This window comes from Procambarus clarkii, chromosome 46, assembly GCF_040958095.1.
Source record: "Procambarus clarkii isolate CNS0578487 chromosome 46, FALCON_Pclarkii_2.0, whole genome shotgun sequence".
Lineage (NCBI taxonomy): Eukaryota > Metazoa > Arthropoda > Malacostraca > Decapoda > Cambaridae > Procambarus > Procambarus clarkii.
In genome coordinates, this window is record NC_091195.1 from 16,839,078 (window position 1) to 16,983,256 (window position 144,179).

At 46.7% G+C, this 144,179-nt stretch overlaps 6 protein-coding genes across 15 annotated transcripts in view; 4 read left to right on the top strand and 2 right to left on the bottom strand.

The window, feature by feature from the left end:
- Positions 1–2,796: 2,796 nt before the first annotated feature.
- Positions 2,797–80,861, bottom strand: LOC123770524 (selenoprotein N). Of its 9 annotated transcripts, none has more exons than XM_069301746.1 (11): positions 80,623–80,861; positions 35,082–35,231; positions 19,455–20,070; positions 17,908–18,068; positions 16,430–16,602; positions 15,758–15,853; positions 11,663–11,731; positions 11,361–11,512; positions 8,126–8,307; positions 7,380–7,589; positions 2,797–6,858 (listed from the first exon to the last, which is right to left on the bottom strand). In XM_069301746.1, exons 3-10 carry the CDS (start codon positions 20,038–20,040, stop codon positions 7,485–7,487), a joined length of 1,524 nt encoding a protein of 507 aa, XP_069157847.1. In that variant the 5' UTR covers positions 20,041–20,070; positions 35,082–35,231; positions 80,623–80,861; the 3' UTR covers positions 2,797–6,858; positions 7,380–7,484. The 9 variants fall into 9 exon arrangements, with proteins under 9 accessions (XP_069157847.1, XP_069157848.1, XP_045618443.1 ...); XM_069301747.1 differs by lacking the exon at positions 80,623–80,861 and adding an exon at positions 73,889–74,001; XM_045762487.2 differs by lacking the exons at positions 35,082–35,231; positions 80,623–80,861 and adding an exon at positions 22,039–22,135.
- Positions 25,378–95,443, top strand: LOC123770523 (uncharacterized). Its single transcript, XM_045762484.2, has 9 exons — positions 25,378–25,655; positions 59,396–59,590; positions 64,580–65,311; positions 65,658–65,870; positions 85,618–85,724; positions 88,222–88,402; positions 89,823–90,047; positions 90,408–90,571; positions 92,758–95,443. The coding sequence occupies exons 1-9, from the start codon at positions 25,427–25,429 to the stop codon at positions 93,133–93,135; spliced, it is 2,424 nt and encodes an 807-aa protein (XP_045618440.1). The 5' UTR covers positions 25,378–25,426; the 3' UTR covers positions 93,136–95,443.
- Positions 95,444–102,297: 6,854 nt separating this feature from the next.
- Ccdc56 (Coiled-coil domain containing 56) lies at positions 102,298–107,991 on the bottom strand. Of its 2 annotated transcripts, none has more exons than XM_045762482.2 (3): positions 107,854–107,991; positions 104,333–104,435; positions 102,298–102,702 (listed from the first exon to the last, which is right to left on the bottom strand). In XM_045762482.2, the coding sequence occupies exons 1-3, from the start codon at positions 107,922–107,924 to the stop codon at positions 102,559–102,561; spliced, it is 318 nt and encodes a 105-aa protein (XP_045618438.1). In that variant the 5' UTR covers positions 107,925–107,991; the 3' UTR covers positions 102,298–102,558. The 2 variants fall into 2 exon arrangements, with proteins under 2 accessions (XP_045618438.1, XP_045618439.1); XM_045762483.2 differs by lacking the exon at positions 107,854–107,991 and adding an exon at positions 106,783–107,104.
- Positions 107,992–112,319: 4,328 nt separating this feature from the next.
- Positions 112,320–119,156, top strand: LOC123770520 (heat shock protein HSP 90-alpha). The gene is made up of 7 exons (XM_069301739.1): positions 112,320–112,478; positions 113,335–113,591; positions 113,794–114,041; positions 115,947–116,105; positions 116,305–117,350; positions 117,677–118,026; positions 118,246–119,156. The coding sequence occupies exons 2-7, from the start codon at positions 113,335–113,337 to the stop codon at positions 118,376–118,378; spliced, it is 2,193 nt and encodes a 730-aa protein (XP_069157840.1). The 5' UTR covers positions 112,320–112,478; the 3' UTR covers positions 118,379–119,156.
- A 5,581-nt stretch (positions 119,157–124,737) lies between these two features.
- LOC123770521 (heat shock protein HSP 90-alpha) lies at positions 124,738–132,315 on the top strand. The gene is made up of 5 exons (XM_045762480.2): positions 124,738–124,897; positions 127,000–127,504; positions 128,257–128,411; positions 130,196–131,209; positions 131,478–132,315. The coding sequence occupies exons 2-5, from the start codon at positions 127,000–127,002 to the stop codon at positions 131,958–131,960; spliced, it is 2,157 nt and encodes a 718-aa protein (XP_045618436.1). The 5' UTR covers positions 124,738–124,897; the 3' UTR covers positions 131,961–132,315.
- A 1,943-nt stretch (positions 132,316–134,258) lies between these two features.
- The window catches only part of LOC123770633 (uncharacterized), a 15,428-nt gene continuing 5,507 nt past the window's right edge, over positions 134,259–144,179 (top strand). Inside the window, exons 1-5 of the mRNA XM_045762673.2 lie at positions 134,259–135,256; positions 136,006–136,147; positions 137,330–137,493; positions 138,960–139,118; positions 143,921–143,989. Of these exons, the coding sequence (XP_045618629.1) occupies positions 134,537–135,256; positions 136,006–136,147; positions 137,330–137,493; positions 138,960–139,118; positions 143,921–143,989 (1,254 nt within the window). The 5' untranslated portion in view covers positions 134,259–134,536. The remainder of the gene's footprint in view (positions 135,257–136,005; positions 136,148–137,329; positions 137,494–138,959; positions 139,119–143,920; positions 143,990–144,179) is intronic.

Consider the following 144,179-nt stretch of genomic DNA (forward strand, 5'->3'; position numbering starts at 1 on the left):
CATGTCAAACGCCTCGTCAGCTTGGTCGACGTCATACCTATGTACTTACATTGAAGGTTACATCCTTCGTGGGGGCAAGTGTACATGTATACAACGCTTGACTGCTGTAGAGGGTTCTCCGTCGGCTTCGGGCTATTTTTGATAAGGAGTTCGGAAGTCTTCTTGGTTTTGTAGAATATTATCAGGTTTATGTTTTGGTTAGGAGTAGTGCTTTTTACTCCTTTACGGATTATTTCTTTCATTATTCTTTCCTCTTTTTATATGTTGTACACTCTATAGTAAATCACTTCTTTTCTTCACCTTAAAAGTACGAAAATGAGTTTTGGAGAACTCCTATTTCAATTAAGCCCTGATGCTAAGAAAATAGTTAGAGGGATAGAAGCCCTAAACCAGAAAATAATAAATACAGAATATGCGGTCATATTCAATGAAACATGTTTGAAAGAAAACCTGCTGCCAGTATACACCAATATTATTTTTATATATATATATATATATATATATATATATATATATATATATATATATATATATATATATATATATATATGTCGTACCTAGTAGCCAGAACCCACTTATCAGCCTACTATATATGCATATTATATATATATATATATATATATATATATATATATATATATATATATATATATATATATATATATATATATATATATATATATATATATATATAATATGCATATATATATGCATACTCCAGATGTGCAGGCCTATCAATTACAGTACACTACTGTCTATAATTAGTCTGTTCATTGTGTGATACCAGAAGATGGTGTTGTGAATTGTGTGCACACATAGAACAATATAAGCAGCACAAATAGCAATCAAAAGTATGTAGCTAGAAATGTAGTTAACTGTCTACGTGCAGTCATCTACAGTACATGAGCTCCACAAGTGGTCAAAAGACAATATTACAGTACCTGAATTTACCTAAGGGCCACATCTCACCTTTGGCCTCTAGCAGGACAGGAAGCCAGTCAAAGCCTTGTCAAAGGTCTCCCATTTGTCCTGCTTTTCGTTACTGAAAACTACAGGACCTTGTACACATAGGGCATGAAAATATACATCATAACTAGTATTAGTCTCCGTGGTGTAGTGGCAAGACACTCGCCTGGCGTTCCGCGAGTGCTTAGTCATGGGTTCGTATCCTGGCCGGGGAGGATTTACTGGGCGCAAATCCTTGATTGTAGCCTCTGTTTAACTCAACAGTAAAAATGGGTACTTGGTTGTAACAACGATTCTTCGTGGCGGGGATCGTATTCCAGGGACCTGCCCGAAACGCTACGCGTACTAGTGGCTGTACAAGAATGTAACAACTCTTATATATATCTAAAAAAAAAAAAAGTATATCAACAACCATGCAGCAGATTGATAAAGAAAAGATTGATAAAAAGACCCACCAGTCATCGACAGTTGCTCAACAAGTATATGACCTGAAGTATAAGTCATCCCAGAATCATATCAACTCTTATACCGGGACTAACTACAATACAAACCACACATGATATGGCAAGTCTCACTGAGGCATTTAAAATGCTGAATAAATTGGAAGACATTAATCAAGACCACATTTTTAATAGGTCCAATGTAACACACACACAACGGGCAACAACTTCAGGCTCAACAAGCTACAATGTAACTCACACACAAGGGGCAACAACTTCAGGCTCAACAAGCTACAATGTAACTCACACACAAGGGGCAACAACTTCAGGCTCAACAAGCTACAATGTAACTCACATACAAGGGGCAACAACTTCAGGCTCAACAAGCTACAATGTAACTCACACACAAGGGGCAACAACTTCAGGCTCAACAAGCTACAATGTAACTCACACACAAGGGGCAACAACTTCAGGCTCAACAAGCTACAATGTAACTCACACACAAGGGGCAACAACTTCAGGCTCAACAAGCTACAATGTAACTCACATACAAGGGGCAACAACTTCAGGCTCAACAAGCTACAATGTAACTCACATACAAGGGGCAACAACTTCAGGCTCAACAAGCTACAATGTAACTCACATACAAGGGGCAACAACTTCAGGCTCAACAAGCTACAATGTAACTCACATACAAGGGGCAACAACTTCAGGCTCAACAAGCTACAATGTAACTCACATACAAGGGGCAACAACTTCAGGCTCAACAAGCTACAATGTAACTCACATACAAGGGGCAACAACTTCAGGCTCAACAAGCCACAACGTTGGACAAATGCTTTTCCACCCATAGGGTAATGAACTCATGTACAATATAAAGTAGTCACCTACGTGTCAAAGCTACAAATGCCAAGACAGTATTCCAGTTCAGATTCAGTTAGAAAAAATTCTGAGGGATAACGAAGAATAGTAGTAGCGTAGTCGAGTCACAGCCGAAAGATTCCAGGTTCAACTCCTGTGTCAGGACAGAAGCGTTTGGGCAACATTTCCTTTTGACCAATGCCTCTGTTCACCTAGCAGTATATAAGTACTGGACCCCGGAATTAAGCAACTGTTGTGGGTTGTATCCTGAAAAGATCAGTAGTTGGCCTAGGGAATTCTGGACAAGCCTCTCAGGCTTCTTGTATCTGACTATAACAAACCAAAACAAGGTCACTGGCCTTCTGTTCCTGTAAAGGTCACTGGCCTCGGTGGCTTTCAGGTAAATATGTATTTGAATTGTGTCTATAATTAATTCTTATATGTTATTGGAACAAGAGTGAGCCTAAGTAATTTAATCCACTCATTAGAATAACCAGACAGATGGACAATAGAAGACTAAACAATCAACAATACTGCATATACTTTTTAATAAACTACAGTTGTAACAATAATTCCAGAATCAGGATACTGTGAACACAAGCTGTGGAGATAGGCTACCTAAGTGGCAGCATTATTGCTTATTTTTACTAGCTTAGGTGCAGAGCACTCTGATGCCACCCTAGTCAACATGTGGCGTTGCATAGTATATGTTAAAGCTAGCTACAGGCACTTAATACAATCAATGTTTGTAAATATACAGGGTATAAGTTCAGTGTACTAGCCTCCACTAAGAAACTCTGTGTATACTTGATGGTTATCTTGAGGTTATAATGAGATGATTTTGGGGCTTTTAGTGTCCCCGTGGCCCGGTCCTCGACCAGGCCTCCACCCCCAGGAAGCAGCCTGTGACAGCTGACTAACACCCAGGTACCTATTTTACTGCTAGGTAACAGGGGCATAGGGTGAAAGAAACTTTGCCCATTGTTTCTCGCCGGCGCCCGGGATCAACCCCGGGACCACAGGATCACAAGTCCAGCGTGCTGTCTGCTCGGCCGACCGGCTCCCTATACTGTGAGCATATTTATTTTTGTATTTATTTACAAGAAGGCGCAATGGGTTATATTAAGTAAACATTTTAATTATTAAGAGGCACATTTATACAAAAGCCACTAATTAACATGCATAGCAAGGCTGCAGAGACATTGCTGAGGTAGACAGCTGCACACCTCATAAGGCCACAGCCCGAGGTAACTATAGAGTTGTGCAGGACCACGATTGGCTGCTGGAGGGCCAGCACTGCTTATGAGTAAGCCAATCTGCTTCTGCCAGTTGGTTGCTGGCAATGTGGTGGGTGGAAGTGTCAGCTCTGCCATCATATGGCTTCAGTATTTTCTCAAATACAGTACTGAATGATAATGCTCTTGTGATTTCATTGCTTAGGGGGTAGTTATTATTACTTTTGTCTGGGACACAACACAAGCAGGGGATGTAATTATTACCTTGGTCTGAGACATGACAAGTAACAGCAGGGGATGTAATTATTACCTTGGTCTGAGACATGACAAGTAACAGCAGGGGATGTAATTATTACCTTGGTCTGAGACATGACAAGTAACAGCAGGGGATGTAATTATTACCGTGGTCTGAGACATGACAAGTAACAGCAGGGGATGTAATTATTACCGTGGTCTGAGACATGACAAGTAACAGCAGGGGATGTAATTATTACCGTGGTCTGAGACATGACAAGTAACAGCAGGGGATGTAATTATTACCGTGGTCTGAGACATGACAAGTAACAGCAGGGGATGTAATTATTACCTTGGTCTGAGACATGACAAGTAACAGCAGGGGATGTAATTATTACCTTGGTCTGAAACATGACAAGTAACAGCAGGGGCTGTAATTATTACCGTGGTCTGAGACATGACAAGTAACAGCAGGGGATGTAATTATTAACGTGGTCTGAGACATGACAAGTAACAGCAGGGGATGTAATTATTACCGTGGTCTGAGACATGACAAGTAACAGCAGGGGATGTAATTATTACCGTGGTCTGAGACATGACAAGTAACAGCAGGGGATGTAATTATTACCTTGGTCTGAGACATGACAAGTAACAGCAGGGGATGTAATTATTACCTTGGTCTGAGACATGACAAGTAACAGCAGTGGTTGTGAGGTTTACCTTCCACTGTAACACAGCGTAAGCTTTCCAGTCACAGCTTCATAAGCCACAACCCAACACTGTTATCAGTCAAATCATTCTGTCAAATCATCATCCAAGCATATCACATGATGCACATTTCATGCAGTTTAATTGTCTTAGGTGCACAGTATTATGAACAGTTTGCATGGTCTAACAATTATGTTTATAAACATTGTACTTTACAATATACAGTATAACAAAAAAGAAATTTCTAATATATAAACATTTAATATTTAAGTAGAGCATCTTGAGAAGCACCTGCTCAACCCTATCCAAGTATCAGGATGGCCAGGCACACAAAACTGCCATCATCACAATCTCTCGATAATAATAGAACATTTTGTAAAAAGCTTTTGATCTATATAATGTAAAGCATTGTATCCCTGCATGTAGTGTGCTTGTATCCCAGCATGCGGTGTGCTTGTATCCTAGCATCTCATGGATGTCTTAACCCCTGCACTGCGCACCTTTTTTAAAATGACATTCCTGTGATGCGCCGAAAATAATTTCTTCTAAAACAGTATTTTTTTTCTTTTGGTATTGTTAATTAGCACCCAGGAAGCATGAAAATCTAAATAAAAAGTTTCTACCTCTTGTAGTTTAGCTGTAGTGGTCTGGAGAAGTTGCATTTTATTTTTTTTTAAATTAGGAGAGTTGCCTAAAGGGAATGTTGATTTATTGACAATGTTTCTCACTTTATTTATTTAGTTTTTCACTCTAACAAGTTGTATCTATGTGTCAAAGATGGTGTTCATTATGTATAACTTTGAAAATATACATATAAATATACATACTGTACTGTATATACAAATATATTTATTCATACTAATAATGGCTGCCCTACATGTTCCTAAAGTCATGGCCTAAGGAACATTTCGGCCTCAGTAACCCAGGCCATGGAAGAAAAGTGAGGGACTCGGGATGTTTTTTCAAGATGAGGGATGGTTACTGGAGGCCCGAGGAAGCAAATATGTGCCCCCTTGTATGCATAGGAGTTTCGAATCTCATGATATACTCACATAATCACATGTCGGCTGGCACACCAGCACACCCCCACCTTAATATGTTGGCTGGTGCAGTGCAAGGGTTAAAGACATGACTATCAGTTTACAAGTGGATGGTTCTGAGCTTTTGTCAAACCTTTTTGGTCTCCTTTTGGTATAATGTTGCTAAATGTAATCAATGAATGCATATGAAAGACAAATCTTGTTTATGTAAATATTATAGAAATAAACAGAAATAATCATGCTTCAGTGTATCACATAATCACTGAACTCTGGTCCCTCGATCGTCGATCATTGTCGCCTCTCAGTCAACAGCAATACTAAAGTCTGCTTTAAAGTGCTTATTACAAACATAAAGTGCTCAGATAACCTGACTATTACTGATCCTCATTGTTGCTGCAGCAATTCTGCAATACGAGAACCAGTGAGCTTCAACTCTTAAGTATTTACACGACGCATTCCTTGAAATCCTGTCACACTGGGCCACATTATTTTTATTAAAGATCTTTTGTGGAAAAATATGGTACACTACCAGCCTAAGAATTTTATTACAGTAATTGTATATATTTTTTAAATAATGTAAAGGTAGTCATATGTTATAGTCTCAGAATGTTTGGTAATATGTTTATTGTTTGTGATGTGTTTATATGTATGCATTAACACGATGTACTGAACGGGGTGAGAATAGCTTGAGCTACCTCATCCCTTTGTGTGTATTTTATCTCAATAAACTTATTTCAATTTCAATTAAATTTCAATATGTTATAGTTTATGAATATAGTACACTAGAATCTGACTGGAATGGAATGCAATGCACTCATTCTAAAGAATGTTGCAATGATAGCTTTAACTTTTGGCTGATAATCATGTTAAATGTAATTAAACTCCCTTATCCGGTGAGAGCCTCAGGAGTGTCCTGAGCCAAGTGCCTTAGGGAGATGCACCAGGGCTGTGAAACCCACCCTGGTCTACTACAAGCCATGACCAGAATCTGGCTCTCTCCGTGAAGCAATGTAAGCTTGGGGAGCTTGGGGATCAGAGATCAACCAAAAATCAATAAATATTAATTCTGCTGTAATTCAAGTCCCTTAAAGTGAGCACTTTTAGTACATAAAGACATTATTCATTAAATATGTCTTGGTATTTCTTCAAACCCTGCTCCAGAAAATTATAATAGACAAACTCTGCAGGGTCATGGAAGCCTTGTAAGAGCATAGTGTCATTAAGTTCTGCATCTAGAACTTGGTTGGCATTGACAGAGGACACGACATAACCCGATGCATCTTGTATTATAACTTGCACAGGGAAAGTGTACACATCCAGGCTCAGACTTGCAGCCAGGGACACACCAACCATTGATGAACTCTCAGCATAATTCTGTAAGTAACACCCACATTAACATATTCTATATTCAAATAATTATAATCATCACAATTCCAAATGAATTCAAAACTTTAAAAATGTCCACACTAAGGCTGGAATGAGCAAATACTGTACCCCAATACCCTAATACCCAGTGCCTTTCCTGTTATCCTTGATTGTCTCTCCATCTTATGTATTATTACTTGGTGAGCAACTGTAACAACAGCCATTTGGTAGTCTAGTTGGCCTAAGGGAAACCTTATACTGTACCTGAATCCCCTATTCACCTAGTAATAAGAAGGTAACTTGGAGGTAGGCAACTGTTCTGGGTTGTAGCCTGGGAATAATAAGTCATTGTTCTAGAGGGTCTTCAATAAGCCTAACAGGCTTCCTGTCCCTTACAAATGAAATCAATATTATCTGCAAGTTCTAGATCTGAAAATGTTGCTTAGAAGATACCAGTAAATAAACAATGGCTTAAATACACTAAAAGTTGTAAGTGCTTCAAACAATGAAAGTATATGAGGAAGGCTAACCTTCAGCTCAGACACAAGTGCCCAAGACGAGACAAAATGTTCACCGAGTAAAGCTCGCACTTTGGGAGCAGCAAGTGGTCCTTCCCGCAGTGCTCTTCCCGATCCTCAACAAGACTGGTCGTCGAGTACACCCCACAATACCACCGAGTGCACTGGCCGGCTCTCACTGCTGGCTCTCACATATGCTTCAGTGAAGTTGTGGTAATCTACCTATAAAATAATTTAACAACTCATTAACAAGACCACTTCTAAGAGCATAGAAATGTTTTATACGAAAGTTAAAGATCAATAAAAACAATCTTGTTTCATCAGCCTAAGCTCCTTACACTCCTTACATGGGAACCGGTTGGCCGAGCGGACAGCACACTGGACTTGTGATCCTGTGGTCCCGGGTTCGATCCCGGGCGCCGGCAAGAAACAATGGGCAGAGTTTCTTTCACCCTATGCCCCTGTTACCTAGCAGTAAAATAGGTACCTGGGTGTTAACCAGCTGTCACAGGCTGCTTCCTGGGGGTGGAGGCCTGGTCGAGGACCGGGCCGCGGGGACACTAAAAAGCCCCGAAATCATCTCAAGATAACCTCAAGATAACACAGAGTCCACCTCTGTCATTGATGCAACACACAGTATTACTAAGTCACTCATAACACGTCCATTATGGGTAGCATAGACAGCACAAGTAACACATGACCAAGAGCCAGCCATGTCCTCACTTGACAGTTACTCATAATCTACACAATCAAATTACCTTCATAAATTTGTAGAGTTCTTTTTCCAGCATTGTGAGAGCTTCTTGTGCATTTATCTCCTGCATCCAGGTGATTGAGTCTGGAACTACAGCATCACCTGAAGTAATACTCATCTCTTCCATGTGGGTGATCGTCACCTCCATGTCTTCCTCTTCACGAGGACCAATCAGCCACTCCAAGTCTGTAAGTAAACTTTAGTAATGTATTCATTAACCTGGCTTGCTTTGACTAGTGTTATTTGAAACAATGTACAGTGCAACCTCTATGAAATGAATTGTATGGGGCATAACCAAATATTTCAATGGGTATTTTGCTTTATCAGATATTTTGTTCAATACAGTACCCTCTCAGACTATTTTATAGATTTTAATTTTGGGAAACATTTTTTGGATACAAATCTTGTATTTTTATTATGCATTATAATAATGCAGCCACTTTATATTTTTTTTATATACAAAATATTTTATTCAAAACTAGCTTCTTAGTTAAGTGGCTGCTTGTTTAGCTTGGGGCAGATACAGTGGTCCAGCAGGGGCAGATACAGTGGTCCAGCAGGGGCAGATACAGTGGTCCAGCAGGGGCAGATACAGTGGTCCAGCAGGGGCAGATACAGTGGTCCAGCAGAGGCAGATACAGTGGTCCAGCAGGGGCAGATACAGTGGTCCAGCAGAGGCAGATACAGTGGTCCAGCAGGGGCAGATACAGTGGTCCAGCAGGGGCAGATACAGAGGTCCGGCAGGGGCAGATACAGTGGTCTAGCAGGGACAGATACAGTGGTCCAGCAGGGACAGATACAGTGGTCCAGCAGGGGCAGATACAGTGGTCCAGCAGAGGCAGACACAGTGGTCCAGCAGAGGCAGATACAGAGGTCCGGCAGGGGCAGATACAGTGGTCCAGCAGGGACAGATACAGTGGTCCAGCAGGGACAGATACAGTGGTCCAGCAGGGGCAGATACAGTGGTCCAGCAGAGGCAGACACAGTGGTCCAGCAGGGGCAGATACAGAGGTCCGGCAAGGGCATATACAGTGGTCTAGCAGGGACAGATACAGTGGTCCAGCAGGGACAGATACAGTGGTCCAGCAGGGGCAGATACAGTGGTCCAGCAGGGGCAGATACAGTGGTCCAGCAGAGGCAGACACAGTGGTCCAGCAGGGGCAGATACAGTGGTCCAGCAGGGGCAGATACAGTGGTCCAGCAGGGGCAGATACAGAGGTCCGGCAGGGGCAGATACAGTGGTCCAGCAGGGGCAGATACAGTGGTCCAGCAGGGACAGATACAGTGGTCCAGCAGGGACAGATACAGTGGTCCAGCAGGGACAGATACAGTGGTCCAGCAGGGGCAGATACAGTGGTCCAGCAGGGGCAGATACAGTGGTCCAGCAGGGGCAGATACAGTGGTCCAGCAGGGACAGATACAGTGGTCCAGCAGGGACAGACACAGTGGTCCAGCAGGGGCAGATACAGTGGTCCAGCAGGGGCAGATACAGTGGTCCAGCAGGGACAGACACAGTGGTCCAGCAGGGGCAGATACAGTGGTCCGGCAGGGACAGATACAGAGGTCCGGCATGGACAGATACAGAGGTCCGGCAGGGGCAGATACAGTGGTCCAGCAGGGGCAGACACAGTGGTCCAGCAGGGGCAGACACAGTGGTCCAGCAGGGGCAGACACAGTGGTCCAGCAGGGGCAGATACAGTGGTCCAGCAGGGGCAGACACAGTGGTCCAGCAGGGGCAGATACAGTGGTCCAGCAGGGGCAGATACAGTGGTCCAGCAGGGGCAGACACAGTAGTCCAGCAGGGGCAGACACAGTGGTCCAGCAGGGGCAGACACAGTGGTCCAGCAGGGGCAGACACAGTGGTCCAGCAGGGGCAGACACAGTGGTCCAGCAGGGGCAGATACAGTGGTCCAGCAGGGGCAGACACAGTGGTCCAGCAGGGGCAGATACAGTGGTCCAGCAGGGGCAGATACAGTGGTCCAGCAGGGGCAGACACAGTGGTCCAGCAGGGGCAGATACAGTGGTCCAGCAGGGGCAGATACAGTGGTCCAGCAGGGACAGATACAGTGGTCCAGCAGAGGCAGACACAGTGGTCCAGCAGGGGCAGATACAGTGGTCCAGCAGGGGCAGACACAGTGGTCCAGCAGGGGCAGATACAGTGGTCCAGCAGGGGCAGATACAGTGGTCCAGCAGGGGCAGACACAGTAGCTGTGCACCACAATGCAAGTTCTGAGGAGCTACTGAAGAGCCTCACAACAAACATCGTAAGTTTTTATTCCCATTTAGATGCAATGAAGAATACGGCAGAAAAAGAAGTGCTACAACTGAGGGATTGGTGGTCCAGTTGGCACAGCTTGAAACCTTAGCATTGAATGGTTATCTTGAGGTTATCTTGAGATGATTTCGGGGCTTTTTAGTGTCCCCGTGGCCTGGTCCTCGACCAGGTCTCCACCCCTAGGAAGCAGCCCGTGACAGCTGACTAACACCCAGGTACCTATTTTACTGCTAGGTAACAGGGGCATAGGGTGAAAGAAACTCTGCCCATTGTTTCTCGCCGGTGCCTGGGATCGACCCCGGGACCACAGGATCACAAGTCCAGCGTGCTGTCCGCTCGGCCGACCGGCTCCGACAATGCAACAAAACCATTTTCTGGGAGAGCTCCTTGTGACTCCCTGAAACTACAATGCTGTTATAGTACCGAACTATTAGGTGCCATCAATTGCTATGATGCTCTGACGGCACCTAATAGTTTGGCACTATATCAGCATTGTAATTTCAAGGAGCCACAAGAGGTTTCCCCAGAAACACTTGTGTTTCACTGGAGAGTGAAAGTTGCACTCATCTGGCTGGTGTAATATCATGGCTTTATGGGAGCAGTCCATTGCCTGAAGATGTAAGAAATTGAATGCTAAACCCTTTCATTATTTTGTAAAAACAGACACAAGGGAATAAAGTTGAAGACTTTAAAAAGTTTGTCTGTTATGACAATTATGTGCTTTATGCAGTCCTCCAAGATGGAGAAGTTCTTTTACAAACAAATGATCACACTGGATAAAAAGAGCCAAGCCAGTAAGAGGGACTCCTTAGGATAAAGCAATTCAATTGATTAAAAGTTAAATAAGTTAATTGAATTATGGTGTTTTTTCATTTCCTTGAGGGTGAAATGAGATACAATAAATCAATATTAAAAAAAGTATCAAGTGGCAGAATATAAGCAAAAAACCACCACCAGTACTCACCAACATTGAGGGGTCTGTGTTTTGGTACGTGCATGGAGAACAGCTTGACATTCAGGTCTGTGGTATTGATGATAAGTCTTCCAATAAAGGCTGCTGGAGTGAACCAGAGTGGTAGTCGTGGGGGAGTGTTGAGCTGGTATTCAGCATGGAGTCTAGAAACACACCAAGAATTCATTATAATTAAATTTTGTCAGATGATATGACAAAATATTTCCTTGTAATGAGATAACCCACAAACTCTATTATAAAGTTGGCAAAACCGGAGAGAGCAATAAAGAGACTTGTAATGACTTCTCACTCACCTGAACCATATATCTAAACAGTCAATGTTTCTGGCTCTGACGACGGCAGCTGCTCCTCGAGGTCCATACCTAAACAAAGGGTTTACAAGTTATGTCAGTGAAATGCTGGCATGTTGTGGCCAAAGCAATATAATAAATGCAGGCGATGAGTCACAATAACGTGGCTAAAGTATGATGACCAGACCACACACTAGAATGTGAAGGGACGACGACGTTTCGGTCCGTCCTGGACCATTCTCAAGTCGATTGTGATGAGGAAGTAGAGACAGGCAATAAATAGGCACGAGAGATGAGGAGCAAAGTATAATATATATATATATTATACTTATACAATATAATAAATATACTCCAGATAAAGATATTCTTCTTACAGCTAACACACCGCACGTCGGTGTGTGTGTCGCCATCATGATGTCTTAGTGAACAATCTGCTCGGATAAGTTTCAACACATTCTTTTATATTGAATTTGTTTTGTGCAGTTCCCATCTAATTGTTATTATGTTTCTGTACACTTCCCATCTGTTATAATTGTTTCATGCACCTCCCTTCTATATTATTATGATTGTTTTGTGCAGTTCCCATCTAATTGTTATTATGTCAGTCCCAAGCACATTTGGGATATATGCCAGACACATCTTGTAAATATCCACCAGCCTGCCTGTGTGTCAACACAACTATCCACCAGCCTGCCTGTGTGTTAACACAACTATCCACCAGCCTGCCTGTGTGTCAACACAGATATCCACCAGCCTGCCTGTGTGTCAACACAACTATCCACCAGCCTGCCTGTGTGTCAACACAACTATCCACCAGCCTGCCTGTGTGTCAACACATATATCCACCAGCCTGCCTGTGTGTCAACACAACTATCCACCAGCCTGCCTGTGTGTCAACACATATATCCACCAGCCTGCCTGTGTGTCAACACAACTATCCACCAGCCTGCCTGTGTGTCAACACAACTATCCACCAGCCTGCCTGTGTGTCAACACAGATATCCACCAGCCTGCCTGTGTGTCAACACAGATATCCACCAGCCTGCCTGTGTGTCAACACAGATATCCACCAGCCTGCCTGTGTGTCAACACAACTATCCACCAGCCTGCCTGTGTGTCAACACAACTATCCACCAGCCTGCCTGTGTGTCAACACAACTATCCACCAGCCTGCCTGTGTGTCAACACAACTATCCACCAGCCTGCCTGTGTGTCAACACAACTATCCACCAGCCTGCCTGTGTTAACACAACTATCCACCAGCCTGCCTGTGTGTTAACACAACTATCCACCAGCCTGCCTGTGTGTTAACACAACTATCCACCAGCCTGCCTGTGTGTCAACACAACTATCCACCAGCCTGCCTGTGTGTCAACACAGATATCCACCAGCCTGCCTGTGTGTCAACACAGATATCCACCAGCCTGCCTGTGTGTCAACACAGATATCCACCAGCCTGCCTGTGTGTCAACACAGATATCCACCAGCCTGCCTGTGTGTCAACACAGATATCCACCAGCCTGCCTGTGTGTCAACACAGATATCCACCAGCCTGCCTGTGTGTTAACACAACTATCCACCAGCCTGCCTGTGTGTTAACACAACTATCCACCAGCCTGCCTGTGTGTTAACACAACTATCCACCAGCCTGCCTGTGTGTTAACACAACTATCCACCAGCCTGCCTGTGTGTTAACACAACTATCCACCAGCCTGCCTGTGTGTTAACACAACTATCCACCAGCCTGCCTGTGTGTCAACACAACTATCCACCAGCCTGCCTGTGTATTAACACAACTATCCACCAGCCTGCCTGTGTGTCAACACAATTATCCACCAGCCTGCCTGTGTGTTAACACAACTATCCACCAGCCTGCCTGTGTGTCAACACATATATCCACCAGCCTGCCTGTGTGTCAACACATATATCCACCAGCCTGCCTATGTGTCAACACAGATATCCAAATATCTTTATATTAAGTAAACTTAACTTTACCAAAGTTAATAACCCTTACATGTAAATATGTGCACACTCGTCTCTCATTAGACAAGTTGGACCTTAGTTCTGCTTCCAGTCCTTTTTGTAAAGATATAGTAAAGAAAAACAGTGATACTGTATTCAGATAGGAAGCAAATCTCATACAAATGTATCGGCTTCACCATATTTTACAGATCATCACATTTTATAGAAATGTGTCCTCTACAAAGGTGTCAGAACTCATCCTAATCTTTTGGATCCCTAAATTCTCTACAAAGGCTTTAGCATACAGTTTGTCACTTAAGCTCTCTTCAAAGATGGCAGCACCATCCAATCTTCTAGATCAGCAGTCGCCACCTTTCAGAACTCATGGATCACCAAATTCATAATTTTAAATCCAACAGACCACTAATGTAAATCTCGCAGCCTCCAAACAAGACATTATAGTTATTAAAGTCAAACTATTTGATGCCAATAAATATAACAGTTAAAGACAATAAAACAGTTACGTAAAATACACAAATAAAATTGTGTTGCGGACCACCGGTTAGCGACCACTGGTCTAGATCTTCAAATCCTTTACAACTAGGGCAGCTCTGCTGAGGCCTCCTGATCCTTGAATAAAGAAGCTTGAAAGCGAACTTATTGTCACTGGACTTGCAATTTTGATAATAAAATCCTCAGGTCAGTTTTGAGGCTCTTCCTACCTGTACAGCTTGATCTGTGACCACAATACCCAGGTGATTCAAACAGCATGTTGCTGAACCCCTTACTGCTCAGAACCCACAAAACGAACATATCAGATATACTAAATAAATCGGGTATATGCATTGCAACCTGATTTATTAAGTATTTCTGAAGATGGTGCTCTAGTTTGTTATTGCGGTTACTTTTTAGCATTACTATAATGTTTCTTGCAGTTAATAGCAGTTCACTGAAAATGTTTGGATCTTGGAGGTTGGGACATGGGTGCGGGCAGCAGGGTTTTCTTCACTTACGGTTTATAAGAGTAACTTTATGCAAAGACAAAAAATTCCATCTCAAAACATACAATCATGAGAAAAAATAAATCCATTGGAGGTCAAGATAAAGCTTCACAGAGAAGTCTTTAATCTACTTTTAAGACAAAATTATTTTTTTATTTTTTTTTTATTTTGCCTTGCGCCTGGGTGTGTTGCAAGCTATAATCACAAGAGCAGCCTAGGGGTTAAACAACTAAACTAATCATTAAATATGCAAGAAATGTTGTAATTTTTCTCATTAGTGTGATACTTATAAGAGATGCCTACACAAGTTATGACAGATGCCTACACAAGTTATGACAGATGCCTACACAAGTTATGACATGCCTACATAACTTATGACAGATGCCTACACAAGTTATGACATGCCTACATAACTTATGACAGATGCCTACACAAGTTATGACATGCCTACATAACTTATGACAGATGCCTACACAAGTTATGACATGCCTACATAACTTATGACAGATGCCTACACAAGTTATGACATGCCTACATAACTTATGACAGATGCCTACACAAGTTATGACATGCCTACATAACTTATGACAGATGCCTACACAAGTTATGACATGCCTACATAACTTATGACAGATGCCTACACAAGTTATGACATGCCTACATAACTTATGACAGATGCCTACACAAGTTATGACATGCCTACATAACTTATGACAGATGCCTACACAAGTTATGACATGCCTACATAACTTATGACAGATGCCTACACAAGTTATGACATGCCTACACAAGTTATGACAGATGCCTACACAAGTTATGACAGATGCCTACACAAGTTATGACATGCCTACACAAGTTATGACAGATGCCTACACAAGTTATGACATGCCTACATAACTTATGACAGATGCCTACACAAGTTATGACAGATGCCTACACAAGTTATGACAGATGCCTACACAAGTTATGACAGATGCCTACACAAGTTATGACATGCCTACATAACTTATGACAGATGCCTACACAAGTTATGACATGCCTACATAACTTATGACAGATGCCTACACAAGTTATGACATGCCTACACAAGGTACACCAGCTGCCAACACAGGAACAATACCCACATAAAGTGTACCTGGAGAGCAGGAAGGGTTGTGGATGGAAGAGGGAGAGCAGCTGAAAAAGAAATTCTTCCACATGCCCTGATGGTGGGGGAGGAACATATCTGTAACTGAAACAAAATTACATTAATCAGGTAATCATTTTAACATATATTTCTATCAATATAACACAAAATATATACAGTACAAACTCACTTGGGCAAACTAAGTGGGTGAAACTGATACTTGCACAAGGAACAAATCCACAAGGGCCGTGACGAGGATTCGAACCTGCGTCCGAGAGTATCCCAGACACTGCCTTAATCGACTGAGCTACGACAGGGTTAAGTGTCCTACGACAGTGTCTGGGATGCTCCCAGACGCAGGTTCGAATCCTCGTCACGGCCCTTGTGGATTTGTTCATTTGATGCATCACGTTAGTGTGATCTCTGTGTGTGTTGCACAAGGAATTTTGTTCAACCCATCAAACCTCTCGCAACCCCCCTTGCCCCGAGATAAAAACAAAAACCCAGCATTGAATATAATGAAACGCCTCTTTCTGGCGGGTCCTTCGGGGCTCCGTGTTGCTAGCAACCGTCGAGGTTGTCCCGGGCCAAGCCTGAAACATAATAATGACAAAATTAAATGTGGACATAATAGGGTGAGTTAAAGGGAATAAACCATAATGGTGCGATCCTTTAACAAACCTGAACATAAACTTGTTTGGTGTGATATCTGGCAGGAGTCTCCAAACATGGCCTGGCACCTTTGCGCTAGCCTTCTCTGGCAGCAGGACAGCAAAGGCCTTACACGGTATCCATGACCATGACACTGATGCCACTTTCCACGACAGCACACCATGCAAACTCCTCCTTGACTCCTGACAAAGTACATCATCGAACTTAATGCCTGAAGGAATAATTTAGAGGTATAATGATACAAAAGAAATGCTGTGTTTGTAATGATCAGTGCAACATACCAGACAGTTTAGCATATACGTGCAACATACTACACTGTGTAGCCATATGTGCACAACATACCACACTGTGTAGCCATATATGTGCAACATACCACAGTGTGTAGTCACACCAGTGCAACATACCACACTGTGTAGCCACACCAGTGCAACATACCACACTGTGTAGCCACACCAGTGCAACATACCACACTGTGTAGCCACATCAGTGCAACATACCACACTGTGTAGCCACACCAGTGCAACATACCACACTGTGTAGCCACACCAGTGCAACATACCACACTGTGTAGCCACATCAGTGCAACATACCACAGTGTATAGCCACACCAGTGCAACATACCACACTGTGTAGCCACACCAGTGCAACATACCACACTGTGTAGCCACATCAGTGCAACATACCACAGTGTATAGCCACACCAGTGCAACATACCACACTGTGTAGCCACACCAGTGCAACATACCACACTGTGTAGCCACACCAGTGCAACATACCACACTGTGTAGCCACACCAGTGCAACATACCACACTGTGTAGCCACATCAGTGCAACATACCACACTGTGTAGCCACACCAGTGCAACATACCACACTGTGTAGCCACACCAGTGCAACATACCACACTGTGTAGCCACACCAGTGCAACATACCACACTGTGTAGCCACATCAGTGCAACATACCACACTGTGTAGCCACATCAGTGCAACATACCACACTGTGTAGCCACACCAGTGCAACATACCACACTGTGTAGCCACACCAGTGCAACATACCACACTGTGTAGCCACACCAGTGCAACATACCGCAGTGTATAGCCATATATGTGCAACATACTACACTGTGTAGCCATATATGTGCAACATACCACAGTGTGTAGCCACATCAGTGCAACATACCACAGTGTGTAGCCACACCAGTGCAACATACCACACTGTGTAGCCACACCAGTGCAACATACCGCAGTGTATAGCCATATATGTGCAACATACTACACTGTGTAGCCATATATGTGCAACATACCACACTGTGTAGCCACATCAGTGTGACATATGAGATAATACAATTTACAAAAGAGAGTTGGGTGTGAGCCTGATTACATTTTGTCAAAATTATTGTTCTCTTAAATGTAATTAAAACTACTGAACATTATTTACATTCAGTTTTCAGTTTTTGTATTTTATGCATAGAAAATAAAGTTTCTTACTTCTGAGTCAAGAAAGGTTATAAATGCTGAAGGGTTTAGGGGAGTGAAGTTCGTGTGAACCGTTACCAGATCAGCTCCTCTGGTGGTGTCTGGCATCCAGATGGGACGACTAGCATCTTCCACACTCGACCAAATGCACAGTAAACTGGTGATCGAGATACCTAAAAGAAATCATTTGTGTTAGCAATAATGTACAAAAATAAAATGTTGAATGTAATGAAAACCTTTCTCTGGTAGGCCCTCAGTAGCTCTTCAGTGCTTACACATTGGTACCGCTAAGCTAAAGGATCATGCCAGGTCTCTGGACACACACATACTTATGAAGAGCCAGGACCAGAATCTAGCTCTCTCTACAAGGTGATGGGAGCTTTGGCAATCAGAGATTTGCTCAGAACTGAGGAAAACCTACCAGAAAGTCACATAAAAAGAAAGCAATCCACTTGTTTAAAGAAAGAAATATAAAATATGGAAACAATGTTAACAATAGTTTGTCACAGGTAAACATTTCTATCCCTAACTCACCCCCATCACCGAGGCGCCGGGACCCAGACCCTTCAATAACTTCACTCAAGAGCCTTCACTACTGAACCCCAAGGCCGCAGGATCCAGGCCCACCTGGATCCTGCTGCCTTGTCTCATTACCTTATTGGTCCTAATTTCTTCAAGCATTTGCTTGTTTTGTTGCACTTATATTTACTGTTTTTCCTTTTCTTGTGTTTGGGTTGATCTCTGATCTCTACTTGCCTCAGAGAAAGTGCCAGACTCTGGTCCTAGTTCCAGATAAGCAAGGGTGAGTCTCAGAAGCCTGTGGCATCTCCTTAAGGCTGGACCAACACTTAGCTCCCAGACTACTGAAGGTCATACAAAAAATGCAGCTCAAAATTAAGGAACACTATAATTAAGACAAACTGAAAATAAATTAGCCAGATACGTTGGAAAGAAATTCTTTAATATAAGTTGTAAATACTGTACAATTCTTTAATTGAAATGGATTAGATAAAGTGAAAAAAAAAAATCAAACTAAATACAATTTTAAATCTATATATGATAAGAAAAACAAGAGAATAGAAACATTGCAAGAAACTACTAACGCTTAAAGAACCCACTTTGAATGTAACGAAACCCCATTTTCTGGGTGAGCTCTGGAGGTTCCCTGGAGCTATCGGGCTAATGTGTGCGATATATTGGGTTTTTTTCCCTTATATGCCATCAACCAGGGGTTAGGCACCCAGAAAGGTAGGCATCATAAAACAAACCCCACATGGTACAAAAATTACAAAGAAAAACTGAACAGAGAGGCAGAACTCCCTCCAATTCCAAGGAAACAAGCAAACATCACACTCCACTGTCGATTATAGCCCTTGTGGATTTGTTCATTTGATGCATCACGCTATTGTGATTTCTGTGTGTCCATATATTAGACCAGGGCATTACTATATCACACATTAGCCCAATAGCTCCAGGAAGCCGAAAAGGCTCCCCACAGAACCGCTGAATTTTGACACTACAAAGGCATCTTTTTGCATTCACAACAAAAGATTACATACCTAAAATAATAACCCACAATATTTTTCCTTTATGATGCTGTCCATTTTGGTTTACTTTCCTGGGATCTTTCTCTCTATGGTGATAATCAACATTGTCCTGGGATATAGCAGTTCTTCCACCGTCACTGTCTTGGGGTACTGCAGCTCTCCAGTCAACATTGTCCTGGGATATAGCAGTTCTTCCACCGTCACTGTCTTGGGGTACTGCAGCTCTCCGGTCAACATTGTCCTGGGATATAGCAGTTCTTCCACCGTCACTGTCTTGGGGTACTGCAGCTCTCCGGTCAACATTGTCCTGGGATATAGCAGTTCTTCCACCGTCACTGTCTTGGGGTACTGCAGCTCTCCAGTCAACATTGTCCTGGGATATAGCAGTTCTTCCACCGTCACTGTCTTGGGGTACTGCAGCTCTCCAGTCAACATTGTCCTGGGATATAGCAGTTATTCCACCGTCACTGTCTTGGGGTACTGCAGCTCTCCAATTAACATTGTCCTGGGGTATAGCAGTTCTTCCACCATCAGGCGTCACCCTGCTCCCACACTTTATAAAATCTGCACCCGATATTCGCTTCCGTAGTTTGGTCATTTTTTTATACTGATAATTCCTGCTGTATATCTGAAATTTTTAAACCACATACATTATTTTATATAATGCAAATGCTTTCATAGCTAAGCTATCTTATAATGACATAATCCGATTAAAATAACACATTAAAATAAATAGATTCTAAAATAAAACATATTGTTAATTACTGTAATGGTTGACCTTACTGTTTTTTAAATGCTCAACATTTTTTCCTATATTATTCTGATATACTTGACTTGGTGGATATGATCCCTGAGAGCATATTATGTAAGCCTCCTCAAAAAAGTTCCTACAAAACTTTGTATCCCATTACCCACAGCATCTCAAAAAGTTACCATTTTGTTGTAAAGTGCCTCATGTGATGGTACACAGGTGTGGGTGAATATAACAAATGTAAAGAAGAGATCAGAGTAAGGCATACTAGAAGATTAGTGCCAAGAGTTTATGAGCTACTGTAGGGCTAGCATTAATTCCCAACCCATTGCCTTTCATGAAAGAAATCCTGCATATATTACTTCAAGATGATGGCTCTCTCTGAGGAAGATCACCAGAGCGTCATTTAACAGGTATTCAAAGTTGAATGGCATACAGAGACCTGCTAGGTGCTGCCAAAGAGAACGGCTGCAGGTGTTGCAGTGTCGGCAGGTGAGAAGGTGCTTGGCCAAGAATCCTCCACTTAGTGAAATGCACTGAAATACCTCACTCTCTCGGAGACACTCTTATGTAAGTACCGTACTGATGTACTGTACATCAGTAAGTACTGATGACTGCTGATCATCATTATTTAAGGGCAACGACGCTCATGGGATCGAATGCACCCCAGTGTACCCGTGAAAGGTTAATAGCAAAACCTAATAGCGAAATGAATGTCGCTTATCAGCGGAAACTAACATGACTCAAATAGATGATAGAACACTAAAATAGAAGTCATCCAGCACCCTCCGGCAGAGCAGAAGCCAGCCACCCACCATGTCTGAGGGCACACCAGGACCCCACCAAGACCCACCAATTCCTAGCACCTCTCAGCCAAGCCGGCTCCGGACATCGGCAACCCACCAGGAGAACCAGACACAAAACGTTCAAAATGTATCAACTATCCTGTGACCCAAGGTGATATGTATTCACCTACCTAGTTATGCTTGCGGGGGATGAGCTATGGCTCTTTCGGCCTGTCTCTCAACTGTTAATCCATCAACTGATTTTTGTTTTGTTTTTACACATCCTCCCCCTCCCCCCCAGGAAGCAGCCCATAGCAGCTATCTAACTCCCAGGTACCTATTTACTGCTAGGTAACAGGGGAATCAGGGTGAAATAAATTCTGCTCGTTTGTTTCCACCAGCGCCGTAGATCGAACCCGGACCCGTTGGACCATGAACCGCGAGCGCTGTCCAATGAAGGGACAGGCATTAGAGGTTAGAGGCATTAAATATGCCAAAACTAGAAGACAGAAGAAAGAGAGGTGATATGATCACTACAAACAAAATAGTAACAGGCATTGATAAAATCAATAGGGAAGATTTCCTGAGACCCGGAACTTTAAGAACAAGAGGTCATAGATTTAAACTAGCAAAACACAGATGCCGAAGAAATATAAGAAAATTCCCTTTCGCAAACAGAGTGGTAAACGGTTGGAACAAGTTAGGAACAAGTAGTCTCATCCTGTAACTACACTTAGGTAATTACACTTAGGTAATTACTAAGCCACCAGCCCCCTTGTAGCCGTGAGCAAGGCGTCGTAAGCACCAACATTATAATGAGTAAATATATCATACTTATTCATTACTAACGTATTGCCAGGAAGCTTTCTGAAGCTTGTGTAGCTTGTGTTAGCTTGTGGTAATTAGACGGACCGCGTCGTAACAATCCGGACCGTTAAATAGGGGTGCCAAACGGCAGCATCAAATCCAAAATCGTGAAACAGGAGGTGATCCGTGGGCTCCCAGGTGAGGGAAGTGTGGAGACGTCCGGTCATCATCAAGGGTGAAGCAGGAGTCTCACCACAATGTGTGCTGCCACATTGCTGGTCTGGGCTGGGCTGCACCTGGCCGGATGTTGGTATTGTTATCATCTGGACCAATCCGCTCGGTTGTGGTCCTGTAGTCGTGTTCATTTTCTATCTTAGTCGGTAATGTTGGACTTTGCTATATTTATTTTATTTATTTATATATATACAAGAAAGTACATTGGGAATGGTATATGCTGAAATGTATTTAATTTATATAACATCCCACCTTACCACCAATGAGAAATCAACATAAAGATTGATTTCTCATTGCAGAGGACTTATAAAGCCTGTCTAAATCTTTTATATATCTGTTCATTATTTTATGCATAGAATGCCTCAATCTTTTCCGCTGTCAATTGACCTCAACCACTTCTTAGAGAGATGTAGCAGAACCCATGGACACCACACACGAAACATATATGTATTTGATATACCAAAAGTGTCACTCAACCAAAGCAGAAATGCCATGCAAACAAAAGTTCTTAAATTGTGTATTGAACTCTCAAATTAAATTAAATGCTGTACTTCTCTCAACCAGTTTAAAAAATGAACTTAAGAAAAAATACATAAATCATCATGTAAAAAAATATATACTCCCATTTCATCATCTTAAATAAGTCAATTTGTGAATTACTGCTGCAGAGAATAATAAATACAGTATCTGTACTGTTGTTAAACCTACAGTACTGTATCTGTAGTGTTGCTAAACCTACACTACTGTATCTGTACTGTTGCTAAACCTACAGTACTGTATCTGTAGTGTTGCTAAACCTACACTACTGTATCTGTACTGTTGCTAAACCTACAGTACTGTATCTGTAGTGTTGCTAAACCTACACTACTGTATCTGTACTGTTGCTAAACCTACAGTACTGTATCTGTAGTGTTGCTAAACCTACACTACTGTATCTGTACTGTTGCTAAACCTACAGTACTGTATCTGTAGTGTTGCTAAACCTACACTACTGTATCTGTACTGTTGCTAAACCTACAGTACTGTATCTGTAGTGTTGCTAAACCTACACTACTGTATCTGTACTGTTGCTAAACCTACAGTACTGTATCTGTAGTGTTGCTAAACCTACACTACTGTATCTGTACTGTTGCTAAACCTACAGTACTGTATCTGTAGTGTTGCTAAACCTACAGTACTGTATCTGTAGTGTTGCTAAACCTACAGTACTGTATCTGTAGTGTTGCTAAACCTACACTACTGTATCTGTAGTGTTGCTAAACCTACACTACTGTATCTATATTGCTGCTAAGCCTACAGCATTGTATCTGTAGTGCTGCTAAAGCTACACTACAGTAACGGTGATAGAGGGGTGCTAGTAACGGTGATAGAGGGGAGCTAGTAACGGTGATAGAGGGGAGCTAGTAACGGTGATAGAGGGGAGCTAGTAACGGTGATAGAGGGGAGCTAGTAACGGTGATAGAGGGGAGCTAGTAACGGTGATAGAGGGGTGCTAGTAACGGTGATAGAGGGGAGCTAGTAACGGTGATAGAGGGGTGCTAGTAACGGTGATAGAGGGGAGCTAGTAACGGTGATAGAGGGGTGCTAGTAACGGTGATAGAGGGGTGCTAGTAACGGTGTTAGAGGGGAGCTAGTAACGGTGATAGAGGGGTGCTAGTAACTGTGATAGAGGGGTGCTAGTAACGGTGATAGAGGGGTGTTAGTAATGGTGATAGAGGGGTGTTAGTAACGGTGATAGAGGGGTGTTAGTAATGGTGATAGAGGGGTGTTAGTAACGGTGATAGAGGGGTGCTAGTAACGGTGATAGAGGGGTGCTAGTAACGGTGATAGAGGGGAGCTAGTAACGGTGATAGAGGGGTGCTAGCAACGGTGATAGAGGGGAGCTAGTAACGGTGATAGAGGGGAGCTAGTAACGGAGGTAGAGGGGTGCTAGTAACGGTGGTAGAGGGGTGTTAGTAATGGTGATAGAGGGGTGTTAGTAACGGTGATAGAGGGGTGTTAGTAATGGTGGTAGAGGGGTGCTAGTAACGGTGATAGAGGGGTGCTAGTAACGGTGATAGAGGGGAGCTAGTAACGGTGATAGAGGGGTGCTAGTAACGGTGATAGAGGGGTGCTAGTAACGGTGGTAGAGGGGAGCTAGTAACGGTGATAGAGGGGAGCTAGTAACGGTGGTAGAGGGGAGCTAGTAACGGTGATAGAGGGGAGCTAGTAACTGTGATAGAGGGGTGCTAGTAACGGTGATAGAGGGGAGCTAGTAACGGTGATAGAGGGGTGCTAGTAACGGTGGTAGAGGGGAGCTAGTAACGGTGATAGAGGGGAGCTAGTAACAGTGGTAGAGGGGAGCTAGTAACGGTGATAGAGGGGAGCTAGTAACGGTGATAGAGGGGAGCTAGTAACGGTGATAGAGGGGAGCTAGTAACGGTGATAGAGGGGTGTTAGTAACGGTGATAGAGGGGTGCTAGTAACGGTGATAGAGGGGTGCTAGTAACGGTGATAGAGGGGAGCTAGTAACGGTGGTAGAGGGGTGCTAGTAACGGTGGTAGAGGGGAGCTAGTAACGGTGGTAGAGGGGAGCTAGTAACGGTGGTAGAGGGGTGCTAGTAACGGTGGTAGAGGGGAGCTAGTAACGGTGATAGAGGGGAGCTAGTAACGGTGGTAGAGGGGAGCTAGTAACGGAGGTAGAGGGGAGCTAGTAACGGAGGTAGAGGGGAGCTAGTAACGGTGGTAGAGGGGAGCTAGTAACGGTGGTAGAGGGGAGCTAGTAACGGTGGTAGAGGGGAGCTAGTAACGGTGGTAGAGGGGAGCTAGTAACGGAGGTAGAGGGGAGCTAGTAACGGTGATAGAGGAGAGCTAGTAACGGTGGTAGAGGGGAGCTAGTAACGGAGGTAGAGGGGAGCTAGTAACGGTGGTAGAGGGGAGCTAGTAACGGTGGTAGAGGGGAGCTAGTAACGGAGGAAGAGGGGAGCTAGTAACGGAGGTAGAGGGGAGCTAGTAACGGAGGTAGAGGGGAGCTAGTAACGGAGGTAGAGGGGAGCTAGTAACGGTGGTAGAGGGGAGCTAGTAACGGTGGTAGAGGGGAGCTAGTAACGGAGGTAGAGGGGAGCTAGTAACGGAGGTAGAGGGGAGCTAGTAACGGAGGTAGAGGGGAGCTAGTAACGGAGGTAGAGGGGAGCTAGTAACGGTGGTAGAGGGGAGCTAGTAACGGAGGTAGAGGGGAGCTAGTAACGGAGGTAGAGGGGAGCTAGTAACGGAGGTAGAGGGGAGCTAGTAACGGAGGTAGAGGGGAGCTAGTAACGGAGGTAAGGGTGTCCTTGTGGGAGAATTGCCGTCGTCGGGTCAGGCTATATAAGAGAGCGGAGCCCGGACTATAGCTTCAGTCTGGCGCGGGTCCGCGAGGAGAAAATCACAATGATTGTGTCGCGTGTCCGTTTGACCGCGATTGTGTTGGTTCTAGTGTTGACAGGTGCCGTCAACACTTGCCAGGGTGCTGCCAGCTTCACCCCTGCGACGGTGGAGGGCCGCCTGCTAGTGCCCGACACCGCCAGGGTGGATAATGCCCTTCTCAAGACGGTCCAAGCTGACAAATTCCTCTCTCTCTGGTTCATTTATATTCTCTCGGACGCCGTCCACACCTCCAGTGAGTACATTATACTGCCTCTCCTTCTCCAGCCTTGAGGAGAGGCTTGGCATGTGACCTGACCCCACGTCAGCTGGGGGTCAGGGCAGCTGTGGCTGGGGTTAGGGGTCAGGGCAGCTGTGGCTGGAGTCAGGGTTCAGGGCAGCTGTCGCTGGGGTCAGGGGTCAGGGTAGCTGTGGCTGGGTCAGAGCAGCTGTGGCTGGGGTTAGGGGTCAGGGCAGCTGTGGCTGGGGTCAGGGGTCAGGGCAGCTGTGGCTGGGGTCAGGGGTCAGGGCAGCTGTGGCTGGGGTCAGGGGTCAGAGCAGCTGTAGCTAGGGTCGGCAGCTGTGGCTGGGGGCTGGGGTCAGGACAGCCCTGACCCCTGACCCCATCTGTGGCTGGGGGGTCAGGGCAGCTGTGGCTGGGGGGTCAGGGCAGCTGTGGCTGGGGGTCGGGGGTCAGGGGTCAGGGCAGCTGTGGCTGGGGGTCGGGGGTCAGGGGTCAGGGCAGCTGTGGCTGGGGTCAGAGCAGCTGTGGCTGGGGTCAGGGCAGCTGTGGCTGGGGTCAGGGCAGCTGTGGCTGGGGTCAGGGCAGCTGTGGCTGGGGTCAGGGCAGCTGTGGCTGGGGTCAGGGCAGCTGTGGCTGGGGTCAGGGCAGCTGTGGCTGGGGTCAGGGCAGCTGTGGCTGGGGTCAGGGCAGCTGTGGCTGGGGTCAGGGCAGCTGTGGCTGGGGTCAGAGCAGCTGTGTCTGAGAGTCAGGTAAAGCAAGAGTGAGAGTGCGGTGAGCCAAGAGTGAGAGTGCGGTGAGCCAAGAGTGAGAGTGAACAATGTTGTCACAACACACAAGCCTCAGGCCTCTACACCCATGCAACATGGCTGCAGAGGCCTGTAGAGCCATGAAACATGACTGTAGAGGCCTGTAGACCCATAGACATGGCTGTAGAGGCATGTAGAGCCATGAAACATGGCTGTGGAGGCCTATAGAGCCATGCAACATGACTGTAGAGGCCTGTAGAGCCATGAAACATGGCTGTAGAGGCCTGTAGAGCCATGAAACATGACTGTAGAGGCCTGTAGACCCATAGACATGGCTGTAGAGGCATGTAGAGCCATGAAACATGGCTGTGGAGGCCTATAGAGCCATGCAACATGACTGTAGAGGCCTGTAGAGCCATGAAACATGGCTGTAGAGGCCTGTAGAGCCATGAAACATGACTGTAGAGGCCTGTAGACCCATAGACATGGCTGTAGAGGCATGTAGAGCCATGAAACATGGTTGTGGAGGCCTATAGAGCCATGCAACATGACTGTAGAGGCCTGTAGAGCCATGAAACATGGCTGTAGAGGCCTGTAGAGCCATGAAACATGACTGTAGAGGCCTGTAGACCCATAGACATGGCTGTAGAGGCATGTAGAGCCATGAAACATGGCTGTGGAGGCCTATAGAGCCATGCAACATGACTGTAGAGGCCTGTAGAGCCATGAAACATGGCTGTGGAGGCCTGTATAGCCATGAAACATGACTGTAGAGGCCTGTAGACCCATAGACATGGCTGTAGAGGCATGTAGAGCCATGAAACATGGCTGTGGAGGCCTATAGAGCCATGCAACATGACTGTAGAGGCCTGTAGAGTCATGAAACATGGCTGTAGAGGCCTGTAGAGCCATGAAACATGACTGTAGAGGCCTGTAGAGCCATGAAACATGGCTGTAGAGGCCTGTAGAGCCATGAAACATGGCTGTAGAGGCCTGTAGAGCCATGAAACATGGCTGTACAGGCCTGTAGAGCCATGCAACATGACTGTAGAGGCCTGTAGAGTAAAGTAGGTCATAAATGGAATGCATTAGGCTGTGATGTGGTAGAGGCAAATTCCATACACATTTTCAAATGTAGATTTGATAGAACCCAATAGGCTCAGGAATCTATACACCAGTTGAGAGCCAAGAGCCAGAGCTCAACCCCCAGCAAGCACAAGTAGGTGAGTGGACCAGGGTATAGAACCACGGCCACATTCACCAAAGACAATGATGAGGCTTCGAGCCTTTGTGTGATGTAATATTTGCAGCCCGTCCTCCAAACAAAGATCCAAAAGTGATTCCATGCACCCGCCAAACCCCCTGTTTATGAATGAAAAGCGGTTTACACACGACTCACAACTGCTGACGTTCGAACATATCCGGAACAAGTGCTTCACTGACGAATTTTGTTCGAATCACAACGCTATAAATGCTTCACCCACGTACTACAAATACAAATAATCGCCAACAGAACCTAAACACCTAACCTAACCTATGCCTATATATACTCAATATGTTAATATATTATAATATTAATTTATACTTGAGAAAATTCCCGTTTTGAATGAACAGCATGTTAAAATTTATGAATGCGTCTGTGGGGTCGACCGCTGGATGTAATGGACTTGAGTCGAGGACGGGTTGAATATTTGTGATATAAAGCTCACATCTGGCACCTCTGCTCTCACAACTCAGTGTCAGTCATATATGTCGTACCTAGTAGCCAGAACGCACTTCCCGGCCTACTATGCAAGGTCCGATTTGCCTAATAAGCCAAGTTTTCCTGTATTTTTATCAATTGTTTTTCTTGTGATATGATAAAGTATCCATTTCATTATGTATGAGTTCATTATTGTTTAATTATTGAACACCCAGGGTACGGAGCACTGAACACCCAGGGTTCGGAGGACTGAACACCCAGGGTACGGAGCACTGAACACCCAGGGTACGGAGCACTGAACACCCAGGGTACGGAGCACTGAACACCCAGGGTACGGAGCACTGAACACCCAGGGTTCGGAGGACTGAACACCCAGGGTACGGAGCACTGAACACCCAGGGTACGGAGCACTGAACACCCAGGGTACGGAGCACTGAACACCCAGGGTACGGAGCACTGAACACCCAGGGTACGGAGGACTGAACACCCAGGGTACGGAGGACTGAACACCCAGGGTACGGAGCACTGAACACCCAGGGTAAAGAGGACTGAACACCCAGGGTACGGAGGACTGAACACCCAGGGTACGGAGCACTGAACACCCAGGGTACGGAGCACTGAACACCCAGGGTACAGAGCACTGAACACCCAGGGTACAGAGGACTGAACACCCAGGGTACGGAGGACTGAACACCCAGGGTACAGAGCACTGAACACCCAGGGTACGGAGCACTGAACACCCAGGGTACGGAGCACTGAACACCCAGGGTACGGAGGACTGAACACCCAGGGTACGGAGCACTGAACACCCAGGGTACGGAGCACTGAACACCCAGGGTACGGAGCACTGAACACCCAGGGTACGGAGCACTGAACACCCAGGGTACGGAGCACTGAACACCCAGGGTACGGAGCACTGAACACCCAGGGTACGGAGCACTGAACACCCAGGGTACGGAGCACTGAACACCCAGGGTACGGAGCACTGAACACCCAGGGTACGGAGCACTGAACACCCAGGGTACGGAGGACTGAACACCCAGGGTACGGAGCACTGAACACCCAGGGTACGGAGGACTGAACACCCAGGGTACGGAGCACTGAACACCCAGGGTACGGAGGACTGAACACCCAGGGTACGGAGCACTGAACACCCAGGGTACGGAGCACTGAACACCCAGGGTACGGAGCACTGAACACCCAGGGTACGGAGCACTGAACACCCAGGGTACGGAGCACTGAACACCCAGGGTACGGAGCACTGAACACCCAGGGTACGGAGCACTGAACACCCAGGGTACGGAGCACTGAACACCCAGGGTACGGAGCACTGAACACCCAGGGTACGGAGCACTGAACACCCAGGGTACGGAGCACTGAACACCCAGGGTACGGAGCACTGAACACCCAGGGTACGGAGCACTGAACACCCAGGGTACGGAGCACTGAACACCCAGGGTACGGAGCACTGAACACCCAGGGTACGGAGCACTGAACACCCAGGGTACGGAGCACTGAACACCCAGGGTACGGAGCACTGAACACCCAGGGTACGGAGCACTGAACACCCAGGGTACGGAGCACTGAACACCCAGGGTACGGAGCACTGAACACCCAGGGTACGGAGGACTGAACACCCAGGGTACGGAGCACTGAACACCCAGGGTACGGAGCACTGAACACCCAGGGTACGGAGCACTGAACACCCAGGGTACGGAGCACTGAACACCCAGGGTACGGAGCACTGAACACCCAGGGTACGGAGCACTGAACACCCAGGGTACAGAGCACTGAACACCCAGGGTACGGAGCACTGAACACCCAGGGTACGGAGCACTGAACACCCAGGGTACGGAGCACTGAACACCCAGGGTACGGAGCACTGAACACCCAGGGTACGGAGCACTGAACACCCAGGGTACGGAGCACTGAACACCCAGGGTACGGAGCACTGAACACCCAGGGTACGGAGCACTGAACACCCAGGGTACGGAGCACTGAACACCCAGGGTACGGAGCACTGAACACCCAGGGTACGGAGCACTGAACACCCAGGGTACGGAGCACTGAACACCCAGGGATAAAAAAACATTGAACATTCCAGGTACAGAAAATTTAACACCGTGCGACCGAGAGTGGGGGAGAGTGCTGGGAACTCAGGGGGAGAGTGCTGGGGACTCAGGGGGAGAGTGGGGGAGTGCTGGGGACTCAGGGAGAGAGTGGGGGAGTGCTGGGGACTCAGGGGGAGAGTGCTGGGACTCGGGGAGAGAGTGGGGGAGTGCTGTGGACTCAGGGGGAGAGTGCTGGGACTCAGGGAGAGAGTGGGGGAGTGCTGGGGACTTAGGGGGAGAGTGGTGGGGACTCAGGGAGAGAGTGGGGGAGTGCTGGGACTCAGGGAGAGAGTGGGGGAGTGCTGGGGACTCAGGGAGAGAGTGGAGGAGTGCTGGGGACTCAGGGAGAGAGTGGAGGAGTGCTGGGGACTCAGGGAGAGAGTGGGGGAGTGCTGGGGACTCAGGGAGAGAGTGGAGGAGTGCTGGGACTCAGGGAGAGAGTGGGGGAGTGCTGGGGACTCAGGGAGAGAGTGGGGGAGTGCTGGGACTCAGGGAGAGAGTGGGGGAGTGCTGGGGACTCAGGGAGAGAGTGGAGGAGTGCTGGGGACTCAGGGAGAGAGTGGAGGAGTGCTGGGGACTCAGGGAGAGAGTGGGGGAGTGCTGGGGACTCAGGGAGAGAGTGGAGGAGTGCTGGGACTCAGGGAGAGAGTGGGGGAGTGCTGGGGACTCAGGGAGAGAGTGGAGGAGTGCTGGGACTCAGGGAGAGAGTGGGAGAGTGCTGGGGACTCAGGGAGAGAGTGGGGGAGTGCTGGGGACTCAGGGAGAGAGTGGAGGAGTGCTGGGGACTCAGGGAGAGAGTGGGGGAGTGCTGGGGACTCAGGGAGAGAGTGGGGGAGTGCTGGGGACTCAGGGAGAGAGTGGGGGAGTGCTGGGGACTCAGGGAGAGAGTGGGGGAGTGCTGGGGACTCAGGGAGAGAGTGGGGGAGTGCTGGGGACTCAGGGAGAGAGTGGGGGAGTGCTGGGGACTCAGGGAGAGAGTGGGGGAGTGCTGGGACTCAGGGAGAGAGTGGAGGAGTGCTGAGACTCAGGGAGAGAGTGGGGGAGTGCTGGGGACTCAGGGAGAGAGTGGGGGAGTGCTGGGGACTCAGGGAGAGAGTGGGGGAGTGCTGGGACTCAGGGAGAGAGTGGAGGAGTGCTGGGACTCAGGGAGAGAGTGGGGGAGTGCTGGGGACTCAGGGGGAGAGTGGGGGAGTGCTGGGGACTCAGGGAGAGAGTGGGGGAGTGCTGGGGACTCGGAGAGAGTGGAGGAGTGCTGGGGACTCAGGGAGAGAGTGGGGGAGTGCTGGGGACTCAGGGAGAGAGTGGGGGAGTGCTGGGGACTCAGGGGGAGAGTGGGGGAGTGCTGGGGACTCAGGGGGAGAGTGGGGGAGTGCTGGGGACTCAGGGAGAGAGTGCTGGGGACTCAGGGAGAGAGTGGAGGAGTGCTGGGGACTCAGGGGAGAGTGCTGGGACTCAGGGAGAGAGTGGGGGAGTGCTGGGGACTCAGGGAGAGAGTGGGGGAGTGCTGGGACTCAGGGAGAGAGTGGGGGAGTGCTGGGACTCGGGGAGAGAGTGGGGGAGAGTGCTGGGGACTCAGGGGGAGAGTGCTGGGACTCAGGGAGAGAGTGGGGGAGTGCTGGGGACTCAGGGGGAGAGTGCTGGGACTCAGGGAGAGAGTGGGGGAGTGCTGGGGACTCAGGGGGAGAGTGGTGGGGACTCAGGGAGAGAGTGCTGGAGACTCAGGGGGAGAGTGGGGGAGAGTGCTGCCATTGTCGGTAAAGTTAAGCAACCTGGTCTTCATGAAACTGTCAATTAAGGTAATTTCGGATAAATTTCTCCGGTGAATGTGAAAAGTTGTTCTTGTCTGAGAACGTTCATGTTGGCGGCACAGTGTGTGGTGGAGGGCCTGGCACACTGTATGGTGGAGGGCCTGGCACACTGTGTGGTGGAGGGCCTGGTACACTGTGTGGTGGAGGGCCTGGTACACTGTGTGGTGGAGGGCCTGGTACACTGTGTGGTGGAGGGCCTGGTACACTGTGTGGTGGAGGGCCTGGTACACTGTGTGGTGGAGGGCCTGGTACACTGTGTGGTGGAGGGCCTGGCACAGTGTGTGGTGGAGGGCCTGGCACACTGTGTGGTGGAGGGCCTGGCACACTGTGTGGTGGAGGGCCTGGTACACTGTGTGGTGGAGGGCCTGGTACACTGTGTGGTGGAGGGCCTGGTACACTGTGTGGTGGAGGGCCTGGTACACTGTGTGGTGGAGGGCCTGGCACACTGTGTGGTGGAACATTGTGAGTGATGAGGCATCCTCGGGTATTGTAAGAGTGGGTGGAACATTGTGAGTGGTGAGGGTGAGTGGTGAGGCATCCTGCATGTATTGAGGACCATTGTGAGGTTGATCACTCACGTCCTGCACCGCCGCCGCCGCCTCCTCTTCCTTCCTGCTTACTGCTCACCTCCCCTTTCTTCACACACCATCACCCCGTCACCCACCACAACCGTCACCCCGTCACCCACCACAACCATCACTCCGTCACCCACCACAACCGTCACCCCGTCACCCACCACAACCATCACTCCGTTACCCACCACAACCATCACTCCGTCACCCACCACAACCGTCACCCCGTCACCCACCACAACCGTCACCCCGTCACCCACCACAACCGTCACCCCGTCACCCACCACAACCATCACTCCGTTACCCACCACAACCATCACTCCGTCACCCACCACAACCGTCACCCCGTCACCCACCACAACCATCACTCCGTCACCCACCACAACCATCACTCCGTCACCCACCACAACCGTCACCCCGTCACCCACCACAACCGTCACCCCGTCACCCACCACAACCGTCACCCCGTCACCCACCACAACCGTCACTCCGTCACCCACCACAACCATCACTCCGTCACCCACCACAACCGTCACCCCGTCACCCACCACAACCGTCACCCCGTCACCCACCACAACCGTCACCCCGTCACCCACCACAACCATCACTCCGTCACCCACCACAACCGTCACCCCGTCACCCACCACAACCGTCACCCCGTCACCCACCACAACCGTCACCCCGTCACCCACCACAACCATCACTCCGTCACCCACCACAACCATCACTCCGTCACCCACCACAACCGTCACCCCGTCACCCACCACAACCGTCACCCCGTCACCCACCACAACCGTCACCCCGTCACCCACCACAACCGTCACTCCGTCACCCACCACAACCATCACTCCGTCACCCACCACAACCGTCACCCCGTCACCCACCACAACCGTCACTCCGTCACCCACCACAACCATCACTCCGTCACCCACCACAACCGTCACCCCGTCACCCACCACAACCGTCACCCCGTCACCCACCACAACCGTCACCCACCACAACCGTCACCCCGTCACCCACCACAACCATCACCCCGTCACCCACCACAACCATCACCCCGTCACCCACCACAACCATCACTCCGTCACCCACCACAACCGTCACCCCGTCACCCACCACAACCGTCACTCCGTCACCCACCACAACCATCACTCCGTCACCCACCACAACCGTCACCCCGTCACCCACCACAACCGTCACCCCGTCACCCACCACAACCGTCACCCACCACAACCGTCACCCCGTCACCCACCACAACCATCACCCCGTCACCCACCACAACCATCACCCCGTCACCCACCACAACCATCACTCCGTCACCCACCACAACCGTCACCCCGTCACCCACCACAACCGTCACTCCGTCACCCACCACAACCATCACTCCGTCACCCACCACAACCGTCACCCCGTCACCCACCACAACCGTCACCCCGTCACCCACCACAACCGTCACCCCGTCACCCACCACAACCATCACCCCGTCACCCACCACAACCATCACCCACCACAACCATCACCCCGTCACCCACCACAACCGTCACCCACCACAACCACCACCACTGTTGTGATACGTTGTGGTAGAAGAGAAAGTTGTGTTGTTGTGGTGTGGTAGAGATGAAGTGTTACGGCCACTTGGAGCCAGTAACCGGGTTCTTGCTGTTATAACTTCTATATCCAACCCCAAGTCGGTGGTAGGCTGTGGCAAGTGGTAGTGTAAATAATAATGGGGAGGGATAAACAATACACAATTACAACTTTACTAATATATTAACACCTTCACTACCACTTTATTATGATAAAATATTACTACACATATGTACAATAGTGTCTCTTTCACTCAAGACACAAACATCAACAGTGTTCATCAAATCCAGATGAATCCACTTTCCAGGTACACTGCTAATGGCAAACCAGCAAGTTCACCTTCCTCAACATGGGCCCGTCCACACACACAGTCTGGCCACGACGTGTCAACACCCCACCTTCACTCTCCTCATACACACTGGCAGAGTGTTTCAGCCACACACTAACAGTGGTCTCAAATAGTCACATACAGGAGGAGCTAACATCCTGGCAGAAGTCTCTAGCAGCTCGCTAGCTGCACTTCTCAACAGCAACCCGTCCTCTTAAAAATAACGTCACTTTTGGCTGGTATGCGCGGCACTATGGCCAAATTTGGACGTAATTTGAAATAAAATCGACTCACAAAAGTGACGTACTGTTCCGTTTTCTCTTTGAGTCGTCCGGCTTACTCGGCAAGCTTAGAAGAGGCAACTTTCAATTAACGTTTTGAAACTTTATGAGAATTTCCTGCCCACCTAACCATATCAGAGGACCCTTAACTTACTGTTGTTGAAAAAAAATCCCAAATTTATTTTCATTTATTTTTCATTTTCAAATTACGTCCATATTCGGCCATACGCACAAACGGCCTAAAGCGACGCTATTTTTAAGAGGACAGGTTGGAGAACAGATGCAACACTGTCGTCTCGTAACTCATACTGGCCAATCCCGGGTCCGTCGGTTCATACAACACTGCTGTAACCGACGACGGCCACTTAGTCTTCTCACAGGACCAAATCAAGAGTTCTTGGACTGCCCACGGTGAACTGCCTTCCTCGACGCCATCGCATCCTTATGTCATCTCTGTGAACATAAAAACATCATTAGCTAGACAGACAGTACACTGGGTGACCCTAGGATAACGCCCATCCACTGGAGAATTGAAATTGTATCTTGTAGCCACAACCTAGATGGCGTTAATATCATTATGCCGCCCACCCACCAGAGATGACCAACCTGTCCTCTTAAAAAGAACGTCGCTTTTGGCCGTTTGTCCGTATGGCCGAATTTGGACATAATTTGAAAATGAAAATAAATTTGGGATTTTTTTTTCAACAACAGTAAGTTAAGGGTCCTCTGATAGGTTAGGTGGGCAGGAAATTATCATAAAGTTTCAAAATGTTATGAAAAACGTGAATTGAAAGTAATCTATTCTAACCTTAGAGTAAGCCGGACGACTCAAACAGAAAACGGAACAGTACGTCACTTTTGTGAGTCAATTTAATTTCAAATTACGTTCAAATTTGGCCATAGCGCCGCCCATACGAGCCAAAAGTGACGTTATTTTTAAGAGGACGGGTTGCTCATCGACCTCACATTGTGAGTGAGGCGGGAACCCGGAGCCATTCACCAACACAAGAAGTTTTCTGCGTAGCACTCAGTACCGTTGTGTGTGGGGGAGGGAGGGAAAGTGCAGGTTCATACCGGGCACTGAAATCCCCGCTCCTCACTCTGGCCATGATGTTGGTACCGTACCAGGAAGGTTGTGGTGTGGTGTGTGGTAGACTGTTGTGGTGGTGTGGTAGATTGTTGTGGTGGTGTGGTAGATTGTTGTGGTGGTGTGGTAGATTGTTGTGGTGGTGTGGTAGATTGTTGTGGTAGTGTGGTAGATTGTTGTGGTGGTGTGGTAGATTGTTGTGGTGGTGTGGTAGATTGTTGTGGTGGTGTGGTAGATTGTTGTGGTGGTGTGGTAGACTGTTGTGGTGGTGTGGTAGATTGTTGTGGTGGTGTGGTAGATTGTTGTGGTGGTGTGGTAGATTGTTGTGGTGGTGTGGTAGATTGTTGTGGTAGTGTGGTAGATTGTTGTGGTGGTGTGGTAGATTGTTGTGGTGGTGTGGTAGATTGTTGTGGTGGTGTGGTAGATTGTTGTGGTAGTGTGGTAGATTGTTGTGGTGGTGTGGTAGATTGTTGTGGTGGTGTGGTAGATTGTTGTGGTGGTGTGGTAGATTGTTGTGGTGGTGTGGTAGATTGTTGTGGTGGTGTGGTAGATTGTTGTGGTGGTGTGGTAGATTGTTGTGGTGGTGTGGTAGATTGTTGTGGTGGTGTGGTAGATTGTTGTGGTGGTGTGGTACAAAGTTGTGATGTACTGTTGTGGTGTGGTACAAAGTTGTGGTGTACTGTGGTGGTGTGGTACAAAGTTGTGATGTACTGTGGTGGTGTGGTACAAAGTTGTGATGTACTGTGGTGGTGTGGTACAAAGTTGTGATGTACTGTGGTGGTGTGGTACAAAGTTGTGATGTACTGTTGTGGTGTGGTACAAAGTTGTGATGTACTGTTGTGGTGTGGTACAAAGTTGTGATGTACTGTGGTGGTGTGGTACAAAGTTGTGATGTACTGTTGTGGTGTGGTACAAAGTTGTGATGTACTGTTGTGGTGTGGTACAAAGTTGTGATGTACTGTTGTGGTGTGGTACAAAGTTGTGATGTACTGTTGTGGTGTGGTACAAAGTTGTGATGTACTGTTGTGGTGTGGTACAAAGTTGTGATGTACTGTGGTGGTGTGGTACAAAGTTGTGATGTACTGTTGTGGTGTGGTACAAAGTTGTGATGTACTGTTGTGGTGTGGTACAAAGTTGTGATGTACTGTGGTGGTGTGGTACAAAGTTGTAATGTACTGTGGTGGTGTGGTACAAAGTTGTGATGTACTGTTGTGGTGTGGTACAAAGTTGTGATGTACTGTTGTGGTGTGGAAGAACAAGGACAGATGATACAAGAAAGCTGTGCATGAAGACAGTGTGAAGGAGCAATGCTCCACCAGCACAGAAAGTTGCCCAACCAGTGGAAGCTGCGGTAAAAAAAGCCACCCAAACCTTGCTAATAATCGGACGAACCTTTGACTTGAAAGAAAAGAAAGTGAATATCTGTACACACCTCCGCTGCGCTCTCATCTGGACTGCTGTACTCCAGCCTGGACACCACTTCTTCACAATACACTTTGAAATACATTGATCCAAACCTTTAAATGGTTAGATGTAACACAATGGAGGAACAACCTATAGCTCAACAAGCCACAATGTAGCATGGGAAACAGTAGATGTTTGTAATTCACACATGGTACCGCCTACCCGCTGAAGTCATACATGTATAAACATTGCTACAGTAGACACTACAAGTGGAGGTGGTGGTCCTGAGGTACTGTGATGGCCACACACACACGGCACCTCACAGTAGCTTACTGTAAGTTAGTTACACCGTAATACAACCGACAGATGTCACAGTAACTAGGCTATAAAGCCTCGCCTAGGAATACCTTGCCCTGTTCTTCAATAGAGGTGAGAGCTCTAAGAATACAACCCATTCTCCTGTTTAGATAACCACACATTCTCCTGTATTTGTAACTAAGTGCGCCATAGTACAAATATTGATATTCTAAGCAATTAGATAATACAATTTTGTACTATTCACTCTATAGTCGGGACAAAATGAAGCTAAAAAACAAATTTAAATATTCCTAGGCCTTAGTATAGCATATATGTGTATTATATTAGGCTTCAGATATTATGTATTAAGCCTAGGAAGGTTAGGTTAGGTCAGGTCAGGTCAGGTTAGGTTAGGTCAGGTCAGGTCAGGTTAGGTTAGGTCAGGCTAGGCTAGGTTAGGCTAGGTTAGGTCAGGTTAGGTTAGGTTAGGTCAGGTCAGGTCAGGTCAGGTCAGGTCAGGTTAGGTCAGGTTAGGCTAGGTTAGGTTAGGTTAGGCTAGGTTAGGTTAGGCTAGGTTAGGTCAGGTCAGGTCAGGTCAGGTCAGGTTAGGTCAGGTTAGGTTAGGTTAGGCTAGGTTAGGCTAGGTTAGACTAGGTTAGGTTAGACTAGGTTAGGTTAGACTAGGTTAGGTTAGGCTAGGTTAGGCTAGGTTAGGTTAGGCTAGGTTAGGTTAGGCTAGGTTAGGCTAGGTTAGGCTAGGCTAGGTTAGGTTAGACTAGGTTAGGTTAGACTAGGTTAGGTTAGACTAGGTTAGGTTAGGTTAGGTTAGGCTGTCTTTGCAACACAGTAGTATGGAGCGGCCAGTACTCAAGACGGGACAGTACCAGCTACAGTAGTATGAGCATTGTGAAGAGATCCCCGGAGTTGATTGTTCTAATCCATCCTATATTATCCTAGCTTACGCTATATTAGCTTAGTTCAGCTCCCTGAACGTTAGGTCGTCAGACAGCATTATTCCCAGAGTCTTCACGTGTAACTTTCCTGTTATGTGTAGATTTGATTCTGTTTTGAATTCTGTATTTTGTTTGAGATCCTCATTTTTGACCTAATTAAGTACCTGGAATTTATCACTGTTAAATATTCAGTTTTTTCTGCTGCTCTGTCGAAAACTTTTATTAATGTATTCTACAGAAGTAATTTGAATGCTTATTTGCGTTATCTGTAGAGGATAATGATACAAAGTTGTGACTTATATCTTTGTCTTTCTTGTGTGTGGGAAAAACCGGGAGCCGAATTCTTGAAGCAGTTACGCAAGTACTTACCAACCTCTATAGCTTTTCTTAATCTGTGACGGCTTTGTTTATATTAAGCAGTTTGTGAGGTGGGAAGCGCTAGGAAGCTGTTTATAAGCTCAGTAGCATTTGTTCAGAAAGCTTAGATGGTTATAAACTGTTCCAGAAACGTAAACAAAGCCGCCACACATTGAGAAAAGATGTATATGTTTGTAAGTATATTGTTGGCCCTTGGCACCGGATGGGCCCGCCGGATGGGCCCACCAGCTGCCGGATGCACCGTCTAAATGCTATATCATATAATCTTCACTATAACAACTGCAAGAATGTATTGAAAGACTTTACAAATTGCTAGGAATACTTTCTTCATATATATATATATATATATATATATATATATATATATATATATATATATATATATATATATATATATATATATATATATATATATATATTACATATATATATATATATATATATATATATATATATATATATATATATATATATATATATATAACATATATATATATATATAAATATATATGTATATATATATTATATATATATGTATATATATATATATTATATATATATGTATATATATATATTATATATATATATATATATATATATATATATTATATATAATTATATATATTATATATATTATATATATATATAATGTCGTACATATATATATATATATATATATATATATATATATATATATATATATATATATATATATATATATATGATAAAATAGGGGTGGTAGGAGAAGAAAATATTAAGGTGTTCAGTAAGAATCCACAAGGTCTTGTCAGAATACACTTTACTTTCTTCTCCGAGGCTGTGGGTCCCTACGCTTGGAGCAGAAGTGGGACCAACAAATGGTGGTACATTATATACATATAATGTGAGTTAGGGCGAGCACCCAGACTGTATTATAGAGGTCGGCCACCCAGGTGATCGCTGTCGGTGTAGTGGAATAACTTGAATAAAAGTCGAGGTGTTTTTTGTTAGTCTTACGTGGCAACGATTGGGGTCGAGGTAAGAGGTCAGTAGGACAGGTCAAAGGTCAGGCTGGTAGGACGCCCCCCTGTGGTTGTGGAGGGCGGTGGTTGTGGTGTAGGAGGCCCCCTGTGGTTGTGGGGGGCGGTGGTGTGGTGTAGGACGCCCCCTGTGGTTGCTGGGGGCGGTGGTGTGGTGTAGGACGCCCCCCTGTGGTTGTGGGGGGCGGTGGTGTGGTGTAGGACGCCCCCCTGTGGTTGTGGGGGGCGGTGGTGTGGTGTAGGACGCCCCCTGTGGTTGTGGAGGGCGGTGGTTGTGGTGTAGGACGCCCTCTGTGGTTGTGAGGGGCGGTGGTGTGGTGTAGGACGCCCCCTGTGGTTGTGGAGGGCGGTGGTGTGGTGTAGGACGCCCCCTGTGGTTGTGGGGGGCGGTGGTGTGGTGTAGGACGCCCCCTGTGGTTGTGGGGGGCGGTGGTGTGGTGTAGGACGCCCCCCTGTGGTTGTGGGGGGCGGTGGTGTGGTGTAGGACGCCCCCCTGTGGTTGTGGGGGGGCGGTGGTGTGGTGTAGGACGCCCCCCTGTGGTTGTGGGGGGCGGTGGTTGTGGTGTAGGACGCCCCCCTGTGGTTGTGGGGGGCGGTGGTGTGGTGTAGGACGCCCCCTGTGGTTGTGGGGGGCGGTGGTTGTGGTGTAGGACGCCCCCTGTGGTTGTGGAGGGCGGTGGTTGTGGTGTAGGACGCCCTCTGTGGTTGTGAGGGGCGGTGGTGTGGTGTAGGACGCCCCCTGTGGTTGTGGAGGGCGGTGGTTGTGGTGTAGGACGCCCCCCTGTGGTTGTGGGGGGCGGTGGTTGTGGTGTAGGACGCCCCCTGTGGTTGTGGGGGGCGGGGGTTGTGGTGTAGGACGCCCCCTGTGGTTGTGGGGGGCGGTGGTGTGGTGTAGGACGCCCCCTGTGGTTGTGGGGGGCGGTGGTTGTGGTGTAGGACGCCCCCTGTGGTTGTGGGGGGCGGGGGTTGATTAATTAAAACAATTAAAACAATTCTTAAAAATATTAAAACAACTCTAAGACCAGACGACCAAACATTACACAAGGAGGTGGGTAGACTGCATATTTTTGGATTACCAGAACGCCTTTGACACAGTGCCCCCAGAGAGCAATGCACAAGCAGTACCTTACCTGAATAAACGTTTATTTATTTATTTATTTATTTAGTGAGGAGAGAGAGTAAGAAATTAGGGAGCGGCGGGGAGGAGTTTGGATAGAAAACGGGATGTTCGAGGGGGAGACTAGTAGGAATTGAACAGAAAATGGAGGCCCGAGTATGCCGGACGACTCAAACAGAAAACGGAACAGTAAGTCACTTTTGTGAGACGATTTCATTTCAAATTACGTCCAAATTTGGCCATAGCGCCGCGCATACGAGCCAAAAGTGACGTTATTTTTAAGAGGACGGGTTGATATTAGGACGGGTTGATATTTAAGAGGACGGGTTGATATTTAAGAGGACGGGTTGGGACCAGAGCCTACCAGAGAGCGAGAGAGAGAGAGACTAGTGGAAGATATAGAATCTATATAGAATCTAGAAGGTAGAAGTGGTGGAAGAAGGTGGTGGTTCACTGACTTTGTTGACACACACGGCAGATAACACACACGCGAGATGACACATACGGGATATGACACATACGGCAGATAACACAACCAATTGACACATAAGGATGTCAATTTAACCAGAGTTTATAAGTCAAAATTATGATATTCATCACAATTCCTAAGTTCCTACTCACTGACAATCCCTAAGTCGATACACTGGCAAATAATAAGTCAGTTTTGGTCGGGGAGCCGGTCGGCCGAGCGGACAGCACGCTGGACACGTGATCCTGTGGTCCCGGGTTCCATCCCAGGCGTCGGCGAGAAACAATGGGTAAGAGTTTCTTTCACCCTATGCCCCTGTTACCTAGCAGTAAAATAGGTAACTGGGTGTTAGTCAGCTGTCACGGGCTGCTTCCTGGGGGTGGAGGCCTGGTCGAGGACCGGGCCGCGGGGACACTAAAGCCCCGAATCTCTGACACCCAGCACTGTCTCATAACCATAATGAGGTGCCTCATAATCTCATAATCTGTACACACCTCTACAGCTGCCACCTGCATCACCTGGGGTGGGGGGTGGGGGGGGGGGAGCTGTTACCAAGTGAGAGGGTTGCAAGGTGCTCTCTCAACACGTGCATAGTATTGTGAAGTATGAGAGGGGTTGTATAGTGTCACACAAGTATTGTGAAGTATGAGAGAGGGTGTATAGTGTCATACAAGTATTGTGAAGTATGAGAGAGCTTGTATAGTGTCACACAAGTATTGTGAAGTATGAGAGAGGGTGTATAGTGTCATACAAGTATTGTGAAGTATGAGAGAGCTTGTATAGTGTCACACAAGTATTGTGAAGTATAAGAGAGGGTGTATAGTGTCACACAAGTATTGTGAAGTATGAGAGAGCTTGTATAGTGTCACACAAGTATTGTGAAGTATGAGAGAGCTTGTATAGTGTCATACAAGTATTGTGAAGTATGAGAGAGGGTGTATAGTGTCATACAAGTATTGTGAAGTATGAGAGAGGGTGTATAGTGTCACACAAGTATTGTGAAGTATGAGAGAGGGTGTATAGTGTCATACAAGTATTGTGAAGTATGAGAGAGGGTGTATAGTGTCATACAAGTATTGGGAAGTATGAGAGAGGGTGTATAGTGTCATACAAGTATTGGGAAGGTTGTATAGTGTCATACAAGTATTGTGAAGTATGAGAGAGGGTGTATAGTGTCACACAAGTATTGTGAAGTATGAGAGAGGGTGTATAGTGTCACACAAGTATTGTGAAGTATGAGAGAGATTGTATAGTGTCATACAAGTATTGTGAAGTATGAGAGAGATTGTGTGTTGACAGAAGGGGGAAGGCTGGCAAGGTTGTGTGGGGGCAAAAGAGTGCTCTCCGTCAAGTGACATAAAGGTCAAGCACCATAGTGTGAAGGCTGGTGAAATGTGCCGTATGTGGTGTTGGTGCTGCGTCAGGCTGGCGAGGACGAGACCCGCTACACAGTTCCCAGGACACATGAACACCTCACGACCAGGACACCTGTATCCCTCTTGCTGGGGGGCGCGCAAGCTCATACACACGCGCGCACGCACACAAGGAAGCAGGCACACACAAAGGGGAGACATGATCACAACCTACAAAATCCTCAGGGGAATCGACAGGGTAAACAAGGATAAACTATTCAACACTGGTGGGACACGAACAAGGGGACACAGGTGGAAACTGAGTACCCACGCGAGCCACAGAGACGTTAGAAGGAACTTTTTCAGTGTGGGAGTAGTTAACAGGTGGAATGCATTAGGTAGTGATGTGGTGGAGGCTGACTCCATACACAGTTTATAATGTAGATATGATAGAGCCCAATAGGCTCAGGAACCTGTACACCAGTTGATTGACGGTTGAGAGGCAGGACCAAAGAGCCAGAGCTCAACCCCCGCAAACACAAATAGGTGAGTACAACTAGGTGAGTACACAAGGAAGCAGGCACACACACACACACGCCCACGCACACAAGGAAGCAGGCACACACACACACACACACACACACACGCACGCGCACACACACACACACACACACACACACACACACACACACACACACACACCATTCACAACTTATCATGGTCCATCTCTTTTTCCACTTGATAAATAAAAACTGGAAACAAGAAACATTTTGATATATTAAACGCAGATGATTTGGTCCAATGGTGGTGTACAATGACAAGGACCCGCCGTAACTACTGACTCCTCTTGTAACAAGGGAACACGGAGGAACACTGTTTACTTTCATGACATTACGCCATGACGGAGAAAAACGCTACACACACACACACACACACAATACTCCATGGTGCAGACAGTGAGCAAATACTACCTCACCTGTAACTGGCGACGGCTGGTCCTGTGGGACTAGCGGTAAGGCTTACCATGGGAAGGGAAAGCTCTCAGCCAGCTAACAGGAGTCAGCAGTCGTCTGCTCCTGTACCCTCCTGTGTGTAAAACTAGTAGGGTAAGACTTACCATGAGCTATGGGAAGGGAAAGCTCTCAGCCAGCTAACAGGAGTCAGCAGTCGTCTGCTCCTGCACCCTCCTGTGTGTAAAACTAGTAGGGTAAGACTTACCATGAGCTATAGGAAGGGAAAGCTCTCAGCCAGCTAACAGGAGTCAGCAGTCGTCTGCTCCTGTACCCACCTGTGTGTAAAACTAGTAGGGTAAGACTTACCATGAGCTATGGGAAGGGAAAGCTCTCAGCCAGCTAACAGGAGTCAGCAGTCGTCTGCTCCTGTACCCACCTGTGTGTAAAACTAGTAGGGTAAGGCTTACCATGAGCTATGGGAAGGGAAAGCTCTCAGCCAGCTAACAGGAGTCAGCAGTCGTCTGCTCCTGTACCCTCCTGTGTGTAAAACTAGTAGGGTAAGGCTTACCATGAGCTATGGGAAGGGAAAGCTCTCAGCCAGCTAACAGGAGTCAGCAGTCGTCTGCTCCTGTACCCACCTGTGTGTAAAACTAGTAGGGTAAGGCTTACCATGAGCTATGGGAAGGGAAAGCTCTCAGCCAGCTAACAGGAGTCAGCAGTCGTCTGCTCCTGCACCCTCCTGTGTGTAAAACTAGTAGGGTATGACTTACCATGAGCTATGGGAAGGGAAAGCTCTCAGCCAGCTAACAGGAGTCAGCAGTCGTCTGCTCCTGCACCCTCCTGTGTGTAAAACTAGTAGGGTAAGACTTACCATGAGCTATGGGAAGGGAAAGCTCTCAGCCAGCTAACAGGAGTCAGCAGTCGTCTGCTCCTGTACCCACCTGTGTGTAAAACTAGTAGGGTAAGACTTACCATGAGCTATGGGAAGGGAAAGCTCTCAGCCAGCTAACAGGAGTCAGCAGTCGTCTGCTCCTGTACCCACCTGTGTGTAAAACTAGTAGGGTAAGGCTTACCATGAGCTATGGGAAGGGAAAGCTCTCAGCCAGCTAACAGGAGTCAGCAGTCGTCTGCTCCTGTACCCTCCTGTGTGTAAAACTAGTAGGGTAAGGCTTACCATGAGCTATGGGAAGGGAAAGCTCTCAGCCAGCTAACAGGAGTCAGCAGTCGTCTGCTCCTGTACCCTCCTGTGTGTAAAACTAGTAGGGTAAGGCTTACCAAGAGCTATGGGAAGGGAAAGCTCTCAGCCAGCTAACAGGAGTCAGCAGTCGTCTGCTCCTGTACCCTCCTGTGTGTAAAACTAGTAGGGTAAGGCTTACCATGAGCTATGGGAAGGGAAAGCTCTCAGCCAGCTAACAGGAGTCAGCAGTCGTCTGCTCCTGTACCCACCTGTGTGTAAAACTAGTAGGGTAAGGCTTACCATGAGCTATGGGAAGGGAAAGCTCTCAGCCAGCTAACAGGAGTCAGCAGTCGTCTGCTCCTGTACCCTCCTGTGTGTAAAACTAGTAGGGTAAGGCTTACCATGAGCTATGGGAAGGGAAAGCTCTCAGCCAGCTAACAGGAGTTACAGATCTTACCAATTATAAAGTTATCTAATTTATCTAATCCTCTACTTACATTAATATTATCTAATTCACTACTTTATATAAATGAAGAATCAATAATATTTCTTTCAGTAAGTGATTTACTCTCCACAATTTTGCATGAATTAGTCAACTGAATGATTACAATCTCTGAAGAGAGGAAAGAATGTATTAGATTCCTATTTGTTCTTATACTATATATATGCTGCTATATTCTCTGGTCAGGAAGTTTACCAGTTTGGCCAACACAGAACTTATAACAATTTTTACATAGAATCTTATACACACACACACACACACACACACACACACACACACACACACACACACACACACACACACACACACACACACACACACACACTCACCACAACTACCTGGAGAATTTTTAATGAGAGTTTTTTTACGATATGAAGATTCCTAAATGGCAAACTGATATTAAATTGTCTTAGGAATTTATTAGAAATGATCATGAAATGACTTTCACTACTTTCATCCTCTTATGAACTCAAGACAACATATTGTTAGAACCTTCAGAAACATGGAAGAAAAAACCTTTTGTTTGACACCTTGAGTAAAAGTGAAGACAAGACCCAACATTTGTTTGTTTTATATATACAGGAAACTTGACATTATTTACACATTAATAAATTAGCACATGTATTAACCTAGTTGTGTTGGCGGGGGTTGAGCTTGGCTCTTTCGGCCCGCCTCTCAACTGTCAATCAACTGTTTATTAACTACTATCCCCACACACACCAGGAAGCAGCCCGTGACAGCTGACTAACTCCCAGGTACCTATTTACTGCTAGGTAACAGGGCCATTCAGGGTGAAAGAAACTTTATGCCCATTTGTTTCTGCCTAGTGCGGGAATCAAACCCGCGCCACAGAATTACGAGTCCTACGCGCTATCCACCAGAGGCCAGATTCACGAAATTACTTACGGAAGCACTTACGAACGTGTACATCTTTCCTCAATCTTTTGACGGCTTTGGTTACATTTATTAAACAGTTTGCAAGCATGAAAACTTACCAATCAACTGTTGTTATTGTTATAAACAGCCTCCTGGTGCTTCGGAGCTCATTAACTGTCTAATAATTGTAAACAAAGCCGCCAAAGATTGAGAAAAGATGTACAGGTTCGTAAGTGCTTGCGTAACTGCTTTCGTGAATCTGACCCCAGGCTACGAGGCCCTAGTGAGAGTGTAAAGTGTTTGTAGTAATCGTGTGGACTCCTTGGGTCACCAATGACAGGTGTGTGCCTGCAGGTGTGTGCCTGCAGGTGTGTATCACCTGCTGGCAGATAGCACAGCGGGACAAGATGGCCATCACTTCCCTTCACTACCGGAGCTCGGGGGGTAGAAGACAGTCTTGGGGCATGCCCCCCCCCTTCCCCCCCTTAAAGTAAAGGGTGTGTTGGGGCGCTTGAAGGTCGACAGGTGGGGGGAGTGGACTTTCCCCCCCCTCTTTCACCGTCTGTGGCGCCCCCCCCCCCCCTGGCTGAAGGGGGTCTTTGAAGAGCGGGTGAAGGGGGGGGGGTGTGGACGTGGGTGTCCTTGTATGGGGGGACCCACGAGGACGACCCACGGGTCATGGGTCACTCCTGTAGGGAAGGGTTGTATCAGTTATCTTATAATATAACTATTCTCAGTCATTGTTGTGTCTGGCCTTACAGTTATGGGGGGTTATCTTGAGGTTATCTTGAGATGATTTCGGGGCTTTAGTGTCCCCGCGGCCCGGTCCTCGACCAGGCCTCCACCCCCTGAAAGCAGCCCGTGACAGCTGACTAACACCCAGGTACCTATTTTACTGCTAGGTAACAGGGGCATAGGGTGAATGAAACTCTGCCCATTGTTTCTCGCCGGCGCCTGGGATCGAACCCGGGACCACAGGATCACAAGTCCAGTGTGCTGTCCGCTCGGCCGACCGGCTCCTGGATGGAAAGGCTTCCATAATTTCTTTCAGTGTTGACCAGACCACACACTAGAAGGTGAAGGGACGACGACGTTTCGGTCCGTCCTGGACCACAATCGACTTGAGAATGGTCTATATAGCACTGGGAAGGGGTCAGGATAAGGATTAAGGATGGGACGGAGGGAAAGGAATGGTGCCCAACCACTTGGATGGTCGGGGATTGAACGCCGACCTGCATGAAGGGAATTCGTCGCTCTACCGTCCAATCCAAGTGGTTGAGTCCCATCTAGCAGAGATTGATGACCTATGGATAGTAACTTCAAATGGGACGGAATTTACAGACAACTCTGTCTTATAAAACATTATTTACACACACCTGTGCCTTATAAAACATTATTTACACACACCTGTGTCTTATAAAACATTATTTACACACACCTGTGTCTTATAAAACATTATTTACACACACCTGTGTCTTATAAGACTTTTTTACAAACACTTGTGGTCCGGCTTGTCAAATTCGACATGGAATGTTTGAAACAGTCGGGGTTCAGATCCCAGAAGAGGAGTAGTGATGCCATTATTAGCTTGCTTGACTTAGTCTACACAACCCTTCACAGAAACCGGTTCTCAACTGGTGCTTCCATTGACGCGAAGAAAGCTGTTGACACCATAAGTCACCCATGACCCCCTTACACTTGACCGCCATGGATATGCAGGCCTCTCTCTGAGCCTCCGTGATAACAGATATCAATATGGAGCCAATCAAGAGGGTTACCTGGTTGATACCTGGTTGATGGGGTTCTGGGAGTTCTTCTACTCCCCAAGCCCGGCCCTAAGGGTACCTGGTTGATACCTGGTTGATGGGGTTCTGGGAGTTCTTCTACTCCCCAAGCCCGGCCCTAAGGGTACCTGGTTGATACCTGGTTGATGGGGTTCTAGGAGTTCTTCTACTCCCCAAGCCCGGCCCCAAGGGTACCTGGTTGATACCTGGTTGATGGGGTTCTGGGAGTTCTTCTACTCCCCAAGCCCGGCCCCAAGGGTACCTGGTTGATACCTGGTTGATGGGGTTCTTGGAGTTCTTCTACTCCCCAAGCCCGGCCCCAAGGGTACCTGGTTGATACCTGGTTGATGGGGTTCTGGGAGTTCTTCTACTCCCCAAGCCCGGCCCCAAGGGTACCTGGTTGATACCTGGTTGATGGGGTTCTGGGAGTTCTTCTACTCCCCAAGCCCGGCCCTAAGGGTACCTGGTTGATACCTGGTTGATGGGGTTCTGGGAGTTCTTCTACTCCCCAAGCCCGGCCCCAAGGGTACCTGGTTGATACCTGGTTGATGGGGTTCTGGGAGTTTTTCTACTCCCCAAGCCCGGCCCCAAGGGTACCTGGTTGATACCTGGTTGATGGGGTTCTGGGAGTTCTTCTACTCCCCAAGCCCGGCCCGGCCCGGCCCGAGCCCCAAGGGTATATAGAGACCTTCCATATCCTCCCCTAGACCTCCATCAACACTGTTGCCACATCAAGCCTTCTCCAACTTTGTCATGGTTGCCACATTGGTGCGCTTATTACTATTCTTTTGTCATTGTTGCCACACCTTGATCACTGAGGCACATTGTAAGTCCCTGTCATGGTTGCCACACAATGTTAACACACCTAATATCTCTCTCAGTTACTCACAGCAAGTCTGTGACACACTAGGCTTCTTATTGAACCAGTAACACACTAGGCTTCTTATTGAACCAGTAACACACTAGGCTTCTTATTGAACCAGTAACACGCTAGGCTTCTTATTGAACCAGTAACACGCTAGGCTTCTTATTGAACCAGTAACACGCTAGGCTTCTTATTGAACCAGTAACACGCTAGGCTTCTTATTGAACCAGTAACACGCTAGGCTTCTTATTGAACCAGTAACACGCTAGGCTTCTTATTGAACCAGTAACACGCTAGGTTTCTTATTGAACCAGTAACACGCTAGGCTTCTTATTGAACCAGTAACACGCTAGGCTTCTTATTGAACCAGTAACACACTAGGCTTATTATTAAACCAGTCACACATTATTCCTTTTTTTAGGGATATGGGGAAACTACCCCCACAGTAATCAGGGAACTACCCCCACAGTAATCAGGGAACTACCCCCACAGTAATCAGGAAACTACCCCCACGGTAATCAGGAAACTACCCCCACAGTAATCAGGAAACTACCCCCACAGTAATCAGGGAACTACCCCCACAGTAATCAGGAAACTACCCCATAGTAATCAGGAAACTACCCCCCCAGTAATCAGGGAACTACCCCCACAGTAATCAGGAAACTACCCCCCAACAGTAATCAGGAAACTACCCCCCACAGTAATCAGGAAACTACCCCCCACAGTAATCAGGGAACTATCCCCACAGTAATCAGGAAACTACCCCCCCACAGTAATCAGGAAACTACCCCCCACAGTAATCAGGAAACTACCCCCCACAGTAATCAGGGAACTATCCCCCACAGTAATCAGGTAACTACCCCCCACAGTAATCAGGAAACTACCCCCCAGTAATCAGGTAACTACCCCCCACAGTAATCAGGAAACTACCCCCCAGTAATCAGGTAACTACCCCCACTGTAATCAGGAAACTACCCCCCACAGTAATCAGGGAACTACCCCCCACAGTAATCAGGAAACTACCCCACAGTAATCAGGAAACTACCTCCCACAGTAATCAGGGAACTACCCCCCACAGTAATCAGGAAACTACCCCACAGTAATCAGGAAACTACCCCCAAAGTAATCAGGAAATTCTTCCAACGTCCCAAAGATGCGAATTCCTCTGCTTGATGACGTCAGAGAGCAGCCTAGCCGCCACCTCTCACTATAAAATGTCAAGGTGGCGACCCCCCAGTGTGGCAACACTGTACCTGAGGTGACCCCAGTGTGGCAACACTGTACCTCTGGTGACCCCAGGGTGGCAACTGTGCCTGGTGGCGACCCCAGTGTGGCAACACTGTACCTGGGGTGACCCCAGTGTGGCAACACTGTACCTCTGGTGACCCCAGTGTGGCAACACTGTACCTCTGGTGACCCCAGGGTGGCAACTGTGCCTGGTGGCGACCCCAGTGTGGCAACACTGTACCTGGGGTGACCCCAGTGTGGCAAATTTGTACCTCTGGTGACCCCAGTGTGGCAACACTGTACCTCTGGTGACCCCAGGGTGGCAACTGTGCCTGGTGGCGACCCCAGTGTGGCAACACTGTACCTGGGGTGACCCCCAGTGTGGCAACACTGTACCTGGGGTGACCCCAGTGTGGCAACACTGTACCTGAGGTGACCCCCAGTGTGGCAACACTGTACCTGGGGTGACCCCCAGTGTGGCAACACTGTACCTGGGGTGACCCCCAGTGTGGCAACACTGTACCTGGGGTGACCCCCAGTGTGGCAACACTGTACCTGGGGTGACCCCCAGTGTGGCAACTGTGCCTGGGGTGACCCCCAGTGTGGCAACTGTGCCTGGGGTGACCCCCAGTGTGGCAACTGTGCCTGGGGTGACCCCCAGTGTGGCAACACTGTACCTGGGGTGACCCCCAGTGTGGCAACTGTGCCTGGGGTGACCCCCAGTGTGGCAACTGTGCCTGGGGTGACCCCCAGTGTGGCAACACTGTACCTGGGGTGACCCCCAGTGTGGCAACACTGTACCTGAGGTGACCCCAGTGTGGCAACACTGTACCTGGGGTGACCCGTGTGGCAACTGTGTACCTGTGGTGACCCCAGTGTGGCAACACGGTACCTGTGGTGACCCCAGGGTGGCAACTGTGCCTGGGGTGACCCCAGTGTGGCAACTGTGTACCTGTGGTGACCCCAGTGTGGCAACTGTGTACCTGTGGTGACCCCAGTGTGGCAACACTGTACCTGTGGTGACCCCAGTGTGGCAACACTGTACCTGGGGTGACCCCCAGTGTGGCAACTGTACCTGTGGTGACCCCAGTGTGGCAACTGTGTACCTGTGGTGACCCCAGTGTGGCAACACTGTACCTGGGGTGACCCCCAGTGTGGCAACACTGTACCTGTGGTGACCCCAGTGTGGCAACACTGTACCTGTGGTGACCCCAGTGTGGCAACACTGTACCTAGGGTGACCCCAGGGGGGTCAGAGACCAACTTGACTCTCTTTTTAACCCTGTCGTAGCTCAGTCGATTAAGGCAGCGTCTGGGATGCTCCCGGACGCAGGTTCGAATCCTCGTCACGGCCCTTGTGGATTTGTTCAGTTGACTCAGATTACTGGCCCATGTCACATCACTTCATAAGAGCACACACACACACACACACACACACACACACACACACACACACACACACACACACACACACACACACACACACACACACACACACACTACTCAAGATATCAACTCAAGCATTCCACCCTCGGTGCGGCGCCCTGCTACAATGAATTAGAATCCACTCTAATTCCAGTGCTACAAGCCACTGGAATTAGAGTGGATTCCAGCAGGTCCCCCTAGCGATGTGACCAAGGCTCATCATCATCCATAGCCTGCTGATCACAAGTGATCTTGATCAGATATGATATCAAGATCAGTCATCATCATATAGGCTCAAGCAAGTGATCAACACACTTGCTTGTCATCTTGTGACACTGCCTCTGGCCCTCATCAACAATTGCTCATTGTGACTTAGCTTTCATGGCCATTTCCGGTTTGGGTTTCTGGGGCCAGATTCACGAAAGCAGTTACGCAAGCACTTACGAACGTGTACACCTTTCCTCAATCTTTGACGGCTTTGGTTACATTTATTAAACAGTTTACAAGCATGAAAACTTGCCAATCAACTGTTGTTATTGTTATAAACAGCCTCCTGGTGCTTCGGGGCTCATTAACTGTCTAATAATTGGATACAAAGCCGCCAAAGATTGAGAAAAGATAACAGGTTCGTAAGTGCTTGCGTAAGTGCTGTCGTGAATCTGGTCGCGCTGAGTTTTAGAAGCTAGGGTCAGCTTCCCATAACGTGCGTCAGGTCTGAGAGGCTGAGACGTACACTGGCGCCCCAGTATTGTGTCATGTGTTACCGTACCAGCCTTGGTCCTCCCCGCCATCCTCACACACCAACTTGTCCTCTTAAAAAGAACGTCGCTTTTGGCCGTTTGTCCGTATGGCCGAATTTGGAAGTAATTTGAAAATGAAAAAAAAGTGAAAATAAATTTGAGGTATTTTTTTTCAACAACAGTAAGTTAAGGGTCCTCTGATAGGTTAAGTGGGCAGGAAATTCTCATAAAGTTTTAAAACGTTATGAAAAACGTGAATTGAAAGTCATCTGTTCTAACCTTACAGAGTCGGCCGGACGACTCAAACAGAAAACGGAACAGTACGTCACTTTTGTGAGTCGATTTCATTTCAAATTACGTCCAAATTTGGCCATAGTGCCGCCCATACCAGCCAAAAGTGACGTTATTTTTAAGAGGACGGGTTGTTCGAACGACCTTACCGTTCTTCGCCGCGCCTCGCTGCACCTTACGGAGCCGGATGTCCACCGGATGTGTTGTGTAACCTCCAACACGTGACTGTCACTCATCTTACTCCTAGTGTATGTCTCACTGAGCCTGGCATACCTGGTTGATACCTGGTTGATGGGGTTCTGGGAGTTGTTCTACTGCCCAAGCCCGGCCCGAGGCCAGGCTTGACTTGTGAGAGTTTGGTCCACCAGGCTATTGCTTGGAGAATACATGTGTGTACTATACATGCACTAGCTATGTGGTATACACCTGACTCCCTCCCTCCTACACCTGACAGTGACAGAGGTCAGGTGTGGACTACCAGGACACCTGGGTACACACCTGCTCAGAGAGCTGTGAGAGAAGCCTTGCTTCTCGCTGGTGACCCTGGGGGCACAATGCCCTCCTCGGGGCTCGACCCCGGAACAACATGCACACAAGGCCAGCTCTCAAACCCCTCAGCCATGATCACCAGAACATTTCCAAGACTCCGGTATATAGTGAACTCGTGCACCCAACGTCATTATTGAATTACATTATCAACACCATAATTATCGGCGCGGCACGGAGTCGCAAGACCCAAGACTGGTCCCTTGAACATCATGGGGGACCATTGTGGGCAACACTGCATCATGGGGGACCATTGTGGGCAACACTGCATCATGGGGGACCATTGTGGGCAACACTGCATCATGGGGGACCATTGTGGGCAACACAGCATCATGGGGGACCATTGTGGGCAACACAGCATCATGGGGGACCATTGTGGGCAACACTGCATCATGGGGGACCATTGTGGGCAACACTGCATCATGGGGGACCATTGTGGGCAACACTGCATCATGGGAGACCATTGTGGGCAACACTGCATCATGGGGGACCATTGTGGGCAACACTGCATCATGGGGGACCATTGTGGGCAACACTGCATCATGGGGGACCATTGTGGGCAACACAGCATCATGGGGGACCATTGTGGGCAACACAGCATCATGGGGGACCATTGTGGGCAACACTGCATCATGGGGGACCATTGTGGGCAACACAGCATCATGGGGGACCATTGTGGGCAACACTGCATCATGGGGGACCATTGTGGGCATCATGGGGGACCATTGTGGGCAACACAGCATCATGGGAGACCATTGTGGGCAACACAGCATCATGGGGGACCATTGTGGGCAACACAGCATCATGGGGGACCATTGTGGGGCAACACAGCATCATGGGGGACCATTGTGGGCATCATGGGGGACCATTGTGGGCAACACAGCATCATGGGGGACCATTGTGGGCATCATGGGGGACCATTGTGGGCATCATGGGGGACCATTGTGGGCAACACAGCATCATGGGGGACCATTGTGGGCATCATGGGGGACCATTGTGGGCAACACAGCATCATGGGGGACCATTGTGGGCATCATGGGGGACCATTGTGGGCAACACAGCATCATGGGGGACCATTGTGGGCATCATGGGGGACCATTGTGGGCAACACAGCATCATGGGGGACCATTGTGAGCAACACAACATCATGGGGGACCATTGTGGGCAACACAGCATCATGGGGGACCATTGTGGGCAACACAGCATCATGGGGGACCATTGTGGGCAACACAGTATCATGGGGGACCATTGTGGGCAACATGGGGGACCATTGTGGGCAACATGGGGGACCATTGTGGGCAACATGGGGGACCATTGTGGGCAACATGGGGGACCATTGTGGGCAACACAGCATCATGGGGGACCATTGTGGGCAACATGGGGGACCATTGTGGGCAACACAGCATCATGGGGGACCATTGTGGGCAACACAGCATCATGGGGGACCATTGTGGGCAACACAGCATCATGGGGGACCATTGTGGGCAACACAGCATCATGGGGGACCATTGTGGGCAACACAGCATCATGGGGGACCATTGTGAGCAACACTGCATCATGGGGGACCATTGTGGGCAACACAGCATCATGGGGGACCATTGTGGGCAACACAGCATCATGGGGGACCATTGTGGGCAACACAGCATCATGGGGGACCATTGTGGGCAACACAGCATCATGGGGGACCATTGTGGGCAACACAGCATCATGGGGGACCATTGTGGGCAACACAGCATCATGGGGGACCATTGTGGGCAACACAGCATCATGGGGGACCATTGTGGGCAACACAGCATCATGGGGGACCATTGTGGGCAACACAGCATCATGGGGGACCATTGTGGGCATCATGGGGGACCATTGTGGGCAACACAGCATCATGGGGGACCATTGTGGGCATCATGGGGGACCATTGTGGGCAACACAGCATCATGGGGGACCATTGTGGGCATCATGGGGGACCATTGTGGGCAACACAGCATCATGGGGGACCATTGTGAGCAACACAACATCATGGGGGACCATTGTGGGCAACACAGCATCATGGGGGACCATTGTGGGCAACACAGCATCATGGGGGACCATTGTGGGCAACACAGTATCATGGGGGACCATTGTGGGCAACATGGGGGACCATTGTGGGCAACATGGGGGACCATTGTGGGCAACATGGGGGACCATTGTGGGCAACATGGGGGACCATTGTGGGCAACACAGCATCATGGGGGACCATTGTGGGCAACATGGGGGACCATTGTGGGCAACACAGCATCATGGGGGACCATTGTGGGCAACACAGCATCATGGGGGACCATTGTGGGCAACACAGCATCATGGGGGACCATTGTGGGCAACACAGCATCATGGGGGACCATTGTGGGCAACACAGCATCATGGGGGACCATTGTGAGCAACACTGCATCATGGGGGACCATTGTGGGCAACACAGCATCATGGGGGACCATTGTGGGCAACACAGCATCATGGGGGACCATTGTGGGCAACACAGCATCATGGGGGACCATTGTGGGCAACACAGCATCATGGGGGACCATTGTGGGCAACACAGCATCATGGGGGACCATTGTGGGCAACACAGCATCATGGGGGACCATTGTGGGCAACACAGCATCATGGGGGACCATTGTGGGCAACACAGCATCATGGGGGACCATTGTGGGCAGCACAGCATCATGGGGGACCATTGTGGGCAACACAGCATCATGGGGGACCATTGTGGGCAACACAGCATCATGGGGGACCATTGTGGGCAACACAGCATCATGGGGGACCATTGTGGGCAACACAGCATCATGGGGGACCATTGTGGGCAACACAGCATCATGGGGGACCATTGTGGGCAACACAGCATCATGGGGGACCATTGTGGGCAACACAGCATCATGGGGGACCATTGTGAGCAACACTGCATCATGGGGGACCATTGTGGGCAACATGGGGGGCCATTGTGGGCAACACAGCATCATGGGGGACCATTGTGGGCAACACAGCATCATGGGGGACCATTGTGGGCAACACAACATCATGGGGGACCATTGTGGGCAACACAGCATCATGGGGGACCATTGTGGGCAACACAGCATCATGGGGGACCATTGTGGGCAACACAGCATCATGGGGGACCATTGTGGGCAACACAGCATCATGGGGGACCATTGTGGGCAACACAGCATCATGGGGGACCATTGTGGGCAACACAGCATCATGGGGGACCATTGTGGGCAACACAGCATCATGGGGGACCATTGTGGGCAACATGGGGGACCATTGTGGGCAACACAGCATCATGGGGGACCATTGTGGGCAACACAGCATCATGGGGGACCATTGTGGGCAACACAGCATCATGGGGGACCATTGTGGGCAACATGTGGGACCATTGTGGGCAACATGGGGGACCATTGTGGGCAACACAGCATCATGGGGGACCATTGTGGGCAACACAGCATCATGTGGGACCATTGTGGGCATCATGGGGGACCATTGTGGGCATCATGGGGGACCATTGTGGGCAACACAGCATCATGTGGGACCATTGTGGGCAACATGGGGGACCATTGTGGGCAACACAGCATCATGGGGGACCATTGTGGGCAACATGGGGGACCATTGTGGGCAACATGGGGGGCCATTGTGGGCAACATGGGGGGCCATTGTGTGCAACACAGCATCATGGGGGACCATTGTGGGCAACATGGGGGACCATTGTGGGCAACATGGGGGGCCATTGTGGGCAACACAGCATCATGGGGGACCATTGTGGGCAACACAGCATCATGGGGGACCATTGTGGGCAACACAGCATCATGGGGGACCATTGTGGGCAACACAACATCATGGGGGACCATTGTGGGCAACACAGCATCATGGGGGACCATTGTGGGCAACACAGCATCATGGGGGACCATTGTGGGCAACACAGCATCATGGGGGACCATTGTGGGCAACACAGCATCATGGGGGACCATTGTGGGCAACACAGCATCATGGGGGACCATTGTGGGCAACATGGGGGACCATTGTGGGCAACATGGGGGACCATTGTGGGCAACACAGCATCATGGGGGACCATTGTGGGCAACACAGCATCATGGGGGACCATTGTGGGCAACACAGCATCATGGGGGACCATTGTGGGCAACACAGCATCATGGTGGACCATTGTGGGCAACATGGGGGACCATTGTGGGCAACATGGGGGACCATTGTGGGCAACACAGCATCACTGTGTAATGTTATTGGTTTAATACAACTGTCTTAATTACATCTGGAATTAAAATATAAACACTTTAACCAGGTTGTGTGGTGGAAAAGTTAACAACCCGCTATAACCAGGTTGTGTGGTGGAAAAGTTAACAACCCGCTATAACCAGGTTGTGTGGTGGAAAAGTTAACAACCCGCTATAACCAGGTTGTGTGGTGGAAATGTTAACCACCCGCTATAACCAGGTTGTGTGGTGGAAAAGTTAACAACCCGCTATAACCAGGTTGTGTGGTGGAAATGTTAACCACCCGCTATAACCAGGTTGTGTGGTGGAAATGTTAACAACCCGCTATAACCAGGTTGTGTGGTGGAAATGTTAACAACCCGCTATAACCAGGTTGTGTGGTGGAAATGTTAACAACCCGCTATAACCAGGTTGTGTGGTGGAAATGTTAACAACCCGCTATAACCAGGTTGTGTGGTTATCGCCAACAGAACCTAACACCTAACCTACGCCTATATATATAATTTTAATGTATCATAATATTAATTCATATTTGAGAACGAACCAATGTTTAATACACAATATGTTAAAATTGATGACTGCGTCTTAGGAGGACAGCCGCTGCTTTAACCAGCCTAGTGAGGGGGCCGGATTGAAACAGCCCGTCCTCTAAAGACAAAAAGTCCATTCCATACACCCGCCAACCCCAATTTATGAATGAAAAGCGATGTACACACGACTCAACTAATGACGTTCGAACACTTCCGGATCAAGTGCTTCACTTACTAATTGTGTTCGAACCACAACGCTGTAAATGCTTCACCCACGTACTACAAATACAAATAATCGCCAACAGAACCTAAACACCTAACCTAACCTATGCCTAAATATGTACAGTATGTTAATATAAAATTATATTAATTTATATTTGATAAAATTCATATAATTTTATTTAATTTGGGATCGACCTCTGTCTGGAATGGTCGTGGTCTGAGGACGGATTGCTGTAAATGCTTCACCCACATACTACATATACCAGTAATGACCACCAGAGCCTAACTACATATACCAGTAATGACCACCTGAGGCTAACTACATATACCAGTAATGACCACCTGAGGCTAACTACATATACCAGTAATGACCACCTGAGGCTAACTACATATACCAGTAATGACCACCAGAGCCTAACTACATATACCAGTAATGACCACCTGAGGCTAACTACATATACCAGTAATGACCACCAGAGGCTAACTACATATACCAGTAATGACCACCAGAGGCTAACTACATATACCAGTAATGACCACCAGAGGCTAACTACATATACCAGTAATGACCACCAGAGCCTAACTACCTAACCTAAGTCAGCCCCAACCATTCACAACATTACTTCATATTTGAGAACATATAAATGTTGAATACGCAGTTCGTAAAAATGTACAACTGCGTCTATGGGGTCGTCCGCCGCCTGGACGAGCCTAGCCTCAGGACAGGTCGCTCTACTGCAGGACTTCCATCTTCCCTCTTGTGGCCGGCTCCAGGTGAGCCACAGGTGATGCTAATCATAGGTGATCACGTACTGATGTGATGTTTCTGGCCTCAGGTGAGCCACAGGTTCACTATACACTACTGATGTGATGTTTCTGGCCTCAGGTGAGCCACAGGTTCACTATACACTACTAATGTGATGTTTCTGGCCTCAGGTGAGCCACAGTACACTACTAATGTGATGTTTCTGGCCCCAGGTGAGCCACACTACACTACTAATGTGATGTTTCTGGCCCCAGGTGAGCCACAGTACACTACTAATGTGATGTTTCTGGCCCCAGGTGAGCCACTGTACACTACTAATGTGATATTTCTGGCCCCAGGTGAGCCACAGGTTCACTATACACTACTAATGTGATGTTTCTGGCCCCAGGTGAGCCGTGGACGTTGCTGGTGCCCGTCAACTCGGGTCTGCCTAAGGGCGGGGGCTTCCTGGTGGAGCGACAGGCGACGGCCAAGATGCTACTGAATCACGTCGTCTTGGGTCAGGTGGTCGACCCCAACAACCCGCCCAGAGAGCCCGTCACCACCCTGGCCGGTACTCGCCTAGTCTTCACCTCTGATGACCGTGAGTATTTACTAGCTATGTGTTGACCAGACCACACACTTACGGGCTCACCATAGCCCGTGCTACATGGACACTCCGTCCTGAATAGCTAAATCTTTAACAACAACAACAACAGACCACACGCTAGAAGCTGAAGGGACGACGACGTTTCGGTCCGTCCTGGACCATTCTCAAGTCGATTGTCGACTCGAGAATGGTCCAGGACAGACCGAAACGTCGTCGTCGTCCCTTCAACTTCTAGTGTGTGGTCTGGTCAACATACTTCAGCCACGTTATTGTGACTCATCGCCTGCACATTTACTATGTGTATCGGCAGAATCGAGCTATTAGCTCTTGGACCCCGCCTTTCCGACCAATTTTTCCCCTCTATTATGTCTATTATATATATTTTTCTTACACACTACATCCCCAGGAAACGCCTGTAGCAGCTGTCTAACCCCCCCCCCCCCAGGTACTTATTTACTGCTAGGTGAACAGGTGCACCAGGGTGAAAGAAATTTTGATAATTTGTTTCCTTCCTTCGCCGGGAATCGAATTCGGACCCCTTAAGACTACGACCCCAGAGCTCTGTCCACTCAGCCACTAGGCCCTAAGTATCATGAGACCTTAAGTACTGACCATCTTGGGGCCAGATTCACAAAGCAGTTACGCAAGCACTTATGAACGTGTACATCTTTCCTCAATCTTTGACGGCTTTGTTTACATCTATTAAACAGTAAACAAGCTTGAAAGCTTCCCAATCAACTGTTGTTATTGTTATAAACAGCCTCCTGGTGCTTCCGAGCTCATTAACTATTTAATAATTGTAAACAAAGCCGCCAAAGACTGAGGAAAGATGTACACGTTCGTAAGTGCTTGCGTAACTGCTTCGTGAATCTGGCTCCTGGACTAATCCGTAAATAACGTAGTTAGGGAGTAACAGACCACGACGAGGGCCGCACCTTACTGTGTCACTGTTAAACATTTCTTAAGTCTTTAATAACTATAAATGGTGACAATAGTTTCACCTTTCACTCCTTATCGATGCACATTAATGACACTATGTAAAAGACACATCGAACACTTTATGTAGGGCGTACGTAAATCTGTGTATCTATGTATTTACGTATGTAGGTTAGCTTAGCATTTTAAAAGCACTGAATCACCTTCTGTGGTTGATTGTTCAATAAACCCTTGAACTATATGTTTAACACATCTCTAACCCTGCCCATGGAGGACAGAAGAAAATGTATATATGTTGGTTAGCATTGTAAATGTCCGGCCACGTCTGTGGTAGAAAATAATAATAATAAAAAAAGCTCCTTATCGGCTACTTGTTCATGTGTCTTGTAAGGCAACAAGTCTTGAGTGTGACTATAAGAGTTACTAGTGTTGCTGTAGACGATGGAGGTCTGGTCGAGGACCGGGCCGCGGGGACACTAAAGCCCCGAAATCATCTCATGATAACCTGGTCGTGGACCGGGCCGCGGGGACACTAAAGCCCCGAAATCATCTCAAGATCTCCAGAAGATACTGCTCAATAATAATGTTCTTCCACACCAGGCTCACAACCACTCACACTCTAAGTGTGTTTCTAAGTGTGTCTCCATCTCTCTTCTTAATTAGCAACAGTCAAAAAGTGGCCCAGCCAGTTAGCAGCGGAGGTGTGCGAATGTTACTTGTCAATAAACAACTTATGAAGTGGCAGACTTGATTAGTGTCAATCACGGGTGGTGATTGAGGAGAAGGAAGTGGGTTTTTATTATTATTATTATTATCATTATTTTCTACCACAGACGTGGCCAGACATTTACAATGCTAACCAGCATATATACATTTTCTTCTGTCCTCCATGGACAGGGTTAGAGATGTGTTAAACATATAGTTCAAGGGTTTATTGAACAATCAACCACAGAAGGTGATTCAGTGCTTTTAAAATGCTAAGCTAACCTACATACGTAAATACATAGATACACAGATTTACGTCTGCCCTACATAAAGTGTTCGATGTGTCTTTTACATAGTGGTGGACGTCGCTTGCGGCCTCAACCACTAACTCTTGCCACAGATGATTAATAGCGTGGTGTTGACACCCTCAGTAAAACCCGCACTACCACGCCCCTCCTACAACATCAACTATCACCTACATCAACCTGCCTCACCTACATCAACCTGCCTCACCTACATCTATTATATTCTAGACTTTGGTCATCATTTATACTTTCTTCATAGCCATCTCGACTTTAATCAGTACATTACATAGATCACCTATTTTGTTCAGTTATTCTGAGACTAGTTAAACAACAGCTGTCTACAGTTGCACACACAAACATGCGCTATAAACGTGCAACCCGTTCTCACACTTGCTTATAGTCAATATTGGCTTATTTAATAAGTGCATATGTGACATACTAATTGATTGTGAATAATTTAGTTTACCTTGAAAAGATTCATAGAAAACACCGACCTTACCTAACCTTCTTAGTATGTTAAGATAAGCATCTTATTGCTTCTTAATTACAATTATTACTTAACCTATCAACGGTATAGGTTAAGTAAGAATTGTAATTAAAAAGCAATAAGATGCTTATCTTAACATACTAAGAAGGTTAGGTGAGGTCGGTGTTTTCTATGAAGCTTTTCAAGGTAAACTAAAATATTCACAATCAATTAGTATGTCACATATGCACTTATTAAATAAGCCAATATTGACTATAAGCAAGTGCGAGAACGGGTTGCAAGAGGATAGTGTGGCCCGGGTGTGGAGCAAGACGTGGCCCGGGTGTGGAGCAAGACGTGGCCCGGGTGTGGAGCAAGACGTGGCCCGGGTGTGGAGCAAGACGTGGCCCGGGTGTGGAGCAAGACGTGGCCCGGGTGTGGAGCAAGACGTGGCCCGGGTGTGGAGCAAGACGTGGCCCGGGTGTGGAGCAAGACGTGGCCCGGGTGTGGAGCAAGACGTGGCCCGGGTGTGGAGCAAGACGTGGCCCGGGTGTGGAGCAAGACGTGGCCCGGGTGTGGAGCAAGACGTGGCCCGGGTGTGGAGCAAGACGTGGCCCGGGTGTGGAGCAAGACGTGGCCCGGGTGTGGAGCAAGACGTGGCCCGGGTGTGGAGCAAGACGTGGCCCGGGTGTGGAGCAAGACGTGGCCCGGGTGTGGAGCAAGACGTGGCCCGGGTGTGGAGCAAGACGTGGCCCGGGTGTGGAGCAAGACGTGGCCCGGGTGTGGAGCAAGACGTGGCCCGGGTGTGGAGCAAGACGTGGCCCGGGTGTGGAGCAAGACGTGGCCCGGGTGTGGAGCAAGACGTGGCCCGGGTGTGGAGCAAGACGTGGCCCGGGTGTGGAGCAAGACGTGGCCCGGGTGTGGAGCAAGACGTGGCCCGGGTGTGGAGCAAGACGTGGCCCGGGTGTGGAGCAAGACGTGGCCCGGGTGTGGAGCAAGACGTGGCCCAGGAGGTGTGGAAGAAGACGATATCATTTAAGACGCCTCTAGCAGTACACTTATGGCCCTGAAGACATGTACACCCTATACATCCTGTCCGGGGGCCGGATTAAGACCTTCAAGGCCCAAGCACGCTGGACTTGTCGTCCTGGGTTCGATCCCAGGCGCCGGCGAGAAACAATGGGCAGAGTTTCTTTCACCCTATGCCCCTGTTACCTAGGGGGTAAAATAGGTACCTGGGTGTTAGTCAGCTGTCACGGGCTGCTTCCTGGGGGTGGAGGCCTGGTCGAGGACCGGGCCGTGGGGACACTAAAGCCCCGAAATCATCTCAAGATAACCCTCCTCCTCCTCCCCCATATATCAAATATATAATAAAAATCAAAACAATAGTAAGCAGTAGGAAATGTATATGTTTATCTCTCAGAATGTTTGGTAATATGTTTATTGTTTGTGATGTGTTTATATGTATGAATTAACACGATGTACTGAACGGGGTGAGAATAGCTTGAGCTACCTCATCCCTTTGTGTGTATTTTACCTCAATAAACTTATTTCAATTTCAATAGTAAGCAGTAAAATAAATATATTCTAACAAATACATATATATTGTCTTATGGAAAAAGCGCAAATTATTCCATAGCTTTTTCCCTTGAAGATAACTACTATTTGAACTTTCACGAATCAAAGATGCAAAATAATGTTTATTGTTACTTATAACTTTATGCTACAAAATGTTTTCTGCTACATTTTTTAATTGTAAAGTGTGAGATCATATGGTCAAAGTTACTGTGAAGGCGGCTTTACTCACAAGTGGGTCGTGACGGGTACTGTGGCACTGTACACGCTCAGGTCACTCCACAAGTGGGTCGTGACGGGTACTGTGGCACTGTACACGCTCAGGTCACTCCACAAGTGGGTCGTGATGGGTACTGTGGCACTGTACACGCTCAGGTCACTCCACAAGTGGGTCGTGACGGGTACTGTGGCACTGTACACGCTCAGGTCACTCCACAAGTGGGTCGTGATGGGTACTGTGGCACTGTACACGCTCAGGTCACTCCACAAGTGGGTCGTGACGGGTACTGTGGCACTGTACACGCTCAGGCCACTCCCAGTCATAGTTACTTACCTGGCACAGGAGCTGCAAGTAGCACGGGCTACGGTGAGCCCGTAGTGAACTTACCTGGCACAGGAGCTGCAAGTAGCATGGGCTATGGTGAGCCCGTAGTGGACTTACCTGGCACAGGAGCGGGGCAAGTAGCACGGGCTATGGTGAGCCCGTAGTGAACTTACCTGGCACAGGAGCTGCAAGTAGCACGGGCTACGGTGAGCCCGTAGTGGACTTACCTGGCACAGGAGCGGGCCAAGTAGCACGGGCTATGGTGAGCCCGTACACCCGCTTCCTGTGCGGGGCTGTAACTTGCGTCCCCAGTGACATTTGGCGCCTTTTCAATACCCGGCGCCACTGCTGGTGCCACAGTCTCCCCGGCTTGGTGCCGTCGTCTGATAAATACTTAGCGCCAAGCGTTCCGCCTTCAACCTTACATAACCACATACTGTCTTCCCCTACAGAAGGACCCATGGTGAACGGTGTGCGGCTCACCAGTCACGTCTACAAGTTTAGCGACGGTGTAGTCTACGTCCTGGAGAACTTCCTGCCGGTGGTGTCGGGTGGAGCACCGCCGGTGGTGCCGCGCGGAACACCGCCGGTGGTGCCGCGCGGAGCACCGCCGGTGGTGTCGCGCGGAGCACCGCCCGTGGTTGCGCGGGCGGTCACCACCCGCCTGCCACCTCTCACACACAGGTTCGCAACCTTCAAGCCCAACAGAGTCCGACCATCGGGCATCAACACCTTCCGACGCACGAAACCCGAAGCAGCCACAGACTACACACCTGGGGTCCAGCCCGACCTCGCAGACGAGTTCCTCCTCGCCGGCCTTCAGGCTGGACCCGAGAGCCCAGAGTCGGGCTCTGGAGCCGAAGGCCCGGAGCCTGGCTCTGGAGCCGAGGGCCCGGAGCCAGGTTCTGAATCCGAGGGCCCGGAACCAGGCTCTGGAGCCGAGGGCCCGGAACCAGGCTCTGGAGCCGAGGGCCCGGAGTTTGGGAGTGAGCCGACAGACGACTCTGCGGCGTCGCCCGGGTCAGAGTTCTCAGAGTTCGATGGCCCGACGGTGCAGCCCCCGAGCGAAGAGGGCCCCTTCCTGGAGTCCTTCCTGCTGGCCCTGGAGGCCGACGCCGCCTACACCGGCTCAGAGTTCCTGCACCACTTTCTCGACGCCAACATTACCAGCAGGTTCAGAGACAGTGAGTACCTCGCCTCCTGCTGCCTCTCCCTCGACACCTGCTGCCTCTTCCTCGACACCTGCACGTCTGGTCGGCAGCAGGTGTTGAGGGGGACCAGCTGCACTGTTGTGGGAACAAGGGGCAGGTGTTGTGGGAACTGGTAACTTACATTTATAAAGTATTCTCAAAATATGTCACAGTATAGTACGTGATATTTGTATTTGAAACACCTGCCCTCACCAACATTTACAACTACCACCACCAACACCACCACAATACCCACCAACACCACCACAATACCCACCAATACCACCACAATACCCACCAACACCACCACAATACCCACCAACATCTGGTCTCCTTCCAGCCGGCAGGTACACGGCTCTGGTGCCCTACGACAGCGCCTTCTACGGCTACTACCCCATTGACTGGGGCTTCAACCCCTTCCTGGTGGAGAACTTCACCAGAGAGCTGATGACCAACCACTTCATCCGTGGCAACATTGTCCTCGAGGACCTGCCCTCGCTGGCTGAGCTTCCCACCCTCGGAGGCCGGGTCATCAAGTTCACCAAGAGTGCTGGTGAGTACTGGCTTGTGTGAGTGCTGGTGAGTACTGGCTTACTGTGTTGTGTAGATGAGTACTGGCTGTGTTGTGTGGGTGCTGGTGAGTACTGGCTGTGTTGTGTGAGTACTAGTGAGTACTGGCTTGGTTATCTGACCAGTATTTAGAGCTGTGTGCTCCCAGTTTGATGTGTCACATACCTTAGTCTGATAATCATTATATATGTTTCTCTGGCTCTATACCCGACATGTTTCCCAGTGTTCCATTGTGTATATGGACCCAGAGACGAGCGCGATGTTCTCCATCTGGTTACAAGATCTTGGCTGATGGTACAACCCGTCCTATTAAAAATAACGTCACTTTTGGCTGGTATGCGCGGCGCTATGGCCAAATTTGGACGTAATTTGAAATGAAATCGACTCACAAAAGTGACGTACTGTTCCGTTTTCTGTTTGAGTCGTCCGGCTTACTCGGACAGCTTAGAAGAGGAAACTTTTCTTTAACGTTTTTCATACCGTTTTGAAACTTTATGAGAATTTCCTGCCCACCTAACCTATCAGAGGACTCTTAACTTACTGTTGTTGAAAAAAAAAATCCAAAATTTATTTCCTTTTTTTTCATTTTCAAATTACGTCCATATTCGGCCATACGGACAAAAGCGACGTTCTTTTTAGGAGGACAAGTTGCAAACGCTTAAAAGCTCCTTTACCTACAACATGAGGAATTGGATGACGGGTCATTTAAGGTTTATCGTGCATCGCTTTAGCCCAGCTGGTCTACAAGTTCATTATGAAGTATATTACAATGCGCCCATTGGATAGAGATGTCATAACTTTTCAACTGAAGTTCGTGGAGAAGTTGAAGTCATGGCTGGACAAATTCTTTGCACGTTGTGAAGAAGTACGTCCCAGCTGTGTCTGGGTACAAGTGACAGGATAAACAACCAAGCGGGTTTTCTTCCTATTGGGGAGTGTTGTACATGCTGCTATGGCGGTGTGTCCACTCACAAGATGAGTGGCGCTGCCCAATACTGTCACTATGGCGGTGTGTCCACTCACAGGATGAGTGGCGCTGCCCAATACTGTCACTATGGCGGTGTGTCCACTCACAGGATGAGTGGCGCTGCCCAATAAACTCGCCCCTCGGGGCAAAATTTAAAATAAGTTACAAACACAATATTGGATTCCTAGATAGATTTGATTATTGTGTAATGTTGATCCGATAATGCTGTGATTATTTGTAGAGCTTAGTATAAGGTGTATAATTCAGCTGTGAAAATAGAGAGATGATTTGGTAACAGCCATCCCTGTTTGTGATGGTATTACGGGAGCCACACAGCGTTAGTGACCAAGGCTGCCTTGTTCAAGAGGCGAGAGCCGGGTAAATAGTTGCTGTGTTTGGGTAGCCATTTGTCTCAATTGAAGCAATGTAAGTAATTATCAAAGCAGGCACCAAGCCGGGAAGGCTATGTAGAAATGGTTGAAGCAAAGGCTGAGGCTATGGCTGAGTTTGGTGCACACTTTGGAACACCTATGGCTGAGTTTGGTGCACACTTTGGAACACCTATGGCTGAGTTTGGTGCACACTTTGGAACACCTATGGCTGAGTTTGGTGCACACTTTGGAACACCTATGGCTGAGTTTGGTGCACACTTTGGAACACCTATGGCTGAGTTTGGTGCACACTTTGGAACACCTATGGCTGAGTTTGGTGCACACTTTGGAACACCTATGGCTGAGTTTGGTGCACACTTTGGAACACCTATGGCTGAGTTTGGTGCACACTTTGGAACACCTATGGCTGAGTTTGGTGCCCCCACACACACACACACACACACACACACACACACACACACACACAACCACCATCTGTATCGCCAGATATTCAAGAGGTACTGAATATCGCTCAGGATCTCAATACGTGAGCACAACGACACAAGACTCGCGTCGTGAAAGTCGTCGGGTTCCGCAAGGATTCTACCGAGGGACAAAAGCGACTCAGGACGACATTGGGAAAGCAGGATTTTACGACCATCCGGATAATCAGGACATTCTACAAGGAGGTGCACGCCTCCTAGCGGGACATCGCAGCTCGGGTAATAAGAATCAGAGCGTCGTTTCATTAAGTGTTCACAAGTACTCGTGGCCGGTAACAGCCTGGCCAGAGCTGTTGACACTACCTATTATAGTGGGGGAAGAGCGGCCATGAAGATAGGTCACTTTCAACAGTGTTCAGTCGGGTGCTTCAGAGACTTGGAGACTTGTGTGGTAGTTAGTGATGATGAGCTTCCATCTCAGGCCATGACCTGCACCTCAGGTCACAACCCACACCTCAGGTCACGGCCCACACCTCAGGTCATGGCCCGCGTCACGGCCACCATCCTTCATGATATCCTTTGTATCTGGGAGATTTATAAGATCATCTTACACACAGACCTGAGGCCACCGTAAGCGGATCTTGAACCGTTCTCCTGGGAGCACCCACAAGGCCCTTCAGCTCCAGAAACCCTATTGTGGTTGCTCTAAGGGTTCCTGCCTCCACCAGGCTCTATAAACCCTTCAGCTGCTGCAGCAGGAGGCAACACTTCAGGAACCATTTCTCCGGAAAGCCTTGAGATGAATGGCCAGGAATCTTGACCCGAGACGAGAGAATCAGAAACCCTTTGGCTGGAGACCAATATCAACAAACCCTTTGAATGTTTGAACACTTTTGGCTTGGTCAACATGCCTGTGAGTGTTGGCTTCAAGTTGCAGGATTACTTGCTGTTATTGATGCAAATATAAGTGTTCTAGAGGAGAGGGGGAGGGCCATGGACCTTGGGTCATGCCCGTACACCCATGGTGGGTACCTGTGCTCCCTGTACACCCATGGTGGGCACCTGTGCTCACCTGTGGAGCAGACTGAGACACCTGTGTGCTTGGTGGCTGCGCTACGCTCCGTAAAGTGCTTCACGTGTGCTGTATTTCAACATTTATACACGTTCATGGGTGAATAATGTGTAGGAAACTTAGACTAACGCTATGTAGTGATGTCTGTTACCTGGGCAAGTCTTCCCAGACCCTCACTCGTCTCCCTTGTGCTTCCCCGACACATTGTTCTCCCCCCCCTCTCTCCCCTCCCTCACCCCTCACCCCTCACCCCACCTTCCTCACAGCTTGTCCGTGACCTGTGCACCAGCACCGTTACACTCCCCATAATACTTCAACCCCTCCCCCCCCCAACACTACACTACTCTCCAACACCACCAGACACCCCCCACCAACTCTACACCACCACCACCACCACACCCCCCCCCCCCAACACTACACCACCACCCCCCCCCCCCAACACTACACCACCACCCCCCCCTCCAACACTACACCACCACCCCCCCTCTCCAACACTACACTACTCTCCAACAACATTTCTGCCACATCTGAAAGGGTTCAGGAAACTGTGACAACCATAGAGAAAAACAGAAGGGCTATGATCACAACATACAAGATACTGAGAGGAAGAGAGAAGGTGGATAAGTACAGCCTCTTTAATTTAAATCCAAAGTAGCATTCCCGCTTCCATATATGTGGAAGCTAGGGGTATATGTGGAAGCTAGGGGTATATGTGGAAGCTAGGGGTATATGTGGAAGCTAGGGGTATATGTGGAAGCTAGGGGTATATGTGGAAGGTAGGGGTATCGAAGGAATGTAAGGGAAATACCTGTACCCTGTACGGGTGTTCAACAAGTGGAATGCACAGAAAAAGATCCTTGGAAGCTACCTCTGTCCGCAGCTTTAAGGTCCGAGTCCACGAAGAATTCGACCGTAAAGAAAGTTCAATTATAACGCAAGAGCTACACCAAGGCCAGTAGGCGGGGCATGGAGAGGTAGACAACACTCCCTAGACCAGAGATGATGTTAGCCAGCCTCGCATACGCCGCTGATGTTATTGTTTTGATGTGGGCTTCACGAGACAGATTTGGCGTGATATCAACTCCTAGATCTTTCTCTCTGTCCATTTCGATGCTGATGTGTTACAAAGTTCCTTCATAAGAACATAAGAACAAAGGTAACTGCAGAAGGCCTATTGGCCCATACGAGGCAGCTCCTATCTATAACCACCCAATCCCACTCATATACTTGTCCAACCCGCGCTTGAAACAATCGCGGGACCCCACATCCACCACGTTACGCGGTAATTGGTTCCACAAATTAACAACCCTGTTACTTCGCTCCAGATGTTCCACTAGCTTTTTCACGCAACTTTTTCCATCATCTTGCATGGAATGCAAGTTAGGGACACTGGCCTGTAGTTCAGTGACTCCAGCCTATCATCCTTCTTGTATATTGGGACTACATTGGCCGTCTTCTAAACTTTTGACAGTTCTCCTGTTACCAGTGACTTGTTATACACCATGGAGAGTGGTAATGACAGTACTTCAGCTCCTTCCTTTAGTATCCATGGTGAGATTTCTTCCAGGCCAATATAGCCTTTGTCATCTCCGAGTTCTGCAACTCTAGCACGTGCTACCTCACCCCCCCCCCTCCACTGTGTGTGTACTCACCTAGTTGTACTCACCTAGTTGTCCTCACCTAGTTGTCCTCACCTAGTTGTCCTCACCTAGTTGTACTCACCTAGTTGTCCTCACCTAGTTGTCCTCACCTAGTTGTACTCACCTAGTTGTCCTCACCTAGTTGTGCTGGCAGGGGCTATGCTTTGGCTTTTTGATCCCGCCTCTCAACCGTCAATTTACTGGTGTACAGGTTCCTGTGTTATATATATATATTATATGACGCCTTGATTAAGGTGTCCTGTACATACCAGTTGCGTTGCTCCTGGCAGTATGGGTCCGAGTCACTTCTGGGGTGTGAATTTTCAGTTTATATATTATATGCATATTATATATATCGTACCTAGTAGCCAGAACGCACTTATCAGCCTACTATGCAAGGCCCGATTTGCCTAATAAGCCAAGTTTTCATGAATTGTTTTTCGACTACCTAACCTACCTAACCTAACCTAACCTTTTCGGCTACCTAACCTAACCTAACCTATAAAGATAGGTTAGGTTAGGTTAGGTAGGGTTGGTTAGGTTCGGTCATAGATCTACGTTAATTTTAACTCCAATAAAAAAAAATTGACTTCATACATGATGAAATTGGTAGCTTTATCATTTCATAAGAAAAAAATTAGAGAAAATATATTTATTCAGGAAAACTTGGCTTATTAGGCAAATCGGGCCTTGCATAGTAGGCCAAAAAGTGCGTTCTGGCTACTAGGTACGACATATACACACATATATATATATATATATATATATATATATATATATATATATATATATATATATATATATATATATATATATTATATATATATATATATATATATTATATATATATATATGGGGACGTTTTACCCTAGTGGGTTGACCATGGTACTTCCAGCCGTAGGAAATACCTAAGGGTTTCGTGAGGGGAGGAGGGTGTGTCCAGGTGTGGGGGTCGCCGCCCCCCACAGTAACGGAGGGGGAAGGTCTGGTTCAACTAGTTCTTGAAGAACCAGTTTTATCTCTCGGGATGAGAGGGAAAAACTTGAGACAGCTGCCATTGTGGCCATTGTTTGCACTCGTGAATTCTCAGGGCTATTTAGAGCGGTAGAGCTGTTTGTTTTAGTCTAATAGTCTATTATAGATAGACTAATTTAATAGTCTATAGACTATTAATAGTCTATTTAGTCTATTGTAGATACCAAAATATGTGGAGCTATTTATTTGTTTTTTAGTGGTGGGTGTCTATAATAGTCAGCTATAACACCACCACTATAATAGTCAGATGTAACACCACCACTATAATAGTCAGATGTAACACCACCACTATAATAGTCAGATGTAACACCACCACTATAATAGTCAGCTATAACACCACCACTATAATAGTCAGATGTAACACCACCACTATAATAGTCAGATGTAACACCACCACTATAATAGTCAGATGTAACACCACCACTATAATAGTCAGCTATAACACCACCACTATAATAGTCAGCTATAACACCACCACTATAATAGTCAGCTATAACACCACCACTATAATAGTCAGCTATAACACCACCACTATAATAGTCAGCTATAACACCACCACTATAATAGTCAGCTATAACACCACCACTATAATAGTCAGATGTAACACCACCACTATAATAGTCAGCTATAACACCACCACTATAATAGTCAGATGTAACACCACCACTATAATAGTCAGCTATAACACCACCACTATAATAGTCAGCTATAACACCACCACTATAATAGTCAGCTATAACACCACCACTATAATAGTCAGCTATAACACCACCACTATAATAGTCAGCTATAACACCACCACTATAATAGTCAGATGTAACACCACCACTATAATAGTCAGCTATAACACCACCACTATAATAGTCAGCTATAACACCACCACTATAATAGTCAGCTATAACACCACCACTATAATAGTCAGCTATAACACCACCACTATAATAGTCAGATGTAACACCACCACTATAATAGTCAGCTATAACACCACCACTATAATAGTCAGCTATAACACCACCACTATAATAGTCAGCTATAACACCACCACTATAATAGTCAGATGTAACACCACCACTATAATAGTCAGCTATAACACCACCACTATAATAGTCAGCTATAACACCACCACTATAATAGTCAGCTATAACACCACCACTATAATAGTCAGATGTAACACCACCACTATAATAGTCAGCTATAACACCACCACTATAATAGTCAGCTATAACACCACCACTATAATAGTCAGATGTAACACCACCACTATAATAGTCAGCTATAACACCACCACTATAATAGTCAGCTATAACACCACCACTATAATAGTCAGATGTAACACCACCACTATAATAGTCAGATGTAACACTACCACACGCACCATAGGGGGCCGGTCGGCCGAGCGGACAGCACACTGGACTTGTGATCCTGTGGTCCTGGGTTCGATCCCGTGCGCCGGCGAGAAACAATGGGCAGAGTTTCTTTCACCCTATGCCCCTGTTACCTAGCAGTAAAATAGGTACCTGGGTGTTAGTCAGCTGTCACGGGCTGCTTCCTGGGGGTGGAGGCCTGGTCGAGGACCGGGCCGCGGGGACACTAAAGCCCCGAAATCATCTCAAGTTCAAGTTCAAGTATGTTTATTGAGATAAGCAATAAATACATCTCAAAGGGATAGAGTAGCTTAGGCTATTTCTACCCCCCTAAAATCATCTCAAGATAATACTGGAGATATATCATGTCTCACAAATTAATTCTTCCACTTGTTCTAACGAGCAAATGACAATGATAAATCATGAGAGTGGAGGGTGAGCTGTGTTTTCCTTGATTACCAGAACGTGTTTGATTCAGTCTTGTACAAGCCTCAAACTTGAACATAAACCTGAGAACACACGAGAACAAGAACAATGTTCTGAAGCTGGAACAGCGTTTAGGAGTGAAGGGATCCCTCTAGGGTAGGAAACTGAGGGTGACGCTGAGAGCCCTGGAAACACAAACCGAAACTGTCTCTATTTTCCGCTTGTTACAACTTGTAATAAAATTGTTACATCATGGCTTAACGTGTTTATGACGTATTAGAACGTTGTTACAACCTGCTATATTGGTTGTTATAACTGGTTAGGTGGTGTTAAAACTTGTTCGAACGTTGTATCAACGTCGTAGTTTCGGTGTGTGTTTGGCGGGAGAGGAGTAACTAGAGCAACACGAGATCAAATCATCTCAAGATAATAACGAGTAAGATACTGAGGGGCAATTGACAGTGTTCACAAAATACAAAGTTCAACACGGGCGGCCGCGACAGGACCATACGACACAGGTGGAAGCTTGGAGACACACATGACCCGGAGAGATGCTAGAAAAACAAATCTCTTTAGAGTTGTCAGCAAGTGGAATGGTCTACTAGGAGTGTGTCGAGGTCAACTCAGTAACCAACTTGGACTTGAATTACGAGAAGCATGAACTAGCGACTGTATTAACTGACCTGAGGTCGGAGAGACGGAGCTAAGGAACTAATGCTCGCCCGTACACGGCCTCACACGCCCGTACAGGCGAGGAGAGAGGGGGGGGGGGGAGGGATGGATGTAGAGCATCTTGATATCTTCAGCCCTGCCGTCCTCTCCCTCTCCCAGCACCAAGATGTTGTACGACTCGTCCTGACCACACAACTGACAAGTGTTTTTACCCGGGATTATATACGCCAAGATCACTCACAGTAATGACACGAAACATGTCACTACAGGTAGAGCAGGACTGACCAGTCACGCCTACACTGGTGGCTACAGTGGTCGGGGCCGCTACTGGAGGCTACAGTGGTCGGGGCCGCTACTGGTGGCCCCAGTGGTCGGGGCCGCTACTGGTGGCCCCAGTGGTCGGGGCCGCTACTGGTGGCTACAGTGGTCGGGGCCGCTACTGGTGGCCCCAGTGGTCGGGGCCGCTACTGGTGGCTACAGTGGTCGGGGCCGCTACTGGTGGCTACAGTGGTCGGGGCCGCTACTGGTGGCCCCAGTGGTCGGGGCCGCTACTGGTGGCCCCAGTGGTCGGGGCCACTACTGGTGGCTACAGTGGTCGGGGCCGCTACTGGAGGCTACAGTGGTCGGGGCCGCTACTGGTGGCCCCAGTGGTCGGGGCCGCTACTGGAGGCTACAGTGGTCGGGGCCGCTACTGGTGGCTACAGTGGTCGGGGCCGCTACTGGAGGCCCCAGTGGTCGGGGCCGCTACTGGTGGCTACAGTGGTCGGGGCCGCTACTGGAGGCTACAGTGGTCGGGGCCGCTACTGGTGGCTACAGTGGTCGGGGCCGCTACTGGAGGCTACAGTGGTCGGGGCCGCTACTGGTGGCTACAGTGGTCGGGGCCGCTACTGGTGGCCCCAGTGGTCGGGGCCGCTACTGGTGGCTACAGTGGTCGGGGCCGCTACTGGTGGCTACAGTGGTCGGGGCCGCTACTGGAGGCTACAGTGGTCGGGGCCGTTACTGGAGGCTACAGTGGTCGGGGCCGCTACTGGAGACTACAGTGGTCGGGGCCGCTACTGGAGGCTACAGTGGTCGGGGCCGCTACTGGTGGCTACAGTGGTCGGGGCCGCTACTGGAGGCTACAGTGGTCGGGGCCGCTACTGGAGACTACAGTGGTCGGGGCCGCTACTGGAGGCTACAGTGGTCGGGGCCGCTACTGGTGGCTACAGTGGTCGGGGCCGCTACTGGTGGCTACAGTGGTCGGGGCCGCTACTGGTGGCTACAGTGGTCGGGGCCGCTACTGGTGGCTACAGTGGTCGGGGCCGCTACTGGTGGCTACAGTGGTCGGGGCCGCTACTGGTGGCTACAGTGGTCGGGGCCGCTACTGGAGACTACAGTGGTCGGGGCCGCTACTGGAGGCTACAGTGGTCGGGGCCGCTACTGGTGGCTACAGTGATCGGGGCCGCTACTGGAGGCTACAGTGGTCGGGGCCGCTACTGGTGGCTACTGTGGTCGGGGCCGCTACTGGTGGCTACAGTGGTCGGGGCCGCTACTGGTGGCCCCAGTGGTCGGGGCCGCTACTGGAGGCTACAGTGGTCGGGGCCGCTACTGGTGGCTACAGTGGTCGGGGCCGCTACTGGTGGCTACAGTGGTCGGGGCCAGAGGCTACAGTGGTCGGGGCCGCTACTGGAGGCTACAGTGGTCGGGTAACGCCGACGTCTCCAAGATGGCGCTGGTAGTGATGACAGACAACAAGAACTGGCCGCCCTTCGCCTCAAGGTCTGGCCGCTTCCTATCTCACTCCTGTAATCAATATCTGACGTCTTCTAACATTTTTTTACGGCTTCCACTCTGCTACAGAATGCTGTACATACGGACCTGACCTTGGCCAGCATTGGCCCTGACCCTGGCCAGCATTGGCCCTGACCCTGGCCAGCGTTGGCCCTGACCCTGGCCAGCAGTGGGATTAGATAGGCCCTGGCCAGCGTTGGGACCAGAAGTACTTTGGCCAGCGTTGAGGCCAGATAGACCCTGGCCAGCAGTGGGACTAGATAGACCCTGGCCAGCGTTAGGGCCAAGCAGACCCCTGGCCAGAGTTGCCATAACCAGTGGTAGAGCAGTAGCGGATGTTGACGGCGCCAGGAGTCAGCAGAAGGGTTGCCATATACCATCCGCCATCTTGGCGACCTTCCCGGGCCTTTTACTCGTCTTCTTACTCATTGGTCGTATTATTTCAGGGTTGCCAGGTCTTGTTTTTGTTGGGGCCACTCGAGTCGTCCTTGAGGCGAATTATCTCGTTACGCGGCGTGGAGGAGGCCAGGTGTGGTGCATGGTTGCTGCAGGCTTGGTTGGTCCTCAGGTGTCCCTGGTGGAGTGGTTCCTGCAGGCTTGGTTGGTCCTCAGGTGTCCCTGGTGGAGTGGTTCCTGCAGGCTTGGTTGGTCCTCAGGTGTCCCTGGTGGAGTGGTTCCTGCAGGCTTGGTTGCTGCAGGCTTGGTTGGTCCTCAGGTGTCCCTGGTGGAGTGGTTCCTGCAGGCTTGGTTGGTCCTCAGGTGTCCCTGCAGGCTTGGTTGGTCCTCAGGTGTTCCTGCAGGCTTGGTTGGTCCTTAGGTGTTCCTGCAGGCTTGGTTGCTGCAGGCTTGGTTGGTCCTCAGGTGTTCCTGCAGGCTTGGTTGGTCCTCAGGTGTCCCTGCAGGCTTGGTTGGTCCTCAGGTGTCCCTGCAGGCTTGGTTGGTCCTCAGGTGTTCCTGCAGGCTTGGTTGGTCCTTAGGTGTTCCTGCAGGCTTGGTTGCTGCAGGCTTGGTTGGTCCTCAGGTGTTCCTGCAGGCTTGGTTGGTCCTCAGGTGTTCCTGCAGGCTTGGTTGGTCCTTAGGTGTTCCTGCAGGCTTGGTTGCTGCAGGCTTGGTTGGTCCTCAGGTGTTCCTGCAGGCTTGGTTGGTCCTCAGGTGTTCCTGCAGGCTTGGGTGGTCCTTAGGTGTTCCTGCAGGCTTGGTTGGTCCTTAGGTGTTCCTGCAGGCTTGGGTGGTCCTTAGGTGTTCCTGCAGGCTTGGGTGGTCCTTAGGTGTTCCTGCAGGCTTGGGTGGTCCTTAGGTGTTCCTGCAGGCTTGGGTGGTCCTTAGGTGTTCCTGCAGGCTTGGGTGGTCCTTAGGTGTTCCTGCAGGCTTGGGTGGTCCTTAGGTGTTCCTGCAGGCTTGGTTGGTCCTCGGGTGTTCCTGCAGGCTTGGTTGGTCCTTAGGTGTTCCTGCAGGCTTGGTTGGTCCTTAGGTGTTCCTGCAGGCTTGGTTGGTCCTTATTTGTTCCTGCAGGCTTGGGTGGTCCTTAGATGTTCCTGCAGGCTTGGTTGGTCCTTAGGTGTTCCTGCAGGCTTGGGGGGTCTTTAGATGTTCCTGCAGGCTTGGGTGGTCCTTAGGTGTTCCTGCAGGCTTGGGTGGTCCTTAGGTGTTCCTGCAGGCTTGGGTGGTCCTTAGGTGTTCCTTAGGTGTTCAGTGACGTCACGAATCAGATCTAACTTTTAAAGCGGAGTGACCGGCGGTCATAGGTCATCAGGGGTTGACAGGTCTACTATTTCTCAAAGTTTTAATAACCATTTTTGTGATCGGGAACAGCTCTGCCGTTAGAGGCTTGTGTAATTTAATTCAGTAAAATAATTCAACCAGTCTGGATCAATTAAGTACAACAGAGGTTAATTGTTATAACTTAAACCTGGCTAGTAACTTGGTAAAACTTTGACTAGGCGGAAGGATACAATGTTCTGTCTGGGGTAGACCAGACAAGAGAGAGATCAGTGGGGTCACGGAAGCAGCTGGGAGAGGTCAAACATCTTACCTCTCCCCAAGACCAGCCAAGACATCTAGCTGGTCGCCCAAGGTATAGTTGCTATTGTTAAGTATAGAAATAGTCTCATTTGCCACTCAGGTCAAGTAGGGAGTGTTAAAGTGATAGGGAGTGAACATTTTTAGATTTTGTTTTAGTTTTTCTTTTAATAAATTAAATTTATTAATATTTTTGCATTTCATTATTTCCATGTGTTTTATGTGTAAACTTGTCCTGGTCACGTGGTCCACACGAGGCAGAGTTGCATTGGGCGCCGATTCTAACATCGAATCGGAATTATCATTACCGTGTAATTTATTCCACACTCAAGGTCATCGTGTATAGTGGGGATCAAGCCCCTAGGTTGATTAATTAGCGTGATCGATCCAGACCTCGATCATTGCTCTTGTATTACTGGTCTGGTGGTGGCAGCAGAGGTGACTCTAGGGTTTTGTTCAGAGCTTAGGTCACGTCATACTGGGTGTAGAATCCTAAGTCGGTCAATCGTCTTAGGACCACGTGGCGTGGAGTTGGCTTTGTTAAAAGTTTTGGAGTCCCTTGGTTTAGAAATAAAAGTAAGAATACGGGTAGAGGGAGTAGAAGGAAGAAAAGAGAGAGGAACCCAAACCCGTGTTACACCTGCAGGCTTGGGTGGTCCTCAGGTGTTCCTGCAGGCTTGGTTGGTCCTTAGGTGTTCCTGCAGGCTTGGGTGGTCCTTAGGTGTTCCTGCAGGCTTATATATCTGAAGGCTTGACTAGTGGCGACTTTCTAAGAGCTTTGATTATCAAATTGTAATTCAATGGTTTTTATGTTAGTGTGGTAATAATTATTCCAAACTGCGAGTAGATTTCACCAAGGATTTCCAGCCATTAAACAATTATTTATTGTTTGCATTATTCAATACAAGTTTTAAGTAATTATCGGAAGACACGTAATTGTGTTGTGTTGTCAAGTGTTTCTTGACAGTAGGCAAGAGTCCGGTGTCATCCCAGTCAAGAGCCAGAGGCTCGACTTGGTATATATCAGTTTCTACTGCACTAGTGCTACGGGTACAGCTGAGGGAGTCAGGCTGACCAGACCACACACTACAAGGTGAAGGGACGACAACGTTTCGGTCCGTCCTGGACCATTCTCAATCGATTCGATCGACTTGAGAATGGTCCAGGACGGACCGAAACGTGGTCGTCCCTTCACCTTCTAGTGTGTGGTCTGGTCAACATACTTCAGCCACGTTATTGTGACTCATCGCAGCTTCCACATCACACTCTATAATTATAATATAATTATGCTCTATAATAGGCAATTACAATATACAATTATTATATATACTGTAATTATAATATAATTATAAAATACTGCCGGCTTCCTGTCCCCGACAAAGCGAATTATTACATCTTGGATGATGGTAAGATTAAGATCTTGTAAACAAATAGTTGGGAGCCGGTCGGCCGAGCGGACAGCACGCTGGACTTGTGATCCTGTGGTCCCGGGTTCGATCCCAGGCGCCAGCGAGAAACAATGGGCAGAGTTTCTTTCACCCTATGCCCCTGTTACCTAGCAGTAAAATAGGTACCTGGGTGTTAGCCAGCTGTCACGGGCTGCTTCCTGGGGGTGGAGGCCTGGTCGAGGACCGGGCCGCGGGGACACTAAAGCCCCGAAATCATCTCAAGATAACCTCAAGATAACTTAAACAAGTAATGAGTGATGGAGGGCGGTGTTCAGGGGCAGGAACCATCACTACTTTTAAATTATCTTGAGGTTATCTTGAGATGATTTCGGGGCTTTAATGTCCCCGCGGCCCGGTCCTCGACCAGGCCTCCACCCCCAGGAAGCAGCCCGTGACAGCTGGCTAACACCCAGGTACCTATTTTACTGCTAGGTAACAGGGGCATAGGGTGAAAGAAACTGCCCCATTGTTTCTCGCCGGCGCCTGGGATCGAACGCAGGACCACAGGATCACAAGTCCAGCGTGCTGTCCGCTCAGCCGACCGGCTCCCTATCCCTATAATTACTAAAGAAGGCGTCAAGTCTGAGAGACTTAACACAGACACAGCTAGACTCCCCCCAACGCGCCCATCAGTATGGCGGGAAGCGGCCCTCTCCACTACTCTGGGTCAGAATGTCAAGGGCGCCGGGTTTTTGAGGTTAGAAACTTTTGGGTAAAGCTATCACTCGGCCTGATATTGTAGTCTTTTTAAATCTTTCCTGACGCATCAAGTTGCTGTACCTCCCTCACTCACCTGCTACAGCGGCTGTAACTCCCCAGATAACATGACTCTTCCACAACGCCATCATGCAGTGATGCGTGACTCACTTGCACTCTCTCATGGCGTGCATGACTCATCCTCTGTGCTCTAGTGACACAAGACTCGCCTGCACAGTCCCAGTGATACATGGTGACTAGTGCCCCTGAGACACATGACTCACACAGTGATACATGGTGACTAGTGCCCCTGAGACACATGACTCACACAGTGATACATGGTGACTAGTGCCCCTGAGACACATGACTCACACAGTGATACATGGTGACTAGTGCCCCTGAGACACATGACTCATACAGTGATACATGGTGACTAGTGCCCCTGGGACACATGACTCACACAGTCCCAGTGATACATGGTGACTAGTGCCCCTGGGACACATGACTCACACAGTGATACACGGTGACTAGTGCCCCTAAGACACATGACTCACAGTGATACACGGTGACTAGTGCCCCTAAGACACATGACTCATACAGTGATACACGGTGACATGGAACACAGGACTCTCCCACAGTACCACCAATATGACAATTAAGATATTTAATATGACAATCACTGTTACATGCTAATAGTCAATATGATACTGTTTAATGTCCGCTGTCAACCACACACAATTCCTGATAATCACATTAATGGTGTACAACAACTTTCCTAACACAAGGGTAAATGGAAGAGCAAATTTATCTACCTTATACATCGTAACTGTAGATCGTAGATTCCCTGTCGGGTACGTAGCTCCTCGTACACCCAGCGTAGAGGTGTTGAATGGCTCTTCCCACTGCGGTATACATCTGAACACCACCACGAATGCCGCCTAGTCCAACAGGTAATTACCTAAGTGTAGTTACAGGATGAGAGCTACGCTCGTGGTGTCCCGTCTTCCCAGCACTCTTTGTCATATAACGCTTTCAAACTACTGACGGTCTTGGCCTCCACCACCTTCTCCCCTAACTTGTTCCAACCGTCTACCACTCTGTTCCTCCCCCGATGGTAGACTGAGACCGATATTAACTGGCCTTCCCAGATTGATACACTGACGTACTGGCTCCACACTCCCCAACACGTCGCTGTCGTATGGGAAACTGTCGTTGAATTGCAGAGGACCAGACTGCTACCCATTCTTCTCTACTCAGCCCTCGTTCTGCACGACCCATAGGTCGTCCTACAAATCTCCAAGTGTCGCTTCTCCAAGTTCGGGAGACATCTCCCATCACGCAGGGTGCAGTCGCACCTCCACAGATCTCCAGTATCAGCTCTTGATACTGATAATGGCTCAAAAAGGCCACCACTTACGGGCTATTCATGCCCGTGCCACCTTTTGGGTGGCTTAATCTTCATCAATTAATTCTCGAAGTTACGCTGGTTCAGTGTAGTGATCGAGCCCTTGGTGTCACCCTCACACCAGAACTGCTCTTCCATACACTCCCTCGGGAGCCGACAGATCAACCCTTCGTTGGCACACGCTCGCTGCTCGAACTTGACTCGTGTAGAGGACTATACCTCACCCAAGCTGGTGATCTCTGGCGCCAGCCCGTCCTCCAAACAAAGATCCAAAAGTGATTCCATGCACCCGCTTAACCCCCTGTTTATGAATGAAAAGCGGTTTACACACGACTCACAACTGATTTCGTTCGAACACTTCCGGAACAAGTGCTTCACTGACGAGTTTTGTTCGAACCACAACGCTATAAATGCTTCACCCACGTACTACAAATGCAAATAATCACCAACCGAACCTAAACACCTAACCTAACCTATCCTATGCCTATATATGCACAGTATGCTAATATATTATAATATTAATTTATATTTGAGAAAATTCTTGTTTTGAATGAACAGCATGTTAAAATTTATGAATGCGTCTGTGGGGTCGACCGCTGGATGGAATGGACTTGAGTCGAGGACGGGTTGCTGGCGCGCACTTCTGCTCAGCCTAACACCTGGTAGCAACTTAGCAAGTGAACTCAGAATTCCCATTTTCCTGCAGGGACGCGACGTCATTGGTCAACCTGACCAAGACCTCACACCGCCAACCAATCACGCCACGGCTGGCACATTACCCAGAATACACTGGAGCTCTCGAGCACCTTCGAGCAGGAAGTCTCATCTCCATCTTGGCGCTTGAGTCCACATGGAATGGACTTAGCTCTCCACATATGTCAGTTGCTTAATTTAGAAGATGTACTTGCGGTCGATCTTGAACTCATTGATGTGGTGACGACTTATATTGTAACTTGCTTAGCTATATGAATTGTGGGGTTCAGTCCCCGAGCCAATTATGTGCCTCTAAGCCTTTCCACTACCGCTCACAAGAATGGTATGAGGTGCATAATAAATTAACTACACTAACTAACCTCTTGGCTCACTCCCCAGTATTTGACGATGGACTTGACTCCTTGTCTCATCCCAAAATAAATTGAAATCTTTACAGACGGGGGAATTATAACACTCAGTTAAATGAACAAATCCAGAAGGGCCGTGACGAGGATTCGAACCTGCGTCCCGACGCAGGTTCGAATCCTCGTCACGGCCCTTGTGGATTTGTTCATTTGATGCATCACGTTAGTGTGATCTCAGTATGTTACTCTGTTACATAAGAACATAAGAACAAAGGCAACTGCAGGAAGCCTTTGGCAGCTCCTATCTATAACCACCCAATCCCACTCATATACATGTCCAACCCGCGCTTGAAACAATCGAGGGACCACCCATCCTCCACCACGTTACGCGGTAATTGGTTCCACAAATCAACAACCCTGTTACTGAACCAGTGATGTATGGTGACTATAGTGCCCCCAGGGGCGGGGGAGGGGGGGGGCATGACTGGTCCACAATGCAACCCGCCCTCTTAAAAATAACGTCACTTTTGGCTGGTATGCGCGGCACTATGGCCAAATTTGAACGCAATTTGAAATGAAATTGACTCACAAAAGTGACGTACTGTTCCGTTTTCTGTTTGAGTCGTCCGGCCGACTCTGTAAGGTTAGAACAGATGACTTTTAATTCACGTTTTTCATAACGTTTTGAAACTTTATGATAATTTCCTGCCCACCTAACCTATCAGAGGACCCTTAACTTACTGTTGTTGAAAAAAAAAATCCTAAATTTATTTTAATTTTCAAATTACGTCCAAATTCGGCCATACGGACAAACGGCTAAAATCGACGTTGTTTTTAAGAGGACAGGTTGGTAGGGAAGAATACCTCTAGTGTCGTTACTGTAGAGGTTACCAGCAGTATGAACACATGTCTAATATTATCAGTGACAATTTATAGTTTATATTAAAATATTTACCGGTATTTATCTTACTTGATATTTTGTAAAAGTTTAAACTATGTATGTTTTAAAATCAACACACTTAGTACTGTCTAATCTAGAGTTATCATTCATATCCTAATATAGGGGGCCTGGCGGCTGAGCTCAGGGTCCGTAATCCTAAGGGTTCGAGCTCAATTCCCGGCGGATGCGGAAACAAATGGGCAGAGCTTCTTTCACCCTGATGCCCCTGTTTTCCTAGCAGTAAATATGTACCAAGGAGTTAGACAACTGCTACAGGCTGCTTCCTGGGGATGTGTGCGTGTGTAATTACCTAAGTGTAGTTACAGGATGAGAGCTACGCTCGTGGTGTCCCGTCTTCCCAGCACTCTTTGTCATATAACGCTTTGAAACTACTGACGGTCTTGGCCTCCACCACCTTCTCCCCTAACTTGTTCCAACCGTCTACCACTCTGTTTGCGAAAGTGAATTTTCTTATATTTCTTCGGCATCTGTGTTTAGCTAGTTTATATCTATGACCTCTTGTTCTTAAAATTCCAGGTCTCAAGAAACCTTCCCTATCGATTTTATCAATTCCTGTTACTATTTTGTATGTAGTGATTATATCGCCTCTTTTTCTTCTGTCTTCTAGTTTTGGCATATTTAATGCCTCTAACCTCTCCTCGTAGCTCTTGCCCTTCAGTTCTGGGAGCCACTTAGTAGCATGTCTTTGCGCCTTTTCCAGTTTGTTGATGTGCTTCTTAAGATATGGGCACCATACAACAGCTGCATATTCTAGCTTTGGCCTAACAAAGTCATGAACAATTCCTTTAGTATATCACCATCCATGTATTTAAAAGCAATTTAAAAGTGTGTGTGTGTGTGTGTGTGAAAATTAGGATTAAGGAATTGCCGGAAACGCTATACGTGCTAATGATTGTAGAAGAATGTAAGAACTCTTTGTATATATATATATAAAAAATACTAAAAACAATAAAAGTTCACTCCTAGAGACTTGTAATGAGAAAGTGTAGCTATAATTGTGAAGGATGGAGATTACAGTAAGATAGTTTGCATGCATTCAGATAAGAAATATTAATTAAACACCGGATCAGAACTTATGTTACCAACACCACCGATGTAAGTTCTCTATAATTTGAGCCATGGGAAAAGGATATATATATATATATATATATATATATATATATATATATATATATATATATATATATATATATATATATATATATATATATATATATATATATATATGCGAACAAGCCTGAATGGTCCCCAGGACAATATGCAACTGAAAACTCACACCCCAGAAGTGACTCGAACCCATACTCCCAGGAGCAACGCAACTGGTATGTACAAGACGCCTTAATCCACTTGACCATCATGACCGGACATAATGAGGTGATAGCCGAAGCTATTTGAACCACCCCACCGCCGGCACTCGGATAGTAATCTTGGGCATAGCATTTTACCAAATCACCTCATTCTTTGGGGCACACGTGAGGAACACAAATGTGAACAAGCCTGAATGGTCCCCAGGACAATATGCAACTGAAAACTCACACCCCAGAAGTGACTCGAACCCTACTCCCAGGAGCAACGCAACTGGTATGCACAAGACGCCTTAATCCGTCTTAATCCTTAAGTTGCGTTGCTCCTGAGAGTATGGGTTCGAGTCACTTCTGGGGTGTGAGTTTTCAGTTGCATATTGTCCTGGGGACCATTCAGGCTTGTTCGCATTTGTGTTCCTCACGTGTGCCCCAAAGAATGAGGTGATTTGGTAAAATGCTATGCCCAAGATTACTATCCGAGTGCCGGCGGTGGGGTGGTTCAAATAGCTTCGGCTATCACCTCATTATGTCCGGTCATGATGGTCAAGTGGATTAAGGCGTCTTGTACATACCAGTTGCGTTGCTCCTGGGAGTATGGGTTCGAGTCACTTCTGGGGTGTGAGTTTTCAGTTGCATATTGTCCTGGGGACCATTCAGGCTTGTTCGCATATATATATATATATATATATATATATATATATATATATATATATATATATATATATATATATATATATAATATATATATATATATAATATATATATATATATATTACTGAGAAGTGTTTTGTATTAAGAGGAGCTCGACCCGAGTCACCGGGTGTAATAATCCCTAGAAACACAAACCGAAACTGTCTCTATTTTCAGCTTGTTACAACTTGTAATAAAGTTGTTACATCTTGGCTTAACGTGTTTATGACGTATTAGAACGTTGTTACAACCTGCTATATTGGTTGTTATAACTGGTTAGGTGTTAACACTTGTTCGAACGTTGTACCAACGTCGTAGTTTCGGTGTGTGTTTGGCGGGGATATATGTCATTTGGTTTAGGTGTACTAAGTGTTATGGTGTTTCTACAGGCAAGCTGCTGGCCAATGGTGTCGAGGTGGTGCTGGAGAGTGAGACACAGCTCTCCAGGGGGCGCTCCTATGCCATCAATGACCTCCTCTTCATCAACTATGACCGGGTTAGTGTCTTTACAAGGAATGTGTTTCTTTATCAGGGTCCGTCTAATTACCACAAGCTACACAAAGCTTCCTGGCAATATGTTAGTAATGGATTGGTTAGGTTAGTAAATGATAGGTTAGGTTAGTAAATGATAGGTTAGGTTAGGCTGACCTAACCTAACCTAACCTAACCTAACCGACGCTTCTTGTTTCCTGCTATTTTTGTATCTTTGCAAATTTGTGACTGTTGCTCTTCAACAGTGCATGTAAATCATTTTAAATGTTAAACTAGAGAGGTCTCCAGAAGAGCCCGAGGGCATGCCACGCAAGTTTCCCTACTCGATATATGTGTATTTATACAGTATTTACATTTTTATTGTAAATAACTGTGCTCTAAATCAACTTAAGATCACCCCTACCCCCAATACCATGGGGGTCATCCATACCCTGACCGATACCATGGGTGGGGGGTCACCCCCTACCCTAGTCCAATGGGGTGGGGTCCTTGAGAAACATATGCCAAGCTAATGTAAAAAAGAGCAATAAATATGCATATGTTTATGATTAATCATATCAAATCAATCTCAGCAACATACAACCCACTATATTATTTCATTTGTAAACAAGATACAAACTACTGTAACTTATCTTAAGACACCCAACGTGTGACTCTTCTGTTCTTTCAAGTTAGTCATACAAAAGCACATCTTGCAATTTTAGCTTTCATGGTATTTTTTTTAAATATAAACTTATACAGTACACACTAAGTTACTATACCCGGTTGATGGGGTTCTGGGAGTTGTTCTACTCCCCAAGTCCGAGGCCAGGCTTGACTTGTGAGAGTTTGGTCCACCAGGCTGTTGCTTGGAGCGGCCCGCAGGCCCAACTACCCACTAGACAATGTTTGACTTCCTGGAGCAGCGAGTATGGCTTTGAACTTCATGCTATGCAGCTTTGACATTTTTCTATAGCTCCCTCCATTGACATTTTATATTACCTCCCACATTGACATTTTCAATGACCTCCGAAAGTTCAATTTTTTTTGCTTTAAACTAAAATGTTAATCCCATATGTTTACTTATAACTAAAATGTGTTTGAATGGTTAATGGAATAAAAATTGTATTGACTTACAATTAGTGTATCAAAACAATTAATTATTTCCAACAATTAAGAGTAAGAGTAGTTTTAGTGTTGAGCAAACTGGTTTTTTACATCAGGTTCCAAGAGAGCATCTAGTATAGCAATTCACTTAACATGTTTCAATGCCATCAGTGATTTCTGACCAAATGGTATGAGATATCTAGAGGTCTATAACAACAATATTGCATTCATGTAGGGATATTATAAGACTGATGACCAACCATCGTGTGAGACAGGAATATTAGCGGAACATAGCTGCCTCTTGACCTGTATTCTGTAATCCTTCACAGAGAATAGGACAGCAGCACACTGCTGTGCCCAAACCTATTTAACAAAAAGAAAAAAAAGAGTTGATGCTCTGTAGATCTGAACCAATGGCATTACATTCAAGATCTGATCTTTTCCATTTATTTATGCAAGTCATAAATTATGGAATGGATTGGATGAGGAAGTTGCCACAGTTACTGTAGTCCGAGATGACTATTGGAAGTCAGTACCGGTATCAGTAAGTGTTAGGTGAAGAAAAGGGGGGACAGACAGGACAGTGCACAATATACCCAAAATTGCCACCATAAATTAACTAAAGAAAAAGATCTAAGAAAAAACATAACAGCAGCTTACCCCAAGGCATACACAAATAGGATACATCAGTGCCATACTTGAAACATGCAAACATCAGAACAACCTTCAGGAACATTGATAAGTAAAAACACAACACCATCTGCACGACCTATTCTACCAGTCCTAGAATATGCAGCCTCAACATGTATTCCTCATATCAAAATACTGTACATACAGTATATGAAACTTGAAATGGTAGAGAGGTTTGAGGCAGGAAAGCATATTACATGTAGACAGTAAAGGTGGAGACAGGAGAGCATGTTACACATGCAGATAAATGGTAGAGGCAGGAGAGCGTGTTACTCATGCAGATAAATGGTAGAGGCAGGAGAGCGTGTTCAACATGCAGATAAATGGTAGAGGCAGGAGAGCGTGTTCAACATGCAGATAAATGGTAGAGGCAGGAGAGCGTGTTACTCATGCAGATAAATGGTAGAGGCAGGAGAGCGTGTTCAACATGCAGATAAATGGTAGAGGCAGGAGGGCGTGTTCAACATGCAGATAAATGGTAGAGGCAGGAGAGCGTGTTACTCATGCAGATAAATGGTAGAGGCAGGAGAGCGTGTTACTCATGCAGATAAATGGTAGAGGCAGGAGGGCTGAATGTATAAACTTCCTGTATTATACAATCAATTATGTGCATAAAATGATTATTTATAGTTATTCTGATTTCAATGGTTGACTGACATTGGCAGTGCCTTACTTACTACAGTAATTCCAACTGGCCATTATTCCAATTAAAATTTTGTACACAGGTATTGGAACTGCAAGCAGAGCATGGCGACTTGGAGACGGCTCCCTTGTTGGGGAACCCGTGGCCCACCTCCCAGTTTCTCTCCCATCTACTAGGCCACCTACAAGATGAGACCCGGACCTCCTTCTTCGCAGAGTACCTCAACCTTACCAACCTCGCTTACCTCCTACCTGGTCATGATGGTAAGAGTCGTGCTCTTTTACCCCATGTCCTGATTATGTCACCTGGCTTCTACATAGGTATCTGCGTGATGGGGTTCTGGGAATTCTTCTGCTCCCCAAGCTCAGCCCGAGGCCAGGCTTGACTTGTGAGAGCTTAGTCCAATAGGCTGTTGCTTGGAGTGGCCCGCAGGCCCACATACCCACCACAGCCCGGTTGGTCCGGCACTTGAAGAAAACTATCTAGTTTTCTCTTGAAGGTGTCCACGGTTAATCCGGCAATATTTCTTATACTCGCTGGGAGGATGTTGAACATGATGGTATATACAATATCCTGTATATCACTTGTTTCCTATGAAGGTATACACCATCCTGTATATCACTTGGCTTCTATGAAAGTATACACCATCCAGTGTCACTTGGCTTTTACAAAAGTATACACCATCTAGTGTGATACTTGGCTTTTACAAAAGTATACACCATCTAGTATGATACTTGGCTTTTACAAAAGTATACACCATCTAGTATGATACTTTGCTTCCACTTCGGTAAATACACCATCCACCCAGTGGGTACTATTGGTTGAAAGTGACTGACATTACATTCTGTTTACTACATAACGTCGGTCACTTTCAACCAGTGGTGCCCACTCAGCAGAGTACATCACTTGGCTTCTATGAATTAGCATATTTAATTCATTCACAGTATACAACATAAAATTTTGATGCAAGATGAAATTACAATTCACGTCAAATTGTAGTCGCTTACATCCATCTGTGCACACGTGTCTGTTCACCAGATGTGAACGTTGAAGTCTACTTGCGCCATTCACTTCACACCTTTAACAATTCCTTAAACATTGAAGATCAAACATCAGTGCTTGCCATAAGATTGTATGAACCATTATTGTCTATAGACTCCAGTCTTACAGTGTACACACCATTATTGTTCACACACACAATAGTCTTACAGTGTACACTCCATTATTGTCCACACACGTCTTACAGTGTACGCACCATTAGTGTATCTCACATGAAGTTAAAAAAATATCAATAAATAAGTGTTTAATCTTCAAAATTAAATAAGCTTAACATGACTGAGAAAACTGCAAATATTGTATGTACTGTACCTGTCTTGTAATACTAGTAGTTACTATACAGTATTTCCATTATTGTCTTGTAATACAGATTTTGCCAAAATGGAGGAAGTTCTTAAATGGAAACTAACAACATTTCTCTCCTCTCCCAGTAGTAAAGTTTCAGTTCATGTTAATAAACTAGTCCATAATATTTTGTAAACAAAAATAAGTTTCAGTTTCAGTTCATGTTAATAAAGTAGTCCATAATATTTTGTAAACAAAAATAAGTTTCAGTTTCAGTTCATGTTAATAAAGTAGTCCATAATATTTTGTAAACAAAAATAAATTCTAAATTTTTTTTCACAGAAAATCTAGACCCACTGAAGTACACAGCATTCATCCCCGTTGACAACGCCATCGCTGAAACACTCTACGCCGACGCTCCCGACCCATTCCTACTTGACGAGATCCTCCGAGAAAATCTCGTGCTCAATCACCTAGTACGAGGCCGATTTTACGAGAAAGATTTGAAAGATGGACTTTCCTTGAAAAATCTTGCGAACAATACAATAACCATCTCTAAGAGACCAGGTACTGTACTTTACTGCCTTATTTCTTGCAACTGAAACTGACTTTGCTGTCCTTTGTGAGTGCAAGTTCCATTCTGAAGTTTAGTTACGTCCTGCCACCCATTACTTGTATACAATAACTTACTGCACAAAAATGAACCTCACACCCAGTAACTTTAATGCTCTTCTATTCAAGCACTGTGTTGTAAAGGTTTGTTGTACTGTATACAGTTTTCACACTTGAATACGGCAACAAAAATACACGTTTTATTAAATAAGCAAATTAATGCTTTTTCAACATAATTTCCTTTCCAAGTTTGTTCAACAATTAAGTTCACAGTATGTATATATGTATATATTTTCACCCAATTTTCTTTTCCAGATAAGAGCATACTGGTGAACAATGCTCAGGTGGTACAATCGCAGACATTCATCTACAACTTGGGTATTGTGTACCTCATCGACAATGTTTTGGTCGTCGATGATCAGGACATCGTGAAGGCCATCAATAAGTTCCCAGATCTTCATCTTGGAGGAGTAACTGAGGTGAGTAAATTTCACAAATGTAAATTAAACTTCTTCCACTTTCATCATTCCTTTACATATGAGAGTACTGTATATATATATGTTGTCACATTTTGGAGTTCTCTCAATTTTGTTGATGCTCAACTATTCCACTGTCATATCATACATAAATGATTTAGAGTATTGTGTAAGATTTAAAAGTCCTGAGTGTATTTTGGGTATATCAGCTGTCTCAGGCCTCCAGTAAGTAATTATCAAAAGGCAGCACCAAGTCAGGGGAGACTATGTAGCACCATCAAAGTCACAGCAGAGTCAAAAACTGCTAAATATCACTAAGCATGCAAATACGAAAACAAAAGCTCGTGTAGGCTACACGGCGGAGTAGCCTACACTGTTGACAGACGTAGACCCATCTGTGAGGAGGGCAATGGAGCGGGAGTGTGAAGAAAAAGTGTTACAGGAAAAGTCAAAGGGAACCTTCAAGAGAGAAAGCATCAAGCCATTATGACTATATAGCACTTTGACGGGATATTTTTTCCCAGGCTGCATGCTCACATTGGGCAGCCGAGGACAGTCCAAATTCCACCAGGAAACACACTTCCGTGTGCCACGGGAGGTTAAGCAAGGAACAAAGCAGAGAGCAGCGTCAAAGGCGGTGTCATGAAAAAGGAGGGCTCGAGGGAGAGGCAGATCAGAGACGTCATAAAAATTAGCATAGAGGGTGAATAGATTCCAGTCGGCCTTGTCATACTGCCACCTTGGGAAGGAGAGTAGAGGGTGACAAGAAAAGATGACAAAAGGTGGGGAAATGGTCATTGTTTTGGTCATCAAGAACCTACCGTGTGATATCCAAGTAAAGAGAGAATGAGCAGAAAGAAAGATCAAGTCAGGAAAACGGGGGCAAGTGCATGAGTCAACATGTGTTGGTTCACCAGAATTAAGAAGAGGCAAAGAAGAAGGAAAGGACAAAAGGTTCGAGAAGACAGCCTCAGGTATTTGTTAGAACATCTCCCCAGAGGGCAGTGAGTTAAAATCGCCCAAAAGGAGCACTAGCTCATAAAGAAGTAAAGAGTTCAACAGGTGTTTAAGATCAGGAAGAGAAAGTGGAGCATTTGGAGAGAGATAAATGGAACAGACAATGCACCATTTATTCATAAAGATATGGGCAGCAGAGGAATGAATAGACGACTAGAAAAGACGGGGGACAAAGGGAATACCATTACAGATTAAGATAACAGTATAGTTAGGAGCCCCAGTAAAAGTTGGAGGGGAAGAGAGAAAGGAGTAACTGTGGAAGCGACCAGGGGCCAGATTCACGAAAGCAGTTACGCAAGTACTTACGAACGTGTACATCTTTCCTCAATCTTTGACGGCTTTGGTTACATTTATTAAACAGTTTGCAAGCATGAAAACTTCCCATTCAACTGTTGTTATTGTTATAAACAGCCTCCTGGTGCTTTGGAGCTCATTATCTGTTTAATAACTGGAAACAAAGCTGCCAAAGATTGAGAAAAGATGTACAGGTTCGTAAGTGCTTGCGTAAGTGCTTTCGTGAATCTGGCCCCAGGACGAGTGCCAAGCATCAGCTCCTGGAGACAGCCACAAAGCTGCAAAAACTGCATGATCAGAAGTTGAAGTTCATGGAAGACAGCACAAAAACCACAAATATTCCATTAAAGAAGAGACGTTGTCAAGAACAGAGATAACAAGAGAAAAGCAAAGAAGAACACAGTATATAGGGAGGATCAGGTTCAGCGAAATCAGAGTTAGGGGGCATAGGTAAATCTACCAAAGAAGATTGAGTCAAGGAGGCAGTAGGATGGGCCAGAAGTGGACTGATGGAGTCCAGATCAGGAGGAGGCATCAGAGAGAGGCGATCAAGGGAATTGGAGTGAGAGTTTATACAAAAATTTGTACAAATTATCAGTGGTAAATGGAATAATATCATGAGGTGGGGAGGCATCAATGCTGAGAAAAAATATTAATACAATTTAGCGAGTAAAATAAATTTAGTGAATAAAGCCTTATAAATATCACTTGCCTCTTATAATATTCTTCACAATACAGTATAGCACGAGGGACAAACAAGCAGCGCAACACTCCACCAGTCATCCACACCAACACTCAGCTATATTGCACTTCATATTATATACACACTAGTCAAATCTGTAAATATATAGAATAATTAAGTATACTTTGTTTTGCAGGAGAGCAACCCAGCCGGGTCATCGAACCCTCTCGACGAAAACGGGAGCACCATACTATCTCGTCCTGCCGCAACTACTCGTCCCACAACACTGCAGGTTACAACGAGTCGGCCACCTACCATCTCATCGCCCACTGTATCTCACACACTATCGTCTGTACGGACACCCACCACTAGTCTACCACATGCTGCCACCACCCGCTTTTTCAATGTTCCCCACAAGCCAACCTCAACTGTCCAACCAGCCACCACAACTACAAGCACACCAGTACCATCTCCTACAACCCCACGGATACGATTTGCAACTCGCACAGAGATCAGTATATCACGACAAGTTGACGATGGTGTAGTTGAACCCATAGGAAATCCTGCAAGTTGATTAGTTTTAGTATCTAAATGAAATTGGAGTCTTTTTGCTGTGATCAAGAAGTTCAAGAATATAAATATATAAATTTTATATATATATATATATATATATATATATATATATATATATATATATATATATATATATATATATATATATATATATATATATATATATGTATATTATAAAGACTTGTTATATGTAAGATGTATACGAAATTTGGATGCTGAATACTTTTATCTAATGATTTAAACTCAGGCAAGAATTGTGTGTTTGTATTGTGTTTGTGAGGCAAGTGAGGACGTGTAAAGCGGTGAGTGGCACAGAAGTTGTGTGTATCAAGTGTTTGAAGACACTGAGCCGCCGTCTCTGGAGATGGCGTTCACCAGCCTCGGGGCATTTAACATTCAAACTGATAAAAACACACAAGAATCACGACAGGCTTCATGTATAGCTGGAACAAAATTACATGTTACTTATAGGGCAAATTTATTATGTACAGAAGATGCTGCTGATGAAGCTACTTGGTACAATGTAGCATTATGTAAAATGTTAAAAATTTGGAAATTTTTTAATAAATTTTAAAACAGGAAATCATTTGCATGGTTAGAAATAAGTCATCAAGTGTAACCAATTATTTATGCTTACATGTGCAGTATTTTGACAAGCAACAGTTGGCCGGGTAGTAAAGAGAGAAGGCAAGAAGGACGATAATTGGCAGCAGAATAGTACGTGATGTTATATAATAACACGGCCACTCGGTACTCTGCACACATACCACGGCCACTCGGTACTCTGCACACATAACACGGCCACTCGGTACTCTGCACACATAACACGGCCACTCGGTACTCTGCACACATACCACGGCCACTCGGTACTCTGCACACATACCACGGCCACTCGGTACTCTGCACACATACCACGGCCACTCGGTACTCTGCACACATAACACGGCCACTCGGTACTCTGCACACATAACACGGCCACTCGGTACTCTGCACACATACCACGGCCACTCGGTACTCTGCACACATACCACGGCCACTCGGTACTCTGCACACATAACACGGCCACTCGGTACTCTGCACACATACCACAACCACTCGGTACTCTGCACACATACCACGGCCACTCGGTACTCTGCACACATACCACGGCCACTCGGTACTCTGCACACATACCACGGCCACTCGGTACTCTGCACACATACCACGGCCACTCGGTACTCTGCACACATACCACGGCCACTCGGTACTCTGCACACATACCACGGCCACTCGGTACTCTGCACACATAACACGGCCACTCGGTACTCTGCACACATAACACGGCCACTCGGTACTCTGCACACATACCACGGCCACTCGGTACTCTGCACACATACCACGGCCACTCGGTACTCTGCACACATAACACGGCCACTCGGTACTCTGCACACATACCACAACCACTCGGTACTCTGCACACATACCACGGCCACTCGGTACTCTGCACACATACCACGGCCACTCGGTACTCTGCACACATACCACGGCCACTCGGTACTCTGCACACATACCACGGCCACTCGGTACTCTGCACACATACCACGGCCACTCGGTACTCTGCACACATACCACGGCCACTCGGTACTCTGCACACATACCACGGCCACTCGGTACTCTGCACACATACCACGGCCACTCGGTACTCTGCACACATACCACGGCCACTCGGTACTCTGCACACATACCACAACATAACACGGCCACTCGGTACTCTGCACACATAACACGGCCACTCGGTACTCTGCACACATACCACAACCACTCGGTACTCTGCACACATACCACGGCCACTCGGTACTCTGCACACATACCACGGCCACTCGGTACTCTGCACACATACCACAACCACTCGGTACTCTGCACACATACCACAACCACTCGGTACTCTGCACACATACCACAACCACTCGGTACTCTGCACACATACCACAACATAACACGGCCACTCGGTACTCTGCACACATACCACGGCCACTCGGTACTCTGCACACATACCACGGCCACTCGGTACTCTGCACACATACCACGGCCACTCGGTACTCTGCACACATACCACAACCACTCGGTACTCTGCACACATACCACAACCACTCGGTACTCTGCACACATACCACAACCACTCGGTACTCTGCACACATACCACAACATAACACGGCCACTCGGTACTCTGCACACATACCACAACCACTCGGTACTCTGCACACATACCACAACCACTCGGTACTCTGCACACATACCACAACCACTCGGTACTCTGCACACATACCACAACATAACACGGCCACTCGGTACTCTGCACACATACCACGGCCACTCGGTACTCTGCACACATAACACGGCCACTCGGTACTCTGCACACATAACACGGCCACTCGGTACTCTGCACACATACCACGGCCACTCGGTACTCTGCACACATAACACGGCCACTCGGTACTCTGCACACATACCACGGCCACTCGGTACTCTGCACACATAACACGGCCACTCGGTACTCTGCACACATAACACGGCCACTCGGTACTCTGCACACATACCACGGCCACTCGGTACTCTGCACACATAACACGGCCACTCGGTACTCTGCACACATAACACGGCCACTCGGTACTCTGCACACATACCACGGCCACTCGGTACTCTGCACACATAACACGGCCACTCGGTACTCTGCACACATAACACGGCCACTCGGTACTCTGCACACATACCACGGCCACTCGGTACTCTGCACACATAACACGGCCACTCGGTACTCTGCACACATAACACGGCCACTCGGTACTCTGCACACATAACACGGCCACTCGGTACTCTGCACACATAACACGGCCACTCGGTACTCTGCACACATACCACAACCACTCGGTACTCTGCACACATACCACAACATAACACGGCCACTCGGTACTCTGCACACATACCACAACATAACACGGCCACTCGGTACTCTGCACACATACCACAACATAACACGGCCACTCGGTACTCTGCACACATACCACAACATAACACGGCCACTCGGTACTCTGCACACATACCACAACATAACACGGCCACTCTGTACTCTGCACACATACCACAACATAACACGACCACTCGGTACTCTGCACACATACCACAACATAACACGGCCACTCGGTACTCTGCACACATACCACAACATAACACGACCACTCGGTACTCTGCACACATACCACAACATAACACGGCCACTCGGTACTCTGCACACATACCACAACATAACACGGCCACTCGGTACTCTGCACACATACCACAACATAACACGGCCACTCGGTACTCTGCACACATACCACAACATAACACGGCCACTCGGTACTCTGCACACATACCACAACATAACACGGCCACTCGGTACTCTGCACACATACCACAACATAACACGGCCACTCTGTACTCTGCACACATACCACAACATAACACGACCACTCGGTACTCTGCACACATACCACAACAAAGGACCAACACAGTTATTAACATGAAAGAAAACTGCCAATACATTCACCGACATACCTCCGTTGTATACAATACTGTACTGCATATTTAAAAATCATTATTCCTCTTGATTTAATGCCTGTCAGAAAATGATTCTCTACAAAAATATCCAATTATTCATGGAATATTTTCTCAACAATCATAATAATCAAGTACAGTACTGTCCTATATATAAACACCACGGGAAGATAACAGAGGCGCTAGCTTGGTTTTTCTCGTCTATCATATACTGTACATCTGTACATTATACTTATACTCAAATAGTTGTACAGTGTAAGAATCCCTGACATAGTAAGTAGTATTCCATGTTCAGTACCTGAGCCCAGTCCTAAGTTCAGTATATTATTGTGGATTGTGATATTCTTTACTTTGAATACAGCAAAGCCTTTGATATTGTGCCTCACAAAAGATTATTAGAAAATTAGAAGTGCACGGAACTAAAGGGGTTATCCTAAGTTGGATTAGGGCATGGTTATTTCCAGGAGAGAAAGAGGGTTTGCATAAAGTTAAATCCAAGTGGAACACCATTACAGGTGGAGTACCCCAAGGGGGGTATCTCTCTCTCTACAATACAGCATATAAATTAGAAAGGATTGAACAGTATCATTTTCAAACATAAAAACAAAAATAGGTCAAGAAATAAGGTCAGAAGACTCAAAATTGCTACAAGATGATTTAAATATGCTTTTAAAATTAACAAAAGATTGGCAGATGCATCAGCTTAATGCTGATAAATATAAGGTAAATAATTCCTAGGAAATGATAGTTGCAGACATCAGATGGATATGTGGAAATTACATAAACAAAACAGACTTGGTATTGTCAACATACCATCCCTATTCTGGGAGTCATGGTTAGGAGGGATCTTAATCAACGTTTATACGTATGGAATAGGATGCTCAGATTCGTATCTAGAAGCATTAGCAATATGATATTAATTATATCCTTCAGTTATATCTTGGCCAGAAGGCCAGGTCAGAGAATGCCGCAGGGACCTTGACCTCTAGAGTCGTTGCAAGATAACGACAAGATAGGTAACTACCTTTGTTAGGCCCCATTTAGATTATGCAGTTTAGTTTTGGTCGACACACTATAGAATGGTCGAAAATTTACTTGAGTGTGTTCAGAGTAGAATGACAAAGTTAATTCCAGGAATTAGAAACTTTCTTTATAAAGAGAAATTAAGAAAGCTTAATTTGCATTCTCAGGAGACAGAATAGTGATATGACTGAAGTACAGTACTCAAATGAATGAAAGGGTACAGCAAAGGGAATACTAATAACAAGTTAAATATATTGACACATAATAGAACACAAGACAATGGGAACAAATTGCATAAAGTTTAGTTTCAAAAAAGACCTGGGTAAATATTACTCTGGAAATAAGGGTGTTGATTTACGGAGGAAATTACTGGGTAACATAATAGACGTGAGATCACCGGATTGTTTCAAGCTTGCCCTAGACATACTGTGTGTATATAAGTGAGCTTGATTGGATATGAATAGGAGTTGCCTCACATAGATCAGCAGGGCTTTTGCAGTTATCTTTATTGTTATCAATGTATTCCATGATAACGTGGCAATATTGCCACCTGTTGAACTCTACACTGACAACTTCTTATTGAACTTTTAGTCAAAGTAACAAAGTAATTTAGCTGAACTAGACTTTAATTTTATATCACCTAGTGCAGAACTCTCTACAAGAATTATTAAACAATGTATAATTTGTAATTTCTCTTTGTTTATTTTATTCGCCACTGAAGTTTTATTCCTAGTTTTAAATTAAAATCAATAAAGAGAAAGCTCAAACAAAAATAATTTTAAAGAATCTAATCTGCTCGTTACAACCTTATTTTACTTCCGTATGAAGAACCTCCATTACCACTCGCCTTTTCCAAGTTCCTCTTCAGTCTAGCCACCAGCCCAGGTTTTCCATTAATTGAAAGCATATAATCAAGCCCCCAGGTCTTGGTGGCTCAGGTTAGCCAGACCTCCCACCTAGTTTATGCCTTTCTGCCACTGCAAAATTGTTCTTGAACAACAAATATTACAGCTAAGGTTTTGCATTCATTTGTAAGCCCTTCAAGAGTTAACTTACTATCATATAAGTGGAAGGACAGTCAGGTTAACCAACTCTTCCATGAGCAGCAGAATGTGCTCACTGTAAACTAATACAAAATGCAAATAATTTAACAATTAACATCAGTCTTGAACTTGTATGCAAGACAGCAATGCAAAATTCTTTGTTACAGTCTTTTACTAAGAAGTTTGTGTAGACGGTCAGTGATCATAATGTAGGTTTATATATTATGCGACCTCTCGAGAAAACTAAACATTTCTGGATTAAGCTACACGTATGATACGTCACTCGAGAAGTATTGTGAAGCACATGTTCTGCCTGGGTAGTGTCACTGAGGCAACTCTCCCTGTGTCCCATGTCCCGGTCTCCCATGTTTGTAACAAGTATCTTGTATGTCACACCAACTTATTCTCTGAACATTGTCAAGTTTCCAAACCTTGGCCATCAGACAGATGGTTCAGTACCTGTGTTATACACAGTGATAAGCACCCTATTAAAAGTACATATGCATACTAATGTCTTTGTCTCACCTTAAATCATAATTTCACCAATATTTATTTCAAGGAGATAATTAGGGATTACAGATACAACAATAACTTGGTTAATTTGGCTCCTATTGGTTTTCTCTTTGATACATCACGTTAATGTGATGTTATTGTGCATAAGACATTTTATTATGAAATGTATAACTTGCTGAACAATGGACAGTTAGGAGGCAGGATTCTGGTACATAAGTGCCCTTTGTTAACCTTGTGTGGCTAAGGACATTCCCCACTTTTTTTTCAGCAATACAAGAAAAGCCACGAGGACAAATTATCATAGGTCATAACTGAAATAGGTGCCCAATTTTACTGTAACCTATCATAGGACGAGCATATGCAAACAATAAACTATTGCAGAATAAATCCCTCACCTGATGATTTACATCTTAAACCAGCCTGCATAATGTCACTCAGAAGTTTTCCTTATCAGTTAGAGTTAAGATCTGTCAAGGCTGGCAGGCCACTAGTTAGTAATTATGAGTTTGCAATGATGAGATCTTAGATGTGTTGGTGTCAGGGATCTTCGGTGTGGACTGACACTTGGCCAATGTGTTTACAATAACCATGATCTCTGGTCACCCCCAAAAACTGCACACCAGTAACAAATTTCCACGAACTGGTGCCAAACTTCCATAGGCTTACACTAACATCCGAAGCTTGGGCGAAAAGGATATCATCAACATATGTAATGCTAACAAACATAAGAATATCATTTAAGAATCTAACATGGAGGCTATTAAGTCTCCAAGTTTAGATTCACACACTGTCTATATTGGACCATTTCTCAAGTGTGCAGTACCAGCATAGAACTCACACCTTGTAAAGCACAAAAAAGAAGTAAGTAATTATCAAAAGAAGGCACCAAACCGGGAAGGCTATGTAGCACCAGCAAATGTGCAGAACAATCAGAGGCGCTAAATATCACCAAGGATGCCAGTACGAGAACAGAAACGCATAAGGTGAACAATATCAAAAGTATTCGATTCACCAAAAATTCTATCGAGGGATAAGCAACCGCGAGGGATGGTTGGAAAGCAAGACACACGCTCATCCTGGAAGTCGGGACATTCAACAAGGATATGCACGACCATAAGAGGGACAATAAGAAGCAGGGGCAGCGCTCCATTAAGTGACTGAGTTAAGTGTGTATGGCCAATACGCAACCTCGTCAGAGCCGTTTCCCATTGCCGGTTATGGTGGTAGGAAGAAGGCCACGAGGACACACTACACTTAAGAGTACACAGTTTGTTACCAGTAACAGAAGACCAACAATCCTGCCAACGGGTAAGGATGGAGGAATGAATAACTGGGTAAAAGTCGGAATAAGGAATACCTTTACGGGAGATGGGACAAAAGCAGACAGCTTCCCTAGCGGCAGCATCCGCACGCTCATTTAAAGAGACACCAATGTGGTTGGGAACCCAACAAGACTCAACTGACTTAAATTTACTGGAAATAAGAAACAGCCAATGTTACATCTCGACGACCACTGGATGGACCGGATTAAAGAACCCACGAGCCACGAGGCACTGCAAGAGTCAACGACAACCACAAAGGAAGATTGACAACGAGACAGCAAGAGACAAAGAGCATAGAGAATAGCATAATGTTCCGCTGTAACGATGCTAGTCTCCGGAGGTAAGCGACACATATAAGTGTGGTCAAGAAAAACAATAAAGGCACAAAAAAGAAGTTTGAGAAAGTCCAGAGGTTTGCAACTAGATTATTACCAGAATTGAGAAGGCTCAGCTATGAGAACAGGTTGAGGAAACACCCTCACCAATAAGAATAATAATAGATGAACACTGTTCTGTTCGGTATAGTACTGTACTATTATAGATCATTATTATTTTCTTTTTCTTTACAAACAATGTACTGTATTTCAGAGACAAGCAAATCGTGATGCAAATCTTTGCCGGACAGCACTAGACGAGTTATTATAGACTCTTTGGTCCGTGGGTAACTTGTACTCAACAATGAGCTGCCCCCAGCTAATTAGCATCTACCCTCCAGTGGCCACATCTTGAGGTTATCTTGAGATGATTTCGGGGCTTTTTAGTGTCCCCGCGGCCCGGTCCTCAACCAGGCCTGGTTGGAAGGCCCCAGGAAGGCCCCAGGAAGCAGCCCGTGACAGCTGACTAACACCCAGGTACCTATTTTACTGCTAGGTAACAGGGGCATAGGGTGAGAGTAACTCTGCCCATTGTTTCTCGCCGGCACCTGGGATCGAACCCAGGACCACAGGATCACAAGTCCAGCATGCTGTCCGCTCGGCCGACCGGCTCCCAACATACCAACTACTCATCCTTATACAGGGAAATCTCTCCATATCACAACACAATAAGAAGTCAAGTTTAACCTCTTATCGTGAGCACCATTCCCGATCAGACAAATTGCATTTTGTTAAAGATAAAGATTTTATTCATCTTTATTAATATATTAGCAAATATGCTACAATATTCTATTACATGATAAATATCTACTGACAAGTACATTATCAAACAAACATATCAGGTGACACTAAAGACAATCCTTACTGAATGACCCACACTTCACCTCCTCGTGTACACCACTTTAACTATCCATTATGCTAGTCAATGCCTTTAAATTTGGCGACCCAAAATGATTTTGAATCGGTCTCCCCTGACAATCTCCATCCAATCCCACGGCAATCTCTATGCAATCCCATGACAATCTTTATGCAATCCCATGACAATCTCTATGCAATCCCATGGCAATCTCTATGCACTACCATAGCAATCACTATACACTCCCATGGTGATCATTACAGAATCAATCATACCCACATATCACCCACGTTCTCCTACAATGATTCGATCTAATAGGTTGTTATCGACACATCTTGGAAGGAGAAAGGGACCGACCTCCTTATATCTAGTTCTTCCTCCATTCCCACCTTCATGGCACCTTGCTACACATTCAGACCTCAGAGGTAATCAGAAATTTTAATTACTTGAAAAACGTGCCAAGCCAATATGACTTTATTGGTAATCAATAAATAAAAGAAACTACAGTATAATATACACTTTAAACCGAGATCTACAAAGTCTTATAAATAGAACATTTTTCTCGCCTACATAAATCTCATCACACAAGAAAAAACAAGTAAATGTAACCAAGAGAATCCACAATTCTAATTTATTATAATTAGAAATTATAACATTACTGGAATACCAGATTTAATCCAACTAACTGCCAGCCTCTTAACCAAGGCTGTAGCATCTCTCTCACTCTAATTCATCCAAGAACTTCTCCTGTTTAACGGAATATATAGCATAGCCATAGATGCTGAGAGCTGCCAGTCCTAAGCTTGAGCCCACAATAATGTTGTTCCGTCTCAACCTGGCTAGCTTCTGTACCCGCTCCAAGTTCTGTAACAAACATGATAAAAATCTTTCAATAAACATAAGTATGCAAAAAAAATATACTGCAATTAAATAAAGCTTCGAGTCAGTATGAAAAGCCTCTTTTTGAGCCTAATCATGCAATATTTCATCATGCAAGATTACACAATGCCCTTGGCTATCAGATTGTGCAATCACAGGGGGAGCAAACAGCAAGGAGCCACAGAGAATGAACGTCACTAGTGGTGTGCCGCAGGGCTCTGCACATGGCCTACTGCGTTTCATAATTCACATAACATCCTAGATACTGGAGCAACTATTGAGCAACAGGTCGAGATGCAGGATGAAGAGGTACATGTCGGGGGCATAAAACACGGGGAAATATGAACCAGGTTCTGAACTGTGTGACCAGGTCACACCCTCCAACACAGGGCACTGTGTGACCAGGTCACACCCTCCAACACAGGGCACTGTGTGACCAGGTCACACCCTCCAACACAGGGCACTGCGTGACCAGGTCACACCCTCCAACACAGGGCACTGCGTGACCAGGTCACACCCTCCAACACAGGGCACTGTGTGACCAGGTCACACCCTCCAACACAGGGCACTGTGTGACCAGGTCACACCCTCCAACACAGGGCACTGTGTGACCAGGTCACACCCTCCAACACAGGGCACTGTGTGACCAGGTCACACCCTCCAACACAGGGCACTGTGTGACCAGGTCACACCCTCCAACACAGGGCACTGTGTGACCAGGTCACACCCTCCAACACAGGGCACTGTGTGACCAGGTCACACCCGCCAACACAGGGCACTGTGTGACCAGGTCACACCCTCCAACACAGGGCACTGTGTGACCAGGTCACACCCTCCAACACAGATACAAGTCGGATAAGATTTTTTTTAAAGGGATACAAGTAGGAAAGTATTGGTTTAAGAATAGGGTTGTGGATGAGTGTAGGAGCCTGCAGACTAGCATCATTGAGTCAAACAGCTCCACAGGACTCAAGAATAAGTTAAACAAGTGCATGGTTGAGACAGGGTAGTAACTAGGACCTGCTAGTATAGGCCAACATGCTTGCTCCTGTACTCCATAATTGTTATGTTCTTATGATGCCATAATAACACACACAACATTGCCCTGTTTTAGTTAATATATCCTTTGGTATTGTATATACAGCATCCATTCTCATGTCATCTTACAGAAAATCTCATCTTTATATTCATATATATTAAATTTATTCCAAAAGTTATGATAACTTTTGTTTAGTCCACAGAGAATGTAAACAAGGTTCTTGAAGTGTCTGGAGACCAGCAACTTTATCTTGTGTGGCTATAACACAACACTTACTATCAAACAACTACACTGCACAACAAGGTCAAAACCTGTACACTATATATGAAAGATTTAACCATAAAAGTACATTTCAATTATATAGTACAACTACTGTATGTGTATTAAATTTAAGAACTACAGAATCATCGATGATGCTTAAAGTGATGTCTTCAGTGTGATTTTTATCCTAATTACAGGCACTGGATCAAGTCCCTTACCCCCAGTTATTTACAGATTTGGGATGCAGGAAATAGTGCCACTGAAAGATTACATAACGTTAGCACTATGCTTCACTTCCCAAAATATGTTCCTCACCTGATTTTCGACGAGCCTCATATAGTCAAGCTGAGCTCGGCTCAGATTTGGCGAGTCACGCTCCAAGTTCAGTTTAGTCATCTGTTTGCCATCTCCAGCCATCCTGTATCAACATTATTACCCATGATTTAAATTTGGTCATCACACAACAATTACCATGTTGCAGAAGAATTACATCATAATATTCTACAACATAATTATATGACATAAGAAAATTTACAGCTAAAATTAGGCATCTTCTGTGTTTACATTTGTTAGCTGACAGAATATAAACAATTTTTGGCCAAACTGAAGATGCAAAAGCAGATTGTAGAAAATCCAAGAGTTCCAAGACGTTAAGATGTTCGAGCTCCCCTCAGGAAATGCAAGATTTAGAGATATCTATGACAGTCTAAGGAAACCCCAAAAGGAACAATGGTTTGAAAAAGTGCGGGGTAACCTAATAGCCAGATTCAAGCTAAATAAACAAAGGTGCCAAAAAAATATTAGAAAGTATTCTTTTGCAAACAGAGTGGTAGATGGTTGGAAAAAGTTAAGTGAGAAAGTGTTTGAGGCCAAAACCGTCTATAGTTTCAAAGATTTATGAGACAGAGAACTGGGAAGATGGGACACCACGAGCGTAGCTCTCATTCTATAACTACACTTAGGTAATTACCACGGCCAAGATGAAGAATTATTAGATGACCAGAAACACACTATAGGTTACATTTACTAATACTGTACTGCATACTGTATATTTTTTATTTATTTTTATTTTCATATACAAGAAAGTACATTGTGTTGAGAGTGTACGTAATATCAGTGTTCTTACAAAGCCAATAACACACATAAGGGAGTACTTAATAAGTAATAAGGGGATAATTAGGAGTACGATAAGGATAAGGGGAATGACCAAATGATGACCAAGAGTCATCAAGACAAAGGGCCCATTAGATCATCGTTTTTCACCGAATATAACTGACAAACGAGTTTCCCCGTGACACAAGGTGTTGGTGAGAGCACCGGGAAGTGAAGCGAAGAAAACAGTGCAAGGAGAACATGTGTAAAGTGAAACTGTTAGCAGAGATCTGCAGAAGTATTACCCCTGGCAACACAGTTTGTCACGTCAAAATTATAATACATAAAATAATAATAATGATTCCTTGTGTCAGGGAACAAGCAGCTAGAGTGTATTCATACATGTTAGGCTTATATCGAGGAGCCTCCTCCCCCCAGGTCGAATTACTGACCCCGCCCAGGATGCAACTCCACAACAAGCTGACTAACTCCTGGGTACCTACTTACTGCTAGGTGAACAGGCACATTAGGTAAAAGATAGGAAACATACCCAACCACTACTGTCCCACCTAGGATATGAACCCAGAATTCTCGAATGAGTGGAGAACGAACCCGACTGTACCACTGGGACGTGCACAGTATAAGGAAAGTCATTACTAAGTCCTTGTAGGACAGTCGGGTTCGTTCTCCACTCTCAATTGAGAATTCTAGGTGCAAATCCCGGGCGGGACAGAAATGGTTGGGTACGTATCCAGTCACCTAATATCTTTGTTCACATACCAGTAGATAGATAACCAGGAGTTAATCTGGGAGTTGTGGGGTTACATCCTGGGGAGGGGGGTGTTAGTAATGCGACACTGTGAATGGGGGGGAGGGGGGACATCGATATAAACCTAACGTGTACTATATGTATATGATCGAACCCCTGTTAGACTCAGACCCAACTATGGGATGGGTGTACCTAAGTATCGTGTTTCCATAAGGGTCGCCCATGTTGGAACAGACGAATGCCGAAAGAATATTGCTTTAAACATCTTGATAACTTATTAAACATAAATTATTTATTAGTCAAAAGACAGAAATGGGATCTATATGTAAAAACATCTACGAGACAAATATAAGTAAAACCGAAGATATTTGTAGTTGTATAAAAGTGGCAGCTTTCGTCGCTCGTCAAGCTCGAAAACTGCAATATTTATCTCGGAACAATGCTTATTTCATGCAGATTTGTTAATAAACGTAAGAGTTTTGTATGTAGCAGGAAAGATAGATATATAAGCTTCATTTGAAATATTTTACCATCGGCATAATAGAATTTAAAGCGAAGTTGTGTCCTGCCCGGAATGCTGTGCGAATTAGTGGCTTTAGGCATAGTGTGTATGTATGTATATACATATTATAATTAAATATATATATATATATATATTTTATATATATATATATATATATATATATATATATATATATATATAGTACTATCTGGAAATTCAACATTCTGTTTATAACTCATTTTGTATGTACGTTTACTTGAATAAACATTATTATTATTATACTGGCTGCCTGTCCACCAACACAATGAATTATTATGAAGGACACAGGTGGCCTCGGGTCCGGTGCCGGGCGACACTGGACCTGCGGTCACGTGACAACATTTACGGTGTTCCCGGCGGTACCTGGACGTGTCCTGGGGATGTCTCGTCTCACTAGTATCACCACCTCACCCTGGGACACAGCTGGACACCGTCGGACACTCAGGACACAGCAGGACACAGCTAGACAGAGAGGGACACAGCAGGACACAGCTAGACAGGGAGGGACACAGCAGGACACTGAGGAACACAGCAGGACACAGCTAGACAGGGAGGGACACAGCAGGACACTGAGGAACACAGCAGGACACAGCTAGACAGGGAGGGACACAGCAGGACACTGAGGAACACAGCAGGACACTGAGGGACACAGCAGGACAGGGAGGGACACAGCAGGACAGGGAGGGACACAGCAGGACAGGGAGGGACACAGCAGGACAGGGAGGGACACAGCAGGACAGGGAGGGACACAGCAGGACAGGGAGGGACACAGCAGGACAGGGAGGGACACAGCAGGACAGGGAGGGACACAGCAGGACAGGGAGGGACACAGCAGGACAGGGAGGGACACAGCTAGACAGGGAGGGACACAGCAGGACACAACAGGACAGGGAGGGACACAGCAGGACACAACAGGACAGGGAGGGACACAGCAGGACAGGGAGGGACACAGCAGGACAGGGAGGGACACAGCAGGACAGGGAGGGACACAGCAGGACAGGGAGGGACACAGCAGGACAGGGAGGGACACAGCTAGACAGGGAGGGACACAGCAGGACACAACAGGACAGGGAGGGACACAGCAGGACACAACAGGACAGGGAGGGACACAGCAGGACACAACAGGACAGGGAGGGACACAGCAGGACAGGGAGGGACACAGCAGGACAGGGAGGGACACAGCTAGACAGGGAGGGACACAGCAGGACAGGGAGGGACACAGCTAGACAGGGAGGGACACAGCAGGACAGGGAGGGACACAGCTAGACAGGGAGGGACACAGCTAGACAGGGAGGGACACAGCAGGACAGGGAGGGACACAGCTAGACAGGGAGGGACACAGCAGGACAGGGAGGGACACAGCAGGACAGGGAGGGACACAGCAGGACACAGCAGGACAGGGAGGGACACAGCAGGACACCGGACACAACCTACCTGCAGGCACACCAACAACAACAGCTGACCCAAACTGTCCACATCACCCCATAACTGGCGGGAAATAACATTCTCTAGTGACAATAATTACAAATTATTGTCACTATTAATTTGGTGTACAAAATTATGTATATTAATATTTCTTCAGTAAAGCTTCGTTTGGATAATGATATATATTATTACTCCTGCTGCATGCTTTTCCCAGCGATTGTTTAAAAAGCTTATATATATAACCTACAAATGTTGGTTATATTTAATAAAATATTTCACCGATAAAGTTATTCATATTAAACCAAAATTTAGATTCAAATGACAGGAATGTCAAGGTCAGGAAGATTTCTTTTCCAAGAACAGAGTGTAACTATATTCTTGAGGGTCGTCAGTCGTCCTGGGAGACGCAACAATCCACACGGACACTATTTCTTTATTTTTGACCATTTATGGCTATTAAGGCCTTATTATAGTGCTTAGCCTTCCTAGGAGCGCCTCTATGTCTCATGCTCAACACTATCTTACTGGAGGTGACGTGGAGCTGTTGGAAGGGTGGGGTCAGCACCTCACCCCAACACAACCCTGGCCAACCCTCCATGTTGGCCAGGGTTGTGGAGGTCATTGGTCTCCATGTTGGCCAGGGTTGTGGAGGTCATTGGTCTCCATGTTGGCCAGGGTGGAGGTCATTGGTCACCATGTCGGCCAGGGTTGTGGAGGTCATTGGTCACCATGTTGGCCAGGGTTGTGGAGGTCATTGGTCTCCATGTTGGCCAGGGTTGTGGAGGTCATTGGTCTCCATGTTGGCCAGGGTGGTGGAGGTCATTGGTCTCCATGTTGGCCAGGGTGGTGGAGGTCATTGGTCTCCATGTTGGCCAGGGTTGTGGAGGTCATTGGTCTCCATGTTGGCCAGGGTTGTGGAGGTCATTGGTCTCCATGTTGGCCAGGGTTGTGGAGGTCATTGGTCTCCATGTTGGCCAGGGTTGTGGAGGTCATTGGTCTCCATGTTGGCCAGGGTTGTGGAGGTCATTGGTCTCCATGTTGGCCAGGGTTGTGGAGGTCATTGGTCTCCATGTTGGCCAGGGTTGTGGAGGTCATTGGTCTCCATGTTGGCCAGGGTTGTGGAGGTCATTGGTCTCCATGTTGGCCAGGGTTGTGGAGGTCATTGGTCTCCATGTTGGCCAGGGTTGTGGAGGTCATTGGTCTCCATGTTGGCCAGGGTTGTGGAGGTCATTGGTCTCCATGTTGGCCAGGGTGGTGGAGGTCATTGGTCTCCATGTTGGCCAGGGTGGTGGAGGTCATTGGTCTCCATGTTGGCCAGGGTGGTGGAGGTCATTGGTCTCCATGTTGGCCAGGGTGGTGGAGGTCATTGGTCTCCATGTTGGCCAGGGTTGTGGAGGTCATTGGTCTCCATGTTGGCCAGGGTGGTGGAGGTCATTGGTCTCCATGTTGGCCAGGGTGGTGGAGGTCATTGGTCTCCATGTTGGCCAGGGTTGTGGAGGTCATTGGTCTCCATGTTGGCCAGGGTTGTGGAGGTCATTGGTCTTCATGTTGGTCAGGGTTGTGGAGGTCATTGGTCTCCATGTTGGCCAGGGTTGCGGAGGTCATTGGTCTCCATGTTGGCCAGGGTTGTGGAGGTCATTGGTCTCCATGTTGGCCAGGGTTGTGGAGGTCATTGGTCTCCATGTTGGCCAGGGTTGTGGAGGTCATTGGTCTCCATGTTGGCCAGGGTTGTGGAGGTCATTGGTCTCCATGTTGGCCAGGGTTGTGAAGGTCATTGGTCTCCATGTTGGCCAGGGTTGTGGAGGTCATTGGTCACCATGTTGGCCAGGGTTGTGGAGGTCATTGGTCACCATGTTGGCCAGGGTTGTGGAGGTCATTGGTCTCTATGTTGGCCAGGGTTGTGGAGGTCATTGGTCTCCATGTTGGCCAGGGTTGTGGAGGTCATTGGTCACCATGTTGGCCAGGGTTGTGGAGGTCATTGGTCTCCATGTTGGCCAGGGTTGTGGAGGTCATTGGTCACCATGTTGGCCAGGGTTGTGGAGGTCATTGGTCTCCATGTTGGCCAGGGTTGTGGAGGTCATTGGTCTCCATGTTGGCCAGGGTTGTGGAGGTCATTGGTCACCATGTTGGCCAGGGTTGTGGAGGTCATTGGTCTCCATGCTGGCCAGGGTTGTGGAGGTCATTGGTCTCCATGTTGGCCAGGGTTGTGGAGGTCATTGGTCACCATGTTGGCCAGGGTTGTGGAGGTCATTGGTCACCATGTTGGCCAGGGTTGTGGAGGTCATTGGTCTCCATGTTGGCCAGGGTTGTGGAGGTCATTGGTCACCATGTTGGCCAGGGTTGTGGAGGTCATTGGTCACCATGTTGGCCAGGGTTGTGGAGGTCATTGGTCTCCATGTTGGCCAGGGTTGCGGAGGTCATTGGTCTCCATGTTGGCCAGGGTTGTGGAGGTCATTGGTCACCATGTTGGCCAGGGTTGTGGAGGTCATTGGTCACCATGTTGGCCAGGGTTGTGGAGGTCATTGGTCTCCATGTTGGCCAGGGTTGTGGAGGTCATTGGTCACCATGTCGGCCAGGGTTGTGGAGGTCATTGGTCACCATGTTGGCCAGGGTTGTGGAGGTCATTGGTCTCCATGTTGGCCAGGGTTGTGGAGGTCATTGGTCTCCATGTTGGCCAGGGTTGTGGAGGTCATTGGTCTCCATGTTGGCCAGGGTTGTGGAGGTCATTGGTCTCCATGTTGGCCAGGGTTGTGGAGGTCATTGGTCTCCATGTTGGCCAGGGTTGTGGAGGTCATTGGTCACCATGTCGGCCAGGGTTGTGGAGGTCATTGGTCACCATGTTGGCCAGGGTTGTGGAGGTCATTGGTCACCATGTTGGCCAGGGTTGTGGAGGTCATTGGTCACCATGTTGGCCAGGGTTGTGGAGGTCATTGGTCTCCATGTTGGCCATATGTGAAGAAATATTTTGGGTTTGTCTTTATTTCTTGAATTGCTTTTCTTCAGTCTGATAGGAATGCTTCAGTCTCTGTTCGATTTTTTTTTTTCAATCTCCCTGTTTATTATCTCCCAGTCTATCTTCTTATTATATTAAATTGAATTTAGGCAGTGCAGGTAGAGCAGTGGTAGTGGTGGTAGGGGCCAGGTAGAGCAGTGGTGGTGGTGGTGGGGGCCAGGTAGAGCAGTGGTGGTGGTGGTGGGGGCCAGGTAGAGCAGTGGTGGTGGTGGTGGGGGCCAGGTAGAGCAGTGGTAGTGGTGGTGGTGGCCAGGTAGAGCAGTGGTAGTGGTGGTGGGGGCCAGGTAGAGCAGTGGTGGTGGTGGGGCCAGGTAGAGCAGTGGTAGTGGTGGTGGGGGCCAGGTAGAGCAGTGGTAGTGGTGGTGGTGGCCAGGTAGAGCAGTGGTAGTGGTGGTGGGGCCAGGTAGAGCAGTGGTAGTGGTGGTGGGGGCCAGGTAGAGCAGTGGTAGTGGTGGTGGTGGCCAGGTAGAGCAGTGGTAGTGGTGGTGGTGGCCAGGTAGAGCAGTGGTAGTGGTAGTGGCCACGTAGAGCAGTGGTAGTGGCCACGTAGAGCAGTGGTAGGGACCACGTAGAGCAGTGGTAGTGGCCACGTAAAGCAGTAGTAGTAGCCACGTAGAGCAGTGGTAGAGCAGAGGTAGAGCCAAGGCAGGAGGCGGCAGTGGTAGTGGCCACGTAGAGCAGTGGTAGTGGCCACGTAGAGCAGTGGTAGTGGCCACGTAGAGCAGTGGTAGAGGCCACGTAGAGCAGTGGTAGAGCAGAGGTAGAGCCAAGGCAGGAGGCGGCAGTGGTAGTGGCCACGTAGAGCAGTGGTAGTGGCCACGTAGAGCAGTGGTAGTGGCCACGTAGAGCAGTGGTAGAGGCCACGTAGAGCAGTGGTAGAGCAGAGGTAGAGCCAAGGCAGGAGGCGGCAGTGGTAGTGGCCACGTAGAGCAGTGGTAGTAGCCACGTAGAGCAGTGGTAGAGCAGAGGTAGAGCCAAGGCAGGAGGCGGCAGTGGTAGTGGCCACGTAGAGCAGTGGTAGTGGCCACGTAGAGCAGTGGTAGTGGCCACGTAGAGCAGTGGTAGTGGCCACGTAGAGCAGTGGTAAAGGCCACGTAGAGCAGAGGTAGAGCCAAGGCAGGAGGCGGCAGTGGTAGGGGCCACGTAGAGGAGTGGTAGTGGCCACGTAGAGGAGTGGTAGAGCAGAGGTAGAGGCGGGCCAGGCGGCGGCCAGGGGGGTGCCGGCCGACCACGTGTAATCAATAGGCTTCCCGCCAAAACCTTCTCGAACCTTCTGGAACCTTCGGCCGCCTCACCTCCGTCGTCGTCACCTTCCGGTAACTAGCGCCGCCCTCGCCGCCCTCCCTCGCCGCCCACGCCGCCCACGCCGCCCACACGAGACTCTAACCTATCCCACTTCTCACAAAAAACATATTTTCTCTTTCCCAAGTAGGTTTCTCTGCTTTATTAAGCTTATTATAGAAAATCAACATTGTTTTCAGGGGCGGAGCGATATTGGGGGCGGGGCCTGAGTGGGTGGCAATAAGAGTGGCGCGGGCGGATTCCCGCGCCAGTGTCCCGCCGACCCCAGTGTAGAGCATACACGCTCACTCCCACACATTCCACTATTAACATTCCAGACGTGAGTATCTTTGTTTTCCTGCTGTGTTACTTTGTGTTGCGTCCCTCCTCGTGGTGCTGTGCTGCGTCCCTCCCTCGTGGTGCTGTGCTGCGTCCCTCCCTCGTGGTGCTGTGTTGCGTCCCTCCCTCGTGGTGCTGTGCTGCGTCCCTCCCTCGTGGTGCTGTGTTGCGTCCCTCCCTCGTGGTGCTGTGTTGCGTCCCTCCCTCGTGGTGCTGTGCTGCGTCCCTCCCTCGTGGTGCTGTGCTGCTTCCCTCCTCGTGGTGCTGTGTTGCGTCCCTCCCTCGTGGTGCTGTGCTGCGTCCCTCCCTCGTGGTGCTGTGTTGCGTCCCTCCCTCGTGGTGCTGTGCTGCTTCCCTCCTCGTGGTGCTGTGTTGTACCCGGCTTTGTTACCGTGTTGCTTCCCTCTCTCGTGTTTTTTCAAAACTAATTTAAATGTATGAAAGATTTGGTTAAAATTTTCTTAAAACTGGAAGAGTTGCTGCATCAAATTAAGATATTAGAAGTTTGTCCAAAATAATAAGCAGCATAATGTAATCCAGTTAATGTGTGGATGTTTGTGGCAGTGTAATAGTGTGGCCCCGAGGATCACCTCTGGTAGACCTCCTGTGCTTATAGTTGATGTTGTATACATCCCATGATGTTTAATGCATGTAAATTGAGCTAATATTGTACTCTTGGAATGATAATTTTCACTTTATATAGATGGTCCTGTGTTCTGGAGGAGATTTTCTAACAAATTTACTGTTTTGGTTGAATGCTTTTGTGGTTAAATTTTAAAGTATTTAATGATTTGGTGTGCTGGAATGTGTTGTATTTAATAGTGGGGCTGGAATAATTTGGAGAATTTCTTTTGTAGATGCCTGAGGAAACAATGGAGGAAGTGGAGACCTTCGCCTTCCAGGCGGAGATCGCCCAGTTGATGTCTCTCATCATCAACACCTTCTACAGCAACAAGGAAATCTTCCTGCGAGAACTGATCTCCAACTCTTCTGACGCGCTGGATAAGATCCGCTACGAGTCGTTGACTGATCCGTCAAAGCTGGACTCCGGCAAGGAGCTGTTCATCAAACTAGTGCCAAATAAAAATGACCGCACTCTTACAATAATTGACAGGTATGTCTTCAATGACTTAAGTCACCTTCATTCAGTTAAATTTGATGTGATGAAATAATTTGCGTCCTAGTGTGGATGGGTGACACTGCCTAATGTCATAAGCCCTCCACACGTAATGTCGACATTATTTTCCTGAAGAACTTATTACCGTTTATATTTTTGGCTTTGGTAGACAAAGATGTTGACTTGCTTAACTTTACAGTGGCATCGGCATGACCAAGGCTGATCTGGTTAACAATTTGGGAACCATTGCTAAGTCTGGCACCAAGGCGTTCATGGAGGCACTGCAGGCTGGGGCTGACATCTCCATGATTGGTCAGTTTGGTGTGGGCTTCTACTCCGCCTACCTGGTGGCCGACAAGGTGACCGTCATCTCTAAGAACAATGATGATGAACAATACATTTGGGAGTCTTCCGCAGGAGGATCTTTCACGGTCCGTACTGATCATGGTAAGTGTCTTGTTGTGGTCACTATGTTTAAAGGGTTGCTCTAAAATTCTTTGAATTAAGTAATAATGTTTTAAGTGGTTTTTGATTAGGATAAATTTAAATTTCTGCCATCTAATGCCAATAAAATTTTAGGAGGAAATTTTGCTTAACACTATCGCTTGCGTTGGACACCGATCACATCCATTTTTTTTTCTCTTGAAGTTCTAGCTGTGGACATAGATTTGCGTCCTACAAAAATATTTGTATAAAATTCATTTTTTATCCGATCGACCTCGGGATAGTTTCAAAATAAGCACATTTTGATACCAAAATGAAATATGTAATACGAAACTTGGTCAGAACACTTGAACGATTATAAATACGTTTTTGGGTTTAAATTTTAATGTTTAAAATTCTATTGTGCCATTATTATGGGACAAGTTTTAAAATGCGTGCCTTTATATTGCAAACAATTTGATACCAAAACGAGCGCTGTAACACGTTCAGTTTGATAACATAAATTTTTGCGTATACACGTTAGATTGTGGTGTGCAAATTGGTGCTCGTTCACGGATAACTTTATGCTTTGCTGCAGGGAGTCTCGACAGGATTTTGGACATATGCATATACATCTGCAGGGAATTTAATTGCAAACACAATACCAAAACGAATGACTTGGCACAAGAATTAAGGCGAGAAAGTTGAAACGAGTATATACATTTGCCACACGCTCACTCGCACCATTAGCCCCATGACGTCAAAGTCTGCGGTGTGCACGTGGCACGGGCAATAAGTGTTAAAATAAGTTTGAGGCAACTATCCATGAAATTTGTATGTGACAAAATATTCTTGCCAATATTATATATATCTATATAATAAGATGTAAAAATTAAGCCAGTTTGTGACAACAGGCATTTGGCATTTGTGACAACAGGGAACTTTTGGAAATACAATGAGTGGCAACATTTAAAAATGATTGTAGTCTATGGCTACGTTGAAACTATTTAGGTTCCCCTTGATGGTAGTTACTCCCCTCCCAGGATGCCACCCCAGAACACACTGGGTACCTACTTACTGCTCGATGAACAGGAGCATTACGTGATGTTCCCAATGGAACGTGAAATATTCCCAACCCAAAATTCTAGATTTTGAGTAGAGAACGAACCAGGCTGTATTACTGGAATTTACGTTAATGATTTATTTAATTACAGCCTCATAATTACATTTAGTAAGACTTTCTTGGGTTTGTGTTGCTTCTAATTTGTAATTTTCGGTAGCACAAAGGCAAGAGAAGAAATGTTACTGTACCTCTGAATGAGGTACTGCACAAAACTATTTAGGAAAGCTTTTATAATTTAATTTTCAGGTTTTTAGTAGGAAAGTTTACATAAATATTGTTAAGACCACAATCCCACTTTGCACTAGAGGAGAATAATTGCAACTGATCTTTATACCGAATCCTGCATGCAAGGAAATGTTCGTCATAATTTATACATGTAGGCTTCACATTCGTTCATTTTATGGTAAGAGCATGTGAAATGTGCTTGTCATAGGAATTTGCCAGATTCTTATGGTAAATAAGAGGTAAAGTTTTCCATTTCCTTGATAGGTTTAATCTTAGAGGTTATCTTGATGATTTCAGGGCTTTTTTTAGTGTCCTTACGGCCCGGTCCTCGACCAGGCCTCCAACCTTAGGAAGCAGCCCGTGACAGCTGACTAACCCAAGTACCTATTTTACTGCTAGGTAACGGGCATAGGGTGACAAACTCTGCCCATCGTTTCTCACCGGCGCCTGGGATCAAACCCAGGACCACAGGATCACACGTCCAGAGTGGTGTCCGCTAGGCCGACCGGCTCCCAATATAAATTTGTTCACTTTAAATGTGTCCTTAATGGAAATGCCTCTTAACCAGTGTTATTTTTCAGGGGAGCCATTGGGTCGAGGTACAATGATCACACTGTTCCTGAAGGAAGACCAGACGGAGTACCTGGAGGAGCGACGCATCAAGGAGATAGTTAAGAAACATTCCCAGTTCATTGGTTACCCCATCAAGCTTGTGGTAGAGAAGGAGAGGGACAAGGCAAGTTTTGCTTCTTATTGATCTAAATATAATGCATTTTTTTTTCTGCAGATGCAATTTACTAGCTCAGTGTTATATATTGTTTGTCAAGTTGGTAAATAAAATAATTTTAACTAAATTTTATCATTTTAATTATAAAATTAAAATAAATAATTTTAACTAATTTTAAATAAAATAACTAATAAAATAATAATTTCAGGAAGTGTCTGATGATGAAGAGGAAGAAAAGGAAGATGAAAAGAAAGAAAAGGAAGAGGAAAAAGAAGAGAAAGAAGACAAGGAAGAAAAAGAAGAGAAGCCCAAGATTGAAGATATCGGCGAAGACGAGGACGCCGACAAGAAAGAAGGCGGCAAGAAAAAGAAGACTGTAAAAGAGAAGTACACTGAAGATGAAGAGCTGAACAAGACGAAGCCACTCTGGACTCGCAACCCCGACGATATCTCTCAAGAAGAGTATGGAGAGTTCTACAAGTCTCTCACTAATGACTGGGAGGATCACTTGGCCGTAAAACACTTCAGCGTAGAGGGCCAGCTAGAGTTCCGGGCCTTGATCTTCCTACCCCGACGTGCTCCTTTCGATCTCTTTGAAAACCGTAAACAGAAGAACAAGATAAAGCTCTATGTTCGTCGCGTTTTTATCATGGAGAACTGTGAGGAGCTCATTCCTGAGTACCTGAACTTCTTGAATGGTGTGGTGGATTCTGAAGATCTTCCCCTGAACATCTCTCGTGAGATGCTCCAACAGAACAAGATCTTGAAGGTAATTCGCAAAAACTTGGTAAAGAAAGCACTAGAGTTATTTGAGGAATTAATTGAAGATAAGGACAACTATAAGAAATTCTATGAAAACTTTTCTAAGAACATCAAGCTGGGCATCCACGAGGATTCGACGAACCGCAAAAAGCTGGCAGAGTTTTTGCGCTATCACACTTCTGCTTCAGGTGACGACATTTGCTCGCTGAAGGACTATGCCTCTCGCATGAAGGAGAACCAGAAGCATATTTACTACATTACGGGCGAGACTCGTGAGCAGGTGCACAACTCTGCCTTTGTAGAAAGAGTTAAGAAACGTGGCTTTGAGGTAATCTACATGACTGAACCCATTGACGAGTACTGTGTACAGCAACTTAAGGAATATGACGGAAAGCAACTGGTGTCTGTTACAAAGGAAGGTCTAGAGTTCCCTGAAGATGAGGAGGAAAAGAAGAGGTTTGAGGAACAGAAATCAAAGCTGGAGAACCTTTGCAAAGTAAGTTTAAGATTACTTTTTCTTAATAATTTGTTTGGATCCCAATTAAAGTTTTTCACTGTCTACCTAGGCTTTTTCTGCAATATGAGATTCATTACATTAAAATCCAAATATAGATGTATAAGACTTCTCGCATTGCAAACTTACATTTTTAATTTTGGATTTATTGCTCTTAAACCTCTTGGCAAAGCCCCACAAATCCACATTTTGCCCTGGTTATTTTATTAAAAAAAAATTACTGGATGTTTATCAAATTTCTCTAAAAATTTATGGTGCTCTTTAAGATTTATTTCATATCACTGCTAACTCCCATTTTATGAATTTAGGTAGTAAAGGACATCCTTGACAAGAGAGTAGAGAAGGTTGTGGTGAGCAACCGCCTGGTGACCTCTCCGTGCTGTATCGTGACCTCCCAGTATGGCTGGACCGCAAACATGGAACGCATCATGAAGGCTCAGGCACTGCGAGACACCTCTACCATGGGCTACATGGCTGCCAAGAAGCACCTGGAGATCAACCCAGATCACAGCATCATTGAGACCCTCAGGCAGAGGGCTGATGCTGATAAGAATGATAAGTCTGTGAAAGATCTAGTCATGCTACTCTTCGAGAGTGCCCTCTTGTCTTCAGGGTTTACTCTAGAGGATCCTGGTGTGCATGCTGGACGTATTTACAGGTGAGCCTTTAGTTACTAGATTGATGAAATTTATCTAGCAGTTAATTTGTCAAATAGTTGCTACAACTTTTAGTAGCGTTAGTTACTTTTATTATCCGTGATGATAACACTCCGCTTATTAAATGATTTACCGTGATTCCATTTTCTCCTGATGTTATATTGAAACTCTTGAAGAGTTTAGTTGGAATGAAGAGAGTCTTGACTATATTTATATTTCAGAATGATCAAGCTTGGTCTGGGTATTGAGGAAGATGATGCCCCAGCAGAGGAGACTACAGAAGGTAGTGTGGAAGAGATGCCCCCACTTGAGGGAGATGATGATGATGCGTCACGAATGGAAGAAGTAGATTAAGGCATATCCTGTTAACCAAAGTACCAAAGTTCATCTCATTATCATACGGTCTGCAATTTCTCTTGTAAACCTTAGAGAGGTTTGGGATTTTGAGGTCCATTTCATTCCGTGTATCAGATTCAGTTTAAGTTAAGATTCTTGCATAGGAGTTTTTCTTTATTATTCATTGTGTATATATTTAGTTGATAAACAATACATCTTAAGTTTTGTAATAAAAACATAAGAATCTTAATCTTTTCAGTTTTCCTATATGTGACATATTAGACTGGATTGTGGAAAGTATTGCTATTTTCTTTTGTTAATTAATGTTCCTAGGTTGATCACTTTGTATCAGCTGTGTTGAAAGGTATATTCATGGAAATAACTAAACTTCCATATGAAACTGAATATGGATACCTTTGAATGCACTGCTCTGCCTTGCCATAACTACTACAGGCCAGTATTTAAATTGGATTTTTGGAATCTGGATAAGATTTAATATTGTGCAAAGTGCAATCATATGCTCTTAACTATAGCTTTCTAAGATTTATGATTGTTAATTATTGCCTTGTACCTGTTGTTTATATAACCCAGCATTAGAGGGAGACTACTAGATCTTAGACGTGTTGGGTGTAGCATTTTGGTGTTACGAGAACTTGCCATATACAGAGGTATGAGAGTAAAGGTGTCGATCACATAACGAGTTTTAACTTATCGTAGTACTGGAATTGCATTATTTTGTGTTGATACTTGTGGACAATCTCTAATGAAGATCAGATTGCATTAAATGAATTAGTTACTAGGACTTTTATTTACGCATGCTCCCCATGAACATTGCCTTGTGGAGAGGTACTTGAATAGGGTCTAACAGAATTTTCTAAAAGTCAAATGTATACAGTATCATATACTACAATGTTGACAAGTTACTTTGTAAAACTACACAACTTTACAAATCTTCAGTAGAATCTAGAACTGCTGAGTTAATTTATGCTGCGAGTCACAAGTTACCTTCACTTTATGCCTGATTGTGCTTGCGGGGGTTGAGCTTTGGTCCCGCCTCTCAACCATCAATCAACTGGTGTACAGATTGCTGAGCCTACTGGGCTCTATCATATCTACATTTGAAACTGTGTATGGAGTCGGCCACCACCACATCACTGCCTAAAGCATTCCATTTATTAACTACCGACACTGAAAATATTCTTTCTAACGTCTGTATGCCCACATCCTTTGGAAACTACTGGAGACACTACTACACCCTGAGGAAAGTCAAGTGTAGTCAATAGGGAAAAAATGATCTATAAAGAACCTGGAAAAGCAAAACTAGACCAAACAAGCTAAAGTGTAAATGAAATACTAGTAGGGGTGCTATAAGTACATTTAGAACGCTAAACCTCAGGTCTACAGTTGTTAAACATCCAGAAATATTGCCGGAACAACTGTGGACATAGAGAAAACTAGATTAGTTTTCAAGGAGTGTCGGGCTGTGGTAGATATATGGGCCTTGGGGCCGCCAAGCAACAGACAGCCTGGTGGACTAAGCTCTCACAAGTTGAGCCGGTCCGCTTAGGGCGTTCAACTCTGAACCCCGTCAAGCAGGTCTCTCAGAACAGGGTAACTGGCAAAGCAAGATTTCCTCCTGAACAGATCGTCTCTGAGAGATGGGACTGGCACGCCTAGGTCTGTCTGCAATCTATGCTAAAAGATTATAAGTATGATGTAGACTACTAACCATACCTGCTGCTGGAAGTGTGGCCATGTAACAAAATTCTTCATTAAATAATTCTTTAATACGAAAGTCTCAAAGCTATGGCGTGAAAGAATGCAGCACAGGAAAACTTACAAATAAGAGACTAACGCCAAGGGCAAACTGACCTGTCGGTGGAGGGCGTGAATGGTAAGGAGAGGCTTCAAAAGTGGAGGGAGGGGACCCATAAGGCTTCAGTTGGTAACTGCTTGAGACTCCAATGCCAATGAGTAACTGCCGTCTCCAATTACCACGGGGGTGGTGGACAAGCCAGTAGAACACCTTTGGAAGTCTGACCTTCAACATATATCACAGGTTAACTTTTGGATGCAACTAATATCTACTTAAGTGAACATAGATACATACATAGGCATAGCACATGTCCACTGGATGGGTGCATGACTGACAGGGTCGTGGGCTGTAGTCCACTGGATGGGTGCATGACTGACAGGGTCGTGGGCTGTAGTCCACTGGATGGGTGCATGACTGACAGGGTCGTGGGCTGTAGTCCACTGGATGGGTGCATGACTGACAGGGTCGTGGGCTGTAGTCCACTGGATGGGTGCATGACTGACATGAACATTGGGTCTAATAAGTTAGTTAACTGGGCTAAACTAAAACTTAATAGACGCTGTTCATGTTATCAAACTAACTAGCTCATCATCATTGGTGTAACTTACTCATAACTAAATAAATAAAAACTGGTTAATTTGGAGTCTATGTACCTTTGTAACTTTTCTACCACAGCTCACAACATGTGTAACTCCAACAACTAAACTTGAGCAATTAAAAATGCTTTGTCTTCACCAGTATAGGAATGTCTTAAAACTTTATTATAGGCGAAAGCTCTCGTTCACTGAAGACAACGGTTGGATATGTTTAGAGCAGTTACCCCGGCACCGTTTTCTGTAAGTGATTACTTAACACTAAACACCAGTACAGTCAGATTCAGATTCAGATTCAGATGTTTATTCAGGTAAGGTATATACATACAAGTGATGTTACATTAATGGATTGATACATAGATAGAGCTAGTACATACAATGCCTAAAGCCACTATTACGCAATGCGTTTCGGGCAAGAAAAACATTAATATCTAGAACTTAATACTAATTGAGCATAAAGAATAAAAGATGTTGAGAACAAATACAAATAAAGATAAAAAAAAAGGGGAACATGACTGAAAAAGCAGCACAAATACAATAGGTTGACAAACAGTGTTGATTAAAAAAAAAGAAAAAAAAAAAAAAAAAAAAGAAAATAAAAAAAAGAAAATAAAAAAAAGAAAATAACAGACATGGGTTGACAATAGAGGAGTGAGGTAGATTACAGGGAATTTATTAGGTAGTGTTTAGTTTTTATCTTAAACTGGTTGAGAGAGGTACAGTCTTTAACATGGTTGGGAAGGTCATTCCACATTCTGGGCCCCTTGATTTGCAGAGCATTTCTAGTTTGATTAAGACGTACTCTAGGAATATCAAAACTGTATTTATTTCTGGTGTGGTGCTCATGGGTTCTGTTACAACCTTCTATGAAGCTTTTAAGATCAGGATTGGCATTATAGTTTAGCGTTTTATATATGTATAATACACATGAGAGAATGTGCAGTGACTTAATATCTAACATATTAAGAGATTTGAGTAGGGGTACCGAGTGATGTCTGGGGCCAGAGTTAGATATTGTTCTAATAGCGGCTTTGTGTTGGGTAATTAGAGGACGTAAGTGATTTTGGGTAGTAGAACCCCAAGCACAAATACCATAGTTGAGATAAGGATAGATAAGGGAGTAATAGAGAGTCACCAGAGCAGGGCGTGGTACATAATATCTGATCTTAGAAAGAATGCCCACAGTTTTTGAAACTTTTTTTGATATATTTAGAATGTGTCCCTGGAAATTCAGCTTGTGGTCAATGAGAATGCCAAGGAATTTGCCATCTAATTTGTTACAAATTTGGGTATTGTTTATTTTGAGATTTATAAGACTAGAGGATTTATTGCCAAACAGAATATAGAAGGTTTTGTCAATGTTAAGGGTGAGTTTGTTGGCAGTTAGCCAAAGATGGACTTTATTTAGCTCAGTATTTACTGTGGCATTTAGAGCAAGAGGGTCAGGACTGGAGTAAATGAAGGTTGTGTCGTCAGCAAATAGAATTGGTTTGAGGTGTTGGGAGGCATTTGGAAGGTCATTAATGTAGATGAGAAAGAGGAGAGGGCCAAGTATGCTGCCCTGAGGAACACCAATGTTGATGGGTAGGGTGGGAGAAATTGTATTATTCACAGAAACATATTGGAGCCTGTCAGTAAGGTAGGACTCGAGGTATTGTAGGGAGTGTCCTCTGACTCCATAATGATGTAATTTAAGAAGAAGGTTTTGGTGGTTGACAGTATCAAAAGCTTTACGCAGGTCCACAAATAACCCAACAGGGAGCTCCTTTTTATCAAGAGCTGTATGAATCGAGTTAAGCATACTAATAAGTGCATCGTTAGTGCTTTTTTTGGGTCTGAAGCCATATTGGCAAGGGCTAAGTATATTGAGTTTGGCTAGATATGAGTAAAGCTGCTTGTATATAAGTTTTTCAAAAATTTTTGACAAGTTTGGCAGGATTGATATAGGTCTGTAGTTGTTAACATCTGTGGGGTCACCACATTTGTGGACAGGCGTTACTCTCGCTTTTTTTAGAATATCTGGAAAGGTTTGGAGTTCAAGTGACTTGTTGAAGAGCAAAGCAATAGCAGGGGCTAAAGATCTGGAGGCTTTTTTGTAAATTAAAGTTGGTATCTCCTCAAGGGCACCAGACTTGGTTTTAAGGGAAAGGATTATCTCATTGACGTCAGTGGAGTTAATAGGCTTTAGGTACAGAGACTGTGGATAGTTACCTGTAAGATAGTCCTTAATGTCAGTACTGGAAGATGGAATATCATTTGCAAGGGATGAACCAATGGAAGAGAAGAACCTATTGAACTCAATAGCAGAATCAGAGGCTGAAAGCTGACCATCGTTATTAGACAGGAGAGTCGGTTTGTTATTTAAAGATTTCTTTGATCCCAATATTTGTGAAATTGTGCTCCAAGTTTGTTTAATGTTGCTCTTTATTTGAGTAAATTTATCTTCGTAGTAATTAGTTTTGGCTCGTCTAATTATCTTAGTTAGCAATAATGAGTAATTCTTTGAGAATTCTTTGGAGACAATTCCTAACCTATACTTCTTCTCAAGGTCGTGTTTTTTGTTAATGGATTTCAGTATTCCCTTTGTAAGCCAAGGATTGTTAAGCCTTTTGCTTTTGCAGTCTATTTAACTATATACAACGTTCTACGAAGCAGTCTAGTGCAATTTAGAATTTTTGGCAAATTGATTTTGAAGGAAAATACATCCAAGGAAGAATGTTTGAAACGTGCTGTAGAGGTAATTCTGCATATGACCAAAAAACATGGAGATTTGTCTATTAATACATGCTTCACAGGGGTAGTGGGACCCATACCCATCCTGTGAGTGGTAGTGGGACCCATACCCGTCCTGTGAGTGGTAGTGAACCCCATACCCATCCTGTGAGTGGTAGTGGACCCCATACCCATCCTGTGAGGGGTAGTGGACCCCCATACCCATCCTGTGGGTGGTAGTGGGCCCCATACCCATCCTGTGAGCAGTAGTGGACCCTATACCCATCCTGTGGGTGGTAGTGGACCCCATATCCATCCTGTGAGCAGTAGTGGACCCCCATACCCATCCTGTGGGTAGTGGACCCCATACCCATCCTGTGAGGGGTAGTGGACCCCATACCCATCCTGTGGGTGGTAGTGGACCCCATACCCTTCCTGTGGGTGGTAGTGGACCCCATACCCATCCTGTGGGTGGTAGTGGACCCCATACCCATCCTGTAAATGCCCCCCGCACCCATTTAATGGGTGGTAGTGTTACAGCCATGTGCACGCCCTCTACCTGCAGTGTTATGTACCATGTATGTATGCACTGTACCATGTGCACCTCGATAAAAGCCTAACGTGTATGAATACACTCGGGCTTCTTATCCCCCGACACAATGAATTATAATTATAACAAATTATAAAGTCATTACATGAACTGCGCAGACCTGTCGTTACATATCTCGTGATACAAGCATCCTAACATTGTTGACACTTGGCGCGTTTAAATATGGCGCGCTTAAAAATGGCGCGTAAAGTTAGCAGAGCGGAAGTGAGCGAGGCTGACGTCACTTCCGGCAACGTTTCTGGGAGCGTCTAGAAGGTCCGCCAAGTTGCCGCTTCCCCCTTACCCACTCCCTCCTTACATACCTTAATACTAACTGTTTTGATTTAGTATTAACAACATTTTAACTACAGATTAATTTCTGGTATACTGTATTAATGTGTATGAACTGGGCTTTTTGTTTGGATTTCTGCTCTATATACTGATACGATATTTAATAGTTAAAACAATTATTATTATGTTTCTGGCACCTCCGTGATTGGGTCCATGGCGGGTTGTCTCCCCTCGGCCAGCTCTCCCCTCATCTGAAGAGTAACTATCCCTCATATAATTATAGCGGAGCGGGTAGTGCTCTACATCATTATGATGGGAGCAACATTTACAGTTGAGGTGTGACTCAACACACACAGTTCTGGAAGCGTCTGGGCAGCAACATGGCGGGCACGTGGCCCGGGCACCAACATGGCGGCCACGTGGTCGGGTATTTAAGAGGGAGCCAGACCCGCTTCCCCTCACAACCGGCCCGGTGCCCGCACGTGTTCCCGCGCTCCTCATAAGTGTTCAGTGATTTATTAGCCAACATATACAAGGTGAGCATCAGTGTCACTTAATTAACAATGTTTTGGTGTAGTTATGGTCACCAGACCTGAGACCTGTCTATCCCCAGGACCACATAAGACCCGTCTATCACCAGGACCACATAAGACCCGTCTATCCCCAGGACCACATAAGACCCGTCTATCCCCAGGACCACATAAGACCCGTCTATCCCCAGGACCACATAAGACCCGTCTATCCCCAGGACCACACAAGACCCGTCTATCCCCAGGACCACATATAAGACCCGTCTATCCCCAGGACCACATAAGACCCGTCTATCCCCAGGACCACATAAGACCCGTCTATCCCCAGGACCACATAAGACCCGTCTATCCCCAGGACCACATAAGACCCGTCTATCCCCAGGACCACATAAGACCCGTCTATCCCCAGGACCACATAAGACCCGTCTATCCCCAGGACCACATAAGACCCGTCTATCCCCAGGACCACACAAGACCCGTCTATCACCAGGACCACATAAGACCCGTCTATCCCCAGGACCACATAGCACCTGGTGTGTAGTGTGGTCCACTCTGGGATATATTTAGTGTGTCCCACACTCGTCCCGTGGCGGCCGTCGACCCTCTTATACAGATATTTCAATCATATACAAAATATATATATGCTACCAATTCCTATATGCTATGTTTTATATATTATAGCACCGGGGCTTTTGTAATTTATGCACTAAATTTGCCACCTGTCTTCACGAATTAGTGTTATTACCTCGTCTCTATCCATGGTTAACTTGGTGTATTCTCAAACGGAAAAAAATATGAAATTTGAAAACTATTTAAGTATCCCCTAGCATTTTATTTACAGAAAACCAAATTCTTCAGACCGTTTCAAAGAAAACAATTTAAGCATATACTATTTTATGATCTAAAACAATGATATATAGTGCAATAAGGTTCTAACGTGAGAAACCTCGCTTTTGGGGACAAAGATTGACAGATAAGTTTAGATGTAGACTAATATTGGGATAGTAATATGCGTTCAGACCTTCACTAATATGTATATTATCCAATAGTTTAACCAGGAGGACTGGTCAGTCATGAGTAGTTACCCTGGTGCAGGCCCTGGGTGAATACTTACGCATATGAACATGTATACCAGATTATGTATACTGTATATTATATATATATATATATATATATATATATATATATATATATATATATATATATATATATATATATATATATATATATATATATATATATATATATATATATATATATATATATATATATATATATATATGACAATTATATATATGAAGTATAAACACACTTCCCTCAGGGAGCTCCTTAAACCATACGGTTACATCTTGGTAAAATACGACGACAACAATTGTATTTTTATATTCCCGCTTGGTGAGCGAGACGCCCCGACCTGGTCCACGCGGCCCCTACGCTGTTGGGCTATTCTGGGAGGCTGTGTGGGGGCCGGACCCCACCACACACCCAGCTGCTGGACCCCACCACACACCCAGCTGCTGGACCCCACCACACACACCCAGCTGCTGGACCCCACCACACACACCCAGCTGCTGGACCCCACCACACATACCCAGCTCCTGGACCCCACCACACACACCCAGCTGCTGGACCCCACCACACACCCAGCTGCTGGACCCCACCCCACACCCAGCTGCTGGACCCCAGCACACACCCAGCTGCTGGACCCCACCACACACACCCAGCTGCCGGACCCCACCACACACACCCAGCTGCTGGACCCCACCCCACACCCAGCTGCTGGACCCCAGCACACACCCAGCTGCTGGACCCCAGCACACACCCAGCTGCCGGACCCCACCACACACACCCAGCTGCTGGACCCCACCACACACACCCAGCTGCTGGACCCCACCACACACACCCAGCTGCTGGACCCCACCAGACACCCCCAGCTGCTGGACCCCACCACACACACACCCAGCTGCTGGACCCCACCACACACCCCCAGCTGCTGGACCCCACCACACAGGTGCCTCACAGCTATAATACATCACATACAGTAGTGTAGGAACACTGTTGTGTGTGTGTACCAACGCGTGTCAATAATAACTTTCCCGCCCTTACAGATGCCTGAGGAAACAATGGAGGAAGTGGAGACCTTCGCCTTCCAGGCGGAGATCGCCCAGTTGATGTCTCTCATCATCAACACCTTCTACAGCAACAAGGAAATCTTCCTGCGAGAACTGATCTCCAACTCTTCTGACGCGCTTGACAAGATCCGCTACGAGTCGTTGACTGATCCGTCAAAGCTCGAGTCCGGCAAGGATCTCACTATCAGGATCGAGCTTGACAAGAACGAGCGGACTTTCACTATCATCGACACTGGTGTAGGCATGACAAAGGCTGATCTGGTTAACAATTTGGGAACCATTGCTAAGTCTGGCACCAAGGCGTTCATGGAGGCACTGCAGGCTGGGGCTGACATCTCCATGATTGGGCAGTTTGGTGTGGGCTTCTACTCCGCCTACCTGGTGGCCGACAAGGTGGTTGTCACCTCCAAACACAATGATGACGAGCAGTATACCTGGGAGTCTGCCGCTGGAGGCTCCTTCACTATCCGGCCCGACAAAAGTGAGTCTTATAGACTTGTTTACATCTTATGTTCTCCCTAGTCAGCTACCTGGGGCCAGATTCACGAAAGCAGTTACGCAAACACTTACGGACGTGTACATCTTTCCTCAATCTTTGACGGCTTTGGTTACATTTATTAAACAGTTTACAAGCATGAAAACTTGCCAGTCAACTGTTGTTATTGTTATAAACAGCCTCCTGGTGCTTCCGAGCTCTTTAACTGTTTAATAATTGTAAACAAAGCCGCCAAAGATTGAGAAAAGATGTACAGGTTCGTAGGTGTTTGCGTAACTGCTTTCGTGAATCTGACCCCTGGACCTCTCCTCTGTGTGTGTGTGTGTGTGTGTGTGTGTGTGTGTGTGTGTGTCAGGTTGTGTAGTAAGAACAAGCTGCGACAGGTGTGGCCCACACCTCCAACACCAAACTTTGTAAACAGGTTTTCAATTGAATACGTCCAGACAAGTGTAATTAGGCAGCATTAACAGATCCAAGTGCGCTGACAGGTGTCATGAGAGGCATGATGACAGGTGTGGCTTGGTGAGGAGTGTCATGAGAGGTATGATGACAGGTGTGGTCTAGTGACGAGTGTCATTAGAGGCATGATGACAGGTGTGGCCTGGTGAGGAGTGTCATGAGAGGTATGATGACAGGTGTGGTCTAGTGACGAGTGTCATGAGAGGTATGATGACAGGTGTGGCCTGTTAACAAGTGTCATGAGAGGTACATTAGAGCCGTGCCATGTCCCCCTCCAGGCTACCCACTATCCCGGGGCACGAGGATCACACTATACCTGAAGGAGGACCAAGCCGAGTACGTGGAGGAGCGCCGCATCAAGGAGGTGGTGAAGAAACATTCTCAGTTCATCGGCTACCCCATCAGGCTCCTGGTGGAGAAGGAGAGGGAGAAGGTCAGTCTCTCTCCCTACACACTCCTTCCTCCTCCTCTCTCTCTCTCTCTCAATATTATCTCCACATTCACTATTTTCTTATTTTCCTTTCAGGTTTAGTATTATTAACTTGTTTGATGATGATAGTAATAATTTGTTTATAAAAATATGTCTTTCTTTTTCCTTTCTCTCTCTCTGTGTGTCTCTCTCTGTCTCTCTCTCTCTCTCTCTCTCTCTCTCTCTCTCTCTCTCTCTCTCTCTCTCTCTCTCTCTCTCTCTCTCTCTCTCTCTCTCTCTCTCCCTCTCTCCCTCTCACACTCTCTCTCTCTCTCTCCCTCTCACACTCTCTCTTTCTCAGCATACAATAACACACAATGTTATTTTCACCATTGTTACTTTGACAACGTTGTATTAACGTTAAAATATTGTTCTGGTTATGTTGTGTGTGAAGTATTGCTCAAAGCTTCTGTAAAATTCTATGGAAAACAAAACCACTATTTCAGCTATCTCAGGTCTCTCTTGAGATTATAATCCTTTTTAAGGGGGACAATGGAGTCGACTCCTACCTGCCTATCGCAGTTTCCTACTACCCATGTGTCATCCTTAAAAGTTAGGTGAGGCTAGCGTCAAGCATCTGATCTTGGACAAGCAGATAAACAGACAGACATTTTCTTGTATATATATCTAGACTTTTTTGTGTCCTATGTTGTGTCTACAGGTGTGCTGCAGGTCTGTAGGAACTATGGTGTGTCCACAGGTCTGCTGCAGGTTTGTAGGACCCGTATGGTGTCCACAGGTCTGCTGCAGGTCTGTAGGAACCATGGTGTGTCTACAGGTCTGCTGCAGGTCTGTAGGACCCGTATGGTGTCTACAGGTCTCCTGCAGGTCTGTAGGACCCGTATGGTGTCCACAGGTCTCCTGTAGGTCTGTAGGAACCGTGTTGTGTCTACAGGTGTGCTGCAGGTGTGTAAGAGACCTCTGAGGTCAGGATAAACACTTCCTCAGTTGGGGTTCAGAGTGCTATACATAAAGGCTAGACCTTCACCATAGTTTAAGATCAAGATTATAATTTGTGAACACCTGGGACGAGAACACGTCTTCTATCCTTTTGGTGTTCCATTCTTGTACAGTTCGTGAGAGATTGTGTCTCATAATCTTGTACAGTTCGTGAGAGATTGTGTCTCATAATCTTGTACAGTTCGTGAGAGATTGTGTCTCATAATCTAGTACAGTTCGTGAGAGATTGTGTCTCATGATCTAGTACAGTTCGTGAGAGATTGTGTCTCATGATCTTGTACAGTTCGTGAGAGATTGTGTCTCATAATCTAGTACAGTTCGTGAGAGATTGTGTCTCATGATCTAGTACAGTTCGTGAGAGATTGTGTCTCATGATCTTGTACAGTTCGTGAGAGATTGTGTCTCATGATCTTGTACAGTTCGTGAGAGATTGTGTCTCATGATCTTGTACAGTTCGTGAGAGATTGTGTCTCATGATCTAGTACAGTTCGTGAGAGATTGTGTCTCATAATCTAGTACAGTTCGTGAGAGATTGTGTCTCATAATCTTGTACAGTTCGTGAGAGATTGTGTCTCATGATCTTGTACAGTTCGTGAGAGATTGTGTCTCATAATCTAGTACAGTTCGTGAGAGATTGTGTCTCATAATCTAGTACAGTTCGTGAGAGATTGTGTCTCATAATCTTGTACAGTTCGTGAGAGATTGTGTCTCATGATCTAGTACAGTTCGTGAGAGATTGTGTCTGTGGTGTCACAATACTAACGTGAATATTTTCTCTACACGTCCAGCAAATCCCAGATGACGATGAAGAAGAGAAGGAAGACGAGGCTGCTAAAAAAGACGACATGCCGAACGTGGAGGACGTGGGAGCAGACGAAGACGCTGACAAAGGGCTGGAGAAAGCCAAGAAGATGAAGACTGTGAAGGAGAAATACATGGAGGACGAAGAACTGAACAAGACGAAGCCGCTGTGGACCCGCAACCCAGATGACATCTCTCAGGAGGAGTACGGAGAGTTCTACAGGTCACTCACCAATGACTGGGAGGACCACTTGGCTATCAAACACTTCAGTGTTGAGGGCCAGCTGGAGTTCCGGGCACTTCTCTTCGTGCCTCGACGTGCTCCCTTTGATCTCTTTGAGAATCGTAAACAGAAGAACAAGATAAAGTTGTATGTTCGTCGCGTGTTCATCATGGATAACTGTGAGGAACTCATCCCAGAGTACCTCAACTTCATCACTGGTGTTGTTGACTCTGAAGATCTTCCCCTCAACATCTCTCGTGAGATGCTTCAACAGAACAAGATCTTGAAAGTTATCCGTAAAAACTTAGTGAAGAAAGCCATGGAACTCTTCGAGGAACTCATGGAGGACAAAGATTCATTCAAGAAATTATATGAGAATTTCTCCAAGAATATCAAACTGGGCATCCACGAGGACTCCACCAATCGTAAGAAACTGGCAGAGTTCCTGCGGTTCTACACCTCAGCATCAGGAGACGAGATGAGCAGCTTGAAGGACTACGTCTCCCGCATGAAGGACAACCAGAAACAGATCTATTACATCACCGGAGAGAGTCGTGACGCTGTCGCTAACTCAGCCTTTGTAGAGAGGGTGAAGAAGCGAGGCTTTGAGATCATCTACATGATTGACCCCATCGACGAGTATTGCATCCAGCAGCTGAAGGAATATGACGGTAAGCAGCTCTTGTCGGTCACCAAGGAAGGTCTCGAGCTCCCAGATGACGAGGAGGAGAAAAAGAAGTTAGAGGAACAAAAACAGAAGCTGGAGAACTTGTGCAAGGTGAGACTTGACTCACAATCCCTCACCATACAATGTGAGGCCATCAAGAAAATGTACTTCTCACTCCCACCACATTCTAGTTTAATTATTTTTTACTTAATAAAGTATAAGGTTCAGTTCTATTTATTAGTTAGAATACGTTCAGGAATTAGCTGACGTACCTAGTCACAAAAGCAAAGTGTATTATCTCATCTCATTAACTAATGTCACTTCACCTCACTCCAACAGTGTCTCTGATGTTATCTGATCTACTTTATCTTTTTTCCAGGTAATAAAGGACATCCTTGACAAGAGAGTAGAGAAGGTGGTGGTGAGCAACCGCCTGGTGACCTCTCCGTGCTGTATCGTGACCTCCCAGTATGGCTGGACCGCAAACATGGAACGCATCATGAAGGCTCAGGCACTGCGAGACACCTCTACCATGGGCTACATGGCTGCCAAGAAGCACCTGGAGATCAACCCAGATCACAGCATCATTGAGACCCTCAGGCAGAAGGCTGATGCTGATAAGAATGATAAGTCTGTGAAAGATCTAGTCATGCTGCTCTTCGAGACGTCCCTTCTAGCGTCCGGCTTCAACCTGGAGGACCCCGGGGTACACGCCGCCAGGATCTACAGGATGATCAGTTTAGGTCTTGGTATCGACGACGAGGAAGCTATCACGATCCCTGAGGACACCAACCCTCTGGACGACATGCCGCCGCTGGAAGGGGACGAGGAGGATGCCTCTAGGATGGAAGAGGTCGACTAGCCATGTCATCCTCCGCCCAACATGTCTCATACACACTTCTCATCCACGCAATCATTCCTCGCAAGATTTATGATATATTTTCTATCATCCTTCGCTATTTATAGTCATTCATAATCAATTATAACGTCAGAAACAAAGAAATTAAAGTGATCACCTAAAATGTCTACAATTTAATTTGTGATGCAATTCATTCCATGTATATCATTGTCGTGCAGCATGTGTCCATCAATCAGTATAGGAGGATACTTGTCCAGGCATTCATCATGCTGTAAGCGGCATCGCCTGTAGCTTGCTGCTATGAATGCTCCTGTAAAGCCAGCCTCGCCTCAATTTTATAAATAAATGGATAACCAGACATTTGTGTTTATATATCATCACCCAGAGATGTAGTAAGAACAAGCTTTTGACAAAGCTGAACACACCAAACTTTTTAGAAAACTGCTGAACAGAAAAATATGTTCTGCCATTGGTAGATATCTATATATTTCTTGTATAAAATCAGATATGTCGCTGTATAACCTTGCATAATAAGGTGTACACCATAATAAAAAAGGGGGTGGTAGGAGAAGCGAACACTCTTTTGTATTCAGAGTTAAATGGCAAGTTTTCCCTGAATGCTCTGTGTTCCCTTCTCTGAGGCTGTGGGTCCCTATAATTGCACCAGAGGTGGTACCCCCCCCCCTATATATAATATATATATATTAAGATGAATAGGAAAACCAGGGATATTCTGAACATCTTGTTTCAGATTCTTTACTTTAAAATGAATAACGTTTCGAATACTTCTCGTATTCATCATCAGATATAAAAGAACAAACAGAAATCACAATCAAATAACTGGTAAACAAAGAACTCATACTGACTATAATTGTCTATCAAAGAAAGGAAAATGCTTAAAAAAATACACTTAAGCTTACTTAAAGTGATCAATACAAATAAAACTTATTAACTGTCACATAGATAAAAGCTAATTCAAAAATCCATTAAATTACAAGAGGAATTTTATAACTACTAAAACAAACCAATACTATTAAACTTAGGTGAAGTGATCAACAGGAAGCTTGACAGCTGACACATAGATACTAAACACTATTTCAAATATTCATATAATGACTACAACTCTACAAAAAATGTATATAAAATGCCAGCAGAATAAGCGACCATTATAAAGTACTAACCAAAATCTTATAAAAACTCATATATTAAACAAATCTAAATACCAAAAAATGTATTATATATCCTAACTAAAAAGATTATACTAATGTACAATGTCAAGACTTAAAATAAGTAAGAAAGGGCAAAGACATGGTAAACTAAACAAAATTAAACTACCAGAATGAACTATAAATCCAATTACAGGTCCTGTACTGTGCCCTATACAGTGTACAATTGAACAGCCGAAAGGTTGCTATTTAACAGAGGCCGCAGCTCCTTTATATATAAGGATTCCATTACTCTCAAGTCTGACTGGCCATTCATACAAGTGTCCAGAATTTTAAAATCAGATTCCAGCAGAGAATGATCAAACTCATAACAATGGTTTCTAATCTCCGAAAATGCTGGTTTAGACAATGGTAATCCAGTCCTAAAAGATACTCAAGTATCCTAATCTTAAAGTTCCGAATGGAACTCCCGATATATCCAGCATTACAGCTGGAACAATTATACATATATACGACATTAGAGCACAGGGGGGTAGGCACTTTATCTTTAAACTTAAAATAAGAGCCTATGGTATTTGTGTTATCTCGTGATAAGCGGTGAGGCTAGGGAAGCTTTTGGTATCAATTCATTGAACGATTAGTTTATATTTGTTCCTTAAATTGTATTCTCATCGTCAGATATTTAATGTTGTGTTTAATTTGCTTAGGTAAATAATTCGCGGTAAATTCGTGTTAAGTAAGCCAACTATAAGTGTATAAACTAGACAATTATGGACACCGTGATGGGAGGGCGCGCCCGTAGCCTAGTCTCACTCCAACCGTTAATCAGGAAAACTTCGAGAAATCATAAAAGCCGAGGCCATGTGGCAGGTATAATGGCTGCTGCTGCTCTTCCTGCTCTCTGAGGAGAATAACGAAGGTGTTATATACGGAGCAGGAACTGTCGGACGGCAGTTAGTAGGCGCCCGGATGAACAACCCAACAGGTTGTTCACCCTGTTGGCAGGCCTTGTTCAGGAGGGTGAGGGCGGGGGTGTTCACTCACAGGGTGAGTCAGGCCAGCACTCATCCCTGGGGCCAGTAACAAGGGCAGGGGAAGGGAAGGAAGGGTGCTGTAGGGTAAGTAAGGGAGGGAGGCCACGCCCCCCAGGGTCGGAGCGGCGCAGGCGTGGGGCGTCGACCCCCAGACTCCTGGGGTAGGCGCGGGCCCTCATGCTCGCCCCTCACACTACTCTCGCTCCTCACACCTCGGCTGTCGCTCCTCACGCCTCAGCTGTCGCCCCTGACACCTCATTTGTCGCCCCTGACGCCTCAGCTGTCGTCTCTCACGCCTCAGTTGTCGCTCCTCACATCTCAGTTCTCATACCTCAGTTGTCGCTCCTCACGGCTGGTGTTGGTGCTGCTTGCGGGAGCGATGCCGTGGCGTTGGGGAAAGTCGAGGCCGCGTGCGGCACCAAAAGCCGCAGGGCAGCCGCATGGAGAGAGCAACAAGCCGCAGGGTGTGTGGACTGTGAGCAGCGCCCCTGCGGCAGGTGAGGGTGTGCCGCAGGAGGAGGGTGTGGCGCAGGACGTGCTGCACGGACCGCTGCTGCTCATCAGAGTGACGCTGCGGGGCCTGGGCATGGTACCGTACCGGTACAGCTGCGCCTCGCGCCGGTACGAGCTGAGGTGGCGCAGCTGGCGCGGTGCGCACACCCTGGCGGTGCTGGTGTGGCTGAGTGGTCTGGTGGTGTCCACCTGCGTGGGTCTGGCCACAGTCTTCCTGCAGGCACAACCGGTGCGGGCCACCGCCTCAGGCAGCCACGAGGTGCAGCTGATGGGCATGGCCATCATCGTGGGTTGCCTGCTGAACGCGTGGGTGGAAGTGCTCAACCTGGTGATGCTCGGGCAGCCATTGTGCGCCTTCCTTAACCAGTGGCAGCAGTTGGCAGCCCGCACCACCCTAGACCCCACCAGAGGGCTGCGTCTCGCCTCATGCGTCTACGCCATCTTCCTGTACGCCTTTGTGGTGGCGGTGCTGGTGGTGGCTGTGCTGGGGCCACCCGCCATGTTGATGGACATCGTGGACCTCCTGGCCCAGGTCCTGTTCCTGGTGGACCCCCGCTGGCTGGCCCAGGACACTCTCCCGGTCCAGGTCAGTCTCCCAGAGCGGGGCCCAAGAGCTAACACCTCCATCCTGCAGGAACATGTAGTACACACACACACACACTCACACACACACACACACACACACACACACACACACACACACACACACACACACACACACACACACACAAGTGTGTGCGTGTTTCAAGTGTAGATATGATAGAGCCCAATAGGCTCAGGAATCTGTACACCTGTTGATTGACGGTTGAGAGGCGGGACCAAAGAGCCAGAGCTCATCACCCGCAAACACAACTAGGTGAGTACACACACACAAATGGGCATAAAGTTTCTTTCACCCTGAATGTCCCTGTTACCTAGCAGTAAATAGGTACCTGGGAGTTAGTCAGCTGTCACGGACTGCTTCGTGGGGTGTGTGTGGTGTGGGGAAAAACAGTTGACTGACAGTTGAGAGGCAGGCTGAAAGAGCAGAGCTCAACCCCCGCAAACACAACTAGGTGAACTAGGTGAGTACACACACACACACACACACACACACACACACACACACACACACACACACACACACACACACACACACACACACACACACACACACACACAGGTGTGGGCCGGCAGGGGACAGGTTTGGTGTTGACAGATGACAACTGCCTGCAAGTGACAGGTGTGACATTCACAAGCAACAGGTGTCGACAGGTGTGGTGTGGGCACATGTGACGGTTGCCGTACACGCTGTACAAGCGGAGGAGCTTCGTGTAACAGGTGTTGTCTCCACAGGTGGTGCGTGTGGTGGTGGGTATGGTGGTGGGACACCTCTACATGGTGTACAAAGGTTCACTCTTCCTCTTCGTCACCATCTGCCACATGCTGCACAACGTCCTGGAGTGCTGGAGGCACCAGCTGGCCCACACCCTCCATGGTAAGGCTCTCTCGCTTCATGCAGGTCGGCGTTCAATCCCCGACCGTCCACAAGTTATTAACCACCATTCCTTTCCCCCCGTCCCATCCCAATTCCTTATCCTGACCCCTTCCAAGTGCTATATAGTCGTGATGGCTTGGCGCTTTCCCCCCTGATAGTTCCCTTCCCTTCACGCACTCTCCACTCTACCTATTATCTCTAATGTCATATATATGTGTGTGTTATTAGCCTTAAGAAGCAATTGCTAACTATATCAGTAGCATGCTATGTAATATTTAACTGCAGTAATATATATAGATGGTTACAAGGGTGTCTGAGATTTTTGGCCGGCTTCTCTAGGTCCTAGAATAAATAAATGATAGGTCCTGTGTGAGTGTGTACACACAATCATATTTTAATATTGGCATGAAGTATAATAGGTAAGGTACATACCTACAAAGGTGTATTCAGGTAAGGTACATACCTACAAAGGTGTATTCAGGTAAGGTACATACCTACAAAGGTGTATTCAGGTAAGGTACATACCTACAAAGGTGTATTCAGGTAAGGTACATACCTACAAAGGTGTATTCAGGTAAGGTACATACCTACAAAGGTGTATTCAGGTAAGGTACATACATACAAAGGTTTATTGAGAGAAGGTACATACATACAAAGGTGTATTCAGGTAAGGTACATACATACAAAGGTGTATTCAGGCAAGGTACATACATACAAAGGTTTATTGAGAGAAGGTACATACATACAAAGGTTTATTGAGAGAAGGTACATACATACAAAGGTGTATTCAGGTAAGGTACATACATACAAAGGTGTATTCAGGCAAGGTACATACATACAAAGGTTTATTGAGAGAAGGTACATACATACAAAGGTTTATTGAGAGAAGGTACATACATACAAAGGTGTATTCAGGTAAGGTACATACATACAAAGGTGTATTCAGGTAAGGTACATACATACAAAGGTGTATTCAGGTAAGGTACATACATACAAAGGTGTATTCAGGCAAGGTACATACCTACAAAGGTGTATTACAAAACTTGCTGGGTGTATAGAGCTAGTACATACAATGCCTAAAGCCACTATTACGCCAAGCGTTTCGGGCAGGACAAAAAATAGGTTTATTAATACATAATAATATAAACCATTTGATATGTTTATTGGTGACTTGTGTGTCAGTGGCGTGGGAGGGCGCTGGGGATGTCGTGGAGGAACCGGTGTGGGGCTGTAGTCAGATGGTGCAGCTGGAGCAGCTGGTGCAGAGTCACTGGCAGGTGGTGGTAATGGTGCGCAAGACGGAGCACCTCTTCTCCTCCACCTTACAGTGCTTCTACGCCACACAGGTCAGTCTATCTTCACTTTACAACCCGTTCTCGCACTTTCGTATAGTCAATATTGACTTATTAAATAAGTGCATATGTGACATACTAATTTATTGTGAATATTTTAGTTTACCTTGAAAAGCTTCATAGAAAACACCGACCTTACCTAACCTTCTTAGTATGTTAAGATAAGCATCTTATTGCTTCGTAATTACTATTATTACTTAACCAATTATAGGTATAGGTTAATTAATAATTGTAATTACGAAGCAATAAGATGCTTATCTTAGCATACTAAGAAGGTTAGGTAAGGTCGGTGTTTTCTATGAAGCTTTTCAAGGTAAACTAAAATATTCACAATAAATTAGTATGTCACATATGCACTTATTTAATAAGTCAATATTGACTAAGAAAGTGCGAGAACGGGTTGTCACTTTACAACAGTTAGGCTATCACCGGCAGGGGCCCTCTGCCCTTCATTCCAGAAATACTTGTTCTGTTAAGTGTAAGTAATAAGTGGCAAGCCTCGTCTGTCTCTTGGGCTAATAACACAACTACTTTGTCTAATGCAGTCTGTTACATTTTGACCAGACCACACACTAGAAGTTGAAGGGACGACGACGTTTCGGTCCGTCCTGGACCATTCTCAAGTCGATTCCAAGTCCTGGACCAAGAATGGTCCAGGACGGACTGAAACGTCGTCGTCCCTTCAACTCCTAGTATGTGGTCTGGTCAACATACTTCAGCCATGTTATTGTGACTTATCGCCTGCAGTCTGTTCCATGTTACATTAATGACATGTTACGGTAAGGCAGCGTCTGGGATGCTCTCGGACGCAGGTTCGAATCCTCGTCACGGCCCTTGTGGATTTGTTCATGTTACGGTAATACAGTCTGTCCCTAGATACATGGATACAAAATAATTATTTATATTTTAGTTATTCCTGATTATTATTGCACATTTTAGTTTTCTCTGACCAAGAGACAGGTAAAGAAAACAAGTGATGGTGCGTAAGATATATTAGAGGGCAAACTTTGCCATTTGATCTTATCTGTTTGTAATGAATACTTAATTCATTTTTTGTTGAAAACTTGCACCACAACTGCCATAAAGTAGAAGAAATTTGTTGATATTAATATTTTGTCAATATTAGCAGTATATTGATGTTTAAGAGCATAGTACCCTTGGTGTGAGTGTAGATTCCATAATGTACAAGTCTGTGTGTAATCATTAAACACTATCTTCATGTTGTATATCATTTGTTGCATTCTTTAGCCATTCTCACATATGTTAGCTTGTCTTGTAGTATTTAGTGTTTACTCTTTTATACCCATACATATGTTGTCTCTAAATTATTGTCAGTTTTGGTAGAAACGCTTTGCTTAGTTGTGGTCCTCCTGACCTCTCCTCCTCTTGTGTAAACATTATTATATGTTATTATTATTATTATTATTATTATTATTATTATAGGGTGGCCGTCCCCACAGGTGGTGACGCTGTGCCTGGAGCTGTACCTGGTGGCGTACCGTATTGGTGCGGGTGCAGGGTACGCCGGGCAGGAGGCCGCCTGGCAGACCATCATCATCTTCCAGACCTGCATTGTCTTCTTCCTGGTGTCCCTGAAGGCCAGCAGGGTGTATGAGGAGGTTAGTGACGCCCCCTTCTTCCTGGTGTCCCTGAAGGCCAGCAGGGTGTATGAGGAGGTTAGTGACGCCTCACGTCCCTTCTTCCTGGTGTCCCTGAAGGCCAGCAGGGTGTATGAGGAGGTTAGTGACGCCTCACGTCCCTTCTTCCTGGTGTCCCTGAAGGCCAGCAGGGTGTATGAGGAGGTTAGTAACGCCTCACGTCCCTTCTTCCTGGTGTCCCTGAAGGCCAGCAGGGTGTATGAGGAGGTTAGTGACGCCTCACGTCCCTTCTTCCTGGTGTCCCTGAAGGCCAGCAGGGTGTATGAGGAGGTTAGTGACGCCTCACGTCCCTTCTTCCTGGTGTCCCTGAAGGCCAGCAGGGTGTATGAGGAGGTTAGTGACGCCTCACGTCCCTTCTTCCTGGTGTCCCTGAAGGCCAGCAGGGTGTATGAGGAGGTTAGTGACGCCTCACGTCCCTTCTTCCTGGTGTCCCTGAAGGCCAGCAGGGTGTATGAGGAGGTTAGTGACGCCTCACGTCCCTTCTTCCTGGTGTCCCTGAAGGCCAGCAGGGTGTATGAGGAGGTTAGTGACGCCTCACGTCCCTTCTTCCTGGTGTCCCTGAAGGCCAGCAGGGTGTATGAGGAGGTTAGTGACGCCTCACGTCCCTTCTTCCTGGTGTCCCTGAAGGCCAGCAGGGTGTATGAGGAGGTTAGTGACGCCTCACGTCCCTTCTTCCTGGTGTCCCTGAAGGCCAGCAGGGTGTATGAGGAGGTTAGTGACGCCTCACGTCCCTTCTTCCTGGTGTCCCTGAAGGCCAGCAGGGTGTATGAGGAGGTTAGTGACGCCTCACGTCCCTTCTTCCTGGTGTCCCTGAAGGCCAGCAGGGTGTATGAGGAGGTTAGTGACGCCTCACGTCCCTTCTTCCTGGTGTCCCTGAAGGCCAGCAGGGTGTATGAGGAGGTTAGTGACGCCTCACGTCCCTTCTTCCTGGTGTCCCTGAAGGCCAGCAGGGTGTATGAGGAGGTTAGTGACGCCTCACGTCCCTTCTTCCTGGTGTCCCTGAAGGCCAGCAGGGTGTATGAGGAGGTTAGTGACGCCTCACGTCCCTTCTTCCTGGTGTCCCTGAAGGCCAGCAGGGTGTATGAGGAGGTTAGTGACGCCTCACGTCCCTTCTTCCTGGTGTCCCTGAAGGCCAGCAGGGTGTATGAGGAGGTTAGTGACGCCTCACGTCCCTTCTTCCTGGTGTCCCTGAAGGCCAGCAGGGTGTATGAGGAGGTTAGTGACGCCTCACGTCCCTTCTTCCTGGTGTCCCTGAAGGCCAGCAGGGTGTATGAGGAGGTTAGTGACGCCTCACGTCCCTTCTTCCTGGTGTCCCTGAAGGCCAGCAGGGTGTATGAGGAGGTTAGTGACGCCTCACGTCCCTTCTTCCTGGTGTCCCTGAAGGCCAGCAGGGTGTATGAGGAGGTTAGTGACGCCCCTTCTTCCTGGTGTCCCTGAGGGCCAGCAGGGTGTATGAGGAGGTTAGTGACGCCTCACGTCCCTTCCTGGTGTCCCTGAAGGCCAGCAGGGTGTATGAGGAGGTTAGTGACGCCTCACGTCCCTTCCTGGTGTCCCTGAAGGCCAGCAGGGTGTATGAGGAGGTTAGTCGCGCCCCTTCTTCCTGGTGTCCCTGAGGGCCAGAGAGGACAAGGGCCTGACCTTGATGGACCGCGGGCCACCAGTGATGGACCGCGGGCCACCAGTGATGGACCGCGGGCCACCAGTGATGGACTGCGGGCCACCAGTGATGGACCGCGGGCCACCACTGATGGACCGCGGGCCACCACTGATGGACCGCGGGCCACCATACTGGGAGCATAAGGGCTGACCTTCCCCCTCGTCTGTACGTGAATGACGTCGTTGGTGGTTGTAACGAAGCCAATAATTCCCCCTTCATCAAACCTGATGACGCACAGTAAACACTTGTTCCCTCCGTGTACTACAATAATATTATAATATCTCACCAGGCGTACTAACGGTGTCTTCGGTGTTTTGGCGGGAAAAGTCGTCAATATGTCGGCCATATTTGTGTCCCATAATGTAAACAACATGTTAACACTGCTTGTTGATTATAATAATACATGTCAGGTGTGTGTGTGTGAGGGTGACGCGAGTCAACACACTATGGCGGCACTTGAGAAGTGTTGAGTGAGCCAACAGCTGCAACACTTTATTGTTGCTCTTATCTGAAGCTGCGGACCCCTTGCTCTCTCTCTCAGGGGTAGTGACGTCCAGGTCCCAGGGGACCCCTTGCTCTCTCTCTCAGGGGTAGTGACGTCCATGTCCCAAGGGACCCCTTGCTCTCTCTCTCAGGGGTAGTGACGTCCAGGTCCCAGGGGACCCCTTGCTCTCTCTCTCAGGGGTAGTGACGTCCAGGTCCCAGGGGTCCCCTTGCTCTCTCTCTCAGGGGTAGTGACGTCCAGGTCCCAGGGGACCCCTTGCTCTCTCTCTCAGGGGTAGTGACGTCCAGGTCCCAGGGGACCCCTTGCTCTCTCTCTCAGGGGTAGTGACGTCCAGGTCCCAGGGGTCCCCTTGCTCTCTCTCTCAGGGGTAGTGACGTCCAGGTCCCAGGGGTCCCCTTGCTCTCTCTCTCAGGGGTAGTGACGTCCAGGTCCCAGGGGACCCCTTGCTCTCTCTCTCAGGGGTAGTGACGTCCAGGTCCCAGGGGACCCCTTGCTCTCTCTCTCAGGGGTAGTGACGTCCAGGTCCCAGGGGACCCCTTGCTCTCTCTCTCAGGGGTAGTGACGTCCAGGTCCCAGGGGTCCCCTTGCTCTCTCCTTCAGGGGTAGTGACGTCCAGGTCCCAGGGGACCCCTTGCTCTCTCTCAGGGGTAGTGACGTCCAGGTCCCAGGGGACCCCTTGCTCTCTCTCTCAGGGGTAGTGACGTCCAGGTCCCAGGGGACCCCTTGCTCTCTCTCTCAGGGGTAGTGACGTCCAGGTCCCAGGGGACCCCTTGCTCTCTCCTTCAGGGGTAGTGACGTCCAGGTCCCAGGGGACCCCTTGCTCTCTCTCTCAGGGGTAGTGACGTCCAGGTCCCAGGGGACCCCTTGCTCTCTCCAGCAGCTCTCTCTTTCAGGGGTAGTGACGTCCAGGTCCCAGGGGTCCCCTTGCTCTCTCCTTCAGGGGTAGTGACGTCCAGGTCCCAGGGGGGACCCCTTGCTCTCTCCTTCAGGGGTAGTGACGTCCAGGTCCCAGGGGACCCCTTGCTCTCTCCTTCAGGGCTAGTGACATCAGGATTGTGTCCCATTCAGAAGACCTCGTGGGTCCCTCTGGTGACCAGGCGAAGCTGGTGACCATTCAGAAGACCTCGTGGGTCCCTCTGGTAACCAGGCGAAGCTGGTGACCATTCAGAAGACCTTAGTTACAGCGAGAGCCACTGCGCCTCCACACTGCTAATGGCAGTCTGATGTCTTGGCTCGCTGCCTCGAACTAATTGATGGTTAACCAATATGCTGTGGACGAATGAGGTTAATTAAATAGTTAATGTGAGCGCCACAGTCACCTGTTATTGAGTTGGTTTGAGAATTGCTTCGATTGGTCCACGAGACCGTTGGTAATTATTGGTCAGGATAATTGCTAAGTATTACTTTTGAACCATTGATTACTAACGTTTAGGCAATTATCTTGGGGTAAAAACATGTTTGTCATAGTGCTTTATGAATAAGATATGGCCGCTAGTGTTAATGGTGGGTGTAGTAATATATTTATGATCTGTAGTTAGTGGTGTTTGTCTGTGACTTGCCTCCTCTCTCGTGTTGCTACTGTTCCTGGCTTGTGACTTGCCTCCTCTCTCGTGTTGCTACTGTTCCTGGCCTGTGACTTGCCTCCTCTCTCGTGTTGCTACTGTTCCTGGCTTGTGACTTGCCTCCTCTCTCGTGTTGCTACTGTTCCTGGCTTGTGACTTGCCTCCTCTCTCGTGTTGCTACTGTTCCTGGCTTGTGACTTGCCTCCTCTCTCGTGTTGCTACTGTTCCTGGCTTGTGACTTGCCTCCTCTCTCGTGTTGCTACTGTTCCTGGCTTGTGACTTGCCTCCTCTCTCGTGTTGCTACTGTTCCTGGCTTGTGACTTGCCTCCTCTCTCGTGTTGTTACTGTTCCTGGCTTGTGACTTGCCTCCTCTCTCGTGTTGTTACTGTTCCTGGCTTGTGACTTGCCTCCTCTCTCGTGTTGTTACTGTTCCTGGCTTGTGACTGTTACTTATTTATACAGATTGAGGTATGGGGTGCATAATAAATGAACTTACTATATTGCAAGCCGTTCTCGCACTTTCGTATAGTCAATATTGACTTATTAAATACGTGCATATGTGATATACTTAACATACTAGTTTACCTTGAAAAGCTTCATAGAAAACACCGACCTTACCTAACCTTCTTAATATGTTAAGATAAGCTTCTTATTGCTTCGTAATTACAATTATTACTTAACCTATTATAGGTAGTTAAGTAATAATTGTAATTACGAAGCAATAAGATGCTTATCTTAACATACTAAGAAGGTTAGGTAAGGTCGGTGTTTTCTATGAAGCTTTTCAAGGTAAACTAGTATGTTTAGTATGTCACATATGCACGTATTTAATAAGTCAATATTGACTATACGAAAGTGCGAGAACTGAGGCAGGGCGCTCCTCACACACCTGTACAGTACAGGTGTGTGAGGCAGAGAATATTTCCTCCCTGGCAAGATGATAATACGTAGGTAAGGGAATAATGTGTCGCTTACAATGTATTCTTCAAGGATCGATGTCGAGTGACAATCTTTGTAAGGTGTTGTTGTCTTGTGACAGGCGGAGCGGTGCGTGGACGTCCTCCGACGGGGTCTGCCCTATACTGCCTCTGAGAAGGACAAGCACCACGTGGGTATACTGTTGTCTTGTGTATACTGCTTTATAACCATACTTTATACTGTAGTCAGTGGGTGGTGGAGGGTATACTGTTGTCTTGTGTATACTGCTTTATAACCATACTTTATACTGTAGTCAGTGGGTGGTGGAGGGTATACTGTTGTCTTGTGTATACTGCTTTATAACCATACTTTATACTGTA

Excerpts from the sequence above, each read along its gene's own strand:
- LOC123770524 (XM_069301746.1), bottom strand. The coding sequence starts at position 20,040 with ATGACCAAACTACGGAAGCGAATATCGGGTGCAGATTTTATAAAGTGT. Across the intron at positions 11,513-11,662 it reads TGTTTAGATATATGGTTCAG|ACTCCATGCTGAATACCAGC; the intron begins GTGAGTGAGAAG and ends GTGTGTTTCTAG. Across the intron at positions 8,308-11,360 it reads ACACAGACCCCTCAATGTTG|ACTTGGAGTGGCTGATTGGT; the intron begins GTGAGTACTGGT and ends GTTTACTTACAG.
- LOC123770523 (XM_045762484.2), top strand. The coding sequence starts at position 25,427 with ATGATTGTGTCGCGTGTCCGTTTGACCGCGATTGTGTTGGTTCTAGTG. Across the intron at positions 25,656-59,395 it reads GGACGCCGTCCACACCTCCA|GTGAGCCGTGGACGTTGCTG; the intron begins GTGAGTACATTA and ends TTCTGGCCCCAG. Across the intron at positions 88,403-89,822 it reads CCTCCTACCTGGTCATGATG|AAAATCTAGACCCACTGAAG; the intron begins GTAAGAGTCGTG and ends TTTTTTTCACAG.
- Ccdc56 (XM_045762482.2), bottom strand. The coding sequence starts at position 107,924 with ATGTTATTTCCCGCCAGTTATGGGGTGATGTGGACAGTTTGGGTCAGC. Across the intron at positions 104,436-107,853 it reads TGTTGTTGGTGTGCCTGCAG|GATGGCTGGAGATGGCAAAC; the intron begins GTAGGTTGTGTC and ends ATGTTGATACAG. Across the intron at positions 102,703-104,332 it reads TGAGGCTCGTCGAAAATCAG|AACTTGGAGCGGGTACAGAA; the intron begins GTGAGGAACATA and ends TGTTTGTTACAG.
- LOC123770520 (XM_069301739.1), top strand. The coding sequence starts at position 113,335 with ATGCCTGAGGAAACAATGGAGGAAGTGGAGACCTTCGCCTTCCAGGCG. Across the intron at positions 113,592-113,793 it reads ACTCTTACAATAATTGACAG|TGGCATCGGCATGACCAAGG; the intron begins GTATGTCTTCAA and ends TTAACTTTACAG. Across the intron at positions 114,042-115,946 it reads CACGGTCCGTACTGATCATG|GGGAGCCATTGGGTCGAGGT; the intron begins GTAAGTGTCTTG and ends GTTATTTTTCAG.
- LOC123770521 (XM_045762480.2), top strand. The coding sequence starts at position 127,000 with ATGCCTGAGGAAACAATGGAGGAAGTGGAGACCTTCGCCTTCCAGGCG. Across the intron at positions 127,505-128,256 it reads CACTATCCGGCCCGACAAAA|GCTACCCACTATCCCGGGGC; the intron begins GTGAGTCTTATA and ends GTCCCCCTCCAG. Across the intron at positions 128,412-130,195 it reads TGGAGAAGGAGAGGGAGAAG|CAAATCCCAGATGACGATGA; the intron begins GTCAGTCTCTCT and ends CTACACGTCCAG.